The sequence below is a fragment of the Armigeres subalbatus genome, unplaced genomic scaffold (assembly GCF_024139115.2).
Source record: "Armigeres subalbatus isolate Guangzhou_Male unplaced genomic scaffold, GZ_Asu_2 Contig1830, whole genome shotgun sequence".
Taxonomy (NCBI): domain Eukaryota; kingdom Metazoa; phylum Arthropoda; class Insecta; order Diptera; family Culicidae; genus Armigeres; species Armigeres subalbatus.
In genome coordinates this window covers 1-141,338 of record NW_026942651.1, presented here as the reverse complement: position 1 = coordinate 141,338, position 141,338 = coordinate 1, and the positions used below count along the sequence as shown (strand labels likewise).

General features: G+C 40.0%; 5 protein-coding genes and 1 long non-coding RNA gene across 7 annotated transcripts; 4 read left to right on the top strand and 2 right to left on the bottom strand.

Moving 5' to 3' along the window:
- The first annotated feature begins 28,268 nt into the window (after positions 1 to 28,268).
- Positions 28,269 to 67,500, top strand: LOC134203385 (uncharacterized). The gene is made up of 3 exons (XM_062678257.1): positions 28,269 to 28,688; positions 65,882 to 66,218; positions 67,090 to 67,500. The coding sequence occupies exons 1-3, from the start codon at positions 28,668 to 28,670 to the stop codon at positions 67,335 to 67,337; spliced, it is 606 nt and encodes a 201-aa protein (XP_062534241.1). The 5' UTR covers positions 28,269 to 28,667; the 3' UTR covers positions 67,338 to 67,500.
- Positions 67,501 to 67,757: 257 nt separating this feature from the next.
- Positions 67,758 to 105,271, bottom strand: LOC134203384 (leucine-rich repeat-containing protein 40-like). Its single transcript, XM_062678256.1, is given in 4 exon segments — positions 67,758 to 68,663; positions 78,422 to 78,516; positions 78,593 to 80,432; positions 105,151 to 105,271. Coding segments are annotated over 4 exon segments (2,523 nt in total). The 5' UTR covers positions 105,162 to 105,271; the 3' UTR covers positions 67,758 to 68,086.
- On the top strand, positions 81,212 to 83,016 carry LOC134203380 (lysozyme c-1-like). Of its 2 annotated transcripts, none has more exons than XM_062678253.1 (5): positions 81,212 to 81,408; positions 81,992 to 82,225; positions 82,287 to 82,375; positions 82,515 to 82,578; positions 82,716 to 83,016. In XM_062678253.1, the coding sequence occupies exons 2-5, from the start codon at positions 82,090 to 82,092 to the stop codon at positions 82,853 to 82,855; spliced, it is 429 nt and encodes a 142-aa protein (XP_062534237.1). In that variant the 5' UTR covers positions 81,212 to 81,408; positions 81,992 to 82,089; the 3' UTR covers positions 82,856 to 83,016. The 2 variants fall into 2 exon arrangements, with proteins under 2 accessions (XP_062534237.1, XP_062534238.1); XM_062678254.1 differs by having other exon boundaries at positions 81,224 to 81,262.
- A 354-nt stretch (positions 105,272 to 105,625) lies between the features above and the next one.
- On the top strand, positions 105,626 to 120,901 carry LOC134203387 (lysozyme c-1-like). Its single transcript, XM_062678258.1, has 3 exons — positions 105,626 to 105,944; positions 120,235 to 120,552; positions 120,625 to 120,901. Exons 2-3 carry the CDS (start codon positions 120,252 to 120,254, stop codon positions 120,762 to 120,764), a joined length of 441 nt encoding a protein of 146 aa, XP_062534242.1. The 5' UTR covers positions 105,626 to 105,944; positions 120,235 to 120,251; the 3' UTR covers positions 120,765 to 120,901.
- LOC134203388 (uncharacterized) lies at positions 120,070 to 133,343 on the bottom strand. Its single transcript, XR_009977587.1, has 3 exons — positions 133,070 to 133,343; positions 132,940 to 133,010; positions 120,070 to 120,171 (listed from the first exon to the last, which is right to left on the bottom strand). It is a non-coding gene; the product is annotated as an uncharacterized LOC134203388 (long non-coding RNA).
- Positions 133,344 to 133,995: 652 nt separating this feature from the next.
- On the top strand, positions 133,996 to 134,722 carry LOC134203383 (uncharacterized). The gene is made up of 2 exons (XM_062678255.1): positions 133,996 to 134,148; positions 134,209 to 134,722. The coding sequence occupies exons 1-2, from the start codon at positions 133,996 to 133,998 to the stop codon at positions 134,695 to 134,697; spliced, it is 642 nt and encodes a 213-aa protein (XP_062534239.1). The 3' UTR covers positions 134,698 to 134,722.
- The last annotated feature ends 6,616 nt before the right edge of the window (positions 134,723 to 141,338 follow it).

The window sequence follows — 141,338 nt, the reverse complement described above, 5'->3', positions numbered from 1 at the left end:
ACCTCCTCGGGGTAAGATGAGCTAGCCATAAAATATTTGAAAAAAATGTTTTGAACTCAATAAAACATCAGGTAAAAAATAAACTCCGATATTTACTCTCTCTTCTCAAATAATACTTACGAATAAATTAAATTTAGTAGCCGTATAAAAGGGGCCCTCCTTAGCCGTGCGGTAAGACGCGCGGTTACAAAGCAAGACCATGCTGAGGGTGGCTGGGTTCGATTCCCGGTTCCGGTCTAGGCAATTTTCGGATTGGAAATTGTCTCGACTTCCCTGGGCATAAAAGTATCATCGTGTTAGCCTCATGATATATGAATGCAAAAATGGTAACCTGGCTTAGAAACCTCGCAGTTAATAACTGTGGAAGTGCTTAATGAATACTAAGCTGCGAGGCGGCTCTGTCCCAGTGTGGGGATGTAATGCCAATAAGAAGAAGAAGAAGCCGTATAAAACTAATATATAGATTTAAAAAGTTTGAATGAGAGCCATTGAAGCAAATTATTTTACTAAAATAATTCGGTAAAGATTGAGAAAAAGTTGTGTGCTTATTTATTTATTTATTTTACAATAATTCATAACTTCATAAATAATCTTCTAACGATTTTCAATGTATATGTGGCTATGAGCAACTATATTTTGATAGAAACATCTTTTGATCAACACCATTGTACATTTCAATATCGATTAAAGTGAATCTTGATCTTGTTCTTGAAAGCGGTTGAACTTCTTTCATTTCTGCAAATAACTGACAATTCATTCCAATTCCAGGAATAGATAGAATTAAATTCAACTTGCTTAAAAACCTCCCAGATGTCGCGAAGAGGCGCATGCTGAATTTATTTAATCAATTCGTGGAAAGCAACATTGTTCCGGATGAATGGAGACAAGTGAGGGTGATCGCTATCAAAAAAACCGATAAACCCGCTTCGGATCATAACTCGTACCGTCCAATCGCGATGTTGTCGTGTATACGGAAGCTGTTAGAGAAGATGATTCTCAATCGGCTCGACAGATGGGTCGAATCAAATGGCTTTCTATCAGATACTCAATTTGGATTCCGCAGAGGCAAGGGAACGAACGACTGTCTTGCGTTGCTTACTACAGAAATCCAACTGGCCTATTCTTAAAAAGAACAAATGGGTTCAGTTTTCGTGGACATTAAGGGGTTTTTGACTCAGTTTGCGTTGACGTCCTTTCAGACAAACTCCACGAGTGTTGGCTTTCACCAATACTAAATAACTATTTGTACAACTTGTTGTCCGAGAAACATATGAGTTTTTCTCATGGAAACTCAACAACTTCAAGAATTAGTTACATGGGTCTCCCCCAGGGCTCATGTTTAAGTCCCCTTCTTTACAATTTTTATGTTAAAGACATCGATCGACAAGACATCGACATGCTCGTTAAGACAGCTTGCGGATGACGCTGTTGTCTCCTTTACAGGAACAGGGGCGGGCGATCTGCGAGGACCATTGCAAGATACTCTGGACAATTTGTCTACTTGGGCTTTGAAGCTGGGTATCGAATTCTCTCCGGAGAAAACTGAGCTGATTGTCTTTTCTAGGAAGCATACGCCAGCAAAATTAAAGCTTCATCTTAGGGGTAAGAAAATCTCTCAAGGCATTTCACATAAATACTTAGGGGTCTGGTTCGACTCGAAAGGCACCTGGGGAATGCACATTAGACATCTGTATCAGAAATGCCAACAAAGAATCAACTTCATGCGGACAGTTACCGGTACGTGGTGGAGAGCCCACCCGGAAGATCTGATAAAGCTATATCGTACAACGATCTTGTCGGTTATCGAATACGGTAGTTTTTGTTTTCAAGCCGCCGCGAAAACTCATATATTGAAGCTCGAACGCATTCAATATCGTTGCTTCCGCATCGCGCTAGACTGTATGAACTCGACTCATACAATGAGTTTGGAGGTACTCGCGGGAGTACTTCCTTTATCAGATCGCATCGCGGAAATATCGTTCAGATTCTTCATTCGGTGTGAGGTTTTAAATCCATTGGTTATTGAGAATTTTGAGAAGCTAATCGAACGAAACTTCCAATCAAAATTTGTGACATTGTACTACTGGTACATGAGCCTGGAGATTGGCCCTTCTTCGAATGCTCCCAACCGTGGTTGCATCTAAGACTCCTCCAGTTCTTCTGTAGTTTTTTATCTGACCATGAGAGAAGAGATCCATGGAATTCCAGATCCTCTCCGAATGGAGTGTATACCACCAATTTTCTCAAGTAAATACATAAGAAAATTATTTTGAGCTTTTTAGTGGAATGTTTTCACCTGTCATAAGACGAGTTTAAACAATCCCATTGAATTCCACCACTTAATTGTATCCTGCCAGATACGTATTTCGACCTCAACAGTAAGGCCGTCTTCAGTGTCTTGTACTTGACTCGACTTAAGTAAATACAGCCATGTCAGTTGCGTCAAAACGTTTTATACCGACGGGTCAAAATAAATGAATCCACTGGATTTGGTGTCTTCAACGAATTACATAGCGCCGCTCGAAAACTTCAAAATCCTTGTTCCGTATAGGTTGCAGAATTAGCAGCTATACACTACGCATACACTATACACGAATTGCCTCTCTTCCCTCTGATCAATACTTCATTTTTACGGATAGTCTCAGCTCAATAGAGGCTATACGTTCAATGAGGCCGGTACAGCACTCACCGTATTTCCTGAGCGAAATACGATCCATATTGAGTGCTCTATCGAATCGCTTTTACACTATCACTTTGGTATGGGTCCCTTCATATTGCTCGATCCCGGGTAATGAAAGAGCGGACTCACTTGCCAAGGTGGGCGCTATGGAAGGTGATATATACGAGCGTCAAATCACCTTTAACGATTTTTTTCAATTTCTCATCAACAGGCCTAGCTCAACAGGCAACGAAAATGGGATGAAGGGGATTTGGGTAGGTGGTTACATTCCATTCTCCCGCAGGTCTCGAAAAGACCTTGGTTCAAGGGGTTGGACCTTAGCCGAGACTTTATTAAGGTAATGTGTCATTTTCGGCAGTCACCAGTGAGCCCAAGTACACAAATTCTTCTAACACCTCGATTTCGTCACCACCGATGCAAACTCGCGGTGGGTGGCTCACATTGTCTTCTCTTGAACCTCTTCCTTTCATGTACTTCGTCTTCGACGTGTTGATGACTAGTCCGATTCGCTTGGCTTCCCTCTTCAGTCTGATGTAGGCTTCCTCCATCTTCTCAAAGTTACGTGCCATAATATCTATGTCGTCGGCGAAGCCAAATAGCTGGACGGACTTATTGAAAATTGTACCACTCGTGTTAATCCCTGCTCTTCGTATTACCTCTTCCAAAGCGATGTTGAATAGCAGACACGAAAGACCATAACCTTGCCGTAACTCTCTGCGGGTTTCGAGGGGACTCGAGAATGCCCCTGACACTCGAACTACGCACATCACCCGATCCATCGTCGCTTTGATCAACCGTGTCAGTTTATTCGGGAATCCGTGTTCTTGCATTAGCTGCCATAGCTGGTCCCGATCGATTGTATCATATGCGGCTTTGAAGTCGATGAATAGATGATGTGTGGGCACGTTGTATTCGCGGCATTTCTGCAGTATTTGGCGAAAGGCGAACACCTAGTCCGTGGTGGAGCGTTCGCCCATAAAACCCGCCTGGTACTGCCCCACGAACTCCCGTGCAATTGGTGCTAGTCGACGGCATAAAATTTGGGAGAGTACCTTGTAGGCGGCGTTCAGCAATGTGATTGCGCGGTAGTTGCTACTATCCAGCTTATCGCCCTTTTTGTAGATGGGACACACGACACCTTCCATCCACTCCTGCGGCAAAACTTCCTCCTCCCAAATCTTGATAATGACTTAGTGCAGCGCTCTAGCCAGTGCCTCACCACCGTGTTTAAATAGCTCTCCTGGTAGTTGGTCAACCCCAGGGGCTTTGTTGTTCTTCAGCCGGCCAATCTCCTCCTGATCCGGAGCCGGTAGAATTATGTCCTGCGCGCGTTCCCCCAGCCCCATCACCATACCGCCATCTTCGTCTGCCACATCGTCATTCAGGTGCTCTTCGTAGTGCTGCCGCCACCTTTGGATTAATAAACATAGAGAAAAGTAATGGACCAAGAATAGATCCTTGAGGGACCTCACTTGATACAGGAATTGTGGCAGATTGAATGTTACCGTAATCAACGTATTGGTATCGATTTGATAAGTAAGACCTTATCAAGTTTACAGAGAATGAATCTAGCATGAAATTTTGTTTTAATTTTCGACATAGGAGGATCAATTGAGTCGAAAGCTTTTTACTAAAATCTAATAGAACCATAACCGTAATCATTTTATTGTCAAGAGCTTCTCTTGTATCATTTTCAATTTTTGTTAATGCAGTAACAGTACTACACGCTTTACGGTAACCAGATTGCAAGGGGCACAATAACTTTTTTTTTGTATAAGATAAAGATTTGATTGATTTGAGATAAGCGACTCGAACACTTTAGAGAGAGCACATAGAATGCTTATCGGACGATAGTCATTCTCAAATACATTTTCAAATATCAATTTTACCTATTGGAATAATCTTTGCTATTTTCCAGTCCATTGGAAACTCGGATGTGGTGATACAGCAATTGAAAATATCGGTTGTGTACGGTAGAGTGACGGATAAAGATAATTTAAAGATACGCAACGGAATCTAATCATTGTCAACAGCTTCGCAACCTGCAGACGCGAATTCTGCAAGTAGATCGTCATTAGACACACATCTGAAGAAAAAAATGTGTTACATTCTGTAAAGTAAGTAGTTGTGCAGGCACGTCAAAAACAGCTGGATAAATTCTCCAAGTTTGCTGGTGAAAGGATTGAATAAAAGTTCTTGATCATATGTAAAGCAAACACATATTCAGCTTGGAGCCGTATAGACGAGTTCAAACAACATTTACATTGACATTAAATGTTAATTGGGATTTGGGATGTTTGACAGACTCCTCCCCTCAATTAGTCCAGCATCCAACTTGTTCCTTCAACAGCTGAACAAACACTTAATTTGTTCGATCAATAAAAACACAAAATAGCGAGATGGAGCTGTATAGGTTCAAGCTGCAGTTTAAAAACATCAAGCAAATAAAACAGTCACATGAACGATTGAAGCGCCAACTTCAGCACCAACCTTCCATCAAAAAATGGGGTTTGTGCAACTTCACTGCAAATGCTCAAACATGTTTGGCCAACCTTAGGATCGTCGGCTTGGCAGATGACGTAACCTTGGAGGTCTACGGGGAGTCAATTCCCGAGGTAGAACTGACCGCAGCACACGCTATGAGCACGGTGGAGGATTGGATGAGCACTAGAGGCCTACAGCTCGCTCAACATAAGACGGAGGTGGTTATCGTCAACAACCGCAAGTCGGTTCAACATGCAGTGGCTCACGTGGGTGATATTGCGATCTTGATACGATCGGAGTTTGAAGCTCCTTGGGGCCGTAATATACGACAGCCATGTCGACTATGACTATGGCACGGCAAATGCTGGGTAAAGCGTACCATTGGTACTTCGCGTACCTGAAGGAATAAAATAGACCCCATCTCGCGGTCCTTAGCCTTTTACCCAGCAACTCCTATCCCTACCTCCCCGCGGTGCTGGCCGGGATACGAGCAACCTTAGGGAAGATCGGGTAACCAACCCCGGTGGGAACTATGGTCGTATGCTGACAGAGAAGAGGGGTTTGCTCATCTCCGGAGGTGCAAATCCTACTGAGCCTCTGTTCTCCATGTCAGGATCGGCTTACTACAGCCCCAGTTCTCCCTGTTAGCGGCGCCTGATCATCGTCCGAGTGCCAGCGAGGGACTCTAAAGTGAAACTGTGCACCATGGTCCACCGGAAATAAGGAGGAATGGTCCTCCGGAAATTTAGGGGTTTGGTGTCAGGCCCTGCAAGCCAGCCTTTAAAATAACAAACGCAACCAACAATCAACAAGAGTACGGACCGGAACCATAGGCGAAGACCACTGCGACGAAAAGGGACTAGCGATTGGAAACTCGGTTCGTGGAATTGCAAATCTCTCAACTTCATCGGGAGCACACGCATACTCGCCGATGTGCTTAAGGACCGTGGATTCGGCATCGTAGCGCTGCAGGAGGTTTGTTGGAAGGGATCAATGGTGCGAACGTTTAGAGGTAATCATACCATCTACCAGAGCTGCGGCAACACACATGAGCTGGGAACAGCTTTCATAGTGATGGGCGATATGCAAAGGCGCGTGATCGGGTGGTGGCCGATCAATGAAAGAATGTGCAGGTTGAGGATCAAAGGCCGGTTCTTCAACTTCAGCATAATCAACGTCCATAGCTCACACTCCGGAAGCACTGATGATGATAAGGACGCATTCTACGCGCAGCTGGAACGTGAGTACGACAGCTGCCCAAGCCACGACGTCAAAATCATCATAGGAGATTTGAACGCTCAGGTTGGCCAAGAGGAGGAGTTTAGACCGACTATTGGAAAGTTCAGCGCTCACCGGCTGACGAACGAAAACGGCCTACGACTAACTGATTTCGCCGCCTCCAAGAATATGGCCATTCGTAGCATCTACTTCCAACACAGCCTCCCGTATCGGTACACCTGGAGATCACCACTGCAGGCAGAATCACAAATCGACCACGTTCTGATTGATGGACGGCACTTCTCCGACATTATCGACGTCAGGACATATCGTGGCGCTAACATCGACTCTGACCACTATCTGGTGATGGTTAAACTGCGCCCAAAACTATCCGTCATCAACAATGTTCGGTACCGACGACCGCCGCGGTACGACCTAGAGCGACTGAAGCAACCTGATGTCGCTACTGCATACGCGCAGCATCTCGAGGCAGCGTTGCCGGAAGAGGGTGAGCTCGATGGGGCCCCTCTTGAGGACTGCTGGAGTACAGTCAAAGCAGCCATTAACGACGCAGCGGAGAACAACGTCGGGTATATGGGTCGAAGTCGACGGAACGATTGGTTCGACGAAGAGTGCAGACAGATTCTGGAGGAGAAGGACGCAGCGCGGGCGGTCGCGCTGCAGCAAGGTACCCGGCAGAACGTGGAACGTTATAGACGGAAGCGGAGACAACAGACCCGCCTTTTTCAGGAGAAGAAACGCCGCCTGGAAGAAGCGGAGTGCGAGGAGATGGAACAGCTGTGCCGTTCTCAAGATACACGCAAGTTCTATCAGAAGCTCAACGCATCCCGCAAAGGCTTCGTGCCGCGAGCCGAAATGTGCCGGGATAAGGATGGGAGCATCTTGACGGACGAACGTGTGGTGATCGAAAGGTGGAAGCAGCACTACGAGGAACATCTGAATGGCGCTGAGAGTACAGGCAGTGAAAGTCAAGGCAGCAGAGGAGATGACTACGTCAGTTCAGCGGACGATGGTAGCCAACCAGCCCCCACCTTGAGGGAAGTTAAAGATGCCATTCAACAGCTAAAAACCAATAAAGCAGCTGGTAAGGATGGTATCGGAGCTGAGCTCATCAATATGGGCCCGGAAAAGCTGGCCACTTGCCTGCACAAACTGATAGTCAGAATCTGGGAAACCGAACAGCTACCGGAGGAGTGGAAGGAAGGGGTTATATGCCCCATCTACAAGAAAGGCGACAAACTGGAGTGTGAGAACTTTCGAGCGATCACCATCCTTAATGCCGCCTACAAAGTGATATCCCAGATCATCTTCCGTCGTCTGTGACCATTAGTGAACGAGTTCGTGGGAAGTTATCAAGCCTGCTTCGTTGACGGCCATTCGACAACGGACCAGATCTTTACTGTACGGCAAATCCTTCAAAAATGCCGTGAATACCAGGTCCCAACGCACCATCTGTTCGTTGATTTCAAGGCGGCATACGACAGTATAGACCGCGTAGAGCTATGGAAAATTATGGACGAGAACAGCTTCCCTGGGAAGCTTACCAGACTGATCAAAGCAACGGTGGATGGTGTGCAAAACTGTGTGAAGATTTCGGGCGAACACTCCAGTTCGTTCGAATCGCGCCGGGGACTAAGACAAGGTGATGGACTTTCGTGCCTGTTGTTCAACATTGTGCTAGAAGGTGTTATGCGGAGAGCCGGGTGTAACAGCCGGGGTACGATTTTCAACAGGTCCAGTCAATTTATTTGCTTCGCGGATGACATGGACATTGTCGGCCGAACATTTGCAAAGGTGGCAGAACTGTACACCCGCCTGAAACGTGAAGCAACAAAAGTTGGACTGGTGGTGAATGCGTCAAAGACAAAGTACATGCTTGTGGGCGGAACCGAGCGCGACAGGGCCCGCCTGGGAAGCAGTGTTACGATAGACGGGGATACCTTCGAGGTGGTCGAGGAATTCGTCTACCTCGGATCCTTGTTAACGGCTGACAACAACGTTAGTCGTGAAATACGAAGGCGCATCATCTGTGGAAGTCGGGCCTACTACGGGCTCCAGAAGAAACTGCGGTCGAAAAAGATTCGCCACCGCACCAAATGTGTCATGTACAAGACGCTTATAAGACCGGTTGTCCTCTACGGACATGAAACATGGACAATGCTCGAGGAGGATTTGCAAGCACTCAGAGTATTCGAGAGACGGGTGCTTAGGACCATCTTTGGCGGTGTGCAAGAAGACGGTGTGTGGAGGCGAAGAATGAAACATGCGCTCGCCCAACTCTACGGCGAACCCAGTATCCAGAAGGTAGCTAAAGCCGGAAGGGTACGATGGGCAGGACATGTTGCAAGAATGCCGGACAGCAATCCTGCAAAGATGGTGTTCGCTTCCGATCCGGCAGGTACGAGACGGCGTGGAGCGCAGCGAGCGAGATGGGCAGACCAGGTGCAGAACGACTTGGCGAGCGTGGGGCGTATCCGAGGATGGAGAGATGCGGCCTCGAACCGTGCATTGTGGCGTCAAATCGTTGATTCAGTGTTATCTGTTTAGATGTTAACTAAATAAATGAAATGAATGTCGACTATGCGTACAAGAGGGCTTCGACTGCTGTTGTGACATTATCGAGGATGATGTCCAACAGTTCCTAGGTGTGTGCCAGTAGACGTAGGCCAATGGCAGGCGTTGCCATATCTATTCTTGGGTACGGCGGCCCGTCCTGGGCGAGAGCTCTGGGGGAACCAGTTACCTGCGGAAGCTGGAGAGCATGTACTGCTTAATGTGTCTCTGAGTGATATCTGCCTATTGCACGATATCACACGATGCAGCTTGCGTGATTGCGAGCATGATGCCAGTCGGGCTGGTCATCCGGAAAGACGAGGAGTGATTCGAGCTACATGGCACCAGAGGAGCTCGCGAACGCATCAAGGTGACTTTGGTTGCCAGATGGCAGTGCGAGTGGGATAACTCTTCTAAAGGTAGGTGGACCCACCGGCTGATACCTAACATATCGAGCTGGGCGGCAATACTTCCACAGGTTTGGGCACGCGGAGTGCCCCGTTTTCCCTGACTCCCCAGGTGTTGACGAAACTGCAGAGCACATACTGTTCGATTTGTTTTCATTATTTCGAGATACGCGGTAGTATCCTTCACCTTCAAAAAGCATTAATATATTGCCTGTTCAATCAATTTTACACATTCAGGTCTTGCCGTCATATTTTTCCTTTACTTTACTGGTACTCTTACATATCTGTAAAACTGAAACCATGCAGAAATATAAGAACTAGAAGTTGTTTAGTTCCTCCGCATTCATCCAGTTGTTATAGTTGATCGGTATTCTTAAAGAGTATTACAGACTGGAATAACATCCCTTTAATCCTAAAATTTTCTTAAAATTAGCCCTTTTCAAATGTTGGTCTAGAATTAATATATTCTCCTACCATAGATCGCATATCACTTACCAAAGTGAATCTATACAAAATATAACAAAACTTACCACTTACCATATCGCAAGACAGAGGAGATATAGAGATGTTCTTGGTCTCTCACCCAACCAACGGATGGCAGACTTTAATACAGCTCTGCATAAGAACCAAACAGAAACTGTATAATAATTTGGTATATACAATTTCGGAAGATTTTAATACAACTTTTGCATGGAAATCTTACAGTTTTGTATTTTTCTAATAAAAAAAAGCTTACAGAATTGTATATGCCAAGATTTTATACAATAATTGTCAGATTTGTTTTTTGGGTGTACCTAGCAACGAGAGTCAAACTAACAATCCTTCATTTCTTATATGACTGCAAGGACGTGGCTTGCGCGGTTATTGACTGATAATACGTAAACTACCCAAACGTGTATGTTGAGAATTTACAGCACATCATAAGCCCCATTTACATGGTTCTCTGTACACTTTCGAAAGTTCTAGTCAATCACGGAGTAGCAACTACGAATTGTTCAATCATGAGGCTCACACTCATGTTAAAAAATATCAATAAATAAATAAATCTTGGTGTATGTACCAGTATGGGTCTCCAGTAGCCTTGCAAGCAAAGGCGTAGGATTGCCAATCTGGAGATGACGAGTTCGATTCTCGGTCCGGTCTAGGATGTTTTCGGGTTGGAAACATTCTCGACACCCTGGGCATAGTGTATCCATTGTGCTTGCCACACAAGATACATACTCATGCAATGGCGGGCACAGAAAGCTTTCAATTAATAACTGAGGAAATGGTAATAGAATACTAAGTTGAAAAGCAGGCCAAGTTCCAGTTGGAATGTAGAGCCATTGAAGATGAAGAAGTATGTACCAATAGTGAGAACAAATGTTTCACGAGCTCTTGCATACTTGAACAATTATCATTATTTGCTCTTCCTTGCAAATGCACTGAAGTGCATTTCTTATCTAATATATTTCTGAATTTTTGTCCCATCCCATACCCCTTCAAGTTCACGTGACTTGTGCTAGTAACATATGGGATCAACATTCATGTATTCAGTCTTATTTGTTTGGCGATAACGTGCTGCTGAATGGCACCAAACTATTCATCATTCCACCATTCATGGCTTAGTATGCAAGTGATCAGAAACGGTGTAGTCGGTTGCATATTTTTAGCATGATCCTTTCAAATAACATTTGAATTTTTAACCGTTAGTGATATGCGTGGTTCTTGCGATAAAAAAAGATAAAATGGGAATAACTATTTGTATATACCCAGTAACATAAACCCTGAGGTAAAAAAGTTATTCTTGATGGAAACAATTAATGTCTAAATTTAGATTTTGTTTGCGTGCTGATGTCTATTTTATGAACCTGCGATAAATGCAGCAAGATAACAAACGTAGTGCGTTAGATTAGGTATTTCAACGAACATTAACTTTTTTCGCTTATTCATTGGAAACTATTGCCATGTTTGGCAAAAAGGAGGGGAACCAATTACTAAATGAAAGATCTTCAGAAAAATTATTAATGCTCTTTTAGTGGAATGTCTTGAATGAACTGTCTGAGTTTAGTACTTTCCATTTAATTCCACTACGTTTTGTTATCTTTACAGATATGTATTTCGAATTCAAGTGTGAGGCCGTTTTCAGTGTCGCGTACTTGACTCGACTGTTCATAGACATATATTAATATCCCGCATATACTGACACAATATACTGTGTGAAAAAAAATATTTGCACAGTGATGGCCCGGATAAACCAGTTAATAAAAAATATTTAATGAAATAAATCAAACGTCACATTCATTTTAGAAAAAAATACAAGTACATATAAGCATATGTCTTTACAGCGTTGAGTTTCACAAATAAACAGTCCAGCTTTACCGTCCTGCTTAGTCAAGCATGTTCGACAACTAAGAAGCTTTGTCCAAATGCATTTTTTTTTTCGTGTATTCTAGCGATGTGTGTGGATGTGAGCGTGTATGTGTTGGGTACAGAAAAAAGTGTGCCATACGGGAAAACACCTTTACAGCCTCTTAAAAACTGATAGTTACTATCATCTCCTTCAAAGCCAACAGTTTATGCTGTGTTCAAGTGTGATCTCGAAGTATAGGACCCTACATATTTTAATGGGATTAAGGTCTAGTGTTGGGGAGGATCCAGGAGCATTGATTCGGCATTGTACAGCTGTCACTCTTTGACGAGATTGGAAGAATGTTTTGGGTTATTGTTTTGGACAAAATAAAAATTTTAACGGCGCTTACTTTCAAGTTATCCTTCAATGTTCAAAATGTCCAAAGAAATTAAACGAACCATGAAACTATTGATAAACGTTAGGTTTTTGATGCCATTTGCACCTAAAGCACCCCAAACCAACTTGACAAGTACTTTGCGTCGTAGTAGTTGGCAATTTTTTTTGGATCCAATCTTGTAGCTGGTTTGCGCCGTACCCTAACCAGTCCGTCGGTCCCGAAAAATGGTTAAATTTTCTTTTCTGACATTTTGCCAGGACTTTGGCGGCACAGCCATACGTTTTTAAGCATACTCCAGTCGCTTCTTCATATTCTTGGTAGATATAACCCCTATTCTACGGGGAACTGCAACCCCGGTATCCTTTAACGGCTCTGATATCCGATATCGTTCCGGAAGGCTGGTGGACTGACCTTGGTGTTCGCACACTTTGACAAGCTATCCGCAAGTTCAGGTAAAGTTTTGCCCAATTTCGTGGAGAAGAATGCGGTTGTGACGGTCAGTGAGTTTCGGAAGCAGTTTCGAGTGATTCTGTATTACAAACTACGGACGATCACGACAGATAACCAATACCGGCTATTTGGGACTAGCTTTTGCCACCATTATTGATAAGTTTTTGTGTTGTGAAAACTCATATGTGAATATGTACATTATGTGGAAGTGGAAGATATTGATTTGGAAAATGTATTGAAGGTAACCACTTTCCCTTCGATGGGACTCGAACCCATGACCCTACAGTACGCTAGACTGGCAAATAGCTTACACAACCTCACTTGATCAGTACAGTTGCTGATGAAGAATGTGTACAGCCGCCAGACATTCTAAATACTCACGCTCCTCTAATGTGAAAGTGTACTATACACTAGGGCTTCCAATTTTCCCGGGAATCAACTTCCCGGGAAACGGGAAATAAAACAGCAATTTCCCGGGATTTCCCGGGAAATAAAATAATGTACAAATCTAATTCAAAATCGGTTTTTAATAAAGAAAATTATTTAGCTCATTTTTAGTGGAATGTTTTCACTGTCATAAGACGAGTTTAGTACGGTTCCATTTAATTCCACCACCTCGTATTACTTTTACATATACGTGTTTCGACTTCAACTGTAAGGTCGTCTTCAGTGTCTCGTACTTGACTCGACGACAATAAAGTTGAGGCCTTGCAGTTGAGGTCGAAATACGTATATGTAAAAGTAATAAAAGTAATGGATTTAAATGGAATTGTACTAAACTCGTCTTATGACAGCGGTTTTTTATATTTAGTCATGAAATATAATTTTTTTAAATTGTTATGAAATTGTGACCTCATTGCCATCAAATGATCAAAGAGTTGTTGAACACTTTTCTCTTTTTTCCGTTAAGTTTCAAAAGTGTTAACTCCTTCTCCAAAACGTTCATCATGTCATAGTATCGGTTGTTGAAGTATTAGCACCTGCTCTGTCTGAATAGTAAGATCAGCATTGTTCTGATGAGTACTTCTATGCGCTATGTTTTCATAATGGTAGTATTTTGCCTTGATGTGGGGAAAAAGACGGCTTTGGGAGATTTCGTTCTATTGTTGTCAGAAGAAATCTAACATTAACCATTCTGAATCTCAATTTTTATTTTTTCAATACAAACAAGATCTTTCAGACAAGTGCTTGATGGTTGTACTGATCTTGACTGTAAATTCAATGATTCTTTCAGCCAATTATGTCTCGAATTCTGAATAGCACAAAAACCGCATCAAATGCATAGGTTCATCTAGTTTTCGTTGTTGCACAATTGTAATGACCTCAAAGACCTAACATCTATTAACTTTTACACTCTAATTTACCCAGAATTAAATACTAAGGTCTAATAAAAGCCCTCTGACAATAATAGGGGGCCCTTCTTAGCCGTGCGGTCAGACGCGCGGCTACAAAGCAAGACCATGCTGAGGGTGGCTGGGTTCGATTCCCGGTGCCGGTCTAGGCAATTTTCGGATTGGAAATTGTCTCAACTTCCCTGGGCATAAAAGTATCATCGTGTTAGCCTCATGATATACGAATGCAAAAATGGTAATCTGGCTTAGAAACCTCGCAGTTAATAACTGTGGAAGTGCTTAATGAACACTAAGCTGCGAGGCGGCTCTGTCCCAGTGTGGGGATGTAATGCCAATAAGAAGAAGAAGAAGAAGACAATAATAGGGCCTACCTATGAAATCCTTTTATACCCATGTACAAATATTTGCGATCTAGTAAGAATTCGTAGCTCTGTAAATAACTGTGTTTTTACAACAAGAAGTTCCGTCACATACACTTATATGTCAATGCGATTTTGAATCTGCTTAATGAACAAACGATAAAAAAAAATATTCGTCTCATCTGTCTTGAATAGATTAAAAATTGACAAAATAATTTAGTTTATCATTTTCCCGGGAAATTCGGGAAACTATTATATATTACCCGGGAATCGGGATTCCCGGGAATTTTCATTTCCCGGGAAATCGTTTCCGGGAATGGAAGCCCTACTATACACATGTGGAAGTGTAGGCTTGAGAAATGGATTGCGATTTGACTATCCGTCTAATTTGGGAATCTCGAGCTCATTCAGTAACCGCTGGGTTGCGAAGGCCGACGAAAGTCCTTCGTAACTTAGTTGGTTAAAGCACCAGTCTAGCGTACTGTAGGGTCATGGGTTCGAGTCCCATCGAAGGGAAAGTGGTTACCTCCAATACATTTTCCAAATCAATATCTTCCACATAATTGTACATATTCACATATGAGTTTTCACAATATTGTAAATTAATGTCCAAGTCGGGTGGTTTAATCCCCGGAAATAGGCAATTAACTTTGATTAAACTAAGCTTTTGTGTTACTATCGCAATTTTACTATGTGAAACAGCCATTTTCCTACAGAACAAACACATTGATACTAAAAATTGTTCAAGCTTGGTAGAAAGTTTTATGTATCACTTTATAGTATTTGTAATCACTAGATAAAGCTTTGCTACAAAACTCTGCATGTGTTTCGAACAAAAAACAGCGATACAATCGATAATTCTTGTGGCTCGTACGGACTGGTTCAAACATTTCCAACTATGGAATTTTTCATACATATTCCTTCGTCAGCATCAGCACCTGATTCAGACGGTCGTCAGTCGTAAATTTTCGACTTACAACAGGGAGGTCGATAAATTTCACAAAGCTTTACCCCGCCGAAGGTCGGCTTTGTTGGAAAACCTCCTTTTTCCGGTTCTTTTTTATTTCCGGTCTGAATAATGGATCGCCACGAAAGAAGTCAGCTGTTCTGTTGTAATTTTTTTTTTTTTTGTGTCTTTATTAAGGAGACTTTCAGCCCGAGGCTGGCTCATCTCCGCTGTTGTAATTACTTTCAGCTTTATTTTTGATTTGTACATGTGAAAAAATGTTGTCTATCTAACGGTCAAAATTATGTCTATCTAACTTGCATGCATATCACCGCTCCATAAGCAGTAAGTACCATTTTCTTATATGAGTACTCCGTATTTTGTCACTGGCTATTTATCAATAATAACATTGTTAAATAGTTAAATAATATAGAAGAAATCTCTATTCTATTCAACTGTCTAAGACGAGTTTAGTAGTTTTCATTTAAATAATACCGCTATATTGTGTTATCTTCACAGATACGTATTTCGACCTCAACTGTGAGTGAGTACTTGACTCGACTCTATTCCATTTTCAACCGATGTTGAATACACAACACATTGAAGTAAAGGGGATTAGATAAGTATTTGTCAAAGATGATTCGGTATTTCTGTTTCATGGACAAATCGTAGGTATTCAATGGAGGAACTGCCATAGGTGGAGTGAATTCGAGAAAGACAAAGATTTGAACGCACATAGTTGAGATGGATTCTCAGGATTCAGTTCAAGCATTTTATTGAAAAAAAAAAATGTAATACAAATATATTAATACTGCTATAAACAATATAAATTAAAGGTAAAACAAACTCACTCAGTAAAGTTATCATTGGGGTAAGACGGTAAATGTGCCCCTCCCCTGACCTAAACGCCCCTGTGAGATTTCTAGAACTAACTATAACTAACCGAGGTTAAAAATCAGTTGGTACCATTAAATATCTGTAAGACCAACATCCTATGTGAATGTTGAAGTACTATGGGTTCAAGAGCAATGACCAAAATACTATTTTTATAATGAGCTTGAGCTTGATTGACTGCTCGTAGTTGATACTCCATTATGATCAGATCAGCTGTTCTTGCACAGGGAACCAACAGATGTTTGCTTGGGACTAGCACACATCTTCAATGTACAAGTACTGGTGATCTCATTTGCTAGGTCATACTGGTGCCTGCCACGTCAGAATGCAAGTCAATGTAGGGAAGGGGGAGGAAATGATGATGCAATCACTCGCCCACTGCAAGCCGAATATACCTCTGCACTTGCCACGAGTTTATGCGGAATTTGTTGGAATTTTTGGGTTAGGTTCGAGAGGCAGAGGTCCGTCTTGGTTAACGAGCTGCCAATGTGATAGATAGGAGAAAGCAACTGATGGAATTTCTAATTGGATGTAGGAAACGAGCTTTTTAGTTCATTTCCAATTCTAGCAGATTACTGCTAGAATATTCAAGTTGAAGGTATAGGCACAGAGAAACAGACGTCTCACTCAAAACACGTTCCATCGTTCACCTTTTCAACGGAAGATTCAATTTTTTGTAGGTGGTCGATCGACCACCGATGGCGCTTCCATCGATTTTGCTTGTGTTTGACGTTTGTGTGCATATCTGGTTTCCGACTGTCCAATCACAGTGCATTTAGCATTGGGCGATAATGTTTTTGATTTTGATTACATTTTGTTCTAAGTGAGACGTCTGTTTCTCTGTGGTATAGGAATAGAAATGGAAACGGTATGGAAGTCCATTTCCAGTTCTAGCGATTGCTAGAACATGAGAAATATAGAGAAAAATACAAAGTAGGAGAATGGAACGGACCTGGGATTGAATCCACGACCTCATGCGTATGAGGTAGAAGCAGTAGCCATATGACTACCAAGCCCGCTCTCCAAAATACTATTTTGGTAATGCACGAGAAAGGCAGCATCACCGCGAGATGGATTATTCAGGGTTTTTGAAAATATTTTTAACTGGTCAAATTGCTCCCATATAGGCAAAACGATATGCCCTTATCTACTAGACACAAGCGCGGCGTACCAAGCAGCAGTTGCTTCCAATTGATATGGAAACTATCAAAATGTAATTCAAACCTGCTGAAATGAACTTATGCTGATTTTGTAATGTCAAGCAATCAATCACATACAGTGGCTGGTTTCCTACCCGCCGTAATGAATAGATTGCAATCGCGACATTTCAGGGTGTTTCCTAGCAAGTAATCCCAGATCCATTCTGATGTTTTTAAGAATACCTTGGGAATTTACTTCTGACATTGTTTCGTAAATATCTTAAATAATTCTTTAGGAAATACCTCCACAAAATCTTAAGAATGATTCCAGAACTTCCTACAGGAACTCTTCTGAAAACTATTTCTGGAATTCTTTCGGATATCACCGGAAATTTCATTCCCTCGGGAATTTTTCCAGTAATTCCTCTGGAATTTCCTCCAAGAATTCTTTCCATAATTCCAAGACCTATAATAAGGAATTTATTTTAGGATTTTCGAACGAATTCCAAACGAAATTTTTAAAAGTACTCCTGAAGTAATTTCCGACGTTCGCAAATTATTCCTAGAATTTCTTTGGGAATTCCTTTAGAAATTTTCCCAGGAAATCCTCCAGAAATACTTCGGAGAAAAATCCAGAAATTTCTTTGGAAATTCCTCAAGACATTCCTACTATTCTTTTCCAGACAATTCTAATATTATTCTTTTTTTTTAGAAAATCCTTTGGAAATTACTTCAGGAATTCCTTCAAAATTCGAAATCTCTGTAGGAAATATTTCGGAAATTTAGTTGAAAGATTTTTCCCGGAAATTTATTTAAGAATGAAATAGGAAATACTAGAGGTATTTTCGGAGAGTTTCTAACGGAAATTTCAAAGAAATTTCCAGATGAAATTTCCGAAAGATCTCTTAAAGTAATTTCCGAATGATCCCTAAAATAATTTCTGAAGTAATACTCGAAAAAAAATAAAGGAAAGGTCTTAAAGAATTTCTAATTAAATTTGTCCGAAGAAAGGAAGAAAAAATCGAATGGATTCCTGGATGCAGTTCTAAAGAAATTTCGAAATAATTTCAATATTTTTTTCCTAGAGTTTCCTTTGGGATTTCTTAAGGAATTAATGGAGGAATTTATCTAAGAAATTTCTGAAATAATTGCTGAAGTAATTTCCTAAAAAAAAGTGCAAATGATTTCGTAAGCCAATTTCCACAAGAATTCGAAAAGCTAATTTCTATAGGAATTTATGAAGAAGTTTCTGAATGAATTCTCCCAAAAGATTTTTGGAAGGTTTTCCTGAATCAATTTTCGTAGGTATTTCTGAAGGAATTCCCGCAGGAATACCGAAAAGAAAAATTTACAAAGGAATTTCAGAAACAATTCAAATTTCAAATACATTAAGGACCTTTACAAGGTTTTTCCATAGATTTTTTTGAAAGGATTTTTAGAATTCTTTCTCTATATTTTTGACAAAAAAATATCTTTCTTTTCCAAAAGAAATTCTAGATTTATCTGCGAAGCAATTTCCTGAGAATTTTCCGAAAGAATCTCTGGAGAAAATTCCTAAGGAATGCCCAGAAAAATTCAAGAATGTCTGAAATTGTTTTAGGAATCCGTTCGGAAACGCTAGAACGAAATTCTGGTGCAAATCCTTCCGATTTTTTTTTCTGCATTTTTGGAAGTATTCCTACAAGAGTTCTTGAAGGAAATTCCGGAGGAGTTTCTATTCTTAGACAAAATTTGAAAGGAATTTCCGAAAGAATTCCTTAATGAGTTTCTGAAGGTATTTCGAGATTTATTTGCAGAGAAACTCCTTGAGGAATTTTATTTTGTAATGAATTACTGTAGGCATTTCCGATGCATTACTTAGAAAAATTTACGATAGAATTTTTAAAGGTATGCCTGAATCGAATTAATTCCTAATCGTATTTTTTACGAAGAAATGTCTGGAGAATTTTCCGAACGAGCTTCTGGATAAATTCGTGAAATATCACCTACATAAAACCCGAAATTTTTTGTTTTTCTTTTGTATGAAGCACGGCATGACGTCATAATTTCAGATTCAAAACAGTTCTGGGTTTTGTTTTACTACTGTCCAGATTTTCGAAAGCATTCCTTGAGAAATTCATGAAAGAATTCTCGATGTTCCTGAAGGACTCCTTGCAAGAGTTTCTGAAGTAATTTCCGAAGGAATTCCTGTAGCCTGTAGCAATTTAGATTTTTTTTATGAAAATTCCAATAAGTATTTGTTTGGAAATTCCATTCCACCATGAATTCCTTCAATACTTTCTCCAGACAAAAACCTCAGAAATTCTTTCGGGAACTACTCCAGGAATAATTCATAAAATTCCCTAAGTAGTGCCTTTGATCTTTCCTCTAGGGATTATTTCAGAAAACATACTGAAAGGCACTTGTAAATTTCACCAGAAATTCCATTAGTAAAACAGTATAAAATTCCTTTCAAAAAATCGTTGAAATTTTTTCGAATGAATTTGCCGATTTTCTTTTACCTTCTTTTTTTTCTTCTCATTTTCTATTTCTTGAGGGATTTTCAAAGGAATTTCTGGATTTATCTCCTAAGTATTTTCCGAAGAATTTTCTGCAGAAATTCCCGGAGAAATTTCCGAGAGAATTTATGGAATAATCTTCAAAAAAATTCTTGCAGAAATTTAAGAATGCCGGAAATTTCTCCAGGATTAAATTTGACAATTCAGTTACGAAATTCTTTTACGAATTCTTTCAGTATTTCCATTGAATTTTTTTAGAGATACCTATGGAAAACCCTACGGAAATTCTGCGGGAATATCTGCGTAAATTCGGATATTTTTAAAATTCCATTGAAAACTCCAATTGTTTTCAAAACTCGTTTCGATTTTTTTTATTCCTTCAGAAATTTCATCGGGAATTCCTCTAGGGATTCTTTAGATCATTTTTTTACGAAATCATTTAGGAATAAACTCTTTTAGAAATTCCTTCAAAAAATCCTTTTGGAATTCCTTCGTAAACTTCTTTGGAAATTTGTTTGGAATTACTACGAAAAAGAGTGTCACGGCAACGTGATAGGTGATGGTCTTTCGTGCCTGCTATTCAACATTGCTTCGGAGGGAGTAATACGAAGGGCAGGGATTTACACGGGTGGTATAATGTTCACGAAGTCCCTCTTGCTATTTGGTTTCGCCGATGACATTGATATTATGGCACGTAACTTTGAAAAGATGGAGGGAGCCTACATCAGACTAAAAGCGAAGCTAAACGGATTGGATTGGTCATCAACACATCGAAGCGGAAGGAAGAGGCTCAAGAGAGGAAAATGTAAGTCACACACCAGAACCTTGTATCGGTGGTGACGAAATCAAGGTGTTTGAAGAATTCGTGTACTTGTACTGGTGACCTCCGATAACGATACCAGCAGAGAAATTCGGAGACATATCATGGCAGGAAATCGTACGTACTTTGAACTGTGCAGAACGGATAGAATTCGTCGCCGTACCAAACTGACCTTCTACAATACACTCATCAGACCGGTAGTTCTCGACGAGCACGAGACCTGGATAATGCTCTAGGAGGATCAACGCGGACTTGGACTTTTTCAGAGGAAAGTGTTGCGTACTCGGCATATCACGTGCCCCAGCTTAACTCCACCAGGGAGTATAAAAATTGGTGGAAAATCTTATTTTTTCAGAACAATTTTGGCGTATGAAATTAAATTTCAGGGAAAATATATGATACGGTGGGTCACGTGCCCCAGCTTAACTCCGTCCGTCAGTGATCATTCCACTTCGCTAATTCTCTTGCATCTATATTTATTTAGGTGCTCGTATGAACGTAAATACTCAGCAGAATTAATTGTAGCTCGGAATAAATCCGCACAGCCAAGCAAAATATAAACTGATATACCGGCAAAAATGTCGTTTGTTACCTAATTTTCGGCAAATTATTTGTTGATTTTCAGCAACTTTGACAGATGTTCCGGGGGAAACATGTTTGCTGGGCCTCGGCTATGCAATTCTCGGCAAAAGTTGAACAAATTGCTGAGATCCCGGTAAAAAAATAAATGTGTACAAAGCCCAGATGCTAAAGCTAATTATTAAAATCGCATTAATTTGTAATCGCAAATGTGTTGTATTAACATATAGGGGGAGATCCTCCAAGGCTGGACACCTCCAATGCCCGACGCTTCTCGAAGTGTCACTTCTAGAAGTTTTTGCAATTGAAACGTCCAAAGGAAAGGTATAAAAGAAAGCTATTTGGAAGACCTTTACCTGTGAGGAGCTTCAGATTCCCACGTTGTAAGCTTTTTTTCAAAATTCGAAATTGAACATATGTTTCCAAAATTATATTGTTTCCACTACTTTTGGAAGGTTGTAATAAACAATATTAAAATCGATAGAACCTTCCTGATTATGTAAAGATAATCAATCTTAGTCATATTTTGGACAACGATCATGATTAGTTGAATTTCTTATGTAGATATAGTCTGAAACCAATTTCGATACCAGAAGAGCTGACCCACAGATCCGGAAAAAAACATTTTTCACGTGAGCAAACAATCATTTTTACCAGCAGTAGAGTCAAATTCACTCTATTCAATTGTTTTTTTTTTGCTGAGGTATCAAAAAGGCACTGAAAAATAGTACAACAAAAATTGAAAATAACATTGAAAAAGGTGTAAATTCTAGGTTGACTATATGCAGCGTCGTAGCGTGGGGTTAGCCGGGTTGGCCCCCGCCAAGGGCGCCAGCCCTCAAGAATCACGGTATGGGAAACAGAGTCCCGTTACGCTGGGATATGGATACTCTGAAGTAGTGCGTAACGGTATAAATCCGGTCATATCGCCAGGCTCGGTACAACACTGAAGCTGACAATATGACGTCCCTAGCCTCGAATCCCAAGGTGTCAGGCGACCCGTGCTGAGGGGATGAATGGCCTGGGGGATGAAACAATTAGCCAGGCAGTTAACGGAGCCTGTAATGCAACGTACACACCAGTCAAGCAGTTCGACGAACATTGACTCCACCCCCAAGAAAACGCTTCGGTTGCTGCTTTGTTTGAACGTGTGTGAAGTTGTTCGAACAACAATTTGACAGTTGGCGGCTCGGTTGGAAAAAATTAAAACGGTTTGATTTTGGTTTGAGCTGTCGGGGGTGGAGTCAAGGTTCGCCGAACATGTTTGAGCATTTGTAGTGAAGTTGCACAAACCCCATATATTTTTGATGGTTGGTGCTTAAGTTGGCGCTTCGGTCGTTCGTGTGTGATATTGTTGGTCGAATAAATTGATTGTTCGTGTCGCTGTTGATAAAACTTGATGGGTGTTTGAATAAACGAGAGGTGGAGTCAATGTTGGTCAAACTGCTCGACCGTGTGTACGTTCCATAATGCTGGGTAGACACTCTTCATGGTGCATTACGGAGAAAGATCTACTACACTGTGCTCTAGTTCTTACTATTCTTGTAAATACTTATGAATGATGGTCCGAAGAGTATGGACCGACTATAATTTGCTTTTAGACGATCAACTTTTTGCACCTTTTGGATAAAGTTAATGGAGTCAATTATAAAAACGTAACTCAATATTAGGCTGGTTTCGAAGCCGACGATATGAATCCCGAAGCTTCAGAGCGTTGGTTAATTAGGAAAGAAGCGAATATGAATTTGGTGGATCTGCTGACCTCTCTGACTGATTAGAGCTCTGTGTAAAGGTGAGATTCCGAAATGCCAAACGCAATGAAATCAGATCTCTATACAAAAACGAATTCGGAACTCGTAAGAAGAAGCAAAAATATGTTTGAACTTCAATACCGATGCATGGTCAAAATCAGTATTATCCCACTTATTGTTGAGCCGAAACTGATTGAGGGACGCGCCTTTGAGAGTTGGTATAAGCCATTTTTCGAAGGGTATAAATAGCGGTACCTTAATCTAAAGAGGCCTTACATTAAGCTTGAGAAATATATGAATAAAAAATGACTACTTCATTTCTTCTCAATAGAAATGGAGCAGAAAGACACGCACTAAACAAATGACACGGGTATACTACAAAAGTTTAATGAAATGGACGCAGTGGTTCATCCCGAACAAAAAAAATGGAAAACAACTTTTTTTTTCGTTACATGGCCAAATAATAACAAACCGATCATAAAGTCTGGCGGAGATATTTCAAGAAATCTAATCTTTCTTCTATCTCAAATAAACAAGTCGAATGATTTGGTCTTAACTTTGACTGCCCTCTCGGTTTCTCTGAGTCTTTTGGAACCGTCTACAAGGGGCCAAGAAAAAGTCTAGAAAACGTATATTCAAAAAGTTATTTGAAAATTGTAGATCGGCCATTTTCAGGCACAAACTTTCACAGGTGTTGACCAAAATTGTAAAAGACCTTTTGCGCTAATGACTTATATCGGGTTGGGGTAAAGGTAAAGATTGTGTAGATTTAAGACAACTCTCATTTCACTCAGAAAAACTTCATTTAGTCCGAAAAATTATCATCATGGACGCATTTGACCTGGCGGCATTACGATAAGCAGTGATAATGTGCCTTGATTAAATGACTACTGAATATGGATCGACTGTGCGTTTGAATTATATTTATCGAACGCATACTCTGTCTTGCAATTATTACGAGTTTTTTTTTCATTTAACCGACGTTTCAACATGGGAATTGTGTCTTTTTTAGGGGACAAACAACAAAAATATTTTCCCCTTGAAAAAAACACAATCCCCGTGTCGAAACGTCGGGTAAATAAAAAAACTCGTTGTAATAATTGCAAGACTGAGTAGCCGTTCAATAAATATAATCAAATGACTACTTTGGTTATCATTTATCAAAGCTCTCATAGATTAGCAAAATTTATCCGCAATACATACAACTTGTGCCAAGGCATGTCAGTCAGTCAACATAACACCAATAGCTTAGGTACGTTTAGGAGTTTCACGTAAAATGGTAGACACCTTTACGTGGTGTGTTACGGGGTAAGATCTACCACGGTTACATTGCCAGCTACAGGCAAATCCTGACCCAACGAATACCTTCCTCATTATCCAACTCCGTGGTACTTATGGGGGTGTCGCTAAGTCGGTGGCCTCTCGTTAAGTAAGTACTACATCAACACTTCCTTCCTCTCCCAAGTTACGGTGAAGATGGGCGTGGCCAGGAGTAGTAATTCTCATGCTTTTGTTATTTTTGTTACAGACTGGAATCAAAGACCACTCCTCTTCTTGATTTCTGATAGCATTCTAGATAAGGATCTCAAAAGTAAAACATGAGTATCACTAGTGTCCAATCTACGAATTACACCGTAACAATGCTAAAGCTAATACTAATGCTAAAATTTAGGAGTTTCACGTAAAATGGCTTAGGTGTCCGCCTCCGGGGATCTCCTCCTTAATATTTAAATTAAGAAAGAGATGAAAATGTCCATTAATAACAATTTACATCGATTTTCACATTTTTGTCTCAAAGATTCATAGCAAACATTTGCTCACCACAGATCAATGTTATTAAGTTATAATATTTTAAGGTTCAAATAACAGTAATAACAGGATGTGTACTACTTTTAGGATTTTTTCGCCTGATTTCATCCTTTTCGTTACCCGGAAGCACTATGTTTAGTACCGATCGGAATGCTGCAAGTGCATATATCAATACACTCCTAGCTACTATTATAGTAGTGCCTTAGTAGCAGTAGGCAAACAGGTGTGCTGTGTCTTTTTTCCGTTTTTGTTCCCAGAAGGGCACGTCCAATCGTTCGTTCGGCACTTTGTTCAACTGGACTGTTGCCCGCTGGTCGGATGTCCGCTTCGTACGTAATGACGAGTTATATACATAGGGTATGCTGCCTGCCATCGCATATTCGTCCCATATGAATAGGAGACCCAGCAAAGATGGGACAAATATGCGATTATAGGCAGTATGGTAGTTGCTCGTACAGATACGAACAGCAGTTCTCAATTAGGTAGTGTTTATGATTTAGAGACGAGTCAACCTCGGAGTGACAGTCTCTTCAATAAAGACATAAAATAATGTTTATGATTTCAACCCGCAATCATATTAATCATTTTCTGATGCTACATTGTGACAGGGCAGTAAACTTTAATTGAGTTTTCAAAAGTAGAACGTGTTAACTTTATTTTTATTTAATTATAAATTTATGTAATTATGAATTTATTACAAAAGAATTGAACTACTTAAGATGAGTGAAGGATACCAGAATCCCCAAGTCGGTTCACCAGAGCAACAAGTAAGTTCACGGCGATCGATCCATTATTGTAGAGATCAAAGGAACAAGTAGCAGAATATCGAAGATTAATGATTCAGCTTACCGATTTACATAAGCTGGTGAAAACAAATGATTTTGTTAGAAGTTGGCTGACCATACGTACCGTATTTAACGGGACAGTCACGTTTTTTAGACCTTAATGTGCTGTCCCGTCGTAATCTAACAAATCCTCAATTTGTCCCGTTTTTCATTGATTTTTTCAAAGACCTCTAAAATATTAAAAAAAAATCAAATTTATAATTATTGACAACTGATGTTTCTCTGGGAGATTTTTTCATACAGTTTCATTTCAATGACTTTTTCTGTTTATTCCGAAGGCATTCAAATTTGACCAAATCTTCAAAAGAACCAGAACGGAACCTGTAACTTGATAGGCAAGTATATCCTCTAAATCAGGTCACGTCAGTAAAATGAAGCGCAGTAGGAAAATCTTTTTTTTTCTTTTCGAATCTGCTTTACCACAAATTTTCCTATCTTTTAATTCTTTTCGAAACATTAAGAATCATTTAAAGTTTTTCTGAATATTTCGAAATCATCCACAGTAAAAAAAAACTACATTAAAAAATAATGTATACATCAGCTGAGTTTCAGGCTGTTTCAAACCAAGGGATGGTCAGATTTCGGTCCTCTCGTACTTTAAAGTCAGTTCACAGACCAGGAGCTTGTCTGCAAAGTTTGCTTCCATATGTCGCAGAATTTATGGGATTCCGTTGTAGAAAATAAAAATTTCGGCCTGATTTAAAAAACAATCTGGCGGAAATTTCCGAGAGTCTGAGCTGTAAACCCGCCTTTTCGGAACTATATGGGAACAAAATCAATGAGCAAGATTCCCGAGGTGTGAGGCTACTTTTACTTACTTTACTTATATCTTGTTGAGATTCTTGTTCTGTTATTCTTATCCGCAGATTTTTTCTCACTTTATTCATGGAAAAGGGTTTTGGCACGGGAAATCGATAAGCTCACCCTATTGCTCTTTTCGCATTTTTTTCTTGAAATTAATAATAATTTGACTATTTTTTTGTTATTTTCAATTGCTCAGAATTGGAAAGCTTTTGATATTGGTCAGTAATAAAGTCCTTAATGCATGTTTAAGAGTAAATTTAAATGAAATTTAAAAATTCCCTTTTTTTCAATATTGAAAAATGCTTCGTGTTTTTGTCAGAAAAGTGAAATATTTGTAGTTAAATATTTTTTCACAACTTAGCTCAATACAATAGAAGTTTATGGTGGTGAATGATCCGCTCTAAAAAATTTCTGCAACTTCATACACGAAAAATAAAAACTAAGCGCAAAAATTTTGAAATTTCCACAACTCTTGAATTTTGTCACAGGGTTTTTTTTTCACAAGTCCCGTTTTGCAAATGCGTTTATCCCGTTTTTTAACCGAAATGATCATGTCAGCCTAGTTAGAAGGAAAATTACTAAGATCTTTTAGTGGAATGTCTTCATCTGACATAAGACTAATTTAGTACTATCCCATCCAAATCCACCACGTTGTAATGCTTACAGATACGTATTTCGACCTAAACTGTAAAGCTACTTCAGTGTCTTGTACCTGACTCGACTTAATTCGATAAGTCGAGTTAAATAATTGTTTGGAAGACAACTTGTAGGCGAAGCCGTGATATTTTTATGAGGTTCATGTGCAGATGTCCCGTAAAGAACATTGCAAAGTACCCTAAATAAAAAAGACATAGCTGAACTTAAACTCAAGCTTTGGAAGATGACGTTAACCAATCTTTATTTTCTAAATTACCTTGAAGTCTAGTTTGATTTTAGATGCAAAAGGACATCCAATTTTGATTATTTGATGGAGAAAATCCAGCAAAAGGATCCATTTTTCTACGCAATATAGAACGACTATTCGCTCTGTTTCAGAGTACGGCGTATTCCGCTTCCTTTCAGCAGCTGTATCAATATTATTGCTTATCTTTGGTAACTTATCTTAAACATCATCAATCCGATAGGGATGTGATTATTTCGGGACTTGGCTTTTGAAAACAAACTGAACGGAATGTTTATCAACGGTGAACAAATTTTTACCTAACTCAAAAATTGTCGATCGATGCATCAAGAAGAAACTTAGAACTGTGACTCATAATGTGTTCCAGCCTTTTCAACTTAACAAGACAGATTAAGAGATTTTCCCTTGAGAAACACTGATAGCTGGAATACGCAAGTGTAACAGCTTTCTCACTGTGGCGTAGATGTTTTTCCTCTAACTGCCGATCACAATCCCATCGCATCAGTCTTGAACGAGTCATTCTTTGATAGTGACGTGCCTTCTCCTCACTTCCTGAACTCCATCACTCGCATACTAACGGAGCTAGTCGGTCAGTTGTTCAAAACCGTTGCTGGTGCTGGTGGACACTTGTTGTTTACTGTATTACATAGCTATATCAACTATACTGCTGCCGAGGCAGAAGTGTGGTGTCGAATAAACGTGCATTGTCCAGGTGGAACGTTGACGCGCGTGTCCCTGTTTCTATTGTTTGCCATCCCGTCGCCATTGGATACATCTTTGTCGAGTTGACCTGTGGTCAAAGTGTGCGGTGACAGTTTTGTAAAGTTTGCCATCCTCGTAGATGGTTGGAAAACTCAAGGACTTCCAGGCACGCTTTGATGATATTGTGTTGATTATATACATTATGGTCTCGCAGTAGGACACTATTCCATATCCACCTTATCGCAAAATGAGACAAGTGGAATGGTCTAACCAAAACTGTGTTTTGTCGTTTGGTGAGCTGATAGTGTTCTCATCCTACCTACTACTGATATTTTAGTGGCGTGGTCCAATTGGGGCAATCGTCGGATCGGAATGTCAACTGTGTAGAAATGTTGTGGTTTTTGTGTAAACTGGAAAGAAGAAACAAGTGTCCTTAATAATTGATTTAGCTTCAATGGAACGAGAGCTACTGGCACCAAATGTACGACTAATGTGATGATGCTGCCAGTACATGAAGTGAATAAGCAGTTTAGCATGTGGCAGAAGACCAAGTTTGAAAAGTGACGTCATTTATTCATCATTATCACTCCATCAACAACCCGGACCGGACCGAACGGCGCGCCGCAGCGATAGACGGGTGCTATTTTGGTGTTACTTTTACGAGGTGCCTTTACACTTCTAGCAGTCGCTCGTCATTGCTAGGTCCATCAAAGGAATGCATTATACATGAGAGTAAATAGTAAATTGGTAAGTTGTTAATAATAGTCATTTGTATGTTGTCAGTAGGTAGAGATAAGCGTGACAAAAGATTGAGTATGTCTGTATAAAATTCTTTAGTTTATTTGTTAACAAGAGCCTTTCACACAAAATACTTTATCAATCGGAGGTAATTATACGAATCCGGTTCTAGCATTTTGACAAGGAACAACCGATTCCGGAAATCCTTGTTTAATGCAGCCTGAGCAAACCGTCCCCTAGGATTTGGCAATCCTTGTAAGTTGTAACAAACCTATTGCTTATAGATCCTGTACGCCTAAAATCTCGGATACCCATCATCATTTCCTCTTGAGATAGGGGAGCTGTTCCGTCTCCGTTTTCCATCTCACTGAAAATATATTCATTTTATCGCAAAACAAAGAAATACGGCACCAATTTCGTCGCTTCTTTTTGCAAACATGCGTGCTCTCTGCTGGAAAAATCACAAAAATAACTCGTGTCAAGTACAAGACACTGAAGACGGCCTCACAGTTGAGGTAGAAATACGTATCTGCAAAGATTACAAAACGTGGTGGATGTAAAGTATTAAATTCGTCCTATGACAGTTGAAAACATTCCACTAAAAGAGCTTAAATAATTTTTCACAAAAAAAAGAGACAAATCAAATTCCTTTTCATTGCTTTGGTTTTCGTGGGATGAATATCGGAGCTATATGAGGAGTATAGGAGTATAGGACCCTATTTCGCAAACCAAGCAACCTATCACTTTACATCAGCTAAACATGTTTGAAATTCCGCAGTGCTGGAGAGCTTTTGGTGACTTGATGTTGTAAGAAAAATAAGAATCAGATAAAATAATATTTAAAAATGCTCGGGAAAGCATACGAAGAATTTTTGAAATTCTTTTCAAACATTTTGAAAGCAATTTATCAAAACAGATAAGCATTACGGAGTTGAACTTTTCTTATATTGTGTGATATCACAGAATTAAATTAAAAATAGTCTGTTCATTAAATATACGAATAAAAGTCCAACTCCGTACTGCAACTTGTTTTTAATTAATTTGCTTTTAGAAGGATCAGTTTATTACCTAATTGCCGGGTAATTACCACCAGGAGTAGGTATCAATAACTGTTTAAAAACATGATTTGTGCTTATGCACAGCACGTGTATGTATATTCAAAAAATGTATTGGAAGTAACCTCCAATTAAGTCTTACACAAGCTGTTCATACATGTATGCATAAATCGTGCTTTTAGAATTTTAAGAAGAGTTTCAAAATTTTGTGGGCAGCAGGGGCTATGTCCAAGGGCTTGACGATCCCTCCCCAGGCCATCTGCGAGTTGTGGCGCCTGCCTAGGATGTGGTGGGGTTTGACAGTGGGCCCTGTTAAACCTCTATACATGTATCCGCAAGTAGGCTCCGCCAAAGCGACCGTGTGCCGCTCAAAGCGCACAAGCCCAAGTCCTAGTGTTAGGTGGGACGCTTAGCCTTGACACGACGGCCCTCCGACGTGACAGGAGGTTTGCGCCAACCCAATAAGCGGCCTTTAAAATCACCCATTACGAACGACATAGAAGATAATACGACTCGATAAAATCGGCAACGATAAAATCGGCGACGAATAAAGGATCACGATTGGAAGCTTGGAACTGCAAGTCGCTAGGCATCGCAGGTTGCGACAGGATAATCTACGATGAATTACATCCCCGCAACTTCGACGTCGTAGCGCTGCACAATAGGACAGCCCCATATAAAGGTGTGGCCAAAACTACCAAAAGGCCAATTTTCGATTTGGGCGAGTAAAATGTGATGAATACACAGCTTAGACCCTATATTTTTATAATCAGGACGGTTTTTATTTTTTAGATTTTTTTTGGGAAGGGTGGGGGGCGTTCAAACTAGCCCCTCCTAGAAATGATATTTTTACGTTTTTGGGAAAACGGCCAGCTTTGCCATATTTTCGTCTCAAAAGTAACATATTTATATATCGTTACAAAGCTCTTAAACAGATCTATGCAATAGGCTTGATAATGTAATAATAGCTCCGTCCAGAATTTAGTTTTAAGTAGTTTTGTAAAAGCATATTTTACGCAGTTTTAAACGAACAAAACAGTTTGGTGCCCCGCAATACCCCGCAGTAAAACATCATGCACTATACTATTGAACGTTTAAGCTTTGAGGACCATGAATAAAATTCTGCCCAAATTCACAACTTTGTAAGAAACATGATTTTTTAAAAATGCATATTTTTGCCTTTCTCGTGTACTAAGTATACGTAATAGCTTCTATGATTGCTCAAAAGCATTAAAAGAACGCCCAAACACTCATAGTGTTGTATACCGATCGACTCAGTTTGACGAATTGAGGTGATGTCTGTGTGTACGTGTATGTTAATGTCTGTATGTGTGTGAGCAAAATTATCTTAACTATTTTTTAGGCACTTACACTCAACCAATTTACTCGCAACGAGTTTCATTCGTCAGAGAACGTTGTTCCATTGCTCCCTATTATGCCCTCCCTATGGGCTCAAAAGTTATGGCCAAAATACATTTTCTTATAATGTACGAGGAAGACAACATTACCGCTAGAGGATTAATCAGGTGTTTTGAAACCGTCTAAGACGAATTAAGTACTGTCCATTTAATTCCACCAGTTAATTTTCGTTATCTTTGCAGATACGTATTTCGACCACCACTGTGTGGTCGTCTTCAGTGTCTTGTACTTGACTCGCCTTAAACGGTTTAATACATTCCACTAAAAGAGCTTCATTCCACGTCGAGCATCCGTGCGAGACGGTTGTAAATCCGCGTACGGTCTGCTTCTCATTCGGCTTTTTTTTCCTGAAGTACAGATAGCGTTTTTTTCCCGAAAGTGTTTTGAAGCATAGTGCTTGAGTGGAAGTGGTGCTTAGCTGTAGCAGTTAAGTAGCCATTTCGTTGGTTTTGCAACTACGCAAAACTTTGCAGTTTATTCGGCGTCCATCGCAGGCGCAGGCATCATCGTCCCACGCCGACAGTCATCATCCATCGTGCGTCTCCACCAACACAGACGCCGCCGTCCTGCCACCATCCATCCACCCAGTTGCAGTGTTGGGTGCGGCGAGAACACCAACAATAGCGTGGTTCGCTTCGACCGCACCACCGGCGAGTGTCCATCGAGCTAGTGTGTGCTGCCAGAACTGTTAGCCGGCAACACAGCAGTGTGAACGCAAGTATTTAATTGAGCTCCCTCTCATTGTTCCCCTCTCTTCTCCATCTTATTGGAATAGTTTTTTCTTTCTTTCTTACTCGTCTTCCCCTCTGTCCCAAATCATTATTTTGTTTGTGTGTGTGTTTTTTCTGCCCTTGTGATAATTGTTTAGTTTTAAAATAGATTGTGCCTCGCTGCAGCGGCGCATTTCGTGTCCGCAATGCGCGAAGGCGAAGATGGCGGGGTACTACGTATTCCATGTCTAATGTTTCATTGCATTCAGGTGTTCCAAACCAAAACGAGATGGACACCAGCGACGCTAAAATTTGCTCTACGAGCCCCCGTCCCGAAGTCTACCCTCACGACTCTAGTGGTCCGTATGTTGTTTTCTTTCGACCCAAAGGCAAACATGCCAGATCAGCAAAGATCTGGAAAAGCGATTCTCGTCTGTCACGACCATTGACATGGTTGGGTCCAGTAAACTTCGCGTCACTGTCAGTGATCGCAAACAGGCCAACGAGATTGCCACATGTGAGCTTTTCACTCTCGAATATAAGGTTTATTTACCGTCAGGAGTGTGTGAGATCGCGGGGGTGGTGACGGAGGGAAGTATGATATGCGACGATTTGAAACAAGGTATCGGTCCTATCAAGAACGATTCTTTGCCTCCTGTTGCGATACTGGATTGCAAACAAATGTATTCGGTGTCACAAGAGGGAGAGAAGCGGATTTATTCCCGTTTGACTTCTCAGGTTTGACTCTTTCTGCGTCACTTTTTCCGGGTACGCACTGCCTGACTACGTAGTGATTGGCAAACTTCGTTTACCTGTTCGGCTGTATGTACCGTAGGTGATGAATTGTGTTAATTGCAAGCAGCTGGATCACACCTCTCAGTATTGCTGCAATAAACCTCGCTGTGCATCATGCGGAGAGAAGCATGTGGAGGAGCATGCAAGACGGCACCGAAATGTGTCTATTGTAACGAAAGCCCTCACCTGCTCTTGAAGCTTGCCCAACGTACATACAGCAGCGAATCCACCAGAAGCGGTCTCTTCAGCAACGTTCTCGGCGAAGTTACGCCGAAATGTTGAGGAAGGCCGCTCCTCCACTCGTTTCTGACACCATCTACTCGTCTCTTCCTTTGGACGATCAAGGTAGCTCTGACTCCGAGATTGGAAATGGGGTTCCCTTTGTTTTCAATGGCTCAACGAGGAAGAGAATAAAACAGAGCCAGCGACCCTCGAAAAAGCCTAGAAAACAGCCTCAAAGTGAGCCCCAATCCAACATGGTCAAATTCAAAGCGGGAGGAAATACTCAAAAACGATCAACTTTTGTGGTTTCACATCAGGATGATCGAGAGTTTCCACCGCTTCCGGGAACATCTAAAATCCCAGATACCCCATTTTTGCGATTTCTCAGCCAGAAAGAGAGCATACAGAGCGAGCAGAAGAACTCCGGAGCGCTCCAATGTTCACACTTTCTGGCATCGTGGAGCTCATCCTCAACTTCTTTGATGCTTCCGACCCCGTGAAGAACATGGTCAAAACTGTTCTTCCTATTCTGACTCCTCTCCTGAAGCAGCTGGCTTCGAAAATGCCCCTCCTCGAGTCATTTGTATCCTTCGATGGCTAACTTAGTCAATAAGGGTAACATGATTTCGATTCTACAGTGGAACTGTCGAAGTATTCTTCCAAAATTAGATATTTTTAAATTTTAGTTAACAAATTACAATGCGATGCTTTTGCTTTATGTGAAACATGGCTAACACCAGATCCCAAGTAACAATTTCCATGCTTCTTGGATTTATCTAATTCTTATTGCGGACTTATGACAGCAATCACGAAACTGATTGCTCAGTTTTATTGGCGCTCTTATTGCTATCAATAAACCTCCCATAAATCTGCTGAAAAATGCTTCAAACGTCAAATGCCTATTGACCATATGAACAGATCTATGGTAGTGATGAAGAGCGTAATAAATCCAATTTTCAACGCTCGAATAAAGCTACAATTTTTGGTCATAATGTGGTCAAATGAATTACCCCCATAAGAATGTTTGTATTGCGAAGAGTTTATGACGGTGTTTTATAAAAGCAATTTTTTTCTGATCAAATTCCATGATGGCCATATTGAAAACGGAAAAGCATTTCGCAGTCAGTGAAATATATCACTGAAATGCATGATTTAACGAAATTTTCACCGCTTATCATACTTTTTCCGATAAATAATTTTATTAATTAATAGTTTGGGCAAAAATACAAATCGATTTAGTGGACATCCTAGATGTTGTGGTAATTAATATTTTCGATTTATTTCCCTGAACAACGTTATATGGCCGGCGCGTGGTGTTCAACCTTATTTTTTCACAGCATTTGTCCATAAAATCGGAAGCGCACTTCTTTTCAATGGTACTGAATCGAAAAAACAACCTGAAATAAAATATTATTTTGTTGTCATCATCATAATTTTCATCAACAATCCATTTTATTATTATTTTTCTGTAAAGATTTGTTTCTCTTTTTTTAATGCAACATTTTGACAGCTGCCGCAGCCAAATTCCCTTTTTTGCGGGTGGTTTAAAAAGGGTTTCTAAATGCTCTTAGAATAGGTTTATAGTGGTTATCTGGATAGGGCCACTTGGCAATATCTTACTCTTATAGTGGTCATCAGAAGGTTGCCGTGTATTACTCGGTTTTATTGTTAGATCTTATAAATTGATCTTGAAAACCATTCTTAGAGCGGAATAAAACTTAAAATGTTACTTGGGATGTGAACCTTCATTTTCCTGATTTCAACATAATCCGCCGCGATCGGGCAAATCGATATGGAGGGTGCTTTTAGGGATCAAAAACAGCACTCCTTCTATAGAGTCGATCTTGCGCCGATGTCTGGCACCGAAGCTGTCGCATGTCAGGTGACTATTCGAGGAAAAGACCTCAGTATCGCTTCGATATATCTTCCTCCAAACACCGCGATATCTCGAAGAGATCTCTCGCACATCTGCTCGGTTATGCCCGAGCCACGGTTGCTCCTGGGAGATTTTAACTCCCACGGAACAGGGGGAACTGTACGACGACAACCGTTCATCAATGATATACGACCTCTGCGACGACTTCAATATGTCAATTTTGAATACAGGAGAAGTTACACGAGTGGCTCCTCCAGCAAGAGATAGCCGTCTAGATCTTTCCATTTGTTCGAGCTCACTATCGTTGGACTGTACTTGGAAGGTGGTCCAAGATCCCCATGGTAGTGATCATTTGCCGATCGAAGTTTCGATTTCCAATGGACATAAGCAATCAGCTTCCATCGATCTTTCATAGCAAGCACATCGATTGGGGCAAATATGCGGACGCCATCAGCGATGGCATACAGTCGATAAAGCACTTCCCCGCGGGAAGAGTACAAGTGTCTATCGCAGTTGATTCTTGAAAGCGCTATTCAGGCACAACGGCGGCCGGTGCCGGGAGCGTCGGTTCGTAGGAAACCCTACAGTCCGTGGTGGGGCATCGAGGGTACGCAACTTTATCGCGAGAAATCCGCCGCGTTCAAATAATTTCGGAAACACGGGGCGATCGTTCTTCACAAACGATACACCGCGCTCGAAATCCAGTTCAAGAAACTGGTCAAAGTGAAGAAGCGCGGATATTGGCGCACTTTTGTTGAAGGTTTATCGCGCGAGACTTCAATGAAAACTCTGTGGACCGTCGGGAGAAGAATGCGCAACGCGTCGTCCGTAAACGAAGATCGTGAAAGCTCGTCGCGGTGGATACTTGACTTCGCAAAGAAAGTTTGTCCGGATTCGGTACCGGTGAGGCAAGAGCTACGTGATGCTTTTGCAGACAGGGATGATATGGATCGTCCCTTTTCGATGATTGAATTCTCACTTGCTCTCCTTTCATGTAACAATTCCGCTCCAGGGATGGATAGAATCAGGTTCAATTTACTCAAAAACCTCCCAGACGTCGCGAAGAGGCGCTTATTGAACTTGTTCAATCAGTTACTGGAGTGCAACATTGTTCCGGATGATTGGAGGGAAGTGAGGGTGATAGCCATCCAGAAGCCCGGAAAACCCGCGTCGGATTGTAACTCGTATCGCCCCATCGCGATGCTGTCATGTCTTCGGAAGCTGTTGGAGAAGATGATTCTCTTCCGGCTAGACAAATGGGTTGAATCGAATAGTTTGTTGTCAGATACACAATTTGGTTTCCGCAGGGCAAGGGAACGAACGACTGTCTTGCGTTGCTTTCTTCAGAAATTCAGCTTACCTTCTCTAAAAAAGAGCAAATGGGCTTAGTGTTTTTGGACATTAAGAGGCTTTTGATTCAGTTTGCGTCGATGTCTTATCCGACAAACTCCATGCGTGTGGACTTTCACCACTTTTAAAAAACTACTTGTACGATTTGTTGTCAGAGAAGCGTACAAGTTTTTCTCATGGTGACTAAGCAACTTCACGAATTAGCTACATGGGTCTCCCCAGGGCTCATGTTTGAGCCCCTTCTTTACAATTTTACGTCAGAGACATTGATGAATGTCTCATGCCAAATTGCTCGTTGAGACAGCTTGCAGATGATTGTGTTGTATTATCCGTTTCAGGGGCCAACATCGGTTGATCTGCAAGGACCGTTGCAAGATACTCTGGACAATTTGTCCACTTGGGCTACGAAGCTGGGTATCGAATTCTCTCCGGAGAAAACTGACATGGTTGTCTTTTCAAAAAAACATAAGCCGGCAAAGTTCCCGCTCCAACTGATGGGTAAGACAATCACTCATAGCATGTCTTCTAAATACCTCGGGGTGTGGTTCGACTCGAAATGTACCTTCGGGAAGCACATTGTGTATCTGACACAAAAATGCCAGAAACGGATCAACTTCATGCGATCAATAACCGGAACATGGTGGGGAGCGCATCCCGAAGATCTTATGACGTTGTATCAAACAACCATTTTGTCTGTCTTCGAGTACGGTAGTTTCTGCTTCCAGTCCACTACTACAAAAAGCTACATGCTGAAGCTTCAACGGATTCAGTGCCGCTGTCTCCGTATCGCGTTTGGTTGTATGAATTCGACACATACAATGAGCTTGGAAGTACTTGCGGGAGTACTGCCACTAACAGATCGTTTCGCGGAATTATCGCTCCGGTTCCTCATCCGCTGTGAGGTTCTCAATCCACTGGTCATTGATAACTTCGAGAAGCTGCTCGAACAAAACTCTCAATCTCGATTCATGAGTATTTACCACTGGTACATAACGCTGGAGGTAAGCCCTTCTTCGGTAGATACCAATCGTGCTAACTTCTTAGACTCTTACAGTTCCTCTGTTACTTTTGATCTGTCCATGAAGCAGGAGGTTCATGGAATACCAGACTTTCTGTGTGCGGAGGTCATACCTCCATTATTTGCAAGCAAATACGGGCACGCCAGTGAGGAGAGAAGCTTTTTACAGACGGGTCAAAATGGATGACTCCACTGGTTTCGGTGTTTTCAACGTTTTCATAGCGCCTATTTTAAGCTCAAAGAGCCTTGTTCCGTGTATACTGCTGAGCTAGCAGCTATACACTATTCACTCGAGCAAATCGCATCCCTACCTCCTGACCACTTTTTCATCTTCACCGACAGTCTAAGTTCCTTGGAGGCTGTTCGGTCAATGAAACCAGTTAAGCACTCAGCGTATCTTCTAAATGGGATACGGAAAGCTTTGAGTGCCTTATCACAACGGTCTTACACAATCACCATGGCTTGGGTCCCTTCTCATTGCTCGATCCCGGGAAATGAGAAAGCGGACTCTTTGGCTAAGGTGGGCGCTATGGAAGGTGATATTTACGATCGGAAAATCACCTTCGATGAATTTTTCACATTAGTTCGTCAGGAAACCTTGAACAGCTGGCAACAGAAATGGACAAATGGGGAGTTGGGTAGATGGCTGTATTCAATTCGCCCGCAGGTGTCGAAGCGTCCATGGTTCAAAAGATTGAATATGGGACGAGACTTCATTCGAACCATGTGTCGTCTAATGTCCAATCACTACACTCTAAAGGCACATCTTTTCAGAGTGGGGCTCTCGGAAGGAAATGTGTTTGCGGCGAGGATTATCAGGACATCGATCATGTCGTGTGGGCGTGCGAGGAGCATCGTGGCCCCAGATCTGCGGTAACTGAACATCTCCGGGTCCGAGGAAAACAACCAAAGCCTATTAGGAAAGTGTTGTCGGGCCTTGATCTCGAGTTCATGTCCATGGTCCACATATTTTTTAAAGTTGCTGATGTAAGAGTGTAATCATTTTCTGCCCATTCCCTTATCTGTCGTATCCCATATCGAATGTCTTCCTCTTGTTGTACATTTCCATGTCTGTCGTTAATCCCTTCCGTATGTCTTCCTCTCGTCGTTGTCTCCCATGAAAAGTTTGTTTGTCCCGTTACAGATGTAAAAATGCGAGGAATGTCAACTTTGTGAACATCAGCATAGTAATTACTTAAGCACCCTAAAATCCTTTCCTTTCCTACTGTATTATTGTATTCCCTAACCTCGACTAAACCGCGAGTCTTTCGGTTCCCCAAAACTAACACTATGTATAAGAATCAAGAAATGTATTGTTAAACTTGATTTCGGCTCCGTAACGCTTCACGGCAAATGAGCCTTCCAAATAAACGAAAGATAAAAAAAAAAACTAAAAAGAGCTTAATATATTTTTCAGGTGTTTTGGTAAACTTCTTCTTTTCAATTTTCATCTGAGTTACTCAATAATGCCACTTCAATTGACAATTGATTCAATAACATTTGAAGGAGGAGGGTTATGTCCTAACGTTGCGCCTAATTCAAGAAAAATCAACTAACACATAAAAAGCGTCACGCAGTAGAAGGAGGGGTTCAAAATTTACAATTTTTACATTACTACATAATAGAAGCGAATTATAGATTTAATCATAACGTGTCATAAAGTGGTGGATGAGTAGTGTGTTAAATAACTCCTTGTCACAATACGTTTTTATATTTATGAAAGAAATCTTATGGAAATATCAAATAAATGAAATTCCATTTCGTTGATGTCACAATATGACGCTAATTGAATCTGTTCTACTCTCCTTTGCTGGTTTAATAAGTTTTATTCAGTGAATTTTCAACACCAGAAGCTAATAGTGCTTTTTTGATCATTTTAGGAAAACTGTGTTGCGTCCATTTGTCTGTGACACGAATATACAGTAAAACCCTTTATATGACCATTAGTATTTTATCCAGCATCAAGCGGGCTTATTGCAAGCCAAAAAAAAGTGACAAAATTCCGTTGGTTTTGTAGAATATGACTAAAATCGATACTATGCCAAAAATTGGTCCCATACCCCATTAAAGGCTCGAAAAAAATATTTTTCGTTTCTATCTATGTTTTGCCTTTCTCGTATACTAAGTATACGGTAAAGGCTATATGATCGCTCAAAACAAACTTTTGATAAAAGGCCCGGAGACCCATAGTGTTATATACCAATCGACTCAGTTCGACGAATTGAGGTGATGTCTGTGTGTGTGTGTGTGTGTGTGTGTGTGTGTGTGTATGTGTGTGTGTATGTGTGTGTGTGTGCGCAAAACTACTCAAAAAATGTCACTCATTTTTCGGGCACTTATCCTCAACCGATTTGCTCGCAACAAGTTGCATTCGACGCAGAATCCTGTCCCATTGTTTCCTATTTCAAATTGGCCAGATCGGACTATGGGATCGAAAGTTATGGCTAAAATACAAATTCATACAAAAAAATCGCGTAAAAAATGTCACTCATTTTTCGGGCACTTACCCTCAACCGATTTGCTCGCAACAAGTTGCACTCGACGCAGAATCCTGTCCCATTGTTTCCTATTTCAAATTGGCCAGATCGGACTATGGGATCGAATGTTATGGCCAAAATACAAATTCATACGAAAAAATCGCGTAAAAAATGTCACTCATTTTTCGGGCACTTACCCTCAACCGATTTGCTCGCAACAAGTTGCACTCGACGCAGAATCCTGTCCCATTGTTTCCTATTTCAAATTGGCCAGATCGGACTATGGGATCGAATGTTATTGCCAAAATACAAATTCATACGAAAAAATCGCGTAAAAAATGTCACTCATTTTTCGGGTACTTATCCTCAACCGATTTGCTCGCAACAAGTTGCATTCGACGCAGAATCCTGTCCCATTGTTTCCTATTTGAAATTGGCCAGATCGGACTATGGGATCAGACGTTATGGCCAAAATACAAATTCATACAAAAAAATTGCGTAAAAAATGTCACTCGTTTTTCAAGAACTTACCCTCAACCGATTTGCTCGCAACAAGCTGCATTCGACGCAGAATCCTGTTCTATTATTTCCTATTCGAAATTGGCCAGATCGGACTATGGAATCGGAAGTTATGGCCAAAATACAAATTCATACGAAAAAATCGCGTAAAAAATGTCACTCATTTTTCGGGCACTTATCCTTAACCGATTTGCTCGCAACAAGTTGCATTCAACGCAGAATCCTGTCCCATTGTTTTCTATTTGAAATTGGCCAGATCGAACTATGGGATCGAAAGTTATGGCCAAAATACAAATTCATATAAAAAAATCGCGTAAAAAATGTCACTCATTCATCGGGCACTTATCCTCAACCGATTTGCTCGCAACAAGTTGCTCGCAACAAGTTGCATTCGACGCAGAATCCTGTCCCATTGTTTCCTATTTGAAATTGGCCAGATCGAACTATGAGATCGAAAGTTATGGCCAAAATACAAATTCATACGAAAAAAATCGCGTAAAAAATGTCACTCATTTTCCGGGCACTTATTCTCAATCGATTTGCTCACAACAAGTTGCATTCGACGTAGAATCCTGTCCCGTTGTTTCTTATTGAAAATTAGCCAGACCGGACTATGGGCTTAGATGTTATGGTCAAATTACTATTTATTGTGAAAAAGAGTTCAAAAAAGTCTAGCTCACTTTCTTAGCACTTAGACTTCATCTATTCGCGCTCGCAACAGATTGCATTCGACGCAGAATCTTGTCCCATTGTTTCTAATAGAAACTTGGCCGGTACAATTGGGTCAAAAGTTATAGCGAAAATACTAATTTTAAAACTACTAAATAAAATGCCATTTTTGCTCTTATGCTCATCCGATTTGTTTGCAACAAATTGCGTTTGGCGAAATTTTTTTTATGCATATAAAAAATATGAAAAATAAGACCAATCCACATATTAGTGTTATTTTAGATTATTTCAAACCTTTTGAACGAACGAGAAAGGCACCATCACCGCTAGGTGGATTAATCCTGGTTTTTATGATTAATACCACTACTGTTTATTGCAGGATTCATAATTTTGGACAAAAATACTTCTTTTTTTCTTATTGTGCGCTGCAGGAAATCTGCTGGACAGGACAGAAGTGTGGAAAAACGGGCATCGTGCGGCTACCTTCTACCAAAGCTGTGACACTACCAACGAGCTGGGAACCGGCTTCATAGTGCTGGGCAAGATGTGCCAACACGTGATTGGGTGGCAGCCAATCATCGCAAGGGTGTGCAAGCTGAGGATAAAAGGCCGTTTCTTCAACGATAGCATCATCAACGTGCACTGCCCACACGAAGGAAGATCCAACGACGAGAAAGAAGCGTTCTATGCACAGCTGGAGCAGACATACGATGGATGCCCACTGCGGGACGTCAAAATCGTCATCGGTGACATGAACGCTCAGGTAGGAAGGGAGGAAATGTATAGACCGGTCATCGGACCGGATAGTCTGCATACCGTATCGAACGACAACGGCCAACGATGCATAAACTTTGCAGCCTCCCGCGGAATGGTAGTCCGAAGCACTTTCTCCCCCCGCAAGAATATCCACAAGGCCACATGGTAATCACCTAATTATGAAACAGAAAACCAAACCGACCACGTTCTAATCGACGGTAAATTCTTCTCCGACATCACGAACGTACGCACTTACCGCACTGCGAATATTGAATCCGACGACTACCTCGTTGCAGTATGTCTGCGCTCAAAACTCTGGACGGTGTACAATACGGGTCGGAGTCATCCGCCGCGGCTAAACAATGGGCAACTACAAGACGGTAGACTAGCCCAAAACTACGCGCAACAGCTGGAAGTGGCACTCCCAACGGAAGAGCAGCTAGGCGCAGCATCTCTTGAAGATGGCTGGAGAGATATTCGATCCGCCATTGGAAGCACCGCAACCGCTGCACTAGGCACGGTGGCTCCGGATCAGAGAAACGACTGGTATGACGGCGAATGTGAGCAGTTAGTTGAGGAGAAGAATGCAGCATGGGCGAGATTGCTGCAACACCGCACGAGGGCGAACGAGGCACGATACAAACGGGCGCGGAACAGACAAAACTCGATTTTCCGGAGGAAAAAGCGCCAGCAGGAAGATCGAGACCGTGAAGAGACGGAGAAACTGTACCGCGTTAATAACGCACGAAAGTTCTATGAGAAGTTGAACCGTTCACGTAAGGGCCACGTGCCACAGCCCGATATGTGTAAGGACATAAACGGGAACCTTCTTACAAACGAGCGTGAGGTGATCCAAAGGTGGCGGCAGCACTACGAAGAGCACCTGAATGGCGATATGGCAGACAACGGTGGTGGTATGGTAATGAACCTAGGAGCACGCGCGCAGGACATGCGACTTCCGGCTCCGAATCTCCATGAAATCCAGGAGGAGATCGGCCGGCTGAAAAACAACAAAGCCCCTGGAGTTGACCAACTACCAGGAGAGCTGTTTAAACACGGTGGTGAGGCACTGGCTAGAGCGCTGCACTGGGTGATTACCAAGGTTTGGGAGGATTAGGTTCTGCCGCAGGAGTGGATGGAAGGTGTCGTGTGTCCCATCTACAAAAAGGGCGATAAGCTGGATTGTAGCAACTACCGCGCAATCACATTGCTGAACGCCGCCTACAAGGTACTCTCCCAAATTTTATGCCGCTCACTAACACCAATTGCAAGAGAGTTCGTGGGGCAGTACCAGGCGGGATTTATGGGTGAACGCTCTACCACAGACCAGGTGTTCGCCATACGTCAGGTATTGCAGAAATGCCGCGAATACAACGTGCCCACACATCATCTATTTATCGACTTCAAAGCCGCATATGTTACAATCGATCGGGACCAGCTATGGCAGCTAATGCACGAAAACGGATTTCCGGATAAACTGATACGGTTGATCAAGGCGACGATGGATCAGGTGATGTGCGTAGTTCACGTTTCAGGGGCATTATAGAGTTCCTTCGAAACGCGCAAAGGGTTACGGCAAGGTGATGGTCTCTCGTGTCTGCTATTCAACATCGCTTTGGAGGGAGTAATACGAATGGCAGGGATTGACACGAGTGGTACGATTTTCACGAAGTCCGTCCAGTTATTTGGTTTCGCCGACGACATTGATATCATGGCACGTAACTTTGAGAGGATGGAGGAAGCCTACATCAGACTGAAAAGCGAAGCTAAACGGATTGGACTAGTCATCAACACGTCGAAGACGAAGTACATGATAGGAAGAGGCTCAATAGAGGTCAATGTAAGCCACCCACCACGAGTTTCTATCGGTGGTGACGAAATCGAGGTGGTTGAAGAATTCGTGTACTTGGGCTCACAAGTGACCGCGCATAACGATACCAGCAGAAAAATTCGGAGGCGCATAGTGGCTGGAAATCGTACGTACTTTGGACTCCGTAAGACGCTCCGATCGAATAGTAGTAGTTTTCTACGGGCACGAGACCTGGACGATGCTCGTGGAGGACCAACGCGCACTGGGAGTTTTTGAAAGGAAAGTGTTGCGTACCATCTATGGTGGGGTGCAGATGGCGGACGGTACGTGGAGGAGGCGAATGAACCACGAGTTGCATCAGCTGTTGGGAGAACCATCCATCGTTCACACCGCGAAAATCGGAAGCCTGCGGTGGGCCGGGCACGTAGCCAGAATGTCGGACAGTAATCCGGTGAAAATGGTTCTCGACAACGATCCGACGGGAACAAGAAGGCGAGGTGCACAGCGGGCAAGGTGGATCGATCAGGTGGAGGACGATTTGCGGACCCTCCGCAGACTGCGTGGTTGGCGAAGTGCAGCCATGGACCGAGCTGAATGGAGAAGACTTTTATGTGCAGCACAGGCCACTCCGGCCTTAGTCTGATAATAAATAAATAAAGTCAGCACCCATTGTGAGACAACAGATTAATCTGTCCAAAATACTACGGGTCCGAGAGAATCGGTCGTAGTTAGTAATAACTCTACTAGATGGCACTCTAGAAGTAATGCACTTAGTTCAAGGCGTGGTATAGTTAATTCACGTAAAGGGGCAACACGAGACTTAGTGATCAATATATTACTATATGTGGCTTCTCCATTAGTGGAGACAACGTATACGTAACACCCGTAGCCACGTTGAGACGCATCACTAAAAAAGTGCAATGTGTGTTGACGAGAAATCACAACACGACGAGGCACTTGGAGTTTTAATAAACAAGGTCCCATGAAATCTTTAGTGACCACAAACCTTGTACAAAGATTTTTGCCCAAACCACTATTGGTCCTATCAGACCGCATGGATCAAACAACTGCGCCATCTCTGAAGCTACAATTCGTTTAGTCACTCTATCTAACGTCGGTAGATTTTGAAACAGATCTGGTCAGTATGAGGGTTCCAGAATAGACCGAGCGTTTTGACTGAATTCTATCGATCAATTTTAATCTCTTCTGGCATTTCAACCAACTCGCTGGGTATTTTCTGTAACATGTAACGGTCAGAATTTTGTAAATATTAAATGTGTTCCTTTATATATGTGAATGGGCGAAAATGTCATTCAAAATGTTTAAATGTTTAACTGTCCCTTAGCATAGGCAACAAGCCATAAATTTTTGCCCAATCTTTCCTGGGGCGAGTTTATTTGTCGCCTCGAAAGACTGGAAAGGGACGGCAGCAGGTCCAGCGCATCGAGTTATCCTTCGGAATTGTGCAATCACGAATGTGCACGAAGAAATTTCGGGAAATGGCGAATCTCAGGATTGTCCGGGATTCACTTTCCTTAATCTGAGGGAACATAGATTCTGCCATTTCGTCTGTGAACAGCCAGTGTATAGCCAGTGTATAGGAAGTGTGCGCGTTTGTAATTTACTCGTTTTTTTTATAAAAAGTATGTTCCAATTATAGAGTGACGTTAAGTGCATGTAATTAATTGAATATTTTGTTCGTCCTTAGATTAGAAGTAAAGTGTGCGTAGTTAGGAATTGTGTGCGATAATTGAGTTAAAACCAACGAGATAAGGTAACGTGCTCTATATGTGCTGTGCTGTGCTTAGTGTTCTGTTTAGCCGTTTGGCTATTTTCATTCGCACACAGTAACTTTTGATCACCGAACTCGGTAAAATTTTACTGAGTTTTTGAACAGCTGACTTAAGTCGGTAATTAGTTCAATGACTGAAAACTCGGTAATACAAAATTGGTCCGGAATTGTCAAAAAGTACCGATTAAGTCAGTACATGTTATTACTGAGTTATTCGGTAAACTTTTTGTTTACTTTTCGTTTGCTGATTTTTTCAGTAAAACATATTTCTAAATTATTTCTAAATTATGATCCAAAATTATAAAAGAAAAATGTTTCGAAACTTGAAAAAATCTATAGAGCATTAATTTGATTGCGAATTTAGAAACGCAGCGCAATGAAAAGATGTTTGAAAAGTTTTCCCTGGTATTTATAATTTTTTTCACTGAGCAATTGAGGTTATGTTAAATTAGTTTTGAGTTCTGAGCCCCAAACAGGAGTCCCAGAATAACAAAAAAAACTCCTCCCAAAAAAGCTCTTCGCAGCAATATTCCGGTGCGCTATCCTATAGCAGATTCCACTGGTATATAACTTTCTGACTTTCTTGCCAAACAATGAAGAGCAGATGAATAATCCCAAATTGGCTAAATTCTGTCGTTCCAGTAGCGTTGATAAACTGTGAAACATGATGCCATCGTGATGAACTTCGAAACGCGCTAAAAATGTTTTGATTGAAATTGTCATTCTTTTTTGATGAAAACTCAGTAAAAAATTGTATATGTCGAAAACTCAGTAATTATTTTTACTGACTCCTGGTGCAATGTCGGTAAACATCAAGTATTACCTGGGTACTAAAAATTACTGTAGACTGTAAACAATTACAGAAAATCAGTCATATCTAATGGAATTGCTGATGTTCTTGGCCCTTTTTCTGGTTTACGGAGCAAAACCGTAAAAAAAATACCGAACACGAGATTCGAGAATAAGTGTGCAGCAATCAGACTCGCACCCAAGCATGCGAATTTCCTCCCTCCACGGACGAAAGCATTCCCAGCAACCGTCAACCCGCTGGAAGCCGGACGATCCGCCAACATATCGTCCGGGCGAGGCCCAGGGGACCTCCACTTGGACAGGGTCTGTAAATCGGTCCGCTTCAGCCATCGCGATCTGCCACCGCGTGTCGCCATCACCGCATAACCGCCGTTTAGAGCGGGCAAGCCAACCGCCATCGACCAAGCAGGCGCTTGGCGTCATAGTTGCCGAGACGGGCACATTGACCTGCCCGTAGGTCATCGACTGGGTCGGTAAGCCATCCAGAATCCGGTGAGTCCATCCAGTGGAAGTTTTCTTTTTGTGGAGTGGGGCGTCCGCTGAGGGCGCCTCGGAGTTGTTGTTTTTTTGTCCAGTCAAAAGACTGAAGGAATGCGCCTTTAAAAGCCATTCATAAAATTTGGTGACCGTGAAAGCGTGCGTGACGAATTGCCGCCGCTAAACTTTTGTTGTGGAGTGGCGCTTAAGCCACGTGTTTAAGGGCGGATCGGCCCTGCTAGCTACAAACACGCGAATGTCATTGGCACACCACTTTCTCATATTGAATCCACCAGACAACAACAACATACGTGGCTGTACTGTAGCTGCCACCGTTTCTGATTCATCACCACCTGCAAGAGTATCGTCTACGTACGTTCTTTTAGACAAAATCTGAGACCCAAGAGGGTATCGATGATTTGAAATGGAACACAAGCCGTTCCATAAGTTACTGTTTTCAAACGAAATGTTTTCAATGGTTCCAGTCTATTTCCGCGCTAAACGATTTTGAGGAACTCACGGTCATCGGGGTGAACTAAAATTTGCCTAAACATTTTTTTCAATATCGGCAACGAAGACGAATGTAGGTAATCTAAAATTTAACACGATCGACAAAAGAGTGGGCTGCACCGTCGGACCAGAATATAAAATTTCGTTTAAAGACAACTGGTTGCAACCCTTGCACGAGGCGTCGAATACGACGCGTGTTTTTGTCGTAGAGCTATCGGGACGCTGAATGCGTGATGGGGTAAATAAAACTCTGTATTACCTCCGGTTTCCTCCGGATCCCGAAAAGACGTACCCGAAAACGGTGCTCTGTAACAACGGATAACCTTTATTGATTATCTGTTTGTAACTATTTAATAATGAGGAAAAAAGTTCGGCTCCAAGCAAGATATCCACACCGGCACTAATGTTGAAACGCGGATCCGCTAATTTAGCATTTGTCGGGAATTTCCTTTCACTTATGTTTACGTTTCGACTAGGTAAGATCGCGGGAATTTTCGGGAGGATTAAACAAGAAATCCTAAATTCGAAGGAACCGATTCGTGAACTTATGTTCATTCCCATCATTTCGGTCACACGTACTTTTCCAGGTCCAATGCCGACCACTTCCATATTGGTCTTCACTCTGCTCAGTCGAAGATTTGAGGCCAACGCCTCCGAAATGAAGTTACACTGAGAGCAATTGTCTTAGACCACACGCGCGAAATGTATATTTATATCATTATCTTCCACCTTCACAATTGCGGTGGCTAAAAAACTTCCGAGTTCGGAGGCGAGCCAGCCTGGGGCTGCAAGTCTCCTTAATAAAGCTAATAAAAAAAAAAAAAACCTCCGAGTTAAACCGCGACGAATCGTCAACTCCCGATAAGTTTGTTCTATTGCTCATACGGTTTGAGCACACAACGCGAGAAGTACTGTGTTGGGGTAACGATGGTGTATTTTGTTCAAGTACCACCGAGAAAGTATTAGTCCTAGAACTTCGATTGTGTGGTATTGTAAACACGAGATGGAATGTTGTCTATCGACTCTACTGAATACGGATTGTATGCATTTAGCTTCGATCGTATTTTCAACGTTTCTTTACCTATTTGTAATGAACGTTGTTGCTGAGATTGTGTATGATCTCCTTCCATATGTTCCCCACTGGTCACAAAAGTGTGCGATCGATCCACACCGGTATTGTTCACCTCAACATCTGCACCGATAGGTATTAGGTGAAGCAATGTATGGTGACGCTGTCCACAGATATTACAGCTAGAGGAATTGCAGCTTTTTGCCATATGGTGTCCATGCAAACAATTAATACACAACTTGTATTTTTTAGCAATGTTGAAACGATTTTTAGGTGTTAGTTTTTTGAACTGCTCACAGCCATACAAATATGTGATTCTTCACACATAGGGCATCTATTCGATGGTTCAGACACCATATACGTGCTAGAATGTTTTGCTTTGAATGTGACCTTCGATTCACTAGTTGAAGCTTGCCATTGAGACATTCTTACAGACTGAAGCATGCGAGCTTGTCTGCGTATAAAGGAAACTAGCTGATCGTAAGTTGGTATTTCGTCTTCTGAGCATTGTTTTCCCATTCTTTCAACGTTGTGGGATCTAGTCTTCTACTGAGACCCTCAACCAACACGGAATTCCAGTGTTGTTTCGGACCTTCGAGCTGCGCTAAAACACCAACGTGACGATCAAATTGATCTACCAGCTCGGACAATGCTGAAGCGGATTCTCTTTTCAGAGGCGGAATAGAAAATAAAGCGGCAATATGGCGTTTTATTAGAAGGTTTGGATTATTATACCTAGTTTCAATCAGTTTCCAGGCAAGTACATAATTGTCTGTGGAAACTTCCAGGCTGGCTACTATTCTATGTGCCTCGCCCTTCAGGACTGCCTTCAAATAATGTAGTTTTTGCACCGCTGTAATACTCGGATTTACATGGATAAGCGATTTAAAAATGTCTCTAATTCAAAGGTGCTTCAAGATCTGAATGAGTATCATGGTTCTTGATCGTAAATTGTGCCGTTCAACTGCAGATCACTGTTCTAGGATGTTTCTGCAAACATTTTTGCATATAAACTTCCAACGAGTTTAGCACCACCCAAACGTTGACCGATTCGGCTGAAATTTTGTCAAGAGTATCAAGGCATCAAATAGAACCGGCGCATCAAAAATTGAAAAAGTTTTTCCCATACTAATTTGAGCCACCATAACGTGTACATTTAAATCAACATATAACTTTATGTTGTTAAGCACGGAGGCCAATTTGTCACATGGTGTTTAGTAAAAATTTAGCCAAATCGAATCGCTATGAATCGAGATTTCGACCCTCAAACGTGATGAAAATATGTGAAAATCGTGCTTGTCTTTATACTTAATCAGTTATGTACGTAGATAAGGAACCGTGAGTGGGTTTATGTCTTCTCTTAGCCCTTCCCTTGAAACGCCAATGACTTTCTTCTTTGAGCGTTACGATCAAACTGAATATTTATGACACTGATTTCTAATCTAATAATCTTATTCAATGACTAATAAATCAAAGCTAGGTACATATATGGTTTGAAACCAAATGATTGATGATTTATGTTGCTTGACAAACGTGGTACTCTAATGGCATACTGCACTGCTGTAAACATATGTATGTGTATTTGAACAACGTTTATAACTACTTTAATTTGAATACTGATTAATTGTTCGTTTCGTTCGGTTTTAATTTATGTTTCTTGTCCCTCCTCGAAATCCCTGCGCCATGGGAATCGATTGATAAGCGTGGAAAACTCTGTGTGAAAAATCGAAACGGAACACACATGCATTATTATAATAGCCTCCTAGACTGCTTTATGTCTGCATGTACATGGTGTACAATCCTCGTGAAACGTGAAAATGATACGTCATACTGTGACTTGATTATTTTCAACAGTTCCGTGAATCATCGCATATTGACTGCAATATACCGAGCTATACTTGGAGCTACATTCTGTTCAGAAAATATTTGTGTTTTACATATGAATATTTCCCCAATTCATATAAGAAGAAATGGTTTTACGTGATTTGTCCCTGTCGGTATAAACACACAATGGAATGTTTTTTCCTGTCATTGCGTATAATGTCCGGTAGAAAATTACCACTTCAGCAAATAATCTATGAATAGCACACGCGTTATTCCCATTAAAGCATTTTCATTGCCACCAAACCACTCGATTCGGACCGCAGAAACCGTTCCAAGGCTTATTTATGTCTTTTTGGTCTGCGTTTTCATCAACCGAGGCTTTACCAAAGGTCACATTGTACCTATCGTTGTTGTCCGACACTCATTCCTTATTTTATGCCAGTGCCAGGTGCCGCTTTTTACATTACATAAACAGCTGACCCATTCAACCAGAGAGGAAGTGTGAGTCCTTCACATACAGACAGGTCTGCATGCAAAAGGATATTCGAGCAGGCAATGGTTTGATTGCTGGTGATTTGTTTGTCGGTTGGTTGCTAATGTTTTCACCCATTGCTGGTGGCTTACTTGCTTTGACTTGGTTCCGTTGAGATGAGACTGACCGTTCCGTTTGTAGAGGGGGGCTACCAGTTATGAACATAGTACCAACTATATTTTACCTGATGCTTGATGCTTGTTTAATGTTTTTATGAACTTGAAAAGAATCTGTAAATAATTGTTTATTTCACATTCCATTGATAAAGAGTTTATAAGATTCAAAATTTTGGTTCTTTTTAGGGTAACAGTTTGCAGTTCAGTTCAGTTACGCAAATACTAGAATAACCAAAATTGGTGTTATAAAATTTGTAAATTCAAACATTGGTTCATAAAATAGATAAAAATTTGCCAACTTCCCTTAATATCAACAGTTTTTTTATGTAAATCACTGACTGATTCATTTGCATCGAACGAACGAACGGTGCATGCAAGCTCATGGTAGAAAGGTGTGTCGAGCCTCTGAGCTGAGCCTCATATTTTCACAAGCCGTTCTCAATACGCGGATTGCTACAAGTCGGTACAGCTATCGCGTTTTTAATCCTTTCGAAATGCCAAGCACTAGCCCAGCTTTTGCTTGGCCATAGAAATATTATGAAATCCGAAGTAAACAGACTTATGTATTTTGAATTCGGAGCAGTGTATGATTTATAATTAATGGCAATCCTAAAGCACGAACGGATTGACTGGCATGCAACGAATAGTGGAAATTACATTATTTATATAATAAAGGTATGTGGCTAATTGATTTCATTATGTGAAGTTCTTTCTTCTCCATTTTAATGGTATGTACGTTGCAGCTGTTCTAGAAACTGTTTCTTATTATCATAGACAATATTCATAGGTAACCATCATCGAAGCTTGAAAAGAAAATATTCCATTCGAGAACGCATGTTTGCTTCAAAACGATACAGTCATAAGCACACCCTTCTGATCAATAATTTTAAAATGTCTCTTTTTCTCACACACAATACTCAACATTATTCAACCATGTATTCTACTCCTGATATCTCCAATTATGGAAAAAAGTGTAGATTAGAACCTATTAAAAATTCTATGAAATTCATTGGTATTGGTACTAAACGTAGGAGGCAACTTCAGAATCATTTTCAAAATTTTGCTTTGAATCCTCTGAAGTGCCTTCTTTCCCGAGTAAACGTAAATAGATCAAAATTTTGCACTAAAATATCATGAGAAGATCAAGTCTATTTGTAAAAAGTGATCAGTATCATGTACCATTAGTTTGTACTTATCCATAGCATATCTTAATATTTAAATGATATTCCGGTTCATTTTTTTATATTGTTGCCTGCTCTTTTATCTCTTATATCAATCAAGTCGCATTGCACTCACTCAATCAAGTCCATTGTTATTCTGTTCATGGCTTTTGCTCGGGTTCTGGTATTACTCAGTTCCATGTTTCTTCACTTCATTGGCAGTAACATTTTCAACTCTTCTGACGAGCATCTACTTCCAACAAAGCCTGTAGTATAAGTACACTTGGAGATCATCACTGCAAACAGAATCACAAATTACCTACGATTTGATTGATGAATGGCACTTCTCCGACATTATCGACGTCAGGGCTTATCGTGGTGCTATCTGGTGATGGTTATACTGCGATCCAAACTATCCGTCATCAACAATGTAGGACGAATTCAACGGATCGATTGGTTCTACGAAGAGTGATGATAGATTCTGGCGGTCACGTTGGATCAAGTGACCAGGCAGAATGAGGAATGCTATAGACGAGAACGTGTTGAAGTCTTCAAGAAATGTGTGAAAACGGTGAGATTTTTGCAGAATTCTGTGGCAATAACGACCTGGTGATTGAAGGATCGCTCTTTTCTCATGTCTCATGTCTCATGTCTCTTGATGTCCGGAATAAACGTAACGATGACCATTGTTGGTAAAATCGTTCACAATGAATCGGAAGCTGTGTTTGGCCAGCTTAGGTCAACAAGAACTCCCCAATGTAGTGACCGATCATCTCCGGCTTAATTTCAACCTATCTTAAGCTCAATTATCTATGTGGGTCTAGCAGATACATTATATCAGCAGAATAATTTGAGTGTAGAGAAGGAAGTTAAATGCTGCGGCAGGCGGGACAAGTAAGCGAGGGTGGACTGCCGGAGAAAGCTGCAACAACTGGCGATATTCGCCTCCTCTACAATATCTCATGATGCCTGAGTGGAACAAGGATGATGCAACAGGCCAACCTGATTATCTGCAACATTGGTGCGATACTTCGAACAACTTCTTCAAGCTTCGATGCCCGACCCATTATCAACATCTCGGTATGAGCCTTCAAGAGTGCGACGCACTACCCGTGTCAACTCCAAAGCTTAGGATTGCTGGAAATTGAAGCAGCTATTCGAAGCAAGATATCCAACATGGCTCTCGTCGGGGTTGATCGCATTTCAGCAGAGATAGAGACGACTCTCCGGCGGCAGCAGGCAGGATTCCGTCCCGTAAGGTCATGTGTGGGCCAATATTCTCAAGCTCTGTATTATCCTGGAGCAAATCAACGAATTCTAAAAATCTTTAAAAAGTCCTGCATAAAGGAGCTTTGCCTGATCCCATTCGGGTAATCGCTGGAGTGTGGCAAGGATGTATTATATCTCCGCTACTCTTATTGACGAGATCATGATGGGTGCGAACTCTAACGTAAAATCTGTGTTGTTATACGCCAGTGAGACTTGGTGTGTATCAGCACTCAGCAGAGATCATGCACAAACTTCAAGTGTTCATTAACCGAAGCCTACGTTTTATAAGTGGGGCCAGGTGGCCTCGCAAATGGATATAGAATACTTAGCTCCATTGACGATGCCTTCAAAAACCTAAGTAATAAGGGTCGTGAGTTCGAGACCAATCGAAGGAAAGTGGTTACCAATACATTTTTAAAATTATAATCTTCCACGTGATGTACATATTCACATCAGAGTGAAAAATTCCATGCAAATTTTCAATGGAATTTACAAAAGAGTTGCCGAAGAATTTCCTAAAAGAATTTGAAAAGGAATTCTCGAATCCCTAGAAAAATCTCCGAAGAAAATTCTAAAGGAATTTTTGAGGATATTTCGAAAGGTATTTCCGAAGAAAAAAATGAAAAAAAAATGGAATTCCGAAAATAAATTGGAGGATTCCATTGGATAGAGTAAACCACTACTTGGGCTTATGGACCCGATTCCCGGTTCACTGCACAGAAAACTTAAGATTTATACTGTTTGGAAGCCGTAGGTTTATGATTGATAATTTTAATGAAGTCTCCTTCCCTTATTTATTTCGCACAATACTCAATATTTTTCAACCATTTTTTTCACTCTCAATTGATCCAATTCGCTCTTTGTTGCTACACCATTGATCCGAAGTGAGTCTTTCCACTTTTACAAAACGGTATCATCATATAAACACCTATCTGAAAATCGTCACTTTTTCTGTTCACACAATAATTCTAAACTTTCCCACTTCAATTTTTTTCTATTTGTTCGTAACAGTAGAACTTATATAAACATATTAGAATACATTGAAAAATGTATCCTCAAACCGAACAAAGATTCACCTTGGCCTAAGAAGTTCTAGTCGCACTGTGCTGTCAAAACAAGACGCAAGTAACTCTAAACTTTGCGATAATATCACTCAACGTCTCGCAATAGTATTTCGTGATATTTCTAGTATTCACGATTTTCGTCAAACAATGAAGCGGTTGCTAGTTCGGTTGTTATGGCGTTTGTCAGTTAGTTGCAGGGGGTCTGCGAAGCGGCCATGTTTCTGATGCCATCATCGATTAATTTAATACGAAGGCGTAATCATAATCGTTGAAACCTGTTATTGAAAATGTATTTTGAATATCGTGATATTTTGGCGAAGTAGAGCGCTTGGTGCCCATTGAAATATGGAAATTTATTAAAGGCATCAATATTCTTGTTGAAATAGCACCTCGCATTCATACTTTCGCACAAGTTCATGAAAAATGATGATAAATAATTACGTCTATTTGGAAAAAATCACTTCGGAATAGTGGTTTGTTTACAAAATAGAATTGTCAGTGGGAAACCCAATTTCAATAGAACAATGGGAAACTCAAAGATGTTGGCTATTGTCAAACGTAGTGGGTAGGATTGGGGTTGCCAGATACCTGGTTAGTTGATGAAACACAGTGCTCCCCCGTATAGGAGACACCTGATTTCTACCTTCAACAGATTCTAGAAAACTTTCAAACTGCATTTTATGTTTATAATACCTACCATCAAATCAAAACGTGGGCCCCAAAGGTTGCTCAAAAAGTAATGGTAGTAGTAATATTTGTTCAGAGATTTTTTAAGAATTTCAAGGAGGAAATCATGTGTTTCCTAAAACTGGGTGGACCGTATAGACTGGGTGGCGTTGTGTTCCATGTTTTCCCAACCAGGGCTCTTCGATCAATTTACCGTAGATCTTCTTCTTATTATTATTGGCATTACATCCCCACACTGGGACAGAGCCGCCGCGCAGCTTAGCGTTCATTAAGCACTTCCACAGTTATTAACTGCGAGGTTTCTAAGCCAAGTTACCATTTTTGCATTCGTATATCATGAAGCTAACACGATGATACTTTTATGCCCAGGGAAATCGAAACAATTTCCAATCCGAAAATTGCCTAGACCGGCATCGGGAATCAAACCCAGCCACCCTCAGCATGGTCTTGCTTTGTAGCCGCGCGTCTTACTGCACGTCTTACCGCACGGCTAAGGAGGGCCCCGATTACCGTAGATACGAGGGAGTTTTTCACTAGTAGGCAGGGTTCGGATGTCTCACTCACTCACGCGACAACTGATCACTCCACCATGCATTTTATCCGGATAAATTACAGTGCGATAAACTCCGGCACAAGCGATAGTGCGAAAAATTGTTATCCTTCTTCCCATGTTTCGCGAAAATCAAATGCTGCTTACTTTGCCTCTCCAAACTGATTGAATCTGACGATGCGCCACGATAAGGAAAAGGTTAAATACACCAGTTTTTTATTTCACATTCAATCAATTCATGTGGTGGCGTGGTTATAGTGGGCGCTCTAAACATTTTGAAATTGTTTTGGTTTCGAATCCCGTTGTGGCCCTAAATTTTTGTAAATATGCTTGTAAAATTTATCTGGTGAGGCGACGAGAAGGAAAACTTGTGGATTAAAATTAAATTATCCGGCGAGCCGGCGCTTATGAATTTATCACCCGCCATTCTATCCGGATAAAAATGTTGTGTGAGAATACTTCCTCACAGGGCAACATGAAAAATCACACTCCGCTTAATGGATTAATCGCAGGTTTTTATTCATATGAGTGAGAATTCCGAAGCCTGCTAGTAGGTATTTGTTAGTATTTTTGGATACTGTCGAAAGTTTAGAGTTAGTTGTCCCTTATGTCAAAAGGTCAGGCGTATTTTTTAGTATGAAAATAATCCTTCATCGTTAATAGAAAACCCACGGAAAACTGTCGTATACGTCGACGCTATCATGTTATTTATAATTCTCTTGATTTCAGTGAAAAAATATAGTTTTTAAGTGTTTGGAAGGAATTTGGATAAGTGAATATATCCTTTCAATCAAACAAAAATTATTATGAATAATGCCATCTGGGATCATGTTGTCGTAGAACGTGCATAGTTTTGTATACGTCGCATTTTCTACCGTCCCGAGAGAGAATGAAAGTAAGATATTGAGGATTGAGTGCAAAATTTCAACGGGAACTAGTTTGAAGTGTGGCCGGTAATGCATTCGCTATGACTGAAATGAGTGCTGCACCTTGTTAATTTAAATCAAATAAAAGCTTTTTCAAACGATTTTTAGCAAGAATAGCTAGCACGGCTCACAAAATTCAGGAAAAGTTGCTTCCTGTCATAAATATCAATTGAATAATGCAGTGGTATGCATGTTAGGCCGTGAATGGGGTAAGAAATCCTATTCCTTCGAAAATTCAAAGATTGGAATTATAAGAAAATTTCGAAAGTCATTCCAAAATTCCTTTACGAGTTCTTTTCGTAATATGTTTTATGTTTTTTCACAAGAAATCCCTTCGGAAATTCTAGGAAGAATTTTCTTGGAGTTGGTTCGAAATTTCTTCAGATTTCCATAATATTTTTTTCGAAGATTTTTACAGGAATTCTTTCGCTCATTCTTCCGGATTTTTCAGCAACTCTTCCAGGAATACCTTTAGACCTTCGTAGATCCTTTTTGTAAATTCCTCGGAATTTCCTTTAAGAATTCTTTCGTGAATCCCTTCAGAAAATCCTTCAAAAATTCTTTCAGAAATCCTTTGGAAATATCATTTAGAAATCTTTTTGAGAATTTCTTCTGGAAATCTTCATATATTTCTTACGAAACTCCTTCAGGAAATTCTTTTAAATTTCCTCTGGAATTCCTTTAGGTCTTCCTATTTCAATCTTCATATTTTTCGTAAAAAATCTTTCAAAAAATGTTCCGGAAAAATTCCTGCAGGAATTATGAAAGAAATGTTATATTGTTTTACTGAAAAACTGTAGAAATTTACAAGGGCCTTTTGAGAGGCTTTACGAAAGAATCCCTGGAGCTCCTGGGGAAATTTTATAAATTATACCTGAAGGAGTTGTTGAATAAATTTGCTGACTAATTATTATAGGAATCCACGTAAAATATTCAAATGGAATTTACAAGCAAATACTTATTAGATTTTTTTGGATTTCTACTGGAATTATTCGGAAATTACTTCAGAAACTCCTGCAAGAATTCCTTCAGGAATATTTGAAAATATCCCTCGGGAATTTTTTTAGGAATTTATTCAGGAATTCCTTTCAAAATCTGGACAGCAGGTTAGATAAAACTCTGTTTTGATTCTGGAATTAAGACTGCCAAAAAGAAAAATCCAAAAATATCGGGATTGCAGTCGATCCATCATCATGCTTCTTCAGATATTTTCAAGAATTCATTATGAGTTTACTTCAGGAGTTGCTTCGGAAATTTCTCCAGTATTCATCCAGGTGGTATTTCATGAGTTTATTCAAAAGTTTGTTTGGAAAGTCCTCCACACATTTTTCGTTAGGAATACCCCGGAATTAACTCAATTAGTCATCCAGAAGTTCTTTCCGGCAAATCTTCAAAAGATCCTCCACGAATTCCATCGTAAATTGCTCTAAGTAACTCCTTAGCCGTGCGGTAAGACGCGCAGCTACAAAGCAAGACCATGCTGAGGGTGGCTGGGTTCGATTCCCGGTGCCGGTCTAGGCAATTTTCGGATTGGAAATTGTCCCGACTTCCCTGGGCATAAAAGTATCATCGTGCTAGCCTCATGATATACGAATGCAAAAATGGTAACCTGGCTAAGAAACCTCGCAGTTAAAAACTGTGGAAGTGCTTAATGAACATTAAGCTGCGAGGCGGCTCTGTCCCAGTGTGGGGATGTAATGCCAAGAAGAAGAAGAAGAAGAAGAAGAAGAACTTTTAGCATAGGATCCAATATGCAATGCTTGTTTTCCTCCTGGGTTATTTAAATGAAACTAAGGTGAAGATCTGTTTCATTTGAGAAACCGTTTGACTCCATTGAAAAACTGCACACCAAAATAAGTTTGTCTCAACATTATCGTTTCAATAGTAGAACAATAATATAACTGTGGGTCGCGATTTTCAGGGATTCGTGGGCTGATCATTAGAAATGGAAATCGTGATTCATACGTCTCTATTCTGTCCCACAAATTTATACAATAATGTTTCTCGAGGCTTCAATAACATTACACTGAAAACCAGTTTAGTTGAACATTTAAACAATTGGCCTCGCTTGTGTACATGAAGCTTACCAGTTGTTAGATATATTGTAATCTGTAAGAACTATAAAGTTTATTTATTTATCATCAGACTAAGGCCGGAGTGGCTTGTGCTGCACATAAAAGTCTTCTCCATTCAGCTAGGACCATGGCTGCACGTCGGCTATCAAGCAGTCTGCGGAGGGTCCGGAAATCGTCCTCCACTTGATCCACCTTGCTAGCTGTGCACTTCGCCTTCTTGTTCCCGTCGGATCGTTGTCGAGAACCATTTTCACCGGATTACTGTCCGACATTCTGGCTACGTGCTCGGCCCACCACAGTTTTCCGATTTTCACGGTGTGATCGATGGATGGTTCTCCCAACATCTGATGCAACTCTTGGTTCATTCGCCTCTTTCACGTACTGTCCGCCATCTGCACCCCACCATAGATGGTACGCAACACTTTCCTTTTGAAAACTCTCAGTGCGCGTTGGTCCTCCACGAGCATCGTCCAGGTCTCGTGTCCGTAGAGAACTACCGGTCTATAAAGAACTATAAAGTTATTGACTTCTATACAGAAGTTCCGAAACTTTTTGAATATGCGACCCATCCAGCAGAATCCCATATTACGTGCGACCAACCAGGTACCAAACGCAATGATTTTTAGAAATTGGAAGAAAATGAGTTCGTGTTAGATTGAAGAAATCATAATAAATTTATGATGGGTTATATCACTGTATTTGCCAAAATATCATCAATTTTTAATTTGATTTTGGGTTGGATTTGGATTTGGATTGGATTTGGAATGTATTAGACTTCATTGTGTTTGCAAAAATCTTGCATAACAATAGAAGGCCATTGACCTCGTTAAATTTGTTGTTGTTCATCCATTGATTACTTAGATCCTTATCTAAAAGCTTCCCAGGTAACCAATAAGCATTAAAGTAAGCATTATAGCAGCATTATACTTGCATAGCATATATTCCTTGCTGTTAATAAGCATTTCGAAAACCTGGCTGTTCTAAATAAGCATTCTCGAAGCAATCATGAGAGGAATAGTCTGATAATAGCATTTTGAATGCGAAATGTTGTTTGTCGTGAAGTGCAGTGAAACAGCTTCTTTAGTGCCACTTTAAAGCCTGTAGTGTTAAATGTTCATACGTCGAACTTTTTCCAATATGGAACCATATAGCGGGAACTATTTGTCCAATGAACTTACATTTGAAAATAGAAATCGGTACGTGCAGAATGTTTTTTCCATTCCGACCATTGACACTAATTACATCGTTTAGCTACATTTTATTACTCCATTGCACTATTTTCGATGGATGCATTAAAGCAGCACTACTGTAGCTGTTTCATTGCAACTGGGTATGACGTTTGTGACGGTTGCATCCTGAGATGAGTTAGATTAAGTTTCAATGTTCTTGAAGTGGCGTAATGTTTATGTTGGGCAAAATTATTCCCACTACCATATCTCTCTTATGGGCCAGCTGGTAAGGGCAATGACAACTACAGCTTCGGGTGGCAAGAGCCGCGAGTTCGAATCCCGCTCGAAGAAAGTAAAAAATTATGTTCCATTTCAAATATGAAAATACAATAACGATATAGGGTGGGTGTACCAATTGTCGCCATACATAAGAACAACTATTTTTTTTTTAAATAAGAAAAAAGCAATGTGGGTGGACTTAGGGGCCCTCCTTAGCCGTGTGGTAAGACGCGCGGCTACAAAGCAAGACCATGCTGAGGGTGGCTGGGTTCGATTCCCGGTGCCGGTCTAGGCAATTTTCGGATTGGAAATTGTCTCGACTTCCCTGGGCATAAAAGTATTATCGTGTTAGCCTCATGATATACGAATGCAAAAATGGTAACCTGGCTTAGAAACCTCGCAGTTAATAACTGTGGAAGTGCTTAATGAACACTAAGCTGCGAGGTGGCTCTGTCCCAGTGTGGGGACGTAATGCCAATAAGAAGAAGAAGATGTGGGTGGACTTTATATGTCAAGCGAAAGGTTTTACTTCCTGCTCCTTAAAACAGCTGTGAAAACCACAATAAAATTTGTTATAATCATCAAAATTGATTAATCCATAATAGGAACGCATGCACCAGTTGTGGCACTATTCTTAATTTTGGTTCCTTATTTGGCAAATCCCATTGTTTTCTTATGGGACTGGCCAAATAGGGACCACTAGTGCGACAACTGGTGCAAAGGTGGCATATAAAGCACTAGTGCGACAACTGGTGCTATAGCCATAACCGGTACATCTAGCCTAATATGAAAAAAAACTGTGTAAAATAAGAATTAGAAAAAAATGCCATTAAAAAAACCTTTTTTTTGTTTTTAAAATTAAGCATTTATTCAGCATTTCGGATGCTGAATAAATGTACTCAGCAAAATTTCTACTTTATCGATTAAGTAGGATTGAGCATTTAAGCAGCGGCCAAAATCTGCATTAAAATAGCATTAAAGGCGACTATAGGGCTTATTGGCATTTAATGTTTTGCAGTAAAGGCGCATATAATGCCACTTAAATGCTTTATATAATGCTTACTGGTTACCTTGGTGGTACTGATAGCCATTATCTCCAAGCTAAACTTACGCATAATAGCTTTGTGAAATCCGGCAACTTTATTCATTGTGCAAAACCCCAAGATATCTGATCCCACAGGCACAGGCACGGCAAATGCTGGGTAAAGCGTACCATTGGTACTTCGCGTACCTGAAGAAATAAAATAGACCCCATCTCGCGGTCCTTAGCCTCTTACCCAGCAACTCCTATCCTTACCTCCCCGCGGTGCTGGCCGTGATACGACCAACCTTAGGGAAGATCGGGTAACCAACCCCGGGAACTATGGTCGTATGCTGACAGGGAAGGGGGGGTTTGCTCCTCTCCGGAGGTGCAAATCTTATTGAGCGTCTCTTCTCCATGTTAGGGGCGGCTGATCATCGTCCGAGTGCCAGTGAGGGACTCTAAGAGTAACTGTGCACCATGGTCCACCGGAAATAAGGAGGAATGATCCTCCGGAAATTTAGGGGGTTTGGTGTCAGGCCCTGCAAGCCAGCCTTTAAAAAACTTACCCAACAAATAATCAACAAGAGAGTACGGACCAGAACCATCGGCGAAGACCACTGCGACGAAAAGGGACTAGCGATTGGAAACTCGGTTCGTGGAACTGCAAATCTCTCAACTTCATCAGGAGCACACGCATACTCGCCGATGTGCTCAAGGATCGTGGATTCGGCATCGTAGCGCTGCAGGAGGTTTGTTGGAAGGGATCAATGGTGCGAACGTTTAGAGGTAATCGTACCATCTACCAGGGCTGCGGCAACACACACGAGCTGGAAACAGCATTCATAATGATGGACGATATGCAAAGGCGTGTGATCGGATGGTGGTCGATCAATGAGAGAATGTGCAGGTTGAGGATCAAAGGCCGGTTCTTCGACTTCAGCATAATCAACGTCCATAGCCCACACTCCGGAAGCACTGATGATGATAAGGACGCATTCTACGCCCAGCTGGAACGTGAGTACGACAGCTGCCCAAGCCACGACAGTAAAATCATCATAGGAGATTTGAACGCTCAGGTTGGCCAAGAGGAGGAGTTTAGACCGACTATTGGGAAGTTCAGCGCTCACCGGCTGACGTACGAAAACGGCCTACGACTAATTGATTTCGCCGCCTCCAAGAATATGGCCATTCGCAGCACCTACTTCCAACACAGCCTCCCGTATCGGTACACCTGGAGATCACCACTGCAGACAGAATCACAAATCGACCACGTTCTGATTGATGGACGGCACTTCTCTGACATTATCGACGTCAGGACATATCGTGGCGCTAACATCGACTCTGACCACTATCTGGTGATGGTTAAACTGCGCCCAAAACTATCCGTCATCAACAATGTTCGGTACCGACGACCGCCGCGATACGACTTAGAGCGACTGAAGCAACCTGATGTCGCCACTGCATACGCGCAGCATCTCGAGGCAGCGTTGCCGGAAGAGGGTGAGCTCGATGGGGCCCCTCTTGAGGACTGGTGGAATACAGTTAAAGTAGCCATTAACGACGCAGCGGAGAACAACATCGGGTATATGGGACGAAGTCGACGGAACGATTGGTTCGACGAAGAGTGCAGACAGATTCTGGAGGAGAAGAACGCAGCGTGGGCGGTCGCGCTGTAGCAAGGTACCCGGCAGAACATGGAACGTTATAGACGGAAGCGGAGACAGCAGACCCGCCTTTTTCAGGAGAAGAAACGCCGCCTGGAAGAAGCGGAGTGCGAGGAGATGGAACAGCTGTGCCGTTCTCAAGATACACGCAAGTTCTATCAGAAGCTCAACGCATCCCGCAAAGGCTTCGTGCCGCGAGCCGAAATGTGCCGGGATAAGGATGGGAGCATCTTGACGGACGAACGTGTGGTGATCGAAAGGTGGAAGCAGCACTACGAGGAACATTTGAACGGCGCTGAGAGTACAGGCAGTGAAAGTCAAGGCAGCGGAGGAGATGACTACGTCAGTTCAGCGGACGATGGAAGCCAACCAGCCCCCACCTTGAGGGAAGTTAAGGATGCCATTCAACAGCTAAAGACCAATAGAGCAGCTGGTAAGGATGGTATCGGAGCTGAGCTCATCAAGATGGGCCCGGAAAAGCTGGCCACTTGCCTGCACAAACTGATAGTCAGAATCTGGGAAACCGAACAGCTACCGGAGAAGTGGAAAGAAGGGGTTATATACCCCATCTACAAGAAAGGCGACAAACTGGAGAGTGAGAACTTTCGAGCGATCACCATCCTTAATGCCGCCTACAAAGTGATATCCCAGATCATCTTCCGTCGTCTGTCACCATTAGTGAACGAGTTCGTGGGAAGTTATCAAGCCGGCTTCGTTGACGGCCGCTCGACAACGGACCAGATCTTTACTGTACAGCAAATCCTTCAAAAATGCCGTGAATACCAGGTCCCAACGCATCATCTGTTCGTTGATTTCAAGGCGGCATACGACAGTATAGACCGCGTAGAGCTATGGAAAATTATGGACGAGAACAGCTTCCTGGAAAGCTTACCAGACTGACCAAAGCAACGGTGGATGGTGTGCAAACCTGTGTGCACATCTCGGGCGAACACTCCAGTTCGTTTGAATCGCGCCGGGGACTAAGACAAGGTGATGGACTTTCGTGCCTGTTGTTCAACATTGCGCTAGAAGGTGTCATGCGGAGAGCCGGGGTAAGATTTTCAACAGATCCAGTCAATTTATTTGCTTCGCGGATGACATGGACATTGTCGGCCGAACATTTGCAAAGGTGGCAGAACTGTACACCCGCCTGAAACGTGAAGCAACAAAAGTTGGACTGGTGGTGAATGCGTCAAAGACAAAGTACATGCTTGCGGGCGGAACCGAGCGCGACAGGGCCCGCCTGGGAAGCAGTGTTACGATAGACGGGGATACCTTCGAGGTGGTCGAGGAATTCGTCTACCTCGGATCCTTGCTAACGGCTGACAACAACGTTAGTCGTGAAATACGAAGGCGCATCATCTGTGGAAGTCGGGCTCCAGAAGAAACTGCGGTTGAAAAAGATTCGCCACCGCACCAAATGTGTCATGTACAAGACGCTTATAAGACCGGTTGTCCTCTACGGACATGAAACTACGGACAATGTTCGAGGAGGACTTGCAAGCACTCGGAGTATTCGAGAGACGGGTGGTTAGGACCATCTTTGGCGGTGTGCAAGAAGACGGTGTGTGGCGGCGAAGAATGAACCTTGAGCTCGCCCAACTCTACGGCGAACCCAGTATCCAGAAGGTAGCTAAAGCCGGAAGGGTACGATGGGCAGGACATGTTGCCAGAATGCCGGACAGCAACCCTGCAAAGATGGTGTTCGCTTCCGATCCGGCAGGTACGAGACGGCGTGGAGCGCAGCGAGCGAGGTGGGCAGACCAGGTGCAAAACGACTTGGCGAGCGTGGGGCGTATCCGAGGATGGAGAGATGCGGCCTCGAAGCGTGTATTGTGGCGTCAAATTGTTGATTCAGTGTTATCTGTTTAGATGTTAACTAAATAAATGAAATGATCTGATCCCACAGGTAATTCCGCTAAGGCAACTAAGTGCATTCCGAAATAAATGTCCGGATAATATATTTTGCTTTTCGAACAGTTTTGCAGCATAGAATATTTCTCCATATCTCTCAGATTTCGTTTTATCTATAGCTCAACTGGTAGTCTAATGTACACTAACACCACCATGTAACTACTTGAAATCGAAATATATTTTCGCCAAAAACAATGCTCGGACTTTGTGATTTTCTAGATTGTAAATAATTTTATGTTGGTCTTTATACGCACCATGTAGTTTTACGAACTGCAAAACAGTTTTGCTGCCTGCCTTTGAATGATTTAATGATTTAAGGACAAATATCACAAATTTAAAACATTTTGACCCATAAATAGGTACTTAAATGAGACTTGGAACATACAACTTATCGATGTTGTAGCGATTGAATTATCCTAGTAGACGCGTAATATATCAAATTCGTTGAAATTTTGAATGGTTGATACGTCAACTATGTAATCATGGGAAACGGAACGGAAAAATCTTCGGCAATACCTACGAAAATTGTATCACGAAAACCTTCCGAAATTTCCTTAAAAGAATTCTCTCTCTGCGGAAATTGGTTTAGGAATCCCCTCGAACTTTTATAAAAAATGCCTTCAGGAATTTTTCAAAGAATTTCTCCCAGTAACTTTCTTAAGAAATTCCTTCCGAATTTAGTTAGAATATCATCCAGGAATTCTTTAGATTTTTTAAAGAATTCCTTCGAACATTCCTCCGGAAATTTAATTAATTTCAAACTTCCCTTTGATTTTTTTTAGGAGATCACTTAAGAAATTCTTTTAAGATCGTAAGGGTATTCTATAAGAGTTCTTTCGGAAATTTCATCTAGTATTAATTAGTAGAAAACAGGAAATGGTTGAAACCAAATGTGCTAGATGCACATAACCAATTTTACTCAAGGACTGTGTCCGAATACGTTTCGTCTGATGAGCCAAAGAAGCATCTGCTGCAACGAGATGTCCTTACAATCTTCTGGTCAGATCTGGTTTTGTGCCACAATTCAAATATTCTCCCAGCGTGGTACGAAGGCATGAAGAAAAGTGGACTTCCGTACAGAAGAAGCTGCAGCCAGCTGTTGCACAGAACCTAATAAGGGAGGTAAAGCGTAACGTGGGAGCTTACGGTTATTGTATTGAAGTTAAAGAAATAAATATGCCAAAAGCTTGGGTTATATTTTTTTATTGTTTGGAAGTTTGAAAAGGATCGATCAACTAGGTAATCTTCTACAGGGTTTTCCGTGATGCAATTTGATGTGGGACACGGAATGTTGTTTGGAAAAAGATGAACTCCACACCCACAAAGTTTTGTTAAAATGATAGAGAGAGTGCTGCCAAACATTGGGGGCATTATGGGAAAATCCGTCTGTTAGAATGTCTTCAATGTACGAAATGTCAGCTTTTAGTTATTCGAAACATCTCATAACTACTTTCCTCACTACTCTGATGGCTCAAATTCGATCGGATAATAAACCATCTCGAATGACTTGACCAAATATTTAATATTAGATTGCTTATTGCTTTGATATATGTATGTGCCAAATGAAACATGGAATAATTCCTGCACCCATTTTTTTTTCTTTTTCACATTTCAGAGCCACACAATGGTCATATTCCTATATCTAATACTAGTTCTCGCGTGGGCCCTGCTAATTATCATACTGAAGTGTAAAAAGGCTCGCGCCAAACGACTCGCCGAACTTCAGGAAGCCGCCCAATCGGTGCACGTGGTTCAGATTGGCTCCAACCTTTACGACATCATGTCGATTCAGCACCATCATCATCACCGGGCGCCATACGGAACGGTCTACGACTGTCTGGGGACGGGCGAGGTCTGCGGCCAGACGCACCGATCCGGCACAACCACCGTCACACACTCGAATGCCGCCTTCATCGGCGACGACGGCAGTATCTACCCGGGCAGCAACATTCGTAAGTCTCACGATGTCGTGCGTGTCACACATAATGGGTACTATGTATACTATTCATGCTATTAGGGAAGTTTTCTTTAAAAATGAAAATGAAGCAACAGTAATGTCATGTTCTCTGAATTAATTTCAACTAGGATAAATTTAGATAGTAGTTTAGTGAAATGGTTGTTAAAATTAAACCAAATTCAAGAGGTTTTTAAACAATCATGCCTTAATAATTTTCCGGAAATTGATTAATCCTTTCATGCTCACGGCTTTTTTCCAAAGATTTCAGTAGGAAGGGATTATGTTTGAAAAAAAAAATGCTAAAAGAAGAGCTATTTGGCATAGCTGAAATTAGTGGAAAACGAAGAAAAGCAAAGTTTTTGAGTATAAATCAATAGTTAATTGATTGTTTTCAGTAGTTTAACTATTTGTACTCGAAATTGATTATATTTGCAGTCTAATGGAACCATAAATATGTGCCAAATATTATTTTTTATTCTAAAAACAATTCGATGATGGTTAGAAGGTGCAAAATTTGATGATGCTCTACATACACTGTGAGCGGGATGGGAGGGTTAAACTACAATATTGTTTATAAAATCTATTAATCAATAGAAACAATCAAATTTCAAATAACATGATATTTCGTACATCACTACTAATAACAGTTTATTAGTAGTGATGTATATTTTAAGAATGAAGTACTCGGTTGGAGGGCTCCTGAAAAGTTAACTTTAGGGCCAAAAATAAGATTGCCTCATAGTAATCAAATTGGTCAAAGCGTTAATTATAATTGTTATCGATTTTTTTAAAACTTTTTTCTGGCAGTCCATTTTGCCGCCAAATCAAACATCGGTAATTAATTTAACGTTTTACTACCTTTACAGCACCTTTGGAACCGCCGCCATCATATGACGAGGTGATAAGACTGCCGGCTCACTACCCCAAGGTGGAAACGTTCGTCCCGGAGATGGTCGTTCCACCTTCGTCGTCTGCACCCTCTGCGCCGCATATTGACGATCGCAGCAACGGAGGAAGTGCTGTCGGTGCGGTGGGGCCTGCTACCATCTCCGGTATGGTTGACCCAAACGGCACCGGACGGAATAAGACTATCTCAACAGTGACGAATGCCTAACTAGTCCTGTCTACGACTGGAGCAAAGCTTTTTTGTAGTAGATAAATTGTTTTGTTTTAGGAATGATACATTCACTTAAACTAGTTGTAATATCATCATTAATTTAAGGATTTAATAGCTGACTACCGTGCAATAAATTGAATAATTCATGATTTGAATCAAACTCGTATCAAGTTCGTCGTGAATTTTGAAACTATGACCATGTGAAAATCTTGAAATTGATTTCATGGTGAGTAGTAGTATGGCAAGCGGTATGCAATCTTGTACGCTGGATCTTGTATGCAAGGTTAAAGCAGGGAGCCTTTTCTATCAAATTTCTACCGTTTGAGATTTTGTTTCGATTTTTTCAGTTCTGCCTTTTGTTGGGATTCCGTAATCATTCTGGGAAACATGTGATACAAAAATTCAAAGCGAGCCGGATATGATATTCATGGTTTATGATTTATTCACAAAAAAATGAAACCTTTTCAGTAATGGCACGTTAAATGTTCTTTGAAATCATGCGATATCTCTATGGTAGTAAAAGTTAGTAGGTATACTTTCACAGATCATACTTCCTTATTTAATTTTTTGAACTAACTTTTTCTTTCTTTTACTGCATAAATATATCATCTCGTAACCAAGAATTGTTGTATTTACAAACGTTTTTTTTTACAATGTTTTTGAATATAAATAGTTCAATCTCTTGAGACCAATTAATCGTTTTTTAAACTAAACGTCTTTTATCATTTACATTCATTCTCTCATTATCATAAACTTGTCGTTGCTTGCAGTTTAAAATACCTATTTCTGCTCTCAACCTCGTGCAGTGGACCTCTTCGATCATCCACCGTGTAACACGTGCTCATCGATGGCATATTACTCCGTCCACTTTTGAGCCGTATGAAACCCCATATGAATGCCATCACGGTGGTCACCATGATGAATGCTCCCAACCCTTCAAGCACTATCCGACTGACTCCAACCGATGGCAGCCTTGCCGCGGCATCCTCCTCTAGCCGCATCCGGTTGATCATCAGATCGGGATCGTCTGCCATGCGCGTCATCAGCAGCTCGTCGTAGTAGGAGTCGGATTCACCGGCACCACCTCCAACGTCCATATTGTCATCATCCTGTTCGTCGTTGCGTTGCTCGTTGTCCACGATACGGCTGATATCGGAGATATCACTTTCCCTAGTGTTGGGGGCCGCACCAGGGATAAGTTCCTTTTTAATGGATTTTGTTTTCGATCGATTTACGTAGGGAGTCGGAAGTACAGCCACCTGGCATGATCCTAGGTATTCGTCTTTAGATATGTCTTCCTTCATGATGAGACAAAATTTATAACTGAAAAAGAAATTGATTTCAGATTGGTTATTGCGTTCGTATCTTTTATGATTTATTTATATACTTTGGAGCAGGAAAAACTCCCTTGAGTTGAATTTTCTAAGCTCTTACTCAAAAGAGCGCAAAACCTCTTCATCTTTTTTACCAACATAACAACACACTTAGCCAGGCTTTCGCTGTTCGGTAATTATTTTTACAATTTTGTTCACTAAATTATGGTTTTACTGGGATACCAGTAAACCAACTATCAAAATCGATATTTTTTACCGATGACTCAGTTAATTACTAATTACTATAAAAGTACCGAAACCCGTAAACAAAATAACTGACTTCTGCGGCATTTTTTGTTCGGCTGTACAGTAAAAAATACTGAAATTAATCGTAGAAATAATAATTTTACCAAACGTCAAGCATGTCTTTGAAATTATCGAGCACAATTGTTAACCATCAATGTCATTTTGATGGCAAACCTATAGATCGCCATTTTCATTATTCTATGTGTCGCGGCTTTTCAGCATGGTTTTGCGTGAATTAAAAAGTCATTCGATTTAAAGTTTAATCATCTATGAAATTTGAGGAAAGATGGAGAATTGGAGAAGCATAGTGAAACCAATACAAATCTTCAGCATACATGAATACTGTTTGTCCGGTTTTATGTAAAACAGTAACAGATTAGATCCAAAATTCTTAAGCATTGCACCAAATTAAGATGTAATGTAATCGAAATGGAAGTAAGAGGAAGAAGAAATTGTTATTTTTTTTATTGTCTTTATTAATGAGGTTTTCGGCCCTAGACCGGTTCACCTCAAAATTGTTATTTTATAATATCCTACTTTCCGCTAAGATGCTCATATTAAAATAATGTAACTGCTCAGAATACTTATTAAATTCTTTTTCAATATGTTTTCTATTGAAATTAATTCAAAATAATGAAAAATATCTATTTACCGATCGATCTGTAAAACAAATAAAGTTTTACCGATAATATTGTTAAGCTTTAACCGACGTCCTGCTATTTTATTGACATTTCGGTAATGAAATTACTTAACACGTCGTCAATTTATTACCGAACGAACTACAATTTTTGACAGTTCATACTTATTTTTGTTTACTGAGCATTCGGTAATCCAAAAATTTACCGGGCTCATTATCGAACGCTCAGATGTTTGAAAACCCGGTAAAATTTACCAAATCCCCAGTGATCTGAGTTTACTGTGAATACATTTTTTTGTGTGTCTTTATTAAGGAGACTTTTAGCCCGAGGCTGGTTCGTCTCCGAAGACTGTGAATACATTCCTAACGACAGATTTACCTCTAGGGAAGAGGCCCCAAAACGCCCCCCGATGCAAAACGCCTCGTGTAGTTTCCCTCATATTTACCGTCATTAACATGTCCGTAACAAAACTAGATCTAAAATTATGTAGGATAGGCGAAGAAAGTTTCAAAATAGTGTATGGGAAGGTCGGAAAAACCGAAAATTTCCACATTTTGAAGAAACATCTAACATTTTGGCGAGGCAAAACGCCCTAGTGGCAATAACCTACAAAGTACTTGCGTCTCCACGGACTATCCATACTAGAATGCTGATTCGCCGACGCGTGGTACTTTGTTCCCTAGGAGCTGCCAGCTAAAAGGCGTTTTGCCTCATGAGTTTTCCGGCAACAGAATATCACCACTTTTTTTTAAATGTGAATATTATCAATATGATTGAGATTTTTGACAATTTTTGAATGGCATCAACTAGCTATCTTGTTTAACTGATGCATAATGTAAAAATACCCATGAATAGCGTTACAAATAAGACAATAGAGCAGTGTTTGCTTAGCTAGGGCATATTGCCCCCCTTCCCTAAATACACCGAAATATACTTGACAAAATATAATAAGCAACAATATAACGCCTTCAGGCAATACACAATACACATCTTTGAATGACTTAGCGGACTTAGCTTAATACGGAAGATGAAACCTGAAACCTAGATTGGCCAATGCTTTAGAGGTCGCATATAAAATATGATCTTTGGACGTGAGCTTTGAATCAAGCATGATTCCCAGATCGGCGGCAAAATCGGTGTAGGTATATATCCATTGCATGAATAATCGAAGTTGTGTAGAGAACCAGATTGGTGACTGTCGATCAGGGATTGAACTTATCATTTCATTATCATTTAGCATTCAGCAAATAACTCATTCCAGAGGTGAAATTCCGAAAAATGTTGGATGGCGGACTTCTAGCCCTTCTTGCCTGAGGGTACATTCCTCTATGTCTAATATTTACAGCGTGAGACGCTAGTATCATTTAACATACTAAATGACATTTATTATCATTTAGTATATTAAGCGATTCTAGCGTATTCAACGCGATTCAAATATGAGACATAGTGCAATGTACCCTTAGACAAAGTTGTAGAGGGAAAAGGGCTAGAAGTCCACCATACAACAAGTTTTGGGAATTCCGACTCTGGAATGAGTTATTGACTGAATACTAAATGATAATGAAATGATAAGTTCAATCCCTGCAGTTTCGATTGTCTCGAAGCAAATCCACGTTCAGATATTGAGCTGGGCAGTTGTGTTTCACGTATACGAGAACAAGCTTTTCAAAAAACTCCGATGATTGAAGATGCAATACCGCGGTAATTTAAAACAATCCTTCTGTTCCCTTTCTTGAAGACTGAGAAAATGTATGTTTTTTCCAGATATCGGGAAAAATACCATACCTGATTGATTGGTTGAAAATATTAGCTAGAGGTTGCGTGACAGATGAAATGCAATTCTGGAGTATAATTGAAGGGATTAGGGCCAGGATTCGTTGATAATTTCAAACATTTGCCGATTGATTCAAACTGCTGAACCAAAGCCATTTCGTCACATGCTGCATACCGAGAAACGTTTGAAGCTGCATGAAGCACGTCACCATCGGACAGCTGTTCATCGGAAAAGTCGAAACTGCGAACAGAACTACCTTCAATTGATGACGAGTCCTTGCTATTGTTGGTCATTGTAGGAAGTCGGAAGACCCGTCTCTTTGCGCTGTTCGTTTACATGCCGGAAAAAGTTCTTGAGGTTCGATTTAAGTTTCCGCTGGATTTCATATTTATGAGCTTTTGTTAATATTTTTGTTCCTTTTATTGATCGCAAAGTACACGCGCTTGTTCGTTCAATGTTTCGAATATTTCGTCAGAGTCTGCTTTTGTTTGCTTTAAGGTGATTATACAATCAAGCCATGTGGTGAGTTTTAAATTCACCACACGATTTTCTACTCCTATTATCAAAAGTTCAAATCTAGCGTAATAATTTTCGTACAATTCTGAAATTAAAGTCGATTGTTTAGCATGACTAAGAAAACGATCCACGGATGTTTCACTCCCATTGGCGTTGTGGTTCTCTCAATTCGTGCTCTTGAAAAATTATTAGAAAAAGCACGTGGTTTCCAAGATGGCCGATTTGTGGCTTTGTTGTATAACCACCTTAAGCTTTTTCAGCACGACATTGTACCAAAAATTGGATGTTTGGGATCCGCCACAGTCTTTTTAGGAACGTAGGGGAAGGTGGAGAGACTTGATCACCCCCTGTTTTATCGAGAACTGAAGTAGTTTTGTTCTAGCGTATTTTTAGTATAGATCCTCTAGACAAATGACCTTTATGTTGTGAGTTATTTTTTGGATTGCAAACCTTATTTATTCTGCAGGGTGGTTTGTATGTTGTGAGCTTCCTAAAGATTTTTTTATTGTCCACGCAAAATTTGAACAACACATCTATTTCTGCAGTCGACTGGGTAGCAGAGATGCCAGATACAATTTTTATATGGCTGTATCAATCTCGGCAAAATGTCTGTATTTGTCTGTATGGAGTTTAGAAGGTACAGGAATTAGAAAATTATTCAAAAACCATGCACTTTTGACAACGTAGAATATCGAGGTTTCAATAATCAAAAAGTCGGTGTAAGACTTAGTCGAGTCAAGTACGAGATACTGAAGACAAGTAAGGTTGTTGTTGAGGTCGAATTCTTTTTGCGTTTTCGAACAAAAAACTTTTAGCTTTCAAACGGAATCTTTACGACTTCAGAATCCCAGAAGCCTAAAAGTAATCTGTTTGAATATGAAGTCCAAAATAACTTCGTTCAGCAGCCCAACAAAGTTCTGTTCGGAAACCCAAAAGAATTCTGTTTTGGAAGCCCAAAAGAATTTCGTTCAGAAATATAGAAGAATTCCTTCCAGAATGCCAAATAATTTCGTTCGGAAACCCAGAGAAAGGACTGAAAGGTTTTCTAAACGGAGGTATTTTTGGCTTCTGTAGGAAATCCCTTAAGTAATATCCAGAAGCAGAAAAAGATTCCGTTCAGAATCCCAGAACGCTCCAATCGAAAGTCTAGAAGTATTTCTTTTGATAGTCCAAAAGGATTACGTTCGAAAAACCAAAAGTATTCCGTTCGGGATTCTAGAATGATTATGTTCAGAATCCCATCAGAATTCCGTATGGAAGTCCAAAAGGATTTCTTTGAGAAGCCTAGAGTGATTCCTTTCGAAAGCTCAAAATAATTTCGTTCAAAATTCCGAAGGGATTCCGTTGGTAAACCCAGTAGGATTACGTTCGGAAGTTCACATAATTATGTACGGAAATATGTACGAACGGGATCATTTAGGGCTTCCGAATAGATTAATTTTGGAGTTCTGAATTAACATTTGCATTAGCATTGAGCAATTCGCACAAATTCGTAGGTGGTACAAGCCAAGACTATTGTATGTGAGTAGCATCACTTTCGAGGGTCCTCCTTAGCCGTGCGGTAAGACGCGCAGCTACAAAGCAAGACCATGCTGAGGGTGGCTGGGTTCGATTCCCGGTGCCGGATTGGAAATTGTCTCGACTTCCCTGTGCATAAAAGAATCATCGTGTTAGCCTCATGATATACGAATGCAAAAATGGTAACTTGGCTTAGAAACCTCGCAGTTAATAACTGTGGAAGTGCTTAATGGACACTAAGCTGCGAGGCAGCTCTGTCCCAGTGTGGAGTTGTAATGCCAATAAGAGGAAGCATCACTTTCATCCGTTACCACAGATATTGATTTGGGACTATTCACCATCTCTTAGATGCAAGCATTGCACTCTCCAATAGTCGAGATCTGTCCTGGCCACGCCCTTGCGAATGCTGAGGAAAGGGAAGGATGGTTAGTTGGACACCTACTTAAGATGCAGAGAACTCTACGATCTCTCATAGGTGCCACGGGAGGTTTTAGGATTGTGTGGAAGGTCGTTTTGGTAGAACGTGAAACACAGAAAGAACTAAGAAAGAACTTACGAAATACCCATAACAATCTTGTTTGAAAACTCAAAATTGTTCAATTGGAAAACCCAACAAGATTATGTTTGGCAGCCCAAAGTTTTTGAAAACTGAATGTCTGTAAAAGTCTGTAACTTCAATCAAAAGTCTGTATAATGTCTGTAATCTGTATGATGTCTGTATGTGAGACCAAATGTCTGTATAAATACAGACATGTCTGTATGTCTGGCATCCCTGCTGGGTAGCTTGCTTTGATGGATCATTTGTTAGGAGTCGGAGGCAGAAGAATGGAATTCCTGAGCGTGTCTGCTACAATCGTCACTCGATTCAGCAAATTTGTTCTCGCCCTTCTTTCGGAGCGTGTTAAGTGAAAAACGACAACCTTCGTCTAAATCGTACTTGGACAGTTTACCGCGTTGTGACCTCAACGTTATTCAGTTTTTCAACAGATGATGTGATGAGAAAGCTTCAACAGATGAACAACTCTACAAGCAACGGACCTGATCAACTTTCACCGTTTTTATTCTAAGCTGTGCTGCTTCGCTGAGCGGTCGCATGCTCTACAATCTTGCAAATGTCGGAGGGTCCGTTCCCGAGTATATGGAAAAGCGCTGCTATCACCTCTCTGCACAAATCTGGTAGCATTAACAATGTGGAAAACTATCGGAGTATATCGACCCTGAATTGCTTTTCAAATTGCTTTTTGTGGGCTTCGTGGCCGTGCGGTTAGCGACGTCAATCGCCTAAGCGCAAGTGCTATGGAGTGTGGGTTCGATTCCCGCCCTGGTAAGGAGAAAACTTTTCGTGATCGAAAAATTCTCCACTGGTCCACTGGGTGTTATGTGTCCTGTCCGTTGTCTCATGCTAGGTGTTAAGTGTTCAGTCTGTACGACCTCTGGTCGAAGACGGTGTTCCTGTCTTTTAAAAGTTTTCGAGAGCTTAGTCTACGACGCGCTCAACCCGAAGATACATTATATCATTTCTGAACGTCAACATAGATTTGTGAAAAAAGATCTACTACGACCAATCTCATGTCATTCGTTTCTTCTTTGGCCAATGCCCTCGAGAAACGGGAGCAAGTTGACGCCATCTATATTGACTTCACCAAAGCGTTTGATCAAGTGCCGCAATTATTGACTGTTGATAAATTGGACATAATGGACCTACCCGCTGACTCATTGGATATATTCCTACCTGACTGACCGTAAAGCGTACGTGCGCAATAACGTAACCCGCTCGGACTCTTTCGCTATCTCTTCCGGCGTCCCACAAGAAAGTCACTTAGGTCCACTCATATTTTTTTGTTTTTTGGTGAATGATATTCGCACCACAATTAAATCCCCGAAAGCGATGTTTGCTGATGACTTGAATTTTTTTTCGAGTGGTGTCATCTTTGGTAGAATGCTGTACCCTCCAAGCTGACGTCGACGTATTGGTAAACTGGTGTACGCTAAAAGGAATGGAAATCAACGACAAAAAAAGCAATGTAATATCGTTCAGTAGATCGAGAAGTCCGTCTGTTTTCGATTACAATATGTCTGCCGCCAGTATCACAAGAGTCAGCACCGTCAAGGACCTTGGCGTCCAGCTAGATTCCAACTTCAATTTACACATAACTACAACAACCGCCAAGGCGTATGCAATGCTCAGGAGTTTGAAGATATAGGGTAGATAACCATTTGGGCAGTACCCCCTATTCCCGTCTACAACGGTCATTACTCGAGCTATAATGCGCCGAATTACTTGTTTTTTAGTACATGGTTAGTTTCGGTCGAACCTAGTGATGTACAAAAAATCAAGCTATTTGGTTGGAACGCGGTCGAGTTATTAACGTTGCGGATGAGAATAGGGATTGCTGCCCAAATGGTTCTCAGCCTTTATATTGTTAAATAGCAAAGTCGAGCACATATGTATATGGACGCCATATACAGATGTGCTCGACTTGCGGTTAGCGGCAGTATACTGCTTGAAAACTCTCTGGCTGACAAACGCCAATACCAGCATGCGTATGAAAAATTCCTTTATCTTCTTCCCAATATAATAAAAATGAAATGGTCTGTGTTTGTATCCTCATCCTATCTGTGTTCGTATTACTCAGGTAAATTATGGTGTACCACACGGCTGCCATATGGGACTTTTTACTCTGTATTTATTCTCATCTACGCTGACGATGTTAAAAATCTTATCCCAATACGCCATATCGAAGATTGCTGGAAACTTCATCGAAATCTTGACCGGTTCTCAAATTTTTGTGCGAAGTTTGGCCTTAAAGTCAAGTCGAAATGTAGTGTAGTATCTTTCTCAAATTGTCTTCTCTTGAACCTCTTCCTATCATGTCTTCGACGCGTTGATGGCTAGTCTAATCTGCTTAGTTTCCCTGATGAAGGCTTCTTCCATCTTCTCAAAGTTACATGCTTTAAAGTCGATGAATAGATGATGCGTGGGCACGCGTGGCGAACACCTGGTCCATGGTGGAGCGTTCGCCCATAAAACCCGCCTGGCACTGCCTCACGAACTCTCTTACAGTTGGTGCTAGTCGATGGCATAAAATTTGGGTACCTTGTAGGCAGAGTTCAGCAATGCGATTGCGCGGTTGTTGCTACAATCCAGCTTATCGCTCTTTTGTAGATAAGACACACGACACCTTCCATGCACTCCTGCGGCAAAACTTCATGCTCCCAAATCTTGGTAATGACCCAGTGCAGCGCTCTGACCAGTGCCTCACCATGGTGTTTAAATAGCTCTCCTGGTAGTTGGTCAACCCCAGGGACTTTGTTGTTCTTCAGCTGGTCAATCTCATCCTGGATTTCCTGGAGATCCGAAGCCGGTCAAATTATGCCCTGCGTGAGTTCTCCCAGGTTCATCACCATACCGTCGAACTGAGTCGATTGGTATACAATACTATTGGTATTCAGGCTTTCTTTTAAATATTTTTGAGTGATCATAAAGCTTCTACATATACTTAATATACGAGAAAGGCAAAATGGGCAGTTCATGGAGCATTAGCATTAGCGTTGAGCACAAATTCGTAGGTGGTACAAGCCAAGACTATTGTATGAGGAGTCATTACTTTCATCCGTTACCTCAGATATTGATTTGGGATTAATCACTATCCCTTAGATGGAAGCATTGCACTATCCAATAGTCGAGATCCGTCCTGACCACGTCCTTGCGATTGCTGATGAAGGGGAAGGAAAGTTAGGTGGACACCTACTTAAGAAAGATGCAGAGAGCTCTACGACCTCTCAAAGGTATGACATAGGGAGATTTTGGAATTGTTAGTGTGGGAAGTTACAGCAGTAGGAATAGTTTTGGTAGAAGGTGAAATACAGAAAGCACTTTATTAGAAATACTAAGGAAGAAAGGGGCGAGCCTAGAATTGAAACCACGATCTCCTGCTTAGAAGGCAGAAGCGGTAGTCACTAGACCACCGAGATTGTTGGCAATTTTTCAAATTCATGTATCTCACAAAATGGTGAATTTGGGCAGAATTTTATGCATGGTCCTTAAAGCTTACGAGTTCAACAGTGTAGTGCATGATGTTTTACTGCGGGGTACCAAACTGTTTTGTTCTTTTAATATTGCGTAAAATATTTTTCTACAAAACTACTAAACAATAAAATTCTGGATGGATCTATTATTACATTATTAAACCTATTGCATAGATCTGTTCAAGAGTTTTGCAACGATATATAAATCTCGCCTGATTTTTAAAAACGTCGTATGTCCAAAAGAGAGCCTCTCTTTGTTTGCTTTCTTTTTTGATTATTCAAAGCCATATTGACATTTACATCAGATTTTTCAGCACAGATCTGAAGAAAATAGCTTTGTCTATTGTGCTGAGGTTAAAATATCGCAAAAAATCAAAACTAGCTTAAATATTAGCTAAAGAGAGCGTAATGAAAGAGATTCCCTCATATGGACATACGACGTTTTCCGAAAATCATGCTAGAAATATGTTAGTTTTGAGACGAAAATTTGTCGAAGCTACCCGTTTTCCCAAAAAACGTAAGAATGTCATTTCTAGGAGGTGCCCGTTTGACCACCCCACCCTCCCTAAAAAATCTAAAAATAAAACCGTCCTGATTATTAAAATATAGGTTATAAATTGTGTATTCATCAAATTGTTCACGTTCAAATGAAAAATTTGCTTTTTGGTAGTTTTGACCACTCCTTCATATGGGGCTGTCCTATTGTAGAGCGATACAATAAACTTAATATACATATACTGAATTTTTTATGAATATGGAAACCTCATCAGAAGAGATTTTTATTATTTACTATAGATATGTATCTGAAGAGGATATAGGATACAAACTAAATTAAAATAAGTCGAGTCAAGTACGAGACATTGAAGACGGCCTTACTGTTGAGATCGAAATACGTATCTGTCAAGATACAATTATGGTGGAATTCAATGGGATTGTACAAACTCGTCTTATGACAAGTGAAATTAAAATAGTCTAACCAACACTAACCTTAGATCGCTCTGGAGATCATATGCTCCTATCAGTTTTGTCAAAAATACATAATCCGTAGCGTTGGCCGCTTCTGGTAATTGATTGCAGGATACCTAAAACATGAATAAAATGATTAAATCAAAATTTAGTTTAATCTCAAGTAATCTCCCTAAACACAATATTACTCACCTCTGAGTTGAACAAAATATTCTCCGGATCGTCATCATGAAACACGTACACAAACCGGCATGAATATTCGTCCGTGTGCATACTCCAGTGCAGAAAAACGTCGCTCTCATCGGTAAAATTAACGCCCCGAAGCTGCACATCCGAACTGATCTCTCTGATGTAGGACATATTATTCTTCAGCTTCAGCATTACCTCGATTGTCTTGAACGTGCTCTCGTCAGCCTTCTCCCTATCACCACCATTGCCGTTGCAGTTCATCGAATCGGTTTCAATTTGAAGCAGCGAAGCTCCTTCCAGATGTGGTGGCGTGGCACAAACCGCACCCAACACGTCCTGCGAAGCAATCCTCGACGTCGAAAGCCACTCGACGAAGGGCTTCATTGAGCAGTCGCACGCCAGAGGGTTGTTCTCATGGGATAGGCTGTGTAGTTAGGAGGCGTTGTAGAGGGCGTTTTGGGCGATGATGGAGATATCGTTTCCATCGAGACGGAGTTCTTTGAGCGATGGTAAAGGTGCTACGATGTCCGAGGTCAGCGCTCGGAGGAAGTTGTGCGTGAGATCGAGGACGATTAGCCGAGGAAGGTGTTTCAACGACGATCCGGATATGGCAACAATGCCGTTGTGGCCTAAATCCAAGACCTGGAGCGATGCCAACCCGGAGAAGGCGTGGTCTTGAAGGACGTCAATCTGGTTGTGGCGAATGGAAAGCATTTGGAGGTAGGCCAGTCCTTCCAGAGCGCCGTTTTGGATGCTGGTGATTGAGTTTTTGTCCAGGTTTAGAATTTCGAGGCCCTTGATGATCGGGAGGGTGGTGTTTTTCAGTGGGCCACGAATGGTGTTGGATCGGAGATCGAGCTCTCTGAGGTTAAAGCACGACTCCAAAGCTTTCATAGTTTCTGGTGATTCTCCAAGTCGGTTGCCGTTTAGCTTGAGGTGGATCAAGTTTCGAACCGGCATGAAGCTTTTCGGAGCGAGCGATGAAATTTGATTTTCACTCATTTCCAAGTACGATAGCTTCGGAATTGAAATGAAATCTGTACTTTGTATAGATTTGATCTTATTGTTCGAAAGGTCTAGGCGATCCAGTTGAGGCAAAGACGCAAGTGACTGCATCGGGACAACAGTCAAGGCGTTGTTTGGTAACCCTAATGCTTGTAATGGAGTCTTAATCCCAGCAAAGGCCAGTCGGTTCACTCGTTTGATCTCACCGGAAGATATTACTAGACCTTGTAATGAGACGCCTTCAAAAATGTTTGCGTCGCTTATTACCGTGACGTTCTTCAGTGTGCAGTCCAATAGTGAAACTGAATAAGGGGAAGTTTTCAAACCATCGGAAATCAGCTCCAACCCGTGCAGGTCTCCTCGGCATCGTAATGTGTGAGGCATATCACATCCACATTCCAAGTTTGTGTTTTGTGTTATATTTGGGCAATGCCAGTCGCCCAAATCTACCGCTTGGGTAACTTGAGAGGATTTCTTGTCGATTCTTTTCTTACCATATCCTGCTTTGTTTACGTATTTCAACGTACTCCACGTCACTCCGAATGCTTCTCTGGCGTTGACTTGGTTAATGGTTTGGGGACTTGTGGTTCTTTGGTTAGATGTGCTACTACTGCTAATGCTACTATCACTAGTGTTGTTATTGATGACTACAATTTCGGTGGGAACTATCCTAAGTACGGTAGACTCGGTGCTGGGAAACGAGGCAAAACTTTGGTCCTTCTGAAGGGTGTTGATCGAAATTCGCGGACCTCCGCCGGCAATTCCAGCTGTCATGAACTCAGCTCCGCAGGATGAGCCGATCGACTGCAATAGGACTAGACTTATGATGATGTGAAATCTAGAAGAATGAGAAATATAAAATGAAAAAACGATTTTAAAATTTAATTTTAATTTGCAAACAAAATATCAAGATTTAATTTGTATAAAAAATTAAAACCGGAAATACCAGAATAAATGTTTTTGAGTAGAACCAAGTTTTGATAACTTGGTTTTAGTCGTTAATCGACTTCTTGATGCTTTGTAATTCTAATTAAAATTGTTTAGGAATGTCGCATATTTCAGAAAGGCAGGGAATAAATAGAAATAGCATGACTTCTGTCTAAGGATACCGATTTCTTCGAAACATTGCGTTCTACGCAGATTCACAACCCCACGAAAGATGTTCCTAATCAATGCGATTTGGGAATACGTGATCGTTTGTGTTGTGAAGGGTTAACAAAAAAACTGCATAAGTAGGAACTACAGTAGTTTATGAATTTCGTATTATCATAAATCGACCCCATATGAATGTGGATTTACCAAAGATGCAAGGGACGCGATCATTATTATTATAGCATATTTCATGAAGTATTGAGCCGTCATTACAAAGCGTAAGGAACGAGCATGTATGTTGCGAAAACACATGCTAAATGCTATAAAGTCTATGAAGTTATTACAAAAAACTCGCATAGTGTTGATCAATTGACAGCACTCCAAAATTTGCCATTCAAGATTTCTCAATTGGATTTATTAGCTACGAACACGGGATACAGCGTTTCGTTTTATTACAAGCAAACACGGTTCAGCTCACCTCGTCAGATTAAAGATCGCGATCGATGCGCGCTAAAATCATCCCGCTCAGTTTAGTCTAGTCCAGAGTCGGTAGTGGTCCGACCGCATTCTTCTGTGGTAACGAATAATCGTAGCATTCGAAGTTTGAATATTCAAAACAAGTGATAAGTGATTTCTTTCCTCTGAAAAGCTAAATATAATCTTAGTATAAAAATGCAACGATGCCAATCCTTCACCGGTTCTGCGAAAAAGGCTTATCATAAGTCGGAATTCTCTGAAATCTAGATCAACATTTGAAAAGGGCGTAACAGCCAAAATATTTCTTCTGATTCTTCGTCTACATATATAGCTATATATGTGAACAATGAATCAGAGGGAATAAATTTTGGCTGTTACGCCCTTTTCAAATGTTGGTCTAGAAATAATAACACTTGATCAACTAAATACAATTAAACAATATACATATATGCAGATGCACAAAGTGTTGTGAATCTTAGAGCCTGGTCCGGACTTTGGGTCAATGGGGTGAATTGTGTCGTAATCGTAATTGCTGCACATATGTACAGTTGTTTCCTCAGTACTGCGGTGAATTAGATTTTCACTATACTAAAACTTGGTCGAAGCGTAATTTTAGTGTTCTGTCCATCAATTTCAAAAATTGAATCCAAAAAATAAAAGGATCTCTAATTCTACAATCTCTGCTATTAAACTATTCATGGAATGTTCATTTGCCCAATCAGTCAGACATCTTGACTGTTATAACAAGTAATTGTCCACCGCACTATTGGGGGTAATTCGCATACAAACGATCAGAGAGGCGTCTGTCATTAATCATGGCTCCTCCAGGGTGATTTAGGCGAAGCTCCGGCTAATTATCGCGATAATAAAGCGAATAGCCAAACAGTCTGCGAAACTACTTCCCGCTGTGAGGAGGATTTAACAAGATGAGAAATCTATCTGTATTAAGTTGTTTGCTGTTTGCGGCTTGCGTGTATCCTACCGATGGCAAAGTTTTCCAGAAATGTGCATTGGCAAAGCTGCTGGATAATCAGCAAATATCAAGGACGCTAATTTCCAACTGTAAGTGGGTTCAATTGATCAACCGTAGGTATTAAATGGACTTATCGAATTTTGTCCGAAGGGATCTGCATGGTTAATGCCGAAAGTGGCGCTGATACGTCGAAAAAGGTTACCTTGGACAACCTCACTAGCAGTTATGGAATCTTTCAGGTAAGAACGTCGTCCCAAAATGTTGATACTATGGCATACCAACAGTTATAAATCTGTTATTTTATTCCGGACGAAGTGATTTGAATCAAGATATGAAGCATTCTATATTTAATAATGTCGTTTGTTCTTTCGATAACAGATCAACAGCAAGGAGTGGTGTCGCGTGGGACGCAAAGGTGGCAAATGCAACAAAAACTGTGAAGGTGAGTCGTGCATTTTGCTGAACCGAACCAAAATTTGCCCAGATCACCCGCTGATTATTTCCCCGAAACGATCACCATTAGGAGCATTAATTGCTTACTGTTTTTTTCTTTGTGATTTATTCATTCATGGGGCGCAGCATTCCTAACCGATGATATTACCGATGACATTGAGTGTGCCAAGCAGATACACAAAGATCAAGGTTTCTCCTACTGGAAGGGTTGGGTCAACAAGTGCAAACAGAAAGCCCTGCCGGACATCTCAATGTGTTGGAAGTGAGGGCTCGGCAGCATGGACACAATTGGAGCGAGGGCTGTTCCAGCGGATGTCGGTGGGTGGTAAATATTTGTCTATGATGAGTCTCAAGTGGAATGTAGGAAAAGTTCAGTGTCCGTCGATGATAAAAGTTCAAATAATTGAGTGTGGAATACATAATTTAAGAAAACACATTTCTTCCTCTTTATTTAATCACCGCCAATTTAAGTTTAATTAATTTTATCGCAATGTTTAATTTATTATGCATTGGGTTTCGGCGTTTCATTGAATTAGATCACTGAATAAACCGTCTAAGACGAATTAAGTACTGTCCATTTAATTCCACTAGTTAATTTTCGTTATCTTTGCAGATACGTATTTCGACCACAACTGTGTGTCGTCTTCAGTGTCTTGTACTTGACTCGACTTCTGCTCGAGTCGAGTCAAGTACAAGACACTGAAGACGACCACACAGTTGTGGTCGAAATACGTATCTGCAAAGATAACGAAAATTAACTAGTGGAATTAAATGAACAGTACTTAATTCGTCTTAGACGGTTTAATACATTCCACTAAAAGAGCTTAATATATTTTCTGAAAATCACACTGAATATCATCGAACAAACCTCCAAACACGGCTTGAGGCATGGTCAATATCTCTCTTACTACATTGTTTGAATTATGTCGACTGTTAGCAATGTACTTTTCGGTGGTTATTTGGCGTTTCATTCTATATTGTGAATGAAAAACAACTACAGGGGTTAGGCAAAATGATTGAGATAGGCAAAATTTGGCCCAAATTCAAATCCGTATAACTTTTTAAAAATTGATGAAATTGGACAAAACCGGAAGCATTCGACGGCAAATTTAGTCAAGATTTAGGAACATGTGCGGTCACGAATACTGGCCACCGGACACCGGAGATGTTCCGGATTTTCGGAGGCCATGTCAAAACACATTTTTCTGCCGCTCGTATTTTTGTGTGGTTTGAAGTTACATCGATGAACACTATTTTCCTAGAAACTAGATCTTATTGAAAATTGAATGCGGGCTGTTGCGCTACGATCCGTTGAAAACATCCGAGATATGGCCATTTCAGTAAACCTGGTTCCGGATACTATGGTCAATCCTTCCAATCACGTATATATTATCCGGTACCATATCAATATTGGTATCAAACTTCAAGATTTTTATGGAGATGCTTCAGGAAGCATATGCAGGACGATCAGTTGCCCTGACCACTCTGTAGTAGGTTCCAGGTGCCCTGGGAAGTGGCCAATTTGAAAACTTTCAGAACCCTATCATTATGGGTATCAAACTTCAAGATTTTTCATGGAGATGCTTCAGGAAGCATAGTCAGGACGATCAGTTGCCCTGACCACTCTGTGGTAGGTTCCAGGTGCCCTGGGGAAGTGGCCAATTTGAAAACATTCAGAACCCTATCAATATGGGTATCGAACTTCAAGATTTTTTATGGAGATGCTTCAGGAAGCATATGCAGGACAATCAGTTGCCCTGACCACTCTGTAGTAGGTTCGAAAAGGCCAATTCGAAAAACATTCAAAACCCTATCAATATGGGTATCAAACTTCAAGATTTTTCATGGAGATGCTTCAGGAAGCATATGCAGGACGATCAGTTGCCCTGACCACTCTGTGGTAGGTTCCAGGTGCCCCGGGGGAAGTGGCCAATTTGAAAAACGTTCAAACCCCTATCAATATGGGTATCAAACTTTAAGATTGTTCATGGAGATACTTCAGGAAGCATATTGAGGACGATCAGTTGCCCAGACCACTCTGTAATAGGTTCCAGGTTCCCCGGGGGGAATGGCCAATTAGAAAAACGTTCAGAACCCTATCAATATGGGCATCAAACTTCAAGATTTTTCATGAAGCCGCTTCAGGAAGCATATTCAAGACTATCATTTATTTTGACCACTCTGTAGTAGGTTCCAGGTGCCCCGGGGGAAGTGGCCAATTTGAAAAACGTTCAGAACCCTATCAATATGGGTACCAAACTTCAAGATTTTTCGAGGTGATACCTTTAAATGCATTTTAGAACCAGCAGCTGTCATGACCATTCTGTAGTAGGTTCCAGGTGTCCTGGGGAAGTGGCCAATTTGCAAAATGTTCGAAACCATATCAAAATGAGTATCAAAGTTCAAGGTTTTTCATGGAGATGCTTTTGGACTCTCCTATCGAATAGAGTTCGTCGCCGCACGAAGTTGACCATCTACAAAACGCTCATTAGACTGGTCGGCCTCTATGGCCACGAAAGTTGGATGTTGCTGGCGAAGGACCAACGCGCCCTTGGAGTTTCCGAATGGAAGGTGTTGCGGACTATTTATGGTGGAATGCAGATGGAAGCCAATGGAGGTGGTGGTGGAGGCCAATGAACCACGAGTTGTAACTGTTAGGAGAACTACCACATGGTACAATTTTGGCGGGGCCGGGCCGGTGGGCCGGGCATGTAGCCAGAATGTCAGACGACAACCCGATTAAGATGGTGCTCGATAATGATCCGACCGGTACAAGAAGAAGAGTCGCGATGCGGTCACGGTGGATCGACCAAGTGTAAGATGGCCTGCCATCAATGGCAGCAGGTCGCAAGCATGACTTAGCAATTGTGTGGGGTGCTATATCTTGACATGGCCATGTTTCTGTTATGGCACTTAAGGGTAAAGTGAAGCCTGCTGATTATCAAATTATTTTGGAAGACAAGGTATTTGTTGATATGATGACAAATCCTGAATATGACGTCTGTTTTTCATTTTTGCGAAAGATCCGCAGGTCGCGTTCCACTTGGTCGATCCACCGTGACCGCTGCACGCCTCTTCTTCTTGTACCGGTCGGATTATTATCGAAGCATCATCTCAATCGGGTTATCGTCTGACATTCTGGCTTCTTGCCCGGCCATCGTAACCGCCAAAATTGTACCGTATGGGTAGTTCTCCTAACAGTTACAACTCGTGGTTCATTGGCCTCCACCACCACCTCCATTGTCTTCCATCTGCACCCCACCATAGATGGTCCGCAACACCTTCCATTCGGAAACTCCAAGGGCGCGTTGGTCCTTCGCCAGCAACATCCAACTTTCGTGGCCATAGAGGCAGACCAGTCTAATGAGCGTTTTGTAGATGGTCAACTTCGTGGTGGCGAACTTTATTCGACAGGAGAGTCCAAAAGCATTTTCGTGAAATTTCTTGATCTTTGATGCTCATTTTGATATGGTTTCGAACATTTTGCAATTTGGCTACTTCCTCTGGCTAACTGGAACCTCCTACAGAGTGGTCATGACAGCTGCTGATTCTAAAATGCATTTAAAAGTATCACCTCGAAAATCTTGAAGTTTGATACCCATTTTGATTGGGTTCTGAACGTTTTTCAAATTGGTCACTTCCCCCGGGGCACCTGGAACCTACCACAGAGTGGTCAGGGCAACTGATCGTCCTGAATATGCTTCCTGAAGCATCTCCATGTCTTGAAGTTTGATACCCATCTTGATAGGGTTCTGAACGTTTTTCAAATTGGCCACTTCCCCCGGGGCACCTTTAACCTACTACAGAATGGTCAGGGCAACTGATCATCCTGAATATGCTTCCTGAAGCATCTTCATGAAAAATCTTGAAGTTTGATACCCATATTGATAGGGTTCTGAACGTTTTTCAAATTGGCCACTTCCCCCGGGGCACCTGGAACCTACTACAGAGTGGTCAGGGCAACTGATCGTCCTGAATATGCTTCCTGAAGCATCTCCATGAAAAATCTTGAAGTTTGGTACCCATAATGATAGGGTTCTGAACGTTTTTCAAATTGGCCACTTCCCCCGGGGCACCTGGAACCTACTACAGAGTGGTCAGGGCAACTGATCGTCCTGAATATGCTTCCTGAAGCATCTCCATGAAAAATCTTGAAGTTTGATACCCATATTGATAGGGTTCTGAACGTTTTTCAAATTGGCCACTTCCCCCGGGGCACCTGGAACCTACTACAGAGTGGTCAGGGCAACTGATCGTCCTGAATATGCTTCCTGAAGCATCTCCATGAAAAAACTTGAACTTTGATACTCATTTTGATATGGTTTCGAACATTTTGCAAATTGGCCACTTTCCCAGGATATCTGGAACCTACTGGTCATGGTCATGGAGTGGTCATGACAGCTGCTGGTTCTAAAATGCATTTAAAAGTATCACCTCGAAAAATCTTGAAGTTTGATACCCATTTTGATTGGGTTCTGAACGTTTTTCAAATTGGTCACTTCCCCCGGGGCACCTGGAACCTACCACAGAGTGGTCAGGGCAACTGATCGTCCTGAATATGCTTCCTGAAGCATCTCCATGAAAAATCTTGAAGTTTGATACCCCTATTGCTAGGGATCTCAAGGGGTTTCAAATTGGCCACTTCCCATGGGGCACCTGGAACCTACTACCGAGCGGTCAGGGCAACTGATCGTCCTGAATATGCTTCCTGAAGCATCTCCATGAAAAATCTTGAAGTTTGGTATCCATATTGACAGGGTTCTGAACGTTTTTAAATTGGCCACTTCCCCCGGGCACCTGGAACCTACTACAGAGTGGTCAGGGCAACTGATCGTCCTGAATATGCTTCCTGAAGCATCTCCATGAAAAATCTTGAAGTTTGATACCCATATTGATAGGGTTCTGAACGTTTTTCAAATTGGCCACTTCCCCCGGGGCACCTGGAACCTACTACAGAGTGGTCAGGGCAACTGATCGTCCTGAATATGCTTCCTGAAGCATCTCCATGAAAAAACTTGAACTTTGATACTCATTTTGATATGGTTTCGAACATTTTGCAAATTGGCCACTTTCCCAGGATATCTGGAACCTACTGGTCATGGTCATGGAGTGGTCATGACAGCTGCTGGTTCTAAAATGCATTTAAAAGTATCACCTCGAAAAATCTTGAAGTTTGATACCCATTTTGATTGGGTTCTGAACGTTTTTCAAATTGGTCACTTCCCCCGGGGCACCTGGAACCTACCACAGAGTGGTCAGGGCAACTGATCGTCCTGAATATGCTTCCTGAAGCATCTCCATGAAAAATCTTGAAGTTTGATACCCATAATGATAGGGTTCTGAACGTTTTTCAAATTGGCCACTTCCCCCGGGGCACCTGGAACCTACTACAGAGTGGTCAGGGCAACTGATCGTCCTGAATATGCTTCCTGAAGCATCTCCATGAAAAATCTTGAAGTTTGGTACCCATAATGATAGGGTTCTGAACGTTTTTCAAATTGGCCACTTCCCCCGGGGCACCTGGAACCTACTACAGAGTGGTCAGGGCAACTGATCGTCCTGAATATGCTTCCTGAAGCATCTCCATGAAAAATCTTGAAGTTTGATACCCATATTGATAGGGTTCTGAACGTTTTTCAAATTGGCCACTTCCCCCGGGGCACCTGGAACCTACTACAGAGTGGTCAGGGCAACTGATCGTCCTGCATATACTTCCTGAAGCATCTCCATAAAAAATCTTGAAGTTTGATACCAATATTGATATGGTACCGGATAATATATACGTGATTGGAAGGATTGACCATAGTATCCGGAACCAGGTTTACTGAAATGGCCATATCTCGGATGTTTTTCAACGGATCTTAGCGCAACAGCCCGCATTCAATTTTCAATAAGATCTAGTTTCTAGGAAAATAGTGTTTATCGATGTAACTTCAAACCACACAAAAATACGAGCGGCAGAAAAAATGTGTTTTTGACATGGCCTCCGAAAATCCGGAACATCTCCGGTGTCCGGTGGCCAGTATTCGTGACCGTGCATGTTCCTAAATATTGACTAAATTTGGCGTCGAATGCTTCCAGTTTTGTCCGATTTCATCAATTTTCAAAAAGTTATAAGAATTTGAATTTAGGCCAAATTTTGCCTATCTCAATCATCTTGCCTAACCCCTGTATATTGATAAGAAAATTATTTTGAGCTTTTTAGTGGAATGTCTTCACTTGTCATAAGACGAGTTAATACAATCCCATTGAATTCCACCACTTAATTGTATCTTGACAGATACGTATTTCGACCTCAAATGTAAGGCCGTCTTCAGTGTCTCGTACTTGACTCGACTTAGTCGTATTAACTCGTTATTAGTAGTATTAACTCGTCTTATGACAAGTGAACAACTATATGTTTTCTTTCTCCAACGTTTCGATCCTTATTGAATCTTTACTACACTACTAGATCTCTTACTACAGTCAAACCTCTATGAGTCGATGTTCTCTGACTCGATATCGACTCATGGAAGCAAATTATGCTAGGGTAAGACAGTATAATATACCCCCCTAAGGCAACTCCTTGATAACTTTTTACTTTTCAACGCAATTTATGCAAACTTTGTGTTATTTGGTAGTCCAAGAAGTCGCAAATGTATTGCCCATGAGTAGTCATATGAAAATATTACAGATAACACGTAATAAAACTTTTTTTGAAAAGTCACGAAAAATTGATTTCAAAAAGTGCTTGGGCAATACGCCCCACCTTAACCAAAGACGTTTCATAGCCCTTCATTAGTCCCAAGTAACCAATAAGCACTATATTTTGCCAAATCGGCCATTTAGTGCTACTTTAATGCTTATAAGTTTTTAAATAGCCGTATAGTGGCCCTGTATGGCGGCTTGGCAAAATATAGTACTAATGATTACTCGGGGTATTTTATCAATCCCATAATACAAAGATTACAAATTCTTATGTGCTTGACTTTAAAAAATCAACGTAACTCCATTTAAGCAGGTTGGAATTACATTTTAATAGTTTCCATATAATTTGGTAGCAACTGCTGCAAGCTCGCCGCGCTTGTGTCCAGATGGTAAGGGCATATCGTCCTGCCTACACTGGGGCGTTTTGACCAGTGAAACATATTTTTGAAAAACGTTACATTTTTGAAGATGGAAACAATTTTAATATGATATAACCACTGAGAAAAATTATTTGGTTGCCCAACTGAGTATTCCAGTGCAAGTTGCCAGTTTGCGGACAGTATGCTAGCGTCGCTCCAGAATGTTGAGCAAACAAATATTGAAAGTTACATCAAAACTGTAACTTTTTGTATTTTTCTATTATTTCTATTACGTAATACAAAAATACTCCCATATTCACATAGGATGATGGTTTTACAAATATTTATAGGTATCAACTGATTTTGACCCTTATTTAGTTATACTTTTCTAAAAATCAAAGGGGGGCGTTTTGGCCAGGTGGGCACATTATACCGTCTTACCCTATATAAAAAATTTGTTTTTGAGCTACTGTGCAGGTCCCATCAAACAGCTTCCCAGGGATTTTCTATTCCACACCTGGATATTTCCATGAGTCGACGATCCCTTCAATATCGACTCAGAGGTTTGACTGTACAGCGTTTATTGTACATGCCCCTGTCCACGTTTCAAGAGGTTCTATTGATCATTCTGCTCAGGCTTCGAAATTCTCACTCATATACAAACCCAGCATTGATTCAATTATGTAGCAGAGTGCGATTTTTCATGTTCTTTTGTGAGCAAGTATTCTCACCGGTAGAACGAGGGGTGATAAACTTGTGAGCTTTGACAAGTCGAATACAGTATACCCCCGCTGATCCGACAAATGTATGGCCGGACTACCGCGGTTTCTCTCGTTAATCCGACTGTCAAATCCATACAAATGAACCAAAACAAAATCACAGCACAAATTTGAAAACTGAGAGCATAATGTGTTTAATGGGTGTTGATACTTTTTAATTCGGAAAATTCCGAATTAGCGAGATCCGGACTAAAGAGTTGTCGGAATAACGAGGTCCGGATAAGCGGAGGGATACTGTAGTTTAATTTTAAGCCTCTCAATTCTCCTTCTTGTGACTTGTCAGTTTAAGTCACTCCTGACGGAATCAAGTTTCAAAGTGCCAGCGTTGGGGCACACCACTCGATCTGAGAGATGGCGCACAACTGTCATTTTTGTTGATTTAGCTTTGCTGCGTCGTAGCATGCGTGAAAAAATAAAAATGACAGTTGTGCGTTGCTTCTGTACCGAGTGGTGTGCCCCCGAAAACGCGAGCAGTTTGAAACTTGGATTCCGTAAGGAGTGACCTTAATCAAACCTCCACATGAACTGATTGACAGCAAAGATAAAACTGCTATATTAAGCCTACTATCCCATCGTGAGGCATCGTCATATGCAATCAGTTTGAAAGAATAAATTCAGTAGGGTAAAGTGCCCAATAGTGGACCCCCAACCAATATTGGACCCTCCAGCCATTTTTGCATTATTACAGCACAATGTAAACGTTTTGCTATGAAATTCTATCGGGAGAATCTACCTTACAGTCATATGATTTGATGCATACAATGCATATAATTGGAAATGCTATGAAAAGTAAAATTAAATGATTTCTTACAATTCAAAAAAAAAATGAACACGGGAGTGTCTATTATAGGAATATTTTGGGAGGTCCATAATAGGGAAGAAGAACGTCCCGAAACGGAACATAAAAATCAAATGAAGTGTCGACTATAGGGAAGAAAATTCCTATTATGGACCCCCAGGGGGTCTACTATAGGGCGAATTCAGTCAGACTTTAAAATGTTAATTTCAACGAATAACGTCGTGTATTTGAGTGTTTTATGTATGTATCGTGACGAGGAGATGCCGTTTTATATGTCAAGCCGAATTAATATACTTATTGAAAATTTATACTCCTTATGACAAAAAGAGCAAAATTTCGCTACTAGGGGGTCCACTATTGGGCATTTTACCCCAGTATTTGATTTCCACGAAACAGGTTCCCCTGACAACAAATATTCGCATCTGATTCGTACTATCGCTGGTGCTGGAGTTTATCACACTATAATTAGAGCTGTACAATGAGCAGCTTGAAGTAGGTGAAATGACGGCTTTGGCAGGTTTTGTTCTATTATTGCCAGGGGGGTTTTTCTATAACCAAATTTTATGAAATTCTGCCTAAACATTCTTTGCATATCAAAGAATATTGTGGCCGAATTTCATAAAACTTAGTATACAAAAACCCCCCTGACAATAATAGAACAAAACCTGCCAAAGCCGTCATTTCCTTTGTAGCCTATAGGATTCAATTCCTGCTAAGGAGGGTTTCCATCGTTCACACCGCGATAATCGCAAGACTGTGGTGGGCCGGGCTCGAAGCCAGAATGTCGGACAGGAATTCGGTGAAGGCGAGGTATACAGCGAGCAAGGTGGATCGATCAAGTGGAGGACGATTTGCGGACCTTCCGCAGACTGGTTGGTGGAGAAGAAGCCCACTACGGCCTTAGTCTGATAATAAATAAAATAAATAAATAAATTTAGATAGTCAGTACGGCGGCGAACTATATTCGATCGCAGCGTCTTGCGGAGTCCACAGTATGTACTACTTCCTACCTTGAATTTGGTACGAAAATTTTGGAGGTATATTTGTAGGTGCCGTTCAGGAATGTGATTGCGCGGTAGTTGCTACAATCAAGGTTATCGCCCTTTCTGTCCACCTTCCATCCACTTCTGAGACAGAACCTCCTCCAAAATTTCGGCATTGCTCTAGCCAGTGCCTCACCACCATGTTTTAGTAGAGCTCCTGGTAGCTGGACAATTCCAGGGACTTTGTTGTTCTTCAGCTGGCCAATCTCCTCCTGGATTTCCAGGAGAATCGGAGCCGAAAAACATATGTCCTGTGCGCGTGTTCCCTGATTCGTTACCATACCGCCATCGTTGTCTGCCGCCATCAGTGCAGTGCTGCCGTTAAGGTGATCTTCACAAAATTCGAATGCGAAATCTTCTTGTAGAATCGTATTCGTAAGCATGCTCGCAAAGACGATCGAGATTTGGGTATTATTTTAAAAGCACTGGTAAGTAAAAAAATGTAAACAAGAAATCTATATGGGCAGGTTAAATATGACTTCGCATTAGCATTGAGCCATTCGCACAAATTCGCAGCTAATACAAGCCATTTCATTCATTTAGTTTACATCTAAACAGATAACACTGAATCAAGAATTTGACGCCACAATACACAATTCGAGGCCGTATCTCTCCATCCTCGAATGCGCCCCACGCTCGCATAGTCGTTTTGCACCTGGTCTCGCTCGCTGTGCTGTGCATTCTTGCGACATGCCCTGCCCGTCGTACCCTTCCGGCTTTAGCTACCTTCTGGGTACTGGGTTCGCCGTAGAGCTGAGCGAGCTCGTGGTTCATTCTTCGCCTCCACACACCGTCTTCTTGCACACTGCCAAAGATGATGCTAAGCACCCGTCTCTCGAATACTTCTAGTGCTTGCAAGTCCTCCTCGAGCATTGTCCATGTTTCATGTCCATAGAGGACTACCGGTCTTATTAACGTCTTGTACATGACACATTTGGTGCGGTGGTGAATCTTGTTTGTCCGTAGTTTCTTCTGGAGCCCGTAGTAGGCTCAACATCTACATATGATGCGCCTTCGTAATTCACGACTAACATTGTTAGTTCAGATTAATTTGGTTGCAGTAACTCCAATGTGACTGGATTTGGTCGCATATGAGTCATAGTGACTGATATGTGACAAGTGTGCTACTCGGGCAGTCTATCGTAACACTGCTTCCCAGGCGGGACCTGTCGCGCTTGGTCTCGCCCACAAACATGTACTTTGTCTTCGATGCATTCACCACCAGTTCAACTTTTGTTGCTTCACGTATCAGGCCACCTTTGCGAATGTTCGGCCGACAATGTCCGTGTCATCCGCGAAACAAATAAATTCACTGGATCTGTTGAAAATGGTACCCCGGCTGTTAAACCTGGCTCTCCCCAAGACACCTTCTAGCGCAATGTGGAACAACAGGCAATAAAGTCTATCACCTTGTCTTAGTCCCCGGCGCGATTCGAACGAACTGGAAGTTCGCCCGAAATCTTCACACAGTTTTGCACACCATCCACCGTTGCTTTGGTCAGTCTGGTAAGCTTCCCAGAGAAGCTGTACTCATCCATAATTTTTTTGTAAAGATCTGGTTCGTTGTCGAGCCGCCGTCCACGAAGCTGGCTTGATAACCTCCCACGAACTCATTCACTAATGGTGAAAGACGACTGAGGATGATTTGGGATATCACTTTGGTTGTCAAACATTATTTTTAAGAGATATGAGATAAGATATTCCTATGTTTGTTGGTTCAATCCTAAGAAAGATTTTAATTCAATTATGATTTCTATGAAATAAATATAAGCTTTACAAATCAGTTCAAGAATGGCATAAATTTTCAACATGTTCATGAATGTAATGACAAAGATATTATAATGATTCTCAAAGCTGCAGGTAGAACTGATAACTATTTTGAAAAATCATCGTTGCCGACTGCTTTAATTTATTACTGTTGTCTAATTTTATTCCTTGACTGACATAATCAGAAGCGGATGATTGTATTATGGGACACGATGGTTTCAGAAAAAAATGCGGACACCGAGAGCTGTTTGCCGGATTTCCTAGCACTTGTCAAGCGATGATCACTCTTTCAGTATCACTGAGGCGATGATCGTCACTGATGCTGATAGTTTTCCGCTATCGAGGCCATCGTTGCGAATGAATTTTACGTAGTAACCATGAAGTTGCTTTGAACTATTGAGAAAATTTCTGATAAATAAACTCTATCTTTTTGTTGTAAGAACCGATTCACCTCTAACAATGTGAATTTCCATTCACTAACAGCAACCGAATGAAAGTCTGAATTGCGTTTTACTGCTGCTGCCAACGACGAACGCATGTTAACAGAGCCATAGCGTGGATACCCGGCGCCCTTGGCGAAATATTTTATGGGCGCCCCTCTCTTACTAAGGAAAAAAAAAATGCAATATTCTACATTCAATCAACATTTTGAATCTCATCGAAAAGAAAGAATTTTGGTGGATTTAAGATGCTTCCGATAGCAAGCAGTGCTCAGTTGTATGCCTTAAACAAGTTTTGAAATTTTGTGTCATTGTTTTAGTATTTGCAAAACATGTAAGTACGGAATCTTGAAAATGTCCAGAACAGACTGGAAAATCATTTAAATTGCTGAAAGTTTTTTGTCTATGATTCCTTTCAGCTCATACTGTCCACAACGACTATTTCTTATATTCAATTGACCTTCCCCGTCAAAAATTGTATCTCATTTTATTGCCTCAGTCAATTTCATTCGTTCAAGGTCAACTTTTCCAAAAAAAAAAAAAAAAATTTGAACCCTCTAACTGTTTAGAAAATCAAAAACAAAATCTGAAAAAGTGCTGCATGTGTGAATTGGCCAAAAGGATTTGGTTCAAAATCGAACGAATGTTAACTAAGCATGAAAAACAGAACTTTTCCGATCCTTTTTCTAAATTTTCGAAATAGTTATAATTCGCTCATATGAATTAGCTGAGGAAGTTGTGCCTTAATAAATTAAATAATCTATTGAGCTCCCACTCTCTGAACTCTTAATGGACCGGTGGAAGGTGCAATTCACTATTGGATCTATTCGGATCAAGAAAAATCCAACTTTTGAATGGGTATGTCGGTAGTTTGGAGGTACGGTTGTACTTCGTTAGGTCAATAAAATCAATCTATGAAGTGGTCGGATCAGGCTTGTAAAATGTCATCTGCATGTCATTTGGCTAATTTGTCCATAACTTTCTTTCGAAGCCAAATTTATTCCATAATTTTAGATGTACTCATAACGCTTGAGTAGGCCTATATTTTTGTTAATAACTTTCTTCAGAAGTAAAAAAGGGTACATTACTTTAAATATAACATCTAAGGCTGGAGAGTGAAAACTCTCCAAAATGTCACGTGTCATTTGACATAATGTCATTTGAATGACATTTTGCCTCCCACGCCCCAGATAACATATTTACAGCAATGTCTTGTTAGACAAAGTTGTAGACACATTTGAGCGCTATAAGTTCGTCATACATCATGAATCGATAGCTACCTTCTGGAAAAAGTTCTGGGAAAATTATTCAAACGAATGCAAATGACATTTTACAACACTGGGTCGGATTCACCATTGGAAGCAAGAAAAGCTTCGTGGTAAAGTGAGGTGGTAAATGCTTTGATTGCACGTGCTGCTTATAGGTATTTCCAATCACAATCTACAAAAGCTTTGAGAAATAATAACCGAACTATAGTTATTTTGGCAAAGTACATTATCTCTGCCTGTTGCATATTAGATATTTTCGCATTTTTCCCCACTGGTGACAGTAAAAGTATTCAAAAATGGAAATATTCCAATCCATAACTTTCAAATAACTTTTTGATATGAATTTTTATTTATTTTTCTTGGTCCCTTAATAACGGTTTTGGAGGTCTTCGTACCATAAATCTTCAGATTTTGTAGCCGGTTTGTTATTAATTGGGCTTGCAACTAATAAAACTGTTCTTTGTTTCATGCCGTAATTCTTGATAAATAATCATTTTGTGCTTCTAGAGGAATTTTGTCACTTGTCGTTTGTACCAGGGTGGAAATATTTCACAGTCAATGGAGTGAAAAACATGGATCTCAGTATAACCTGCAGTCGCCTTCATCGCCGTCGTGGTGAGTGCGACTGGGTGCAGCCGAAAAATCATTTCCAACACCGACAGTTCAATTTCGCATTCAGCCACTCACAAGTCGCTCTGACAGGCTGCTCAGTTCGCGCCATACCGTATGACTGTGAGTGGCCCATTTAAACACGTGGTGAATTTATTCAATTTGCTGGGTGAATGTGTACATTTTGCTGTGGTAAATTTCATCTTCGCGGCGCAGTGGGTGATGTGAGTTCTGTTGTTTACTTTTCTGTCTCTCCGAGAATGTGAGGTTGATTTCAAAGCAGGAAGACAATAAAAACATGATATAAAAAAACATCACCTTCATCCAGTGCTACCGAAAATTTACAACCCTGGTTTGTACTATTCCATTTGAAGTGGTGGAAGTAAAAGGAGTAGTACAAACTCGTTTAATGACAAGCCGTAATTGACCTTTCCTGTCGCAAATTTTTATTCGCTCGATCGAATCTTTATTTTATTTAAGGTGAACTTTCTCGGAGACCCCATATTTTATACGCCTCTAAGTATTTTTAAAATTTAAAACAAAAAATTGAAAAGATGCTGTTTTTTAAGTTTGGCCTAACATTTGCCCGACTTTTTTTTTTCGGGATGAACCACTGCGTCCATTTCATTGAACTTTTGTAGTATACTCGTGTCATTTGTTTAGTGCATGTCTTTCTGCTCCATTTATATTGAGAAGAAATGAAGTAGTCGTTTTTTATTCATATGTTTCTCAAGCTTAATGTAAAGCCTCTTTAGATTAAGGTACCGCTATTTATATACTTTGAGGAATGGCTAATACCAACTCTCAAAGGCGCGCCCTCAATCAATTTCTGCATAAAAAATAAGTTGTATAATACTGATTTTGACCATGCATCGGTACTGAAGATCAAACAATTTTTATATCTGATTTCATTACGTTTGGCATTTCGGAGTCTCACTTTTACACAGAGCTCTAATCAGTCAGAGGGCTTAGCAGATTTATCAAATTCGTATCCGCTTCTTTCCTAAATAATCAGCGCTCTGGAGCTTGGAGATTCATGTCGTCAGCTTCGAAAACCAGCCTAAGGTTGAATTACGTTTTTACAATTTACTCCATTGACTCCATCCAAAAGGAGCAAAAAATGGGTCATCTAAGAGCAAATTATAGTCGTTCCATACTCTTCCGACCATCACTCATAAGTATTAACAAGAATAGTAAGAACTAGAGCACAGTGTGGTAGATCTTAATCCGTAATGCAACACGAAGGGTGTCTACCCAGCATTACAGGCTCTGTTAACTGCCTGGCTAATTGTTTCACCCCCCAGGCCATTCATCTCCTCGGCACGGGTTGCCTGACACCTTGGGATTCGGGGTTAGGGATGTCATATTGTCAGCTTCGGTGTTGTACCGAGCCTGGCGATATGACCGGATTTACACCGTTACGCACTACTTCAGAGTATCCATATCCCAGCGTAACGGGACAACCCGACTTTCAACGAATGATGAATTTTTCAGGCTGGTTCTTTTTTAGATTTTAGTTTTGAAAACGATTTTTTTTTGTTTCAGTTGATTCTTTGACTTTTAATGCCAACTTTCCCGAAGAATTCATATTTCTTAAAGCCTCTAACTTTTGAAAAATCGAAAACAAAAACCGAAAAAGTGCTGCTCGTGTGAACCGGCCTGGAAAATTGTCCCAATATTCTTTCAAAGTCGGGCAAATGATAGGCCAATCTTGTTTTAATTTTTAAAAATATTTAGAGGCGTCAAAACATGGGTTCTTTGGGAAAGTTCATCTGAAATAAAATAAAGAATCGATTGAGCGAATAAAAATTATTGACGATTCAATCAAGTCAATTCTTGATTTCGGCGCCCCCCTGAGAGCTGGCGCCCTTGGCGGGGGCCAACCTGGCCAACCACACGCTACGGCGCTGCATGTTAATTATCGCTCTAGAATTTAGATTGGATTAGATTGTGAAAAGATTTTGATTGGAGGTTGGTTGAATATGTATTGTTTTTGAGGCAGATTCAAGTTACATATAGTTAGTTTTGTTGTGCTTTGATTTTTTATTGGATATGGATTTATTCTTAGTTGAAGTTTCGTTTAATTTGCGTTGGATGTTGAATGGTTTGGGATTGGTTTTGGATTGCTTCAGATTGGGATTTTGTTTCGATAATTCCATGCAAATTCGTCAGTTATCTCTTACACAAAACTGAGCTTTGTATATTGCATCGTAATGGATTACAACGGAAATGTAGACTTTATGATGTAATACTTAGATTACTATAGGATTGGACTGATGTTATAAATGTATTTGATTCTGGTTTCATGTAAAATTATCGCTAACGAAATGCTTTCGATTCGAACTCTAAGCAAAGTTTGTTTGTACTCTTATTAGTATCTAGGCGTCTTCTTGATTAACATTGGAATTGTATTAATTTCAACTTTGAGATGAATATGAACAGTATTTTAAATGATGTAATCTATGTAGATTGTGTTTGATGAATTTTGGATTGATATTTAATACTCTTCGTTTAAGATTACGACTAGTTTACATTGGATTCTAATGGATTCCTCCGAAATAAATTTTAGTGGTTGTATAAGAATAGTGGAATGGCTTCACTTATCATAAAATGAATTAGTACTATTTCATTCAATGCCACCAAATTGGTATCTCTACAGATATGTATGTTGACCTCAGTTTCTCGCACTTGCCTCGGCTTGAGTAAATACTAAATGATAAGAATGAATATTAATAGAATTCATGAGGTTTTGGTTAAAAACAAAACAAAAAAATGAATTAAAGTATATTGAGTTTGAACAAGTGGATAACAAATATTAATTAATGAGTGCATTTATATGGAACGTATATAATATGTTTCTCAATATATGATTTTTATTATTAACTAAGTCTCAAGAGTGGAGAGAGGGCGATTGTAGAGTCTATGATGAGTGCATGATTCATGGTTGCGTTGATACATCGTCGGATTTACATTAGCTAGAAAAGGATGAATGATTCAAAACGTACATAGGTGCGTTCCAATGCGGATGTTCAAATGAGTGGGAGAGGTAATGCTGCATGTTGTGGAAGATACATGTACATTCAGGTTTAAGGTTTTGATTTGAAAATTTATTGGGGGTAACCACTTTCCTTCCATCGGGCTCTAATCCACGAGCCTCGGTACGCTAAACTGGTGCTTTTAACCAACTAAGCTACAAAGGACCTCCAACGTAGCCTAAACAAGTTGAGAAATATTTTCATCGATAAATTTCCCAGACCGGGCCAGCAGTTGAACCCAGCCTTCTTCAGCATAATCTTGCTTGGTAGCCACGCATCTGAGGCATTCCACGGGGGCATGTCAGTCGATCCTGAGCGACCATTTCGAAAATATTTGAAACTCTGCACAGTTTTTCAATTTCATCTAAATCGTCATTTTTCGATATCAAATCTTCATATTGAGTCACGACTAACTTTTCAAAAGGGTGTATGTGAAAATGGTTCAAAAATATTTAAAAAGCTGCACAGCAAAAACGGAATGTTCGATTGTTATGATTTTTTCAGCAAAGTTAGACAACTAAATGGTGATTCTTAGGAAAATGTGCACAGTAAAAAATTTTTTTGCCTTTAAAAATATCATTTTGTCACAAAACTCAAATATCTCAAAACCCTATCTTTTTTCGAACGTAATTTTTTTAGGGAAAACGGTCCATTATATTAGCTATCTACCATAAAAATTTGGTGATGGTAAACTAATAAACAAAAAAGTTATGACATTTCAAACATTTCACAATTTTCACATTTAGTAAAAAAAATTTTTTTCTTTGTAAGTTATTTCGAGAATTGCAGTTTGATGCAGATTTTATTGTTAAGGGACGTGATTTAAACAAGTTGTTTTCATGATATTTTGATTTAATTATTCATAGCATCTATAAGAAACTTAGACACGATCCAGTGTTGTGATCAAAAGTATTGATAGTGTCATAATTTTCATTGCACGTGACTGGCGAAAAATTCTTTTAATAGTGTTGAAACCTGTTGATAATAACGTTGATAGAAACATATCAGAAATGTTATTTTTAAGACAAAAGCTGCAAAATCAAAGATTTATATACACGTGTACGTCTATAGTTTACCTGCAAAAAATATACCTCTTAGAGAATAGACTTTATGATCGGGAGGAAACGGGTATCTTCAACAACAACAAATGCATGATAGGTACATACCATGACAATGCTCACGAAAAAGCAAAAAATTACTACTACTAAGGTTGTTAAAGATCTTATAGTAATTTTTTCTTCAGTCACAAATGACACCAAACTAGTCAGTAAAACTTAAAAGTGATTTTGTTTATTGAAATATTACGAACAACATGAGTAGCCGCTTTCTCAACTGTTGTAGGCCGTTTGATGGAAAAAAGTGTTCAAAAGAGTTACGAAATCTCACCGAAAGCACCATAGATAAACTGAAAGCGACTGGTTATGCTCCAATGTCCACATTGAATACAAATTTACGCATTTGCACGTCCTGCCGTCTAAACGTTGACAAAAGAGCAATCTGTATATCATCGGTTGAGCAGAGCGCAGGAAGTTCGAAAACGACAGCAACTGAGGAATTGCCAGATGTATCGACAACAACTGAGGAATTACCAGAAGTATTAAGTGCTGAGAGCCTTGCCACCGTACCATCAGCGAAATCTGTTTCAACAAATCAATCGGAAGATGAGTGTATCCAAAAGGTCAACATCGAACGCTTTAACGAGGCATAGCTGGGATAAAAGTGACCTGATTAAATGGAGTAAGATGGACTACGTTTATTACCCGGAGAAAAATACCGTGAAATAAACGAAGCTGTACGAAGAAACCTCTTCAAATTAGGACCTGATGATGTGGAAAATACAGACTACGATGAGGTAATTATAAATATGAAGGAAAGGTTCTCGAATGCAGCCACGACAAGGAAAGAAAAATTATTGATTTTGTCGATGCTGCCAAGTTCGTGGTCTATTCAGGATGCCATTGATGAGTTCAAAACCAATAGAAATACAGTAAAAGAGGCAAAACAATTGAAGAATAACTGTCTTTCAACCAAAAATACTAGGTCTAGTACTGCATTAACAGATGAGACAAAAGAAATAGTAGTTCAATATTTTGAAGATGATGAAGTAAGTCGAGCTATGCCTGGTCAAAAGATTATGTATCAGTAAAAAGATGGAAAGCGTCAAGCAATCCAAAAACGATTAATGATGACGACTTTGAAAGAAGCGTACACACGCTTCAAGGAAATTCACGATAATATTAAAATAGGTTTTCCTTATTTGCAAGCCTTCGGCCAAGGCAATGTAAGCTTGTTTCCAATTCAGGAACACATAATGTGTGTGTGCACAACCCATGAGAATATTAATCTTATTTTACATAGTTTGAAAAGAATCAATTTAACAAAGGATATTAAAATGTAAACTGGTAGTCTTTTGTGTGAAAATACAACATCAAATTGCTATCTACGATCTTGTTCGGATTGACCAGATTCTTCATCATTGGAAAATACTTTATTCGCTGAGTTTGAAGAAAAATATATTGATCAGTTATCATTTGAGCAATGGGTGACCACGGATAGGTGTGACATAGAAACTATTGTAAAACCTGTAGATAAGTTTGTGTAATATTTTTGCTTGAAATTAGAAAGTTTAATCCTCACGAATCCTTCACGAAAAATACATTACAAAATGGTGAATTTTTAGTCATTTGTGATTTTCTGAAAATTACAGCTTTGTATTGTAAGATGAAGTGCAGTCCCATCACTGGAACGTACAACAAGCTACAATTCATCCATTCGTTATTTATTTTAATGGAAGTACGCAAATTGAACACTTAAGTTTTATTATAATGGCCGGAGGTGTAGGACACGATTCAGTGTCCGTAAACTTGTTCAGTGAGAAAGGATTAACTTTTTACGCGTTGATAAGCATAAAGAAGTCAAAAAGATATATTTCATGTCTGATGGAGCAGCGTCGCAGTACAAAAATCGTAAGAATTTTTCGAGCCTATGTCAATTTAAATCAATGTACGGAATTGATGCAGAATGGCATTTTTTTGCTACATCACATGGCAAAGGTCCTTGTGATGCTATTGGAGGAACAATAAAGCGCATGGCCACAAGAGCAAGTTTAGCCAAAGAACGTGAGCATCCAATTAAAGCTGCGAAAGAACTTTTTGATTGGGCAAATCGTAGAAAAGAAAAAGATTTAACCAAATTATCATTTTGTTTTACTACTACTGAAGAGTACGAAATAAAGGCTTCAGAGCTCAGCGAGCAATTTAATAACGCGAAAACGATCCAAGGAACCCAAAAATTTCACTGTTTCATTCCATTGTCGGAAAATAAAATTAAAGCAAAACTATACTCAAACTGTGCTGATAATAATTCAAAAGTGTTCGATATTTTAAAAATTTGAATAAAAATAAATAAAAAATAAGTATTAATAAACTGTTTTCATGATATCATAACCCATACCAAAATTCAAACCCAAAACTCTTAGAGTTTCTATAACAACATTATTGTAACTGCCACATTTAATTTAATACTTAGGATAATATTAATTCATTTTATTTATTTATACATGTAATATTTATACATATAATATACATAATATCGATGAATACATAAATATGGAATATCATACAAACAACTTGTTTAACTCACGCAAGGCCCTTAACAATAAAATCAGCATCAAACTGCGATTCTTGAAAAAAAAATACACGGAAATTTTTTTGTTTACTATATGTGAAAATTGTGAAATGTTTGAAATGTCATAACTTTTTTGTTTATTAGTTTACCATCACCAAATTTTTATGGTAGATAGCTAATATAATGGACCGTTTTCCCTAAAAAAATTACGTTCGAAAAAAGATAGGGTTTTGAGATATTTGAGTTTTTGTGACAAAAATGATATTTTTAAAGGCAAAAAAATATTTTTTTTTACTGTGCACATTTTCTTAAGAATCACCATTTAGTTGTCTAACTTTGCTGAAAAAATCATAACAATCGAACATTCCGTTTTTGCTGTGCAGCTTTTTAAATATTTTGAACCATTTTCACATACACCCTTTTGAAAAGTTAGTCGTGACTCAATATGAAGATTTGATATCGAAAAATGACGATTTAGATGAAATTGAAAAACTGTGCAAAGTTTCAACTCAATAGAAAATCATGAATTAAAAATTTTCTTAAATTTTGATGCTGTTGCTTGGAATCGCTCATCTTCCCTCACGGCTAAGGAAGGCCTCCCAGAATATGTAGAAGTAGTTTTCGAAATTTCAATTTCCCCTTACAAATTTATTATATCTAACAGACGGGCCAAATATAATGCAGGGATTATCTCTTCTCTTTACTTTGTTAGGGATAGACTTCTTTTGAATAAACCTTTATTTCTTTCTTTCGCTTTATACCAAGAAAACGTATTCATTTAAATATGGCATTGTATCCTCCCTTCGTTTTGTACCGGGCAGACGCATCCATTTATAGAAGCATTACACTTTCCTTCGCCTTATACCTGGCATATGCGTTCTTATATGGTTTTATCAACTCTTTTCGCCTTATACCGGGCATACGCATTCATTAAAAGAATTCATTATCCCTCTCTTATTGCTTATTTCGCCTTATATCAAACAGACGGGTTATTTTAAAGAACCCTTTATCTCCTCCTTTCACCTTATAATGGAAAGACGCTACCATTTAAAGAAGGCATTACCCCTTCCTCCGAGTTGCCGGAGAGGCGAATCAATTTAAAGAAAGCATTACCCTTCTCTCCACCTTATACTGAGCAGACCCGTTCTTTTAAAGAAGGTATTATCAACTTCATTCGCCTTATACCAGACAGATGCATCCATTTAAAGAAGGCGTTACCTCTCCCATCGCTTTGTACCGGGCAGACGCATTCTTTAAAAAAAGGGACTATCAACTCGTTTTGCCTTACCGGGCAGATGCATCTAGAAGGCGTTATCTTTTCCCTTTGCTTTATACCGGGAAGACGCGTTCTTTTCCCTTTGGCATTATCAACTCCTTTCACCTTATACCGGGCGAACGCATTCATTTAAAGTAGGCATTATCTTTTCCCTTTACTTAATAACGGGCAGATGCGTTCATTCATAGAAGGGACTAACTCCTTCCTTTTCTTTATATGTACCGTCTACTCGAGGTTATGTTCAAACATTACCTATTGCTTTTTTTCTTAAAGCTTGCCATGTATGAACGGTTGGTGGAAAACATAATTGCCTATCTCCAGCGTAAATTTCGTCCAAATGAATTGTGGTATTTCTTGCGAATCGACTTTTTATTTCAAAAATAAATTTTCTAAGTGCATTACTCTATTTGGAATTTTTCAAATATTTTTATTCGATTATTTGCCTGATTTTGCGATTGTCACCCATACAAAACTTTTTTGTAGGACCTAACATTTTTCAGCTATATTCATTTGAAAAAAATCCGTAAAAAAAAAGTTTGGCCCTTTCCAAAAGATGGTCCATGGCTTTTTGTTACAAAGTCTACACTGCCGTTATACGCATAACTGTCCCATGTACATAGGAGTCCCAGCAAACGTGGGACAAATATGCGTATGACGGCAGTACATGTCCAGAAAGATTCATTGAATTCTGAGAGGGTGCTGCCAACATTAAATGTTAAATTTTGTTCGAGTTGTCGCGAGATCCCGCGAAAAGTAATGGACATTTCTCATATAGAGTTGGTCCTAATTAAAAATGATAACGATGGACACTTAAATACGGTTAGTAGATGCAACTTTATCGCGAGCAAACAATAAACCAATAAAACATTTACATCAAAAACATCTTCCACAAATCAAACAGTCCTCCAGTGCTCAACCGAACAATCGAACCACTAAACTAGATCACAAACTAGACTATCGCCAAGACCAACCGATTGCTCTCCCAACCCAAGTATCACTCATCACTTTTTGTTGTTGCTGATAGTCGCCGCGATCAACAAACCACGAACACTCGCGATCACAAGATTCTCCCAACCGCTCTGCTCTGCCTACACCAAATTGCGCATGAGATTCGACTTTATTACTCGCGTCACCACGCCATCGCGCTACCTACCAGCGCAGCTCAGGTTTGTTTTGCGGCGCCGGACACGTTTTTGCTTTTTCCGAATCGAGGTAAAATTCAAACAGGGAAGGGTGCGCGCGATGGTGATGATGGTGGTATAGAACCGAGAGCGAGAGCCGCTTGTATGAGGCGGAGCGCTGATAGGCGGTGGATTACATCGACTCGGTTGCCGCCGCGCGTAAAGCCATTATCATGTTCACTTTCGTTCGGACAAGCGGTGGCCACTTCTGGACGGTCTCGTGTCGTCTTTGTCAAAGCGTTCGTGGTTGTAATTAGTCGTGCTTTCTAGTGGATCACGTTAGTATCACCGGCAATAATAGTTAGTTCTAACCGGCAATTGGTTCTAGGCGGAGACTCACTCTTAGAGTGAAAAATGTTTCGATTTCAAATAAATATCAATGGAAATTGAGGATCACTATTCAGAAGACGTGTAATTAGCGGTTGGAGCAGAGCTGAACGCTCAGAACTTCCATAGTGCGCGCGAACTAGCTTCTTTCACGATTGGTAAGTGATCATTATGAATGCAAAGTTCAACCAAACGATGAACTTACACTGACCAGCAGTGACGTGACAGAAAAAGTGGAAATCCCAATTGGAATACAATAAAAAAAAAAATAGTCGGGTCGGGTCGTATGAAATGCAAATTCAAGTTGGTGGTTGAGTACTTCTAATGTAATTAGTGCTTGGAAGAGGCAAAGTCTAAATGTTGCCTTTTGTGTATCAAACTGCAAATAGGATTAATCCCACAATTAGTGTGTCATTCGCGCAAAAACATATATATAGGGAGAAGCGCTGTTTCTGCAGTAGCTATTGTGCTTCGGTATAATCCTCTGAAACAGTTGTATCGCCATTATTTGTAGTTTTATTCATTCATTACTTTTTAATTTTTGTCATTTGTTTTCGATCATGTGCCGGGGTCAGATTGTTTGTCGAAAACACTTGTGCTAACCCTATATGTCGTAATTTAGTCAGTCTTGTGGATGATGAAAAAACACGTATACACGCCTTGTTGCCAGTGCTTTCAAGGTAAATCGCAAAAACGAAACAAATAGAGAGACTACGCGATCGCCAAACGGGAGACTTAGAAACAAAACAAAGACGAAGTGATATTCAAAGAGCGGTGGTTTTGGTGCGTGTGTATCTTATGAATGATTAGGGATAAACAACTGTAGGGGATTTATCTGTTAATGATCTCTAGCATGCGTATGTTATGTAATGTATTTTTTCTGCTATATGTTCTTTCGACCAGCCTACTTTGATCAATTTAACGTGTCCTTACGAAAATCGGTTTTCTTTTAATATATTTTTATGTATTGATTTTTAAGGGATACTTTATGTGGGTCACATTTAGAACTTTAAAAGGCACATCTTTTTGTTGAAGACACATGGACGTATCTCGTTTATTTATCAAGTTATAGCCGTTTTTTTTTAAACATATTTTTTTCAAAATCAAATAAAACGCTCTAAACAAAAAACGCATTTTAATTTTTCCCACCATAAACGAAGAAAAGTACGAGCTTTCGAATAGAACCAATAGATTAAAAATCGGTTTGCCTCATTTTGTAATATTTGTAATTGAAAAAACATGTTTTTCCTATAAAAACTCAAATAACTTTTTTGGTATAAGAAATAGATCCATGGTTCTTTAACAAGAATGTGCGTCTTCAAAAGTTCTAAAAGTGCTTGGAACTAAGTTTTTGCGAGAATTGAATGTATCAATAGTTATGGGAAGAACACCGATTTTTAGGGACCGCCCTAACGTATTTATTGAAAAAGCTCATAACTTGTGAACCATCAGCGATAGAAAAATGGTATCTTCGGAAAAGTTGCTCAAAATAAAATGCTCTACAACTTTGTGGAACATTGCACAATTCTACACCGATAAATTAAAAAGTTAATATTATGAACTCCTAAAATATAGGTACCACCCTAATTTCACTACATGGAAAAAAATCGTCAAAAAATATGAATAAATTTTCCCGAAGATACTATATATCTAAAACTAATAGTTTAGGCATAAATATTTTTGTTTTTCTAGATTCGACTCTGAGACCATTGTGCAATGGATGCTTATAGGCATAATCTTATAACTGGTAAAAAATTGGATTTATTTCAGAAATATAAATAGTAATTACACCCAAAAAAGAAATCTGACAATTATTGTATAAAATCTGGGCATATGCAATTCTGTAAGCTTTTTATACAAATATTGTATTGAAATATAGTCGCCTCTCCACATCTCGATATTGAAGGGACCATCGAGATAGGGAGAGATCGAGGAGTGGAAGGAAAATTGAAATGGGTACTAGATCCAGAAAACCTCGTTGCCATGAAAAACGACAACAAAACAAATGTCATTGCCTGTTGTTGATGTGTTTGTTATTGTCCAAAGATGGTCTAGTAGCCTAAAAATTTGAACATATCGACATAAGGAGAGTAAATCCTGAACAAAATATGATCAGAACACATCGAGATAGAGAGATATCGAGGTAGGGAGGTTATCGAGATGTAGAAAGCCCAAATGTATGTAGATTGAAGGGACTGAGGGAACCATCGACATAGGCAGGGATATCGAGATATAGAACATCGAGATGTAGAGAGTCGACTGTAATACAAATCTGTATTATTTCAATACAACAATTGTATTAAAAACTCCCGAAATTGTATATGCCCAATTATTATACAGTTTCTGCAAGGTTCTTATGCATAAATGTATTAAAATCTACTATCCGCTGGTTGGTTGTATGTTAAGTGTCGATTTTATGGTTATCGGCATTCCTAAAAACCCAAAAAAACGGAAATATATGAACTGAAGGCGTTTTGCCTGAAAATATCAAGATTTATTATGTAAATGGCAATGAAATTCATGATATTCCTTCATTCGAAAATCTCGTGTAAGGTTGAGTAAATCGTGAAAAACTAAAATGATAAATCGTATGGAAATTTCACCAGAGCTGTTCACATCGCACATTTTCGCCTACTATCCAGGACAACGTCTGCCGGCCGCCGTGAATCGTGACAAACCATATACAAATTACAGATGTTTATTCTTCGGTAACTCATAACATTGTGGAAAGTACAACACCCTCGATCACAACCAAGGCGGGACTGCGTGACTGATCCAGAAATGTGCGAGCACCGAAAGATCAAAACAAAAATCGTAACGAAGGGAGGTTCAAAATTACCACATCATTTATATAACCAATGTTCAAAAACCTATGTTCAAAAAAAAAAAACGGTAAAAAATGCCAAATATCCACAAAAATCCTAGAAAACTCTGGGAATTTTAACGAGTTCAACTTATGCAAATCCATGAACAAGGATTTTTTTTCGTATACTAACAACGCACTACTAAATCATCAAACAAATTGATTCAAAAAATCAAGTTGGGCCAATAAAATCCAACTCTGAAGTGAGTCTTTCAGTAGTTTGAAGACAGCTCTGGTCCAGATTGGGCCAATAAAATCCAACTCTGAAGTGAGTAGACCGTTGTTCACAGATAGTCTGGTTGTTTACTAGAAAGGAACTAGTCGTATCAAGAAAAATACAAATCTGGTTTGATCGATTTGAATAAACTACTAGACTTAAATATCTTGGCTGTGCATATGCACAGCACATGTTTCGAAATGGACAAATTGATATGAAATTTGCGAAAAAGAATCCAATAATATCTTTCAGCAGCTTGATTTGTCCAATCTTCACATGTGCTTTACTATTGTATATCAACAGTCAAGCGAGCGCATCTTGTTTATTATCGAGACATCACACTCTATGCCCCCAACAACGAGCTGGGCGGATTTGTATAGAGTGTGAATCAATCACACTCGGATGTGCCAAAGGCAAAAACACATGTGAAGATTGAAAAAATCAAGCATCCGGAAGATATTCAATTTGCAAAAAAAAAAAAAAGCTAACCGCGGTGGATGTTGGTACTCGGATTCTGATGGCTTTTCCGCAAACGTGACCTTTCAGTGGTCTTGTTGTGTAGGGGTTATCACGCCTATCTAGAGAGTAGGAGGTTGAGGGTTCGAGTCCCTCCAAGACACGTGGATTCTTTTTCGAAAAGTTCATATCAATTTGTCCATTTCGAAACATGTGCTGTGCTATGCACAGCCAAGACATTTAACAAAAAATGATTTTCGTACGGCCGAGTTGCCGAATAATATGTACCTAACTAAATGTACTAGACTTAGTTAGGTCAATAAAATCCAAACACTTTGAAGTGATTTGATTGTATTGACCCAACCCTTCTTGTCCCCGTTGGGAGGCAACCGTTTACCTCTTTTATTAAGGCAGGATTCTTTGATCAGAGGTCGTGAAGACTGCATACTTACCACCTAGTATTAAACAACAGGACATTCGGACACCCATCTCCACGAGTGTATAATTTCCTATATTTCTTACTATGCCGGGAATCGGACCGATACTCCAAAGCACGAAAATGCGCGAAGATGAAAATTAGGAAAGATCGGGTAACCAATATCGGTGGGATCTCTGTTCGTATGCTGACAGGTAACAAGGGGTTTACGTCTCTTCGAAGGTATGATCGAGCATCTGTCAAATATGAAAGTATTGCTCATAAAAACGTATGTTTCCCATGTTAAGGGCGGCTGATCAGCATCCCATTTCCAGCGTGGGACGAGTCACAAAATTGTGCACTATGGTCATGAAGATTGAGAAAAAACAAAGCAACAAGACTTCAGGACTTTACGTGTCGCTAATATCGACTCAGATCTATATCTGGGGATGATTAAACTCTGAGACGAGACCTGCAAAGACGCTGCTTCTTTTCTCTTGTGTTGACACTTGTTCTTCTTTTCATCACAGTTGACCATCAAGTTTCAACTATTTTCATGACTATTTTTCCTAAGCTCCGGGTGGACTCTTCTGAGCACAATTAATCATAAGCTCCGTTGATTGTTGAGCTCAGAGCCGTAGCGTGGACTCTCAGCGCCCTTGGCGAAACCGTTACTAGGCGCCCCTTACTTTCATGCATGTTCAAAACAAATACAGGCCGGACTCGATTATCCGGGGCTCGATTATCCGGAGAAAATGGCTCGATTATCCGGAGTAATATTTTTACCCATCTTACAAAAATAGAAATATGTATTATCAGTGTGTATCCGTAACGTATCCAATATGTGCAAGACACCTAGTAAGGCACTATGCCTTTCTTGCTTTAGTGAGGGACTGTTCACAAATTACGCACCGCTTTAGGGGAAGGGAGGAAGTTAGACCAAGCGTTACGTTCCGCATAAAAAAATTAAACCTTCCTTAAAAAAGTGTTGTGAGAGGGAGGGTGCGGTATCAAAATTATCAAATTCAGCGTTACGAATTTTGTGAAAGAACCCTGGGGAACGGAAATCAAGAACATTCAGAAAAATGGCTAATTTATGAATTTAAATTCAAAGCACTGATATTTGTTTAAGCACTCGTATGTACATTCTGAGTAAAGCATTGACATTGCTACCAAATGGTCCTCCGGAATATCCGGAATGGGTTCGTTCACAAATAACGTAACGCTAAATTTGACGATTTTGAAACTCCATCCTCCCCCTCGTAACGCTTTTTGTATGGAAGGTTTAATTGGTTTGTATGAATAGTAACGCACAGTCTGACCGGCTGCCTCTCCTTCCGGCGTTTCGTAATTTGTGAACAGCCTCAATATTTATATGAAAAAAATGGTTATTTCTCCAACGCTGGTCCATGTATACATTCAAACACTAGAACTTGAAACTGGTATTGGAATAGTAACAACAAAAAACCTTGTGTCTAGGCAACATCCATTGACTATGTAACGCTCAGAGGGTGAGGGAGGGTTCCTGAAGTGTGACAATCCATACAAATTTTTTAGATACCTCATACAAAACGTGTGACATAGGGGGGAGGACCACCGGAGGACCACACGGTGGTTAGAGATGTGCGCCGTCGCCGCCGACAGTTTATGGCAATCCCGTTGAAACTTCAGAGGATTTCTCGTAAAAAGGCTATTTTTCTTGAAAATTCCTTACATTTTTTCATTCAAAAATCGAAAAAGTTTTTCGTAAAAACTAAGAACTTTTAATTGAAAATTCTGAAGAGTATCCTTCAAAGTCTCGAAAACACTACCGTTGAAATTCTGAGTAAATTTCCTTAAAAATAGGAATTCTTCAAAAAGATCAATTTAAAAGAAAGAAAGAGAGGATCACCATCTTTGACCAGAGCTAGCACATACTCAATACTTTACACTTAGCATTAGACAATGGACAGGACATTCACACAGCACCTAGTGAACAGGTGGAGCGTTTTATGCTTCACGAAATGTTTTCTCCTTACTAGGGCGGGAATCAAACTCACACTCCATAGCTTGCAAATACGCTTAGACGACTGACGCCACAAACAATGCAAATTCCAGAAATTTTCTGGGTAAATTATAAAGAATTTCCTTTGGGAGCGTCCACAAATTACGTAACGCTCAGAGGGGGGAGGGGGGGTTTACCGTAGTGTGACGATCTATACAAAATTTTCAGATGTTTCATACAAAAAGTGTGACATAGGGGGGAGGTGGGTTGAAAATGCCACATTTTTGCGTTACGTTATTAAATGATCTTCCCTATGGGAATCTCGAAGATTAACCTGCGTAAATTTCCAAGGATTTCCTGTTGAAATCCACAGAATTTCACGTTGAAATCAAATGTTTTGACGGGGAAGGGCCGTTTGTTGTTTGGCTGAATATGTCATTAATCCGAAACTCAACTGGCATAAAATTATTTAGCCGATAATGTCGTTCGGCCGAACAGGTCATTTGACTGAAAAGTCGTCTAATCGAAAAGGTCATTTAGCCAAAAAGGCTTAGATGGTCGTTTGGTAGAGATGACCATTTGGCAGAAATGAACATATGGTGTTGTTTGCCCGAGCTACCGAAAAAAAAAATCGTTTGACCAAAAATGCTGCTTGGCCGAACGAGGTGACATAAGGCCGAAAAAGACGTTTGCTCCGACAGCTCATTTGTTCGAAAACGGCGTTTGGCTTGACGGGTCGACGTTTATCGTCGTATAATCCGATCAGTCGAATAACATTTTCAGCCAAATTGTCCTTCCTGCTACCGTTTCGGTCAAATGGAATTTTCGATGACAAAGCGTATTCCACCAAACGACCTGTTAGCGTTAGGGCATACGGCTTTTTCGACCAAATGACTAGTTTGGTCGTACCGCCAAACCATTTTCAACATAATAACCTTATCGGACAAATGGAATTCGGCTTAACGTATTATTCGGCCATGTGGTATTCGGTCGGGGCCCTCCTTAGCCGTGTGGTAAAACGCGCGGCTACAAAGCAAGACCATGCTGAGGGTGGCTTGGAAATTGTCTCGACTTCCCTGGGTATAAAAGTATCATCGTGTTTGGCCTCATGATATACAAGTGCAAAAATGGTAACTTGGCTTAGAAACCTCGCAGTTAATAACAAATGACTTTCAACCAAACGACCCTTCGTCTTTTAAAAATTTTCTCGTAGAATTTCCGAAGAATTACTAATAGACAACATAAGGAATTTCACGTAGAAATCCAAATACATTCCGAAAAAAATCCAGTTGAAATTCCGTTGGAAACAGTTTTTGTGAAGTTTAAAAAAATCACAAGAAAATTCTGTTAAACTCGAAGCATGCATGCCCGGTGGCATAGGCAAACTCCTAAACAATTTCCCGTGAAAATTTCAAAGAAATTCCCGTGAAAACTTTAGAGCAATTCCTGTTGAAAATTCGAAAAACTTGGAAGGATCTCCTGGGACAACTCATTAGATTTTTTCCGGGGAAATTAAAAAGATTCTCCCGTTAATGTCTAAAAATATCCTGAAAAAAAACTACGTTACGAACGTAATAAAAAAAATCGCCACGCCATCGCCGACCAAAATTATGACAAACGTTGCCGCCGACGATTTTTCGATTGGCGCTGACCTCTAACGTATGTGAGAATCCATGAACGGACCAACGGGATATTTTATGAGATGTTATATAACCAAAATAAAGATTATTTGAGCAAAAGTTAAATTTTCAGCAACAACAAAAAAAAGGCTCGATTATCCGGAGGGTTCGATTATCCGGAGTGAAATTTGTTTCAACACTCCGGATAATCGAGTCCGGCCTGTAGCATGATAAGAGCTGGAATATTTAAAAATAAGCCTTTTTTGGGTGGTGTTTGTTTTAGGAATTCTTTAAGTCACTATAACCTGCATATGTTCCAATAGGTAGAAAGTAAGAATTATTGAAAAGGCCAGAAAATTTCTAAAAATCCTCTTTTCTATAAACTTCAACAAATTTTTGAAACATTAAATAAACCTACCCAAATAAAAAATAGATCCACTAGTGCATGTGTTACCGAAAAAACATTCAAACTTTCTTGTTGTGAATTCAGGCACTAGTGGATCGGATGTAGTCGCACCAAGAAGAATTCTACTTTGGAGTGGATCAAATGAACTTCGGAATCGTCATTAGACTTTGGTCGGTGGTTTGTAAGAACTACTGGACTTGAAATGAAATTCAACTTTGGAGAAAATTGACAAAAGGTAGGAATAGCGATGGGACCAGGTCGTATCAAGAAAAAAAATAACTCCGGACTTATTCGGATCAAGATATATCAATTTCTGAAGTGGGTCTATCGGTAGTTTGGTTGCAATGGTTGGGTAAATAAATTTCAACTTTGAAGTAGTTCAGTTGTCATCGTTACTGAAATCCCTCGATGTAGATTCTTGTATTCAGCATGTCTTCAGATAAGTGCCTCGTTAAAAGCTTTACCGGATTATGTAGATTAAAAAAAAATTAAATTCAAAATATCATCGAATATCATACAAGTGCCTGGTTTAAAAAAAAAAACAAAATGACACTGGATCAAATACAATAGTTATAATCCGTTTTTCAACCTCAAATAGTTTGCCTGCATAAAATGAGAGAATATATCTCAAATTCAAACAAACTACATATCACTACTTCCGAGTATCTATTATTTGAAAACGGCTCTTATTACAATAAAAAGTTTACAAACATACAAAAATAAACACTTAACAACTTCAACAAATTAAAATATCTGACGATCTCTCTGTGCCCCGAGAGAAACGTCCATTCTATTCCCCATTGCGAGATGTGACGAGGTTTCCTTATAAGATTTTGGTCCATCAGTCAAATCCCGCAAATGTGTTTTCATTGCGTTTTGCATTTTGTCTACAACAGCCAAGGCTTTGAATACATAGCTCTATTTTGGTGTAGGATTCAGATCCTATTTGGGCACCCTCGATTAATTTGTGCCAAGTGGCACCAGGAATATAAAGTCTGTGTCTGGGGATTTCTCTATCTATAATTTTAATTGCCTATCTTCAGGCCCAAACACAGAACATTCAAGAGTGGGACATACACAAAGCCACTCAAACATTTGTCACTAACAGCAAGATAAAATGAACCGTAACACTCTCCGGCTCTGAGTATAAAACGGATTTCTTAGTCACGAACAAAAATTATACGCGATTTTAACAGTCTACTCTGCGTTTCGCCTTTGACGTATTGAAGTCCTCATCTAGGGCTACTTCCCTAGAAACTTGTTCCATTTTTTTATCATTTATATTTCCTATTCCTTTCTATTTTCACTTACTTTTCCATTAGGTAAACGATAAAAAAAGTCAGTATATGGGAAGTGCACCGGTTTTGGCCAACCCTGAAAAATACATATTTTTCCAAAATAATCGATCAGTTGAAAGCAGCGTTGAAGGATGAGGGATATATCTCTTTCTGGAACTAATAAAACCCTTGCGAATTGGTTTATTTTTGGAGTTATTCGCAAAATTGGCCAAATTAGGAACATGGCCAAAACCGGTACAGTTCCCCTATCTCTATCAGTTTTTGACGGAAGAGGGCCATTCGGAAATTAGCCAAACTGTTGAATATGGAAGTAGTTCCGAATCGTCTGTTAAAAACTTGAATCTGAAACACTTTGAACTGTTGAAATTGAGATTACCCCAAGGATTTTAGACGGTTTAATTTCAGCTGATTGATACCTTCAGCATCAATAAAACCCATTAACCCCACCAAAAATATAACAAAAAATCAAAAATATAACAATTCAAGTGGTATCCACCGAGTAAAAAAAAACCTTGATGAGATTTTTTATCGTCTGCTATAATGCAATTCTGATGGAGTTTGGCGCCCCCTAAGGGTTGGCGCCCTTGGCGGGGGCCAAACTGGCAAACCTGGCCAACCTGGCCAACCACACGCTACGGCGCTGGTTGAGCTGATTGATGATTTGGGATACTCGTTAAAGTGAAAAAGTCCTCGTAAAACAAAAATCATGTGGAATATTTTAGTTAGGATACAAATACATTCATACAAAAAGCTGCTGGCTGCACCTGATAGTTCGTGACAGCAGTTGACTTGCAGCAGCTGAAGTTGCATTTTTTCCTCTTTGCAAGTCCCGTACCAAGGAACAGACTTTACTAAGGTGGCGCAGATCAGCGCTGCGTGCCACTAGTTCTCTCTTTTACTCTCCCGCTGATCTTATACAACGCAAATAGTGACGTCACTATTTGCGTTGCATAAAAACAATGGGAGAGAGAAAGAAACAACTAGTGACACGCTGCGCTGATCTGCGCCACCTTAGTAAAGTCTAGCTCATTGGTCCCGTACCAGGTTAAACTGCGTCCAAAATTATACGTCATCAACAATGTACAGTTAAAGTAGCCATTAACGACGCATTTGCTGTCGGATAAGCGGGACGAAGCCGACGGAGTACTATTGGTTCGACGAAGAGTGCAGAGCAGATAGATTCTGGAGGAGAAGGACGCAGTATGGGATGTCGCACTGTATCAAGGGATCCGGCAGAACGTGGAATGCTTCAGACAAAACGCATCGCACAAAGGTTTTGTGTCGCGAGTCGAGATGTGCAAGGATAAGCATGGGTACCTCTTGACGGACAAACGTGTTTTTTTTTCTTGAGCAAGGGTAAACGGAAATCTGCAACCATACACCTGAGGAGGTACTCAGGTAGTGTGGGGATGGGTATGTCATGTAACTCTTACCCGACCCACTAAAACCAAAACCCTTTCGCCAGTCCGTACCCCCGGCCCGCAATTAAGCAATACATCAGGGGGGGACTATTGAGAACGCTCACGCCTATGCTAACGCACAACGGACAAACGTTCGATGATCGAGAGGTGGAAGCGGCATTTCGAAGAACACTTGAAAGGCTCTCATAGCCAGGGGGGGCCAAGAAAGCCAAAAAGACGACTTTTCCCGTTCATCTGAAAATGTAAACCAACCAGTCCACACTTTGAGCTCCTTAGAGAAGCCACCATCCAGCAGCCCAAGAACAAAAAAGCTGATAAGAATTGTATTAGCGTTGAACACATTAAAATGTACGCTGTATGTGTTCGCTGTACGTCAGATACGGCAGAAATGCCGCAAGTACATACAACGTGTCCACACATCATCTATTCAATCGATCGAGACCAACAATGGCATCTAATGCATTTCTGAAAGGATTGCCAAGTATATACAACCTATCGTATGCCTCTAGGACATATTTGAAGGCATTTAGGTGACCGACTCTTATGTCGATTTGTTAATTGTTTGTGTTGTATTCGGCTGTTCGGCCACATTAAGAGTTGACGTAAAGTCAATGTCAACTTCTCTCTACGAACAGCCTAGATAGCCGTGTGGTGTCGGCAGCTGGTTATCTGGCTAAAAATAACATTACGGAATGCCTGTTCCAGTGGTAAAAGTCCATCATACAGGTGACCCTCAATTCTCGGTGTGATGCGGCATTATGCTTACCGTGCCTACGAATGTATGGTTAGGGGTCTAATAAGAACCTAACCGCAAACGGAGCCTGTGAAGCACCAGGGCCCCTTCACAGTATTTAGCCCTCGCTGCGCTAACCGGAGCTATGGCGTAGTTGACTTTTTACTTCTCCGAGATAATCGGCTACTCTTATTCAACCTCATCGTGGGGTTAAATAAGAGTGGGGTTATGAATATGTGTTTTACCTAGTTTTCAACAAATTATCACCTATATGGATTCGCATTATGCGTTTTTACAATGTACTTTGTGTTTGTCACCTATATGGATTCGCATTATGCGTTTTTCACAGTGTACTCTGTGTCTCGTCTTTGACGTTCGGCTTTGGCTATTCTTGTTCAATCTCAACGTGAGTTTGGGGTTATGAATATGTGTTTTACTTAGTTTTTCAACAAACCTTCACCTATATGGATTCGCATTATGCATTTTTTTACAATGTACTTTGTGATTGTCACCTATATGGATTCGCATTATGCGCTTTTCACAGTGTACTCTGTGTTTCGTCTTTGACGTTCGGCTTCAGCTACTCTTGTTTAATCTCAACTTGAGGTTGAATAAGGGTGGGGTTATGATAATGTTTTTTTTACTTAGTTTTTTTTTTCAACAAAGTGTCACCTATATGGGTTCGCATTGTGCGGTTTTTTTCAATATACTTTGTGTGTTACCTATATGGATTCGCATTATGCGTTTTTCACAGTGTACTCTGTGTCTCGTCCTTGACGTTCGGCTTTGGCTCCTCTTGTTCAATCATAACGTGAGGTTAAATAGGAGTGGGATTATGAATATGTGTTTTACTTAGTTTTCAACAAATTGTCACCTATATGGATTCGCATTATGCGTTTTTTTACAATGTACTTTGTGTATGTTACCTATATGGATTCGCATTATGCGTTTTTCACAGTGTACTCTGTGTCACGTCCTTGACGTACGGCTTCGGCTACTCTTGTTCAATCTCAACGTGAGGTTTAATAAGAATGGGGTTATGAATATGTGTTTTACTTAGTTTTCAACAAATTGCCACCTATATGGATTCGCATTATGCGATTTTTACAATGTACTTTGTGATTGTCACCTATATGGATTCGCATTATGCGTTTTTCACAGTGCACTCTGTGTTTCGTCTTTGATGTTCGTCCATTGTTACGTCCTCTGTGTTTTGTGACACCTCTCTTTAGTCCCTAGCTGAATGCGTGTGAGTCTACATAATTGGCTTTCCTATAAATGGTTTCCATTCTCCTTTCCAACTTCACTTCCTCTTCCTTTCCCTTTTCACTTCCTTTTCCGTCAGGTAAATGATGAGAAAGGCCAGTGAAACGATGGCACAAATCTCCCAAATTGAGGGGAACGTGCCTCCTGAGCCGACGTTCTGATACCTGATACCTGATACGCTGTATGTGTTCGCTGTACGTCAGATACGGCAGAAATGCCGCAAGTACATACAACGTGTCCACACATAATCTATTCAATCGATCGAGACCAACAATGGCATCTAATGCATTTCTGAAAGGATTGTCAAGTATATACAATAGGGTGGTTCAAAAAATCGATTTTGCTCCACAGTGCTCATCTGATTTTTTACCATGTTCTGAATGTCCTCTGAAATTTTGAGCTCATTTGGATTAAAACTGATTTAGCACAAGCCGTTTCAAGTTTGCATGCAAATTAGTATGGGGAAATTTATTTTTTCATTATACTGTTAATGACGCTTCCCCATCAAGCGCATGTTAAAAGAAAACCTACATAGCTGAAAGGAATACTCAACAGCTTTCACTCAGTGAAAACCGCATCTCAATTAATCGTTCCAATAATTAGTAATCGAATTTAATCTATACCGTGGTTTTCTGGAGCTAATTGCATAACTCATCAACAGGCAACATTGCTGCTCGTGGCGCGAAAGATAGCACACACAAATTCAGGCTACTATGTTGCACTGCACATTTCAGTGATGCCCTCAAAGAAGTTTAACGATCATGACTAAAGATTCGCAACCTGTCTTAAAATCGATTACTAATTATTGGGACGATTAATCAACATGCGGTTTTTGTTGGGTGAAAGCTGTTGAGTATTACTTACAGCTGTGTAGGTTTTCTCTTAACCTGCGCCTCATGGGAAAACGTCATTACCAGTATAATGAAAAAATAAATTTCCCCATACTAATTTGCATGCAAACTTGAAACGGCTTGTGCTAAATCAGTTTTAAACCAAATGAGCTCAAATTTTCAGAGGACACTCAGAACATGGTAAAGAATCAGATGAGCACTGTGGAGCAAAATCGATTTTTGAACCACCTATTATACAACCTATCGTATGCCTCTAGGACATATTTGAAGGCATTTAGGTGACCGACTCTTATGTCGATTTGTTAATTGTTTGTTGATTTTTTGTATAACAAATAGCAAATAGTACGGTTGGTTTAACAGAATTTAAAATCTATTAACCCTTAGATACTATTGCTTTTTGCATGCCTACCAACGAAGTGCACCATGAACTACGTTCAGAGTTCAAAACTAAGAACACCCAGGCACGATGTTGGTCCATATTCTGTGCCATGCATCACTGATTTCCAGAAAAATTTAGTTGTTCTATTCTGCGTCATTAGACGTCATTAGTACCCTGCCGCCGAAACGTTGTGCGATAGCAAAAATGACAGAATTATGAAAGTTTTTTTTTTAATAAAATCACAGCTGTTGATTTGAAGGGAAGACACAAATTTTCATTTAGATGAATTAACTTCAAAATAGGTACTTCTTTCAGATTTTGTCATGATTTTCTGTATTTTTACTGTGATATGATATGAGGTCTTGAAGAATCGTAAACGATTTTTTCTATAAATTGAACGCCCAGGAAACTAAACCAGTAGGGATTTACTTATTGTTACCTTCCTACCTTATTGATAATTCGATTATTGAAGCATACCTGAAATGAGAAAAAAAAGGATGTATTCTATTAACCATCTACATATGATTTCTTTTCTTACAGAATAACTAATATAAACAATGATCGGCCATAACCAAAAGATATTCTACGGCGCAAGCCTGCTGCTGCTACTAATCGCCGCATTAGGCGAGGCCAAAGTTTACTCCAAATGTGATCTGGCCAAGGAATTGGGCAAAAACGGAATTTCCCGTACGTTCTACGGCAACTGGATTTGTCTGGCCAACGCCGAGAGCGGCATGGATACCACCAAAGTAACGCGGCTTCCGAACCAAACCGCCAGCTATGGGATCTTTCAAATCAACAGTAAGCAATGGTGCCGTCCCGGTCGTAAAGCTGGTGTGTGTAATATGAAATGTGAAGGTGGGTGATCATCAGGGTTTTTAGAACGAGTGCTGATTATTTAACATTTCCGTTTTTTTCATATTTGTGTAGATTTTTTGGATGACGACATCACCAACGACATAGAGTGCGTCAAGCTCATCCAGAGTCGGCTAGGATTCAACGGCTGGGCCGTTTGGGTGAAGAAGTGCAAGGGAAAAGAACTGCCCAACATTTCGAACTGTAACCTTTAGACTATGTGAGCAATACCGGCCACGGATGGCAAACGAATGTGATACAACTGAGTTTTTCAAATGAAACATCACTCTCCACTGTACCTTAATTCAGGAGAATAAACACAAGACTATACCTAATCAACCTTGCAAATAACGTCAGCTGTTGATTTCATATGTAATGGAAAGAAACGGCTTCTCGCCTATACTGAACAAGTCTTTCCTTTTGCGGCAGCGCTAAAGAGACCGTAACTTGAAATGGTAACTCATAAACTTGAAAGACTAAGGGTAAACAGTCCATGCTTGGCCGTCACTCAGGGGGTTCACTCGAAAGCCCAATAAAGTAGATAAGGTAAATCTTTTTCCTCTGTTTACTATGCTGTTCCTAGTTGTTTTTTTAGATAGTGATTCTCGCATTGGAGGTGGACTTATTTCCTATCTAGTGACGTTAGTGGATCCAGCATAGACTATGAATATCGCCACGATCGCCACAGTTCGTATCATGCTAGAGCAAGGCAATGGGTAATAAGAACCCAATACCTAATCCAATTTCCAATGACTTAAACAATATTCAACTAACTCACTCACGAGAATAGGTCCTACTCGAAGATTTGATGGCAAAGATGGTATTCAATGTAATCGACGAGATCTTGATAGGTGCGAATAAGCGTGAACCAACTATATTCATGGTGACGCACTTTCAAAAACTCGAGAGATGACTAACAATTGCCAGCACCAAAAAGTGTTATCACGTTACGGTTTTGCTTTTTATGACCAATTTTAGGAAACAAATATCAGCGAAATCGTAACATGAAACTGTCGTGCTGTCGCTAACCAACCGTCCCTATACGCTGCTGGCTGTCGAAACACGCAACGTGAGAAGCCTCCAATCTTTCCATCAGAACACTTGTTGAATCAGCTTGTACCGGTTACGAAATCTACAACACCACGCATCCGTCTTTTTGCTCCGAAAGGCAGGCTTCGCGTGATTGTGGTTTCTCTTACGTCACAGATCGTTTTGTTTTCCAAGACACTCGGAAATGGGTTGAGGTTGTATGTACATATACGAATGGCGTGAGATCATTGAAGGAATGCTGATAGTACTTATGAACAGTTTTTCGGAAGTGAACTCCACTGATAAAAGCATGTACATGAACTTTCCGACACTCTTATTGCAATTGTTTGTACCATCAAACAGTTTTATCTTAGCTCACACATGGAGCGGGAATTGTTGTTTCCATTCTCGCAAAGAACGTTGGATGTGGCATTGCTCACAAACATCCGGATTTCTGAGTAACGATCTGTTTATCTAGTTGTGAAATCACCGTCGTTTGAAGTTTTTTTTTCTAGTTTTAAATTGATTTCAAATTTAAAAAATCTTTAAACAACAAAATTCATCAAATCACTTTCAAATTAATGTTTAACAACATGATTCCTGAACTTTTTTTTCAACATAACAAAATTTGCAAATTCAAAAAGCCCCATCGAACGGTGGTGCTGCGTTTGTTGTTTTAGAAGACGCCTGATGTGTGTCATGTTTTGCACTGATTTGATTGTTCTTTCACGCCACATGGCAATTAAAGCCCAGCTGTTGGGTTGACGGTCTTATAGTTCGACGTAGAACAAATTAGCATGCTTATTTGCTTTGCTTTATCATAGGTATTATGTTTGTATTGAATAAAGACTCGAGGTCATTTGGTATAGGTTAAATAATGTGGATTTATTACGTTGATATGAAAAAAGTAAATAGAAGACAACATCACCGCCTTCGACCAAAGGTCGTACAGACTGAACACTAAACACATTATAGACATTAGATTATGGGACAGGTCATTTGCACAACTCCCAGTGGATCAGTGGAGAATTCTTCGTAAGAGTTCGTTCATAAATTAAAGGTTGAACGGTTACTGGAATGAAAATGCGCTTAAACATGTGCACTTTACGATCCTAACATATTCAGCAATAGGAGGTTGAAATTCAAAAGATTCCCAAAAAACTTATAAGGGTATCCAGGATCCATACTATATGAAAGCTCAAAACAACTCGAAACATTTCGGGCTCAAGAATTCTCCTATTAATCCTTCTAAAACCTCCCCTGGGAACTTCTTAATTACTCCAGAAAGTTATCCACAAATTCCTCTTTAAATCGTTCGAAAATCCTTCTTCAGTAATTGTAATTTCTTTTCATATAGAAACCCACAACTTTCGAATGATCGACTGTTTATTGTTATTTTAACTTAAAACGGCTATGCAGTCTTTAAGGATTAAAACAAGATTTATATTTGTCCAACGTTTCGACACGGGGATGAAGACACCAACCCCGTGTCGAAACGTTGGACAAATATAAATCTTGTTTTAATCCTTAAAGACTGCGTAGCCGTTTTAAGTTACAAGAAACCCACAACTATTTTTGTTTAGGAAATTCATGAGGAAATTTCTTGAAGATTTCTTTTCTTCTCTTCAAGTTTTACTTCTAGACATTTCTTCGGCTATTCTTCCAGGAAAATCTTTGGAATTTCCTTCAGGAATGCATTTAAGAGTTCCTCCATGAATACATACGGAATTTTCTCCCAAAATTCCACTAGAAGTTTCTTCAGAAATTTATGACGGATTTCGCTCCATAATTTCACCTGCTAATCAATAAGAAATTTCTTCGGAAATTCTTCTAGAAACTTCTCTGGGTATTCCTCCAGGAACTCTTCCTTGAATTCCTCCGGGATAACTTCCAGGATTTTTTCCGGGAATACCTCTATAAATTCAATAATGAAATCCTCTAGGATTACATTCTGGAATTCTTTCCGCAATAACTTCAGAATATCCTTCAATTTCATTAGGAATTTCTCCAGGAATTCGTCCAAGTATTTCCCTGGAAATTCTTCCAGATATTTTTCCGGGAATTCCTTCAGGTACTTCTCCAGGAATTCCTTCAGGAATTTCTCCGGGATTTTTTCTGTGAAATTGTCCTAGAATTCTTTCCGGACTTCACTAGGAATTTTTTTAATCTTTCGTTTATTTGGAAGGCTCATAGCACTCGGAATTTACTCCAGAATTTAATTCGGAAATTAATTTGAGAGTTCCTCCAGGATATCTTCCGAGAGTTCTTCCAGGAATTGCTTCAGAACAAACAAAGAACAGCAATTCATCTGGGAATATTTTCAGGATTTCATCTGGGTATTTTTTCGGGAATTCCTTCAGATATTTCTCCAGAAATTCCTTCAAGAGCTTCTCCAATAATTATTTCAGTACTACCTTGTGAGAATTCCTCCGGAACTGCTTGTGGGAGTTCCTCTGGGAGCTGCTCCAGGAGTTTTTCAAAAGTTTCTCTAGTAATCCTCCAGGAACTTCACAGGGGATTCTTTGAGGATATTTAGCAGGAATTTCAAGGAAATGGGATTCCGGAAATTTCTCTAGAAATTCAATTCCGGGTATTCCATCGGCTGTTTCTTTTCTAGGGAGTTTCTCTAGTAGTTCCTACGGGAATTCATTCAGGAATTCATTTAGGCTTTCTTTAGAAATTTATCTATAAATTCCTTCAGAAATTACTTTTAAATTTTAAAGAAACTCCCGGAAGAATTTTTAAACGAACCCCCGGAGGAACTTCCAGTGAATCTACCAGAACACTTCTCGGAAAAAATCTTGGAGAATTCATCTTATAGACAAACCTCGTCTAGCTGTAGGGGTATGTAGCAGGACCATCATCATCATCAGAGGAACTCCCGGAGAATTTCTTGAGGAGCTCCCAAAATTCCATTGTTTATTTAATTTTCGGTATAATTTCTGTATAAATTTTCGGTGGAATTCCTAGAGAAATTCTTTGAAATTTTCACAAGAAATTATTCGAAACTTTTACGGAAAAAATATGGAATTTACAAGGAAGTTCGAAGATTTTTCGCGAAATTCTCCGGAATGTTTATTGGAAATTCTGCGGAATTTCCACGGAATATTTTTAGGAATTCCAGGGTGCAATTTTTAGATTTTTTTATGAGAAACAGCACGAAAGAATTATCTGAAAATTCCCTGCAAAACTTATAAAGGAATTCGTGGAAGATTTCTTGGAGTAAATAATGGTGGAATTTTCGGTCAATTCCCGGCGAAATTGATAGCTATTCCTGAAGACATTACCGAAGAAATTGCTGGAGGCATTCCTGAAGAATCCGGGCGTGAATGCGTCACGTTTATTGGCATTGCGTTTTAGTACAAAACGCTGACGCGCAACGCGCTGTTGTGATTCAGCCTTTACTGTTGGTTGTGGATTTGGTTTCAAAGTGTTTGGAGCTTAGAAGGAAAAAGTACCAAGCACTAATATCTATTTGATTTTATAAAACAATTTTTTTTTTTTTGTGTCTTTATTAAAGAGACTTTCAGCCCGAGGCTGGCTCGTCTCCGAATATAAAACAACTATAAAAGTAAGATTCGAAAGACCTAAAAATTTGGACCCCCTAATCGAAATCCTGGCTACGCCCATGCAAATTACGTTACGCTGAATTTGGCGATTTTGAACCCCCTCCTTCGTCTCGCAACATTTTTCTTATGGAAGGTTTAATTTTTATATATGGATCGTAACGCTCCACCTTACCCCCTCCCTCACCCTACAGCGTTACGTAATTTGTGAACGACCCCTTAAACGAAATGTGTTATTCTTACCAGGACGGTGATCGAAAAGGATAGGGATAAAGTCTTTGTCCAAATCTGCATAGCATAGGATCAGAGAAGGGCACTCAAAATAATTGTCACTTTATTTCCACTTTGAAAAGTCTTGTAGATCTTGAAAATTGAAACTTTTATCGACCTTACTGGAATCATATAGACATTACTGATATATCATATGCGCATTATTAAGAAATGTAGTGAAAGTCACATTAATGTGTGGAAAACAAAATATATGAGTGAGGTATTCAGAGCCAGGTGTATGTTTGTCATCAATTGCTAATGAAGTAAGATGGAGAAGTGCTATGAGAACAATTTAAACAAATATGTTTTGGAGATGGAATAATATTCAAACTCCTATTTTTGACTGGCGTCCGTTGCATAGGTATTATGTACAATTTTTAATCGAGAAGTTAAGTGCCGTGCCGAGTACCGTCACTAATGAAATATTTAAGTTTTACAAATGAAACTGGATGGAAGAAATCTACATGTGTTTTCCAGTAACTTTTAAATTAAAATTATTTTGAGTCCCCTTTTTTTGCTAACTCCACGATACCTATAGCTAGGGGAATGTGGTGCTAGATGGCTAAACCAAGCAATGCAGCGTGTGGATCTGTGAACTCATTTCGAATATGGTATATTACAACCTAACCCAACATTTCCGGGTCTTCACTATTATGTTCTTTAAGTACATTCCAAAGAATTGCTAAAACAATTTCTGAATGTATTTCTGAAGAAATTCCTAAGTGAAATTTCAAAAGAATTCAAGAATTCTCGCTTAACTTTCCAAAAGGACCTAAGTAACATTTCATGAATTATTTTGAATAGCGCAATCAACAGAACAAAATGAAAGCTATTGATTGCAGTATTCAAATTAATTCTTGAAAAAAATGTTACTTAGGTCCTTTTGAAAAGATAAGCGAGAATTTCTTTCCAGTGTTTCGGAAGGGATTTTTTGAGGAATTACTGAAAACATTATTATCCTGAAATAATTGCTGATGCAATTCCTTAGACAAAAATAAAGGAGCTCCTAATTCAAATTTTACAGTAAATCTTAAGGCAATTGAACAACAATGAAATTTATAAAAAAAATCTTAAAAAACTTTTTCTTCGAAGAATTTTGGATGGTTTTCCTGAAACAATTTCCCTACGAATACTTAAAGGATTATCTGTAAGGTTTTCCGTAGGAATTCCAAAAAATCTAATGGATTTCATAAAAGTATTCCTAAAGGATTTTCCGAAGGAATTCATAAATGAATTTTCGAAGAAATTCCTAGAAGAACTTGTAAAGGAATTCAGGAAAGAATTTAGAAAGTTATTTCCAAAAAATTGTAATTCCAAAATAAATCAGAAGATTCCTTTGGATATTCTTCGAAAATTCAAAACAGGAATTATAAGAAAAAAAGACAGTCATTCGGAAATACTTTCACGAATTCTATCATGTGTCAGGGAAACATCCCGAAATTTCATTGATAGAATTCTTTAAGATTTTTTTCTGGAAATTGTTTTAGAAATTCCTGCGGCAATTGGTTTAGGAGTTCCTTTGATTTTTTTTTTAAATTGCTTCAGAAATAATTTTATTAATATTTTAAAGAAGTTCTTCCAGTAATTCCTTAAGATACCCTTATTGGAAGAAATTCTTGGAAATCTTTCAGAATTTCTTCAAAACTTTATCCAGGAATACTTTTGATTTTTTTAGGAAACCGTCGGTAAATCCAGTTAGATATTCTTTGAAACCTTGTCGGCCATCACTTCGGAAATTCTTTTAGGAATCATTCGGAAATTACTTTAAGAATTCTTTTCTATATTTCATCTGGAAATTTCCGTTAGCAACTTTTCGGAAAATTCTTTTGGTATTTCCTATTTCATTATCTAATAAATTTTCTGAAACTGAGGAGGTCAAACGCAAAGGGTTGCAAGTGGCAAACACTTAGTTTCGAGTAAAATGGCTGCAAAGTTTTTCTATATTTGTTTCGTTTCGTACAATTTGTATGGAAGTTAAATACAAATTTCCTGTGAATTTTCACAATCATTGTTTGTAATAAACGTACAAACGTACAAACAATATCAACATATTGTCGCAAAACTTGAGAACCAAAGCATTTTTGCTGTAGTCAAGTCAAATTTTATCAAAATGTCACCCTTCTAACCCCCTCAACTACACTTCTACAATAATTCCTGCGGGAATTTTGGAAGGAATATCAAAACGAAAAGGAAGGAATGTCAAAAGAGGTTCCTAGCATTAAAAAGAATTTCTGAAGGATTTTTAAATATCCGTAGAAATTCCTAAATCAATTCGAAAAGAGTTCCTATAGGAAATTCCAAAGAATTTCCTACTGAAATTTCGAAAGGATTTCCCCTAAAGAAATGTTCGAAGGTATTCCTAAAACGATTTCAACAATTCCTGAAAGAACATCCGAAGGATTTTCTGTAGGCTTTTCAGAAGATATTTTTAACGGAAATTCAAAGGAATTTCAAACAAACTCATAAAGGAATCAACGAAGATATTTTCAAAATTTTCTTAGATTACCTTCTTGGAATTCAAAAAGGAATTTCTGGATTTATCTGCGAAGTAATTTCCAGGGGATTTTTGGAGATATCCCAAGAGGGAAACTTTGTCCAAGAATGGTGGAAGGAATTCTTGCTGGAAATTTCGAGAGAATGGAATTTCCGATAGGAATACCTGAAATAATTTTCAAAAGAGGAATTTCTGAAAGCATTCTTGATTTTGTTTTGAAAACAACTTTGGAGGTATTTCCTAAAGATTTATTAAAGTTATTCACGAAACAATGTCAGAAGTAAATTCCTAGAAGTAAATTCTTGAGAATATCCGAAGAATTCAGGTCAATAGTAAGACCCGGTTTTGCCTCTGGAATTGCTTGTTTGAAAATTGTCGTCATTACAGTCTGTACAATATAACACAGGTATTGATAGCATTAAAAAAATCAAAAAATCAACAGAAAAACGACTGATATGACAGCGAATGTGATCAGTTAGTAGAAGAGAAGAATCCAGCATGGGCGAGATTGCTGCAACACCGCACGAGGGCGAACGAGGCACGATATAAACGGGCGCGAAACAGACAAAAATCGATTTTCCGGAGGAAAAAGGGCCAGCAGGAAGTTCGAGACCGTGAAGAGACGGAGCAACTGTATCACGTTAATAACACACGAAAGTTCTATGAGAAGTTGAACCGTTCACGTAAGGGCCACGTGCCACAGTCTGATATGTGTAAGGACATAAACGGGAACCTTTTTACGAACGAGCGTGTGATCCAAAGGTGGCGGCAGCACTACGAAGATCACCTGAATGGCGATGTGGCAGACGAAAATGGCGTTATGGTGATGGACCTGGGAGAACGCGCGCAGGATATAATTTTACCGGCTCCGAATCTCCAGGTAATCCAGGATGAGATTGGCCGGCTGAAGAACAGCAAACCCTCTGGGGTTGACCAACTACCAGGAGAGCTATTTAAACACGGTGGTGAGGCAATGGCTAGAGCGCTGCACATTACCAAGATTTGGGAGGAGGAAGTTTTGCCGCAGAAGTGAATGGAAGGTGTCGTGTGTCCCATCTACAAAAAGGGCGATAAGCTGGATTGTAGCAACTACCGCGAAATCACATTGCTGAACGCCGCCTACAATGTACTGTCCCAAATTTTATGCTGTCGACTAGCACCAATTGCAAGGGAGTTCGTGGGGTAGTACCAGGCGGGTTTTATGGGCGAACGCACCACCATGGATCAGGTGTTCGCCATTCGCCAAGTACTGCAGAAATGCCGCGAATACAACGAATCCCACACATCATCTATTCATCGACTTCAAAGCCGCATATGATACAATCGATCGGGACCAGCTATGGCAGCTAATGCATGAAAACGGATTTCCGGATAAACTGATACGGTTGATCAAGGTGATGTGCGTAGTTCGAGTTTCAGGTGCATTCTCGAGTCCCTTCGAAACGCGCAGAGGTTTACGGCAAGGTGATGGTCTTTCGTGTCTGCTATTCAACATCGCTTTGGAAGGGGTAATATGAAGAGCAGGGATTAACATGAGTGATACAATTTTCAATAAGTCCGTCCAGCTTTTTGGCTTCGCCGGCGATATAGATATTATGGCACGTAACTTTGAGAGGAAGCCTACATCTGACTGAAGAGGGAAGCTAAGTGGATCGGACTAGTCATCAACACGTCGAAGACGAAGTATTTGATAGGAAGAGGTTCAATGACAGAAGGTCGAAAGGACAAAAGGTCGAAAGGACAAAGGGTCGAAAGACAAAAGGTCGAAAAGACAAAAGGTCGAACGGACAAAAGATCGAAAAGACAAAATGCCGAAAGGGACAAAAGGTTGACAGGACAAAAGGTCGAAAGGCACAGAAGATCCAAAGGGACAAAAGGTCGAAAAGGACAAAATGTCGAAAGAGACAAAAGGTCGAAAAGAACAAAATGTTGAAAGGGACAAAAGGTCGATAAGGAACAAGTAGATAACTAAGGAATTTGTAAAATGCATTTAATTTCAAGCAAAAATAACACACTCATCTCATAAATCAAAGTTGAAGAATGAGCAATTTTCAAAGAAGGAGTAGTTACTATGAAACAATATTATTAATATCCAGATGGTTCTGTTAGAGATAAAAAAAATATTGTTGGTTTAGAAAATAAGTACAGTTGCCTATACAGTTGGCAAAAAAATGCTCTTTAATTTTTCACTATTTTTAACAATTAAATAAAATTCATTCAATGAGTGTAAATCTAATATATAAAAATGAAATGGTCTGTGTTCGTATCCGCATAACTCGAAAACGGCTGGATGGATGTTTTCATTTCTTCAGTAGAAACATTCGTTATAGTTTCCGACGGGTTTATATGATACTTCCTAATGCGAAAATTACGAGTAAAGTTGAGCAAACCGTGAGAAATTAAAATGTGATTCCTATGCGAACTTTGCATGGGCAGTTCGGAATGCACATTCTCGCCTACTATGCAGGACAACGTCTGCCGGGTCAACTAGTAATAGATGGATATCTAAGTTTTCTAAATGGCACTTCGATCTGTCAAAAAAGTGCACGCCGCAGCCACACAGGCGCGCACATTGAAAATATGCCGCCTCGATGTGTAAAACCCCCCCCCCCCAGACAGCTAGTCGCCGCGATTCTGGATGCTGGCAATGTTTCATTAACGCTTCCCCACAGTCCCCAGGCGATAGAATTACGATAGAATCGCGTGTGTTTGGGGGAACCTTAATGCACGCCGGTGTATTTGATGTGCGGCGTGCGCCATTTTGAGAAACGAAGAAAACAAGCATTTAGAAAACTAAAACATCCATCTATAAGTTGTACTCACTGAATGAATTTAATTGACTTGTTTAAGTTTCTTGTCTGTTTCGACCTTTTGTTCCTCTCGACCTTTTGATTTTATTGAGCTTTGTTTATTTCGACCTTTTGTTTCGTTCGACCTTTTGTCCTTTCGGCCTTTTACATATACAAAATGAAAAGATTTTATTTAGAATTTAATTGACATGACAATATTTTTTATGTGCATCGGTCCATAGTTGTTAACTATCAATGCCGGCACAATGCCGGCAAAATATTGTACTTATATATATATATATGCGCATCTCCTTGATTTCTGATTAAAGTTTTCAATTCTAGAATCAAAAATGTCTCCCATTTGTTTTTATAAGCAAACCAAATATTTATTATTAACAGGCGCACATAAAACACATTGGAGCGGTTAGATAAACACTATTCGAAATGCATTTATTTCATGTATGCATTGCGCATAAAACTTAAGAGGTACAAAATCTACAGTTTTATGTGCAGGAACAGTAATATTTATTTGCAAAGCTTGATTGCAAAAATATATGTGCGTTGCAGATAATATTTAGATGCAGAATCAGCTCAGTGTAGAGAGCCGCAGAAACAATTTTCCTGTATGGTATATTACCTCCATTATTCATATGTGAAGCACTTCTATTTAACAGATTTGTTTGTAACAATTTGCGTTCGAAGGGAAATGACTTCTGAAAATTCGCTAGCACAGACACAGCGTCAAAATGCTATAATTTTTTTCAAATCAATCTCAGAGAACAGTTTGTGACTAAACATATCTTCCAGTGCTATTAGCAGAAAATAGTTTTAGTTTTTCAATTCCGAAAAAGCAGATGGATATACAAAAAAATCTAACTGCTTTTTCGGCATTGATTTTTTTTATTTATGACACCCAATCGAGAAACTAAGTTTTTGCTTGAGTTCTGCGATTCAGAACTGTGATGAAAGAAATTACCTAATTGAAAATTTGTTTTAATTAAATCGCAGTAACCCGGAAGTTTTAAAATTTGAAATGTAAAAATACTTCAATTCCAACATAGTAACCCATTATATTTGAGAAAAAAAAAACAAATGGCCACTTTGATATAGCTTTGTCTCTTTCTTGCTGCACAGAAATTAGAAAACAACAAGGCCAGTAAACGTCAAAACTTATGACGCACGAAAGAGAAAGAGATGTTTCCGTGCAGTGCCCTAATTTGGGCTTTGTTTGTACCTGTTTGTACTGTACCGCTCATAAAAGAATCCACTCCTCCGCTCATTTTCGGTCGCAACGAAAAATACGCGCCAGATAGTCGCCTAGGAAAAACAAACGTCCAGGAAAAAAGCTACTACGATATTTTTTTAAATTTTTCGGCCACGTGATGCATTCCGGCGTGAATGCTATTTGTACTGCGGAGAAATTTTTCACATCTATGAGAGTCTTGGAAATGATCACGAAAGTTGTCATTTTATTGCAAGGCACAATACCTCTTTTGCAAAATTCAACCGTAGGTGATTAAATCGACTCCAATATCCTACATATCTAGACCAACATTTGAAAAGGGCGTAACAGCTAAAATTTATTCTTTCTGATTTTTTGTTCACATATATAGCTATGTGTGTAGACGAAGAATAAGAAGGAATAAATTTTGGCTGTTACGCCCTTTTCAAATGTTGGCCTAGATATTATGTTTTGAACATACAGTGTCGGAGAAAACTATGAAACCAAAGGCTGTTTTTTAAACAAAATGATATTTTTTGAAGCCTTTAACTATCTTTAACTATTTTAACCGAAAAAGTGCTGTACGTGTGAACCGGCCTGATAAATTCGACCGATGTTCGTTCAAAATCGGGCCAATCTTGAAAACATCGCTTTTTTTGATTTTGAAAATAGTTAGGCTTTAAAAAATATGGGTTCTTTGGGAAAGTTGACCTTAAATAAGCCAAAGAATCGACTGAGAAAATAAAACGAGATACATTTTTTGTCGGGAAAGGTCAATTTACCTGAATTTTCCTCAACCGAGGGTTCATATTTTTCGGACCATGGACTTCGAATTTACAGACCTCTGAAAGGACAAAAAATAGGACCACCACTTTGGGTTTATTTTTCAGGGTCATAACGTGAGAATTGAGCCATGGCCAATGATAGATCCCAGGCTCAATGATAGATATCAGGCCCAATGGTAGATATTGAAACGCAGTATTTTTTCACGACTCAGCAAAGATACTGAAGATTAGCAACCAGATTGTTTTATCTATAGATCTATAGACAATCCAACTCCTGTACACATCTCACGATCGCCGCACAATTACCTAATGAAAGGAAGAAAGGTTGTTTATCCGTACTGACAAATACTGGTCTATTATATTACTTAATCTACTTCCGACGAAGATTTTTCAGCCATCTGCATTTTCTGATGGTATTTCGACTCAAAACTTAACGCGACTTAGCGTAGGTTCACATAAATACCAATGCCTTCTTACAGTTGCAACGATTCAAATCTATACTTGGCAACTTACATTAGCGAAAGAACTATGTTTTATCACTATTTTTAAGTTCACAACAAGTTTTAGTACACACTTCACAATTTCAAAAAGCAATAAAGAAAATCAAACGCCGAAAACTTATCATCACGGTTTGACAGATTCGGCTATACGGGTAACGCTTATTGCAATCATGAATTACGATCATGGTTTCGGTTGCTATGACTCATGGTTTTAGTGAATTGGATCATGAAATCATGAGTCATAATCATGATTTCATGAAAAAAGGTGGTTCATGAATTCATGATTTTTAAATCATGATATCGGTAACCGATTTGTTTCCGTGTACTTTTTTTCGTGATATTAGCAATCAGAACAATTGAGTAATATTTATTATTGTACTAATTCAAGAGTTGCAAATCAACATTTATAATACAACTCTCGTTCAATAGGGATGTATCAAAGCTCGGGTTAGATCAATGTGATAAAGATTGGCGAGCATGGTCTAACTTTTTCTTTCCAACAACCACAATTATTTTTGAAAATAAAACAAAAAACTGTATTCTAACATAGTCAACTTCAACACAAACCACCGTTATTACATTATTTATTTACTCTATATTCGCATACGCTCTCAAATTACGCCAAGCGTTAACGGGTAGAGTGCTCGCACGATCTGCTTTTTGTTCGGCGTGCTCACCATCAACAAGGTCACATGCGTATTGCACAATGGGTAGGCAATCGATTTTCAAATTGTCACAAACGTTCAGTCTGCTCTCGCGCGCCCCATCGTCAAGTGATCACTTTCTTCAAAATGGCTACAACAATGGCCAGCGGCGTTCCAACGGAGGAATACTGCCGTTGTTGTCTGACAGAAGTGTCTGATCTACTATTCGATGTGTTTGCCATTCTAGAGGAATCCAAGGGTCCGATCTGTGAGTTAATTGCCACGATTTGCGGAATCACGGTAAGAACAAAATGACAACGGTTTGCAAAATAATAACAACCATTATTTTTCGGCTCTTAGATTACGGAAAATGACGACACGTCGAAAAACATTTGCGGCGACTGTTTGAGGGATTTGGTCAACACGTTCCGATTCCGTGAGCGCTGTCTTCGTGCTAATCAGATCGTACAACCAAAACCAGTTCAGGACGCCGTGGTACCTCAGGTAGAAAAATGTGATCCGGAATTGACGGAGGAGATACTGGCAAACGCTGAGAAGGCAACTGTTTCGAAGGAAGATAAGGAAACGCAAACAGACAAAGTTGACAACGTGCAGCAGAACAAACCGAAGAAAAGTTTCAAGTACTACAAGTACCGTAGTACATTCGCTAACAAACATAAGCCGTCGGGTAATTTTCGTATTCACAAATGTCCGTTTCAGTGCAACATCTGCTGGAGAAGATTTAAACAACCGCAGGATCTGCTGATGCACAGAGGCTCTTCCCATCTCGCAGGCGACCATTTCGGCAAAATCACCTTGAACCTGAACCATCGGGGACAGTGGTTCTAATCCAATCCGTCGGAATGAGCTTCAACATGTTTTAATACTTGACTCAACAGAACTGATTTTAAAAATACATAAATAAATATTGATGATGAACTTTTAACCATATTTTTTTGCAATAATCAAATCGCTTCACATGACTTGAAGAAACGGAATGTCCTAAACTGTAACGAATAGATTTCGTCTAGCGATTATTTTTCTTTCACCTCATCTCCACTAATCCACCATTCAAGCAATCGGCATGTAGCGTTTTGTCTGTTGTCAAGAATCAAGGTAAGTTGGAAGTTTTGTCTCCACAAAAACGCGCTTGTGTGGAAGTAGAACTATCACGCTCGATCGTACTGCAACTAGGGATGTCAAATATTCGCATGTTGCAATATTAATCAATAAAGGCAAGAAACATAAATTATGTTTGGAATTCTCGCTTAACTTTTCAAAAGGTCCTAAGTAACATTTTTTCATGAATAAATTTAAATAGCGCAATCAACAGACAAATATGAAAGGTTTTGATTGCACTACTCAAATTAATTCATGAAAAAAATGTTACTTAGGACCTTTTGAAAAATTAAGCGAGAATTCTAGTTTTCCTACAAAATAAAGTTAATGAACTGAAAATTATGATGTTCACCTTTCTCATTAGTCGGCCACTTTTGATTTACAATTAGAACACTCCAATGAGTGCAATAATAAGTTTTATGCTACTTTACCTACTAGGATTTAAACTCATTGTCGAGAAACGGAAGAAAAAAAATGAGAAATATACCCTTTAATATTCAACAACAAGAAAATATTGTTCAATTATTTATTCATTAGTCTAATTCTTGGTTTGTGAGAATACCCGTTTTCGGGAATATATTGCAAAAAACAATCTTCAAAATTGTTTTGTGAAATCGAATGTTCGATCATGTAAACATGTATGTTGAATCATTTTCAGTAACCCTACTTGCAGATATAAAGACCAACAATGCGGTGTACCGGTGGCGGTATGTCGAACAAAGAACCGTAAAGAATCGAAACCGTGATATTTTTCTCTGTTGAGTTTCAACCATTGTCACCTACCGCTCGCTTCGAAAGGTATGTTCAATAGAAGCTCGAGAAATATACACCGATTCCGGAGTCAACGATTTATCATTCGACTAATGAAACAATACATTTTTCACATCTGGGGGTCTTCGATGAAAGTGGATTTGTTTTTCAATGAGTATACAACTTCGATCCGTCATGATTGAGTGCATACTTTTATCAAACAAATGGTCACACCTAGGCTCCGAATTCTGGAACGTGAAAATGCAGCGACAACAAAACCAACAACTGCCAATAAATATTTATGATGAAGCAAAGCAATACCGACGTAAGACACCCACGCGACAGGCCATGTGTAGATGCAAATGGGCTTCGATCCATTCCAATATCTATCGAAGACGTACGCCCGCTTGCGGAGGAGTTTCTAAAACGACGACCGTCGTCGCCAAAGTGCAGATAGCCTATGCCGAGACAGCTAGCGTGGCAACTATTCAAATCAGTCCATAATTTATCACTAATTCAAGTCGATTAAGGACGCTGAAGTAACCTTTTCTGTTTCACGCCTGCTTTTACATATTCCAGAGCATCTTGCTTGGGAAAAGGACGTATTTTCCAAATATGAAAAATAACTTACGAAACTGCGAAAAAATCATTTACTCTTAACAACATCTGTAAATACATTTTAGTTTCTAATATAAATTGCAATTCATTTCATTATTCAAATAAAAACCCAAACAAATTTTTAAAGAACAAAAATCAACTGTATTGAAAATGCAAGCTTGAGCTTAATATAATAGTATGCCATCAATTTTGGTTTTAAATAATTTTAATCCTAGTTTTGAAATTCTAATAATGCAAATAATAAAAGTAATAGTTAGTTTAAAAAACTTTTAAAAACCATGAAATTTGTAGTTTAAATTCTTGAATTCCCTAATATTTTAATGAAAACAACCGTTTTTTAATGCAAAAATAATAGTTCACATTATCAAAAACTTGCAACGGCCGCCCCTACTTGAGCTCTTTTAGTGAAAATAAGCTCCCTTGATCATCAAACAAATTCAACAGATTGAAATAGCTGCTTCAAGAAATAAGGTGAAACAGCTAACACAACCAGACGTGCTGTGTACCGGTTGCTGTCACGCGGGGGTGGTGCAGGTGGGTAGAGCCATTGCCTCATACGAATATGCTGAACCGCAGCGAGAGTGCTTATTTGCTTATTCGACTGAAGATGTGGCATTGAATCACTGACTAAGCTCGATGCAATTTCGAGATTTACGTGCTTTTAACATGAACTAGGGTACTCAGTTTAGGTCATTCAAATAGGTGATCAAATACAACGCACCAATGTCAGTGTGCCACACTCAAGAAGTAGGAAAATAACCCTTCGAGTAAATGACCATACGGCGACAACAAACAACTTTTAGTTCACTTTTTGCCTAGTTTCAAGAGTTATGTGGACTGCTATTGGACAACCCTCTGCGGTGGTCACACAAATGATAATCTCAGCTCAGCTCAGTTACCTTGCTGGTTGGTAGTTATTTGATGGTGAAATACGACAGCCTATAGCCTCATTGAAGATTGGCGCAGTCGGCACAGTGCTTCAACCTACGCATAATGTCGAAGCGTGATTACAGTACAAACGACAATGTTCTGAAACCAAATTACTTCAACCTAGTTTAAAGCATAATTATGTCAGCTTAAACAAGCTAATTTAAATTATCATCACTTAATTGATCCTGTCCACGCTACATCTGCTCCAACGCGTGAGGTTCCACACGAAGCAATATAATGCAAGCCTCTGTAATTCAATCGAAATGGCCCATCTTTAAGTTTCTTTGCTTCTCCATCGGCGCATCGGCGGTCCCGATCAACGCATCAGGTCTTCCACTGAATGAGATTTACTCCAAGCGCGACCGAGTAGGTATCTTCCGCATGCGGCACGAAGGAAGCACTCGTAAAAGCGATATGAATCTGTACGGAAATGGGTACTTTTTTGTTTGGGCAGCCGTTGTCGTCCAAGTGCAGTGGGAAGCCCTCTAATGAAATCTAGACAAAAGTTTGACAATTTTTCATGGAGGTTATCTAACATTACCTAAAAATCTGAACATAATAAGTTTGGTGTTAATCTTAAAAATAAAAACCATGGCAAGTTTTTTGATCACATCCGTGTAATCTTGTCCGCGAATTAATATTTCTACGGCTCATTAAAAAGGGCCCTCCTTAGCCGTGCGGTAAGATGCGCGGCTACAAGGCAAGACCATGCTGAGGGTGACTGGGTTCAATTCCCGGTGCCAGTCTAGACAATTTTCGGATTGGAAATTGTCTCGACTTCCTTGGGCATAAAAGTATCATCGTGTTAGCCTCATGATATACGAATGCAGAAATGGTAACTTGGCTTAGAAACCTCGCAGTTAATAACTGTGGAAGTGCTAATTGAACACTAAGCTGCGAGGCGGCAATGTCCCAGTGGGGGATGTAATGCCAATGAAGAAGAAGACGGCTCATTAAAAAGAAAATTAATCGAACTTTGGACTACAGTCATTTGGCATATGTTTGCATATGTTTTACTTGGAATGAGCTGAACTTAATTGACTGCCGGTAGTTGCTACTCCATTATTCTTTATTCTTTATTTAGTATTTTCTTCATCGGACTGTACAGTTTTAATGAAGTCTGATGGAGAAATGCCATGTTGAGCGACTTCCCCTTGTAGCTAACTCAATGTGGCATAAAAACTCCACATCTTTTCAACATCATTACAAGACAAAAACTAAAAACAATACAAAACATTTAGCGTACGGAATACAAACATTTACTTATCATAATAAAATATTCATCCTAGGAAGTCCATGTAGTCATCTGTCGTTTGATTCTTTGCAGTTCTCGTCTCGTCCCGTCATTGAAGAAGTCCGTAGCAATTGAGAAAAAAAAACAAAGGTAGAAAAATTCTCCACTATTGAGGTGTATGGACATTCACTCACTCTGGTCTATGTCGACTGACTTGAAGTCTATGTTTGAAGATTGCAGCAGATGTGTTGAAGTCGAAACGCTCGTAAAATTCGTTGAAGCTCCTTGACATAAACCTAATTGGATCATGTAATCCATATTCGGTGTTCCTGGCATCAAGTCTTAGAAACTCTCGTTGTCGAAGGACCCGCTCCGGAGCATATAGGCCCAGCTGAGACAAGATGGTCGGCGAATCGATCTCTCCTAACAGTATTTTTGCAACGAATACAGCTTGTGAGCATTTCCTTCTTTGCTCAAGGGTTTCGATTCCAAGAAGTCTACAGCGATCTTCATATCGTGGTAAATTTAAAGGATCACGCCAGGGAAGACCACGTAAAGCAAATCTGACGAATTTGTGTTGAATTGCTTCGATCCTAGCGATCCAAGTAGCTTGATTATGACCAGATAAGCTGTTCTTGCACAAAGAACCAACAGATGTTGGCTTGGGACTAGCACTCATCTTCAATGTACAAGTACTGGTGATCTCATTTGTTAGTTCACACTGTCGCCTGCCACGTCAGATTGCAAGTCAATGTAGAGAAGGGGAGGAAGTGATGATGCAATCCCTCGCCCACTGCAAGCCAAATATACCTCTGCACTTGCCACGAGTTCATGCGGAATGTTATTGGAATTTTCGGGTAAGGTTAACTGCAGGGGTTCGTCTTGGTTAGCGAGTTGCCAATGTGATAAGAGTTAGGAATTCTAATTGGATATAGGAAACGAGCTTTTCCATTCATTTCCAAATTCTAGCAGTTATTGCCATCAAGTGGCTAAGTATCGCTGCACTGGTGAGACGCTTGGTAAACAGCAGCGTTGTATCTGTGTGGCCCAATTCCGCCGAACGAGCTATCCGTTGGTGTGATCGCTGGTGTGCTGTCTTATTGAGCGTGTAACTCCGTTCGTTGCCCGACGAGGAAGGAGGCAAAGTCATGGCCTGCTATTCACTAGTCAATGTTGGCAACCGAACCATTATACGAATGGTATTTGCATATCTGTCATCAATGCACGCTGGAAGTGGATTATCCATTTTCTAATATATCTCACCCTCACATTCCCCTTCTTCTCTCACCAAAAAAGAGGAAAAAAACATTGACTTGGGATTTTCATGAACAACTATTTACATCTAATTTTTTTTTTAAATTACAGCCAAGTCTAATTTTACAATCCAATATTTGTACTCAATTCCCATTTTCAAATACATATTAATTTAAATTTGAATCGTTGCGCTCTGCTGGTCCACCGCATTAACATTTCTTTTACACGACCAATCCGCCTCTCTTCTACACAACCTTTACCATCGAAAGCTGCAACAATCCGATACTCTTCAAGAGCACCTTCGACAACACAAGCAGAAAACCGCTGAGAAAACAAATCATTTATTCCGAAAACAAATCATGTTAACTCGTAACCGATAAGAACAACAAATCATTCAATCGGGTACCTTCGACATTACAAGTGAAAAACGACAAGAATACGAATGATTTGCTTCGGCACTACTCCAGAGTTCTTTCGACATCTTAGCTCGATTAAGTCAAACCGATGAGAAAACAAATCACTTATCACGTCACAAGCCAAAACTGATGGGCAAGTCATTCAATCCGGCGCTCTACCACAGCAGCTTTGACATCACATATCGAAACCGATGAGAAATCAAATCTTTATGCTGGCGCTTGACTTTTTAAGTCAAAACAGTTGAGAAACAACACATCTTTCAATCCACCACTTTCCCAGAGCGCCTTCGACATCACAAACCAAAACCGATGAGCAAATCATTCAATCCGACGCTCTTCCAGAGCGTCTTCGACATTACAAGTCGAAACCGATGAGCAAATCATTCAATCCGACGCCCTTCAGAGCGTCTTCGACATCACAAGTCGAAACCGATGGAAAAATCATTCAATCACAAGTCGAAACTGATGAGCAATTCATTCAATCCGACGCTCTTCGAGAGCGTCTTCGACACCACAAGTCGAAACCGATGACCAAATCATTTAATCCGACGCTCTTCCAGAGCGTCTTCGACACCACAAGTCGAAACCGATGACCAAATTATTCAATCCGACGCTTTTCCAGAGCGTCTTTGACATCACAAGTCGAAACCGTTGATCAAAACATTCAATCCAACGCTCTTCGAGAGCGTCTTCGACATTACAAGTCGACACCGATGACCAAATCATTTAATCCGACGCTTTTCCAAAGTGTCTTCGACATTACAAGTCGAAACCGATGACCAAATCATTTGATCCGACGCTCTTCCAGAGCGTCTTCGACATAAAAAGTCAAAACCGATGAGAAAATCATTCAATCCGACGCTCTCCCAGAGCGTCTTCGACAGTACTAGTCAAAACCGATGAGAAAACAAATCATTTTTTTTTTTCGGCACTCTTCCCTCACGCTCGACATCACAACGAAACGTAAGAAAAGAACCCAGATTAATCCACCTAGCGATGATGATGCTTTTCTCGTGCATTATAAAATAGTATTTTGACCATTACTCTTGAGCCCATAGTAAGATCTGGCCAATTTTCAATAGGAAACAATGGTACAGTATTCTGCGTCGAATGCAACTTGTAGCGAGTAAATCGATTAACGATAAGTGCCTGAGAAATGAGTGACATTT

Bases quoted from the DNA above. Each gene is read 5' to 3' on its own strand.
- LOC134203385 (XM_062678257.1), top strand. From the start codon at position 28,668: ATGAGAGTAAATAGTAAATTG. The intron at 28,689-65,881 runs GTAAGTTGTTAA...TTCACATTTCAG, and splicing joins TGAGAGTAAATAGTAAATTG to AGCCACACAATGGTCATATT. The intron at 66,219-67,089 runs GTAAGTCTCACG...CTACCTTTACAG, and splicing joins CTACCCGGGCAGCAACATTC to CACCTTTGGAACCGCCGCCA.
- LOC134203383 (XM_062678255.1), top strand. From the start codon at position 133,996: ATGGCTACAACAATGGCCAGCGGCGTTCCAACGGAGGAATACTGCCGT. The intron at 134,149-134,208 runs GTAAGAACAAAA...TTCGGCTCTTAG, and splicing joins CCACGATTTGCGGAATCACG to ATTACGGAAAATGACGACAC.
- LOC134203380 (XM_062678253.1), top strand. From the start codon at position 82,090: ATGAGAAATCTATCTGTATTAAGTTGTTTGCTGTTTGCGGCTTGCGTG. The intron at 82,226-82,286 runs GTAAGTGGGTTC...TTTTGTCCGAAG, and splicing joins AAGGACGCTAATTTCCAACT to GGATCTGCATGGTTAATGCC. The intron at 82,376-82,514 runs GTAAGAACGTCG...TTTCGATAACAG, and splicing joins GCAGTTATGGAATCTTTCAG to ATCAACAGCAAGGAGTGGTG.
- LOC134203387 (XM_062678258.1), top strand. From the start codon at position 120,252: ATGATCGGCCATAACCAAAAGATATTCTACGGCGCAAGCCTGCTGCTG. The intron at 120,553-120,624 runs GTGGGTGATCAT...ATATTTGTGTAG, and splicing joins GTGTAATATGAAATGTGAAG to ATTTTTTGGATGACGACATC.